General features: G+C 35.0%; 3 protein-coding genes across 7 annotated transcripts; 2 read left to right on the top strand and 1 right to left on the bottom strand.

Moving 5' to 3' along the window:
* The first annotated feature begins 45,117 nt into the window (after positions 1-45,117).
* On the top strand, positions 45,118-51,803 carry LOC108134673. 5 transcript variants are annotated; one of them, XM_017255070.2, is made up of 8 exons: positions 45,118-45,486; positions 45,563-45,667; positions 45,730-45,873; positions 49,176-49,287; positions 49,343-49,476; positions 49,537-49,677; positions 49,730-49,906; positions 50,833-51,801. In XM_017255070.2, the coding sequence occupies exons 1-8, from the start codon at positions 45,283-45,285 to the stop codon at positions 51,559-51,561; spliced, it is 1,746 nt and encodes a 581-aa protein (XP_017110559.1). In that variant the 5' UTR covers positions 45,118-45,282; the 3' UTR covers positions 51,562-51,801. The 5 variants fall into 5 exon arrangements, with proteins under 5 accessions (XP_017110559.1, XP_041564208.1, XP_041564271.1 ...); XM_041708274.1 differs by lacking the exons at positions 45,118-45,486; positions 45,563-45,667; positions 45,730-45,873 and adding exons at positions 48,048-48,510; positions 48,587-48,749 and having other exon boundaries at positions 50,833-51,802; XM_041708337.1 differs by lacking the exons at positions 45,118-45,486; positions 45,563-45,667; positions 45,730-45,873 and adding exons at positions 48,048-48,510; positions 48,584-48,749 and having other exon boundaries at positions 50,833-51,802.
* A 1,513-nt stretch (positions 51,804-53,316) lies between these two features.
* LOC121467139 lies at positions 53,317-55,508 on the bottom strand. Its single transcript, XM_041708526.1, has 2 exons — positions 55,268-55,508; positions 53,317-54,059 (listed from the first exon to the last, which is right to left on the bottom strand). Exons 1-2 carry the CDS (start codon positions 55,506-55,508, stop codon positions 53,317-53,319), a joined length of 984 nt encoding a protein of 327 aa, XP_041564460.1.
* A 3,089-nt stretch (positions 55,509-58,597) lies between these two features.
* LOC121467135 (probable GPI-anchored adhesin-like protein PGA55) lies at positions 58,598-101,139 on the top strand (the record flags this gene model as incomplete). Its single annotated transcript, XM_041708496.1, is given in 34 exon segments — positions 58,598-58,655; positions 58,711-59,066; positions 59,119-59,259; positions 60,800-61,047; positions 61,486-62,011; positions 62,969-63,153; positions 64,552-64,717; positions 65,804-65,857; positions 68,544-68,764; positions 69,200-69,326; positions 69,726-69,809; positions 70,449-70,948; positions 71,482-71,724; positions 72,160-72,292; positions 74,537-74,584; positions 75,377-75,552; positions 75,988-76,114; positions 76,514-76,612; positions 79,931-79,978; positions 80,642-80,723; positions 80,982-81,070; positions 82,058-82,156; positions 83,675-83,807; positions 87,636-87,940; positions 92,128-92,188; positions 94,082-94,209; positions 94,480-94,572; positions 96,007-96,051; positions 96,679-96,765; positions 97,764-97,844; positions 98,640-98,738; positions 99,551-99,617; positions 101,050-101,054; positions 101,056-101,139. Coding segments are annotated over 34 exon segments (4,998 nt in total), but the record flags the coding sequence as incomplete, so codon positions are not given.
* Positions 101,140-144,179: the final 43,040 nt, after the last annotated feature.

The raw sequence follows: 144,179 nt of genomic DNA, 5'->3' as shown, positions 1-144,179 counted from the left end.
GAGGAGTTGATATATCAAATTTGCTCAACGTAATATATGTTTGTACTGGCAATTTTTCGCGAATCACTTCAGCTAATGTATCATTCAAAGTTCTTGAAACTAAAACCTTGTTTGATGAATTGTTATCTAAGCTGAGTTTACAACAAATTCTACTTGTTTGTTCTTCTAATTCTTCGACAAATCTACGTAAATTATTTTTATATTTAGTCTCACGTAATTCCATAATCATCCGATGTGGAGGTGTTGCGCTGTTGTATTCGCTGATAAGTAAAGTCCTTAATTCCTTTTAGTCCTGTGGTATATTTCTCATCAACAATGTTCGGACTCGTCCTATTAGAAGGTTTCGGATGGCTGCTTGTATAATTTGATGTTGGGCTTCTGATGTTGTCGGATAATGGTAAACTAGTTCGTCAACTTCCTTTATGAAGAGAGCCAAGTAGAGTGGGTCTCCATTAAATTTGTTTATCTGCTTAAGTTGCAGAAGAAAATGGTTCACGGCCACGTCTGTAAGAATTTGTGTTGCTTTTGCGGCTGTGGCTGCAGCTGATGTTGATGGCATTTCCATTTTTACAGTTTAATAAATTTTTTTTTATGGGTGGGTTTTATGGTGGGTTGTCAGGCTGCATCTTTCGTTTATTAAATTTGGATTGGTCAAAGCTTTTATGCTAATGAATGGGTTCTCTTGCTGGACCCTTTGTTTAAAAGTTTACCTCTTGTTTATGTCTGCTGTCGTAGGTAAAGGCGTGTGAAACGTTTATAATAAGGGGACTGTTGGTAACAGGCGTGGGAAATGTTTATGTCTAACGGGAAATGTTTATGTCTGATATATTTGAATAACTCCTATAGTAGGCTCTGAAATGTTATGTTTGACAAATTAATTAATGGGTATCTCGGGATATACAGTTTGGGTGTTATGTTTGACAAATGAAGTAATGGGTATCTCGGGATATACAGGCTGGGTGTTAGGCTTGATGTCTGGAGTATTTGGTAATACGTCACTTATAAACTTCGTGATTGAGTTCACCATTGCAAATATGTATTTATATTGCTTTCCAGTCGCATCCATGGGACCCAAATGATCAACGTGCAGCGTATGAAGCGGCTGATCACCTTTGTCAGTACAGTTTAAAAGTCCTTCTCTTTTGCCGAGTTTCTTATTAAAAATTATACATCTTACGCAGTTGCTTACAACCTGCTGAACCTTTTGCTCCAGATGAGGAATCCAATAGGATTGTTGAACAGCATGTACAGTTTTTTGAAGAGCAAAGTGACCTGAATTGTGGGCGTCTACAATAACATCTTTTTCCATCACTTTTGGGACTACAAGTAAATCATTGCCGTTTATCTCCTTATAGACAAGTCCACCTTTCATCTTGTATCCCTCATAAGGACGGCTGGCGAGAATTTCCATTATTGCCTTTAGCATTTCTAAAGACACCAGCATAACACGATTGGGATAACGACTAAGACAGTCAACGTGCTTAAGTCGTTCGCCTGGACGGTGTTCAACTGCAAACTCAAAGTCCTGCAGATAAATTATCGACTGCGTCAGTGCTCTTGGCACATCCGCCTTCTGTAGGGTTTGCTTGAATGCGGCGCAATCTGATATCAACCTAAACGGCGATCTCAGCAAATAGTGTCTGAATTTCTTTACCGCTAAATATACGGCTCTTGCTTCTAGGATGTAACTGTGCTGGCGAGACTCAGCTTCGGTTGTCTTTTTGCTCCAATACTGGATTGGGTGGAGTCTGCCATCCGACCACTGCATTAACACTGCTGCAAATCCGTCTGTGTAACTCAGTTTTTGCTCCTCTGATATACAATTTCAAAACCGGCTCCTTTGTCAGCGCATCCTTCGAACTCTGAAATGCATTCATCTGAGGCTCAGCCATTTGAAAACGAACATCTTTTCGCAGCAGGTCAGTTAATGGTAGAGCAATCTGGAAATAGTTCAAGACGAATTTCCTGAAAAATCCAGTCAACCCCAGGAAAGCTTGGACTGCTCTGACATTCTTCGGCACCGAAAATTTTCTGACTGCTGCCGTCTTCTCTTGCCCAGACCATAGGTTTCCGTTTTCAATGTTGTGGCCCAAGAAGTAAATCCTTTCCTGCAAGATGTGACATTTTCGCCACTTGATCTTTAAGCCAAACGCTCCAGCTGTTTTAAAAACGAGTGCCATCTTTTCCAAACAATGTTCTGCAGTTTCGGCGTGAATTATTATATCATCCATATATAAATCAAGAGCATCCTTGTTCATCAGCTCTTGAAATACGTGGTTTACATAGCGAATAAAAACAGCCGGCGAGTTCCTAAATCCAAAAGGGGTTCTATTGAATTCGTAGAGTCCTGATTGGGTGATAAATGCTGTGTATTTCTTGCTGTCCTCTTCTGTAGCAACGTGAAAGAAGCCATTCTCCAAGTTCATCACTGTAAAATATCTCGCTTTTTGCAGCTTTTCCAACACGTTGTCGATTACCGAAACGGGAAAACAGTCCCTCAGCACCATCGAATTCAGTTTTCGAAAATCAACGCATATACGGCGCGTGATATCCTTTTTGGTTACCAGCACCAGGCGACTAGAAAAGTTTGATGTAGATGGGCATATAATTCCATCAGCTAACCATTCATCGATCTGCTTCTCGACATCCTTTTTTCGGCAATGGCGAATCGACTCGGGGACTGACGAAATGGGATGATCTCGCCGTCTTGAACGATTCACAGCTTAACTGGAACCTCTGATACCAAATCCATTGCTTTCTAGTTTTTTATCAGCATATACACTTCCTTTGCGTACTGGGAAGGAACATAGATTTCGTCATTTGTATTAATTATATTGTAAATACTCATCTGATTTGGTTCCCTTGCAGGGAAGAAAATTTGTATCCTTCCGCAGACAATGACAGGGTGAACTTAGGGACGAAATCATATCCGAGAAGCGCATCATATTCAATCTCTTCATCGTCTATGACAACGAAGCTTTGTGAAGTCGTCCCTTCGTCTACCGCGACATCAGCAAAAAAACGTCCAACTGGGCATGTGATCTTCTTTCCAAGACCACGCAGCTTCGATTCACTTTTCTCCAAGATAACATTAGGAATTTTGTTGAAGATAAACTTTCTCAACACGGATACGTCGGCTCCGGTATCTACCAGGCATTACACTTCGACGCCGTTAAGGGTGACCTTCTTCATGCGATTCGCACTGCTCACAACTTGGACACCAGTAGCTAATTCAGGACAATTTTTAGACATATGACCCTCTTTGTTGCATCTAAAACATTTCGTGGCGGCCTTGCAATCCTTGCGAAAATGATCGGCAGACCCACAGTTAAAGCAATGACTCTTTTTGTCGTTAAATTCGTGCTGCTTCTTCTGGTTTGGGGTCCAACTACTGTCGTTCGACGGGAACGGCTTATTTCCCTTTTCGGCTACGCGCTCAAAAACCTCATACTGCTCCTGCAGCTCTCTAAAAGATTTGCAATTATAGAGAGTGTATTTGAAGTCGCTCCTCAGATTTAGGCCATCCACAATGTAGCGTATTACAGAACGAGCATCTATGCTGCCAAGTGCTGCAATCTCCCTCATCTGCAAAAGATACTCGTGAAAAGATTCCTGCTTGCGTTTTTTTCCAGTACGGAGCTGCTCATGAAGATCCGCGCTGCACACGTATTGACGACTAAACTCCGTCTCCAGCAAAATACGCATCTTGGTGTATTGGTGTACGTGAGTAGAATCCAAAAACAATTTTGCTATATTCGTCATCTTGGCACGAGCCTGTACATACATTTGCTTTATGTTCAGACCGTAAGCTTCAGCATTCTGCTTAAAATTGTCAAACCAATGCTTGACCGGTATGGATTCACCGTCAAACTCAGGAATGATTTTTGCAAAGCTTTCCGCAGTAATCGAGCTACTGGTATTGTTCTGCTCATCGATTCCCATTTTTAAGGCGAGGAGCTGGACAAGATCCTTCAGGGTCCTTGGATTCTCGGCGATCGAACAGCTTTCAGTAGCCATAGCTCCGAAATTCTGACCACCACTTGCTTCTTCAAGTTTCTGTTTCTCGTTGTTTGGAGCAGTCATTCTAAGATGTCTCCCTTTTACAACTGGTATCTTAGAAGGCTCCTGCTTTTTTGCCCTCTCACTCATCGGCGTTCGTAGCTCGCTTTTTATTTTATCTGAGACACCTCGGGACGGCGTAGTAACTTGCACTTTCTAGACTAGGACGAGCCCCCAAATGTGAGTTGATAAGGTTAATCCCAACTTGTTTTTTATTATTATTGTAGGGTATTACAAATTAGTCATTATTTATTTATTCCGGGTAAAGTTTACAAGAGTTTATTTAATTAAAACTGAACAAATTAAGTTTCACGACTTTCGCACTCTATGGAGACCATGACCTTACTTCGACAAATCTTCGCAACCGACTGACTTATTGCGCAATTTCTTGATATGGGCCTTAAGGAAGAGAGTGATGGCGATAGATCAACCTGATAAAAAGGGATGGAATGCGGCTTGCGAATCTGGCTGATGACATCAGTTGTATTTATTGTGAAATTCAAAACAGTGTGTCCCCATACCAACTACGAATAGAGGGCAACTAATTCTACTAAGTATCCCAATCCCACAATCGACCATCCTGCATCTTCATGAATGAACCCTTTTTATACCCTTGCAGAGGGTATTATAATTTCAGTCAGAAGTTTGCAACGCAGTGAAGGAGACGTTTCCGACCCTATAAAGTATATATATTCTTGATCAGCATCACTAGTAGAGTCGATCTAGCCATGTCCGTCTGTCCGTCCGTCTGTCCGTCCGTTTATATGCAAACTAGTCTCTCAGTTTTAAAGCTATCTGCATGAAACTTTCCCAAAAGTTGTCTTTCTATTGCAGGTAGTATATAAGTCGAAACGAGCCGGATCGGACGACTATAGCATATAGCTCCTATAGGAACAATCAGAAAAATAATTGAAAAAAAATTATAACTTTGCTGTTTTTTAATTTTTTGTTTAGTTCTTCGACATATAGCAATGGTTAAAGATTTCAGAATTATGGTTTAAATTTCATCAAAATCGGACGACTATAGCATATAGCTCCCATAGGAACAATCGGAAAAATAATTGAAAAAAAATTATAAATTTGCTGTTTTTTAAATTTTTGTTTTGTTCTTCGACATAAAGCAATGGTTAAATATTTCAGAATTATGGTTAAAATTTCATCAAAATCGGACGACTATAGCATATAGCTCCCATAGGAACAATCGGAAAAATAATTGAAAAAAATTATAACTTTGCTGTTTTTTAATTTTTTGTTTAGTTCTTCGACATATAGCAATGGTTAAATATTTCAGAATTATGATTAAAATTTCATCAAAATCGGACGACTATAGCATATAGCTCCCATAGGAACAATCGGAAAAATAATTGAAAAAAATTATAACTTTGCTGTTTTTTAATTTTTTTTTAGTTCTTCGCCATATAGCAATGGTTAAATATTTCAGAATTATGGTTTAAATTTCATCAAAATCGGACGACTATATCATATAGCTCCCATACAAATAATAAAAATATATAAAAGAACAATCAAATAATTAAGCTGCAAATCGTCATAGCTTCAATGTTTTTAAACATATACGCAAGTAAATCATAATTTTAATGTTTTCAAAAATATTTAATTCTTGCGATAGCTGCAAGGGTATATGAACTTCGGCTTGCCGAAGTTTGCTTTCTTTCTTGTTTTTCATATATTCTGCGGCTGTTGTAGTATGTTTTGGCCCCTCCTGGTTGCCTTCTTTCTGTACCTCATAACGTCCGTAATTTAGTTTTTGGGTAATTTTGTACGGGCCAAAAAATGTAGGGCGAAGTTTCATACCAGTGCCGTACTGTGTCCTCTTAATTGCTACCTAATCCCCTATAGCATAATCAGTTTCAACCTTTCTTTTCTCATTAAAGCTCTTTCTGTTCTCTTGCTGCACTTTTTCTATGTTTTCCTGAGCTTTTTCACGTATCTCTTCTCGCTCGTCATTTAATTCTTCTATATTTAAGTCTTCAAATAGTTTTCTCAAATCATCGTCTTTTTTCCGTATATCGAGTCCAGTCAAAATTTTAAAAGGACTATACATGGTAGTTCGAGGTGGACTGCTGTTTATTATTTGTTGAACTCAGTCTACGTGGCGATACCAATTGGCAGGATTTTCTTGGCACATCTTGCTCAACATGGGTATGACAATTTTGTGGATTCTTTCCACTTGACCGTTACCTCTAGGCATGCTGGTGGTGATGTGAAGAAGTTCAATTCCTTCGCGGCTGCAGTACTCTTTAAACAGTCCAGAAGTGAATGCATTTCCCTTGTCAGTAACAATTCGGCGGGGGTTGCCGAAAACTGAAGCTTGCTTGTCAAGCTTTTCCAAAACTTCTTCTGATCCCGTCGATTTTGTTGGTAAAGCCAAACAAATTTGGAAAATCCATCAACGACCGCCAAAATATGATTATATTTCTTCTTTGTATCAGTTAAAGGTCCAACGTGGTCGATATAATACGTTCCAAGAGGTTCTTGAGCCTTGTCAATGGGATTGAGCAATCCCTCATTTTTTCCTCGCTTGGATTCAATGATCAGACATTCGACGCATCCTTTGACTACTCTTTCGACTTTTGGCTGGATTCCAGGTATATAATAACTCTTTTCTAAAATATCACGAGTCTTTTTGATGCCGAAGTGTCCCTCCTTATGTGCAATGCTTATGATTTCCTCTTCCATTGAGTCAGGAACAACCAGTAATTCGTTTACTGTGTCTTTGTAAAGAATATTATTCTTTAAAAAGAAGTCTTCATATACGTCATTGCTGCTCAATACAGATTTAACAGCTCTAATCCAGTTGTCGTTGTTTTGTGCCTTTAACAATCGTGACTTTGTGGAGTCTGTGATTAAAAAACATGACAATCGGCTTAATGCATCCACGTGCCTCATTTTGGTTCCAGCTCTGTGCTCCACTTTGAACTCGAATTCTTGCAAAGACATGGCCCATCTTGCAACTCGCGGTGGCAGGTCGTCTTTTTTAATCGTCATTGCAAAAGCGTTGCAATCGGTGATCACTGTAAATCGTTTTCCGAGCAGGTAGACTCTCCACTTTTTCAGCGCGCTTACAATCGCTAAAACCTCAAGCTCGTAGGAACTGTACTTTTCCTCAGAAGCATTCGTCTTTCGACTCATGAATTCTATTGGGTGAAACTGTTGATCCTCTGAGTCCTTTTGCATTAAAACGCCGCCAAAGCCATACATGCTTGCATCTGTGTTCACTTCGGTTTCTGCTAGCGGATCGAACAGTTTTAGTACTGGTGCTGATACTAGAAGTTGCTTCAGAGAGTTGAAGAAAACTAAGCCTTCCTCAGTCAACGTTAAATTCCTTTCGTTTTTTCTACTATTTTTCTCTCGCAGCAAGTCGCTTAATGGTTTTGCTGCTAAGGCATAATCCTTTATAAATCGGCGCATGTAAGACGTCAGACCCCAGTAACGCTGCAAAGCTTGTCTGCTTTGAGGAAATGGAAAATTGACGACCGCTTTTATTTTCTCGTTAGTTGGTGCTATGGTTCCGTTCTCAATAGTGTAACCTAGACAATTGATCTTGCTCTTCAAAATTTGCGCTTTTTCCCATTTGATGCGTAATCCAGCTTTTGAAGCTACTTTCAAAACTTTTTCCAACGCCAGCAGACCCTCGTTTTCGTCCTTAATTGGCACGATTATGTCGTCCATGTTTACTATATACAATGCTATAGATTGACTTTGTATGAGGTCCCTCAATGTAGCTGTTAGGTATCGGCAGAATACAGCAGGAGAGTTTGATATACCAAACGGTACATTCGTCAATTTGTACTGCCCCTTATGCGTCACGAACGCTGTAAACTTCCTGGATTGTTCGTCAATCAGTACATAAAAGAATCCGTTCATCATGTCGAGAGTAGTAAATATTTTTGATCCTTGCAACCTGTCGAGAACGTCGTCAATTAAACTCATCGGAAAATTGTCTTTCTTGATTTTTTGGTTTAGTCGTCGGTAATCACAGCAAAATCTTCTGGATCCGTTCTTTTTTGCAACTAGTACAACTGGTGATGCGTACTCTGAGGAGCTGGGCACAATAATTCCTTCTGCCAGCCATTCCTGCACTTGCTTCTCAATAAAGCACTTGTTCTCATACGATGTGCGTCTTGGGCGCTGATAAACTGGATTGTCGTCTTCCAAAACAATTTTCATGATCACAGGTGAATCAATTGATTTTACCGGCTTATATCCTGTAACAAGCTGCTCTACCTTTAGTTTTTGACTCTTATTCAGGTGAGACAAGTCAACTTTGTCTAAAACAGAAGTTTCCGAAAAGCATACATCGTCTGATTCGAGGTCGACGTCAAAAGATCCTATTGTTACCAACTCGCCCTTGCCAATACATCTCAGGTGTTTAATTACAGGTTTAAGCTTCAACCGTCCAAACTTCTAAAAATGTCCTCTCTCATCAAGCACAAATCGCATCCTGAGTCAATCATGGCAACAAATGTCATGTCCCTTACTTTCAGCATTTTGTAAATTAAGCCCTTCGCAGCTTTAACTTCTAGCACATTAGCCGGCTCATGCTTAACGCTAGCTTTTGATTTATTCTCTTGACATTGTTTCGAGATGTTTCCTTTCTTGTTGCAGTTGTAACAAACTACTTCACCTTTGCAGTCTTTTGAAATGTGGCCCTCGCTGTTGCATTTAAAACATTTTCTTTGAAAATTACCCTGAGTCTGCTTATTTGCCGCCTTGTTAATATTTTCTTTTATATTTCCCTTACCCTTCATCTTCTCGTAAATATATATTTCGTCCTTCAGTTCCCTAATGGATTTTGCGCGATACAGCCCTGACTTGTTTACTTTGCTATCTGGTATACCATCTACGAAGTATGAAACCAAACTTTCCTCATCGAGCTTAATCGGCTTGCTTATCTCCATAAGACTGTAAAGATATTCAATGCATGTTTCTTTTTGATTCTTCTGCCTCTGCCGCAATATCTTATGAATCTCCGCCGAACATAATTTTTTTCCAAATTCTTCCTTCAATGCTTCTTTTAGCTCGTTCCAACCCCTAACACCGCTTATGCTTCTGATGTAAAGCTTGGCTGCTCCAATCAGAAGCTGTTTGGCATAAATAAACTTCTGCAAACTATCCCAGCCTACCGTAATAGCCACATCATCGAATTCGGACAGCCAGTGATTGACGTCCTCTTGTTCGGAGCCCGAAAACGAAGACACACTGTCCTGAATATCGCTACTTGGTGGAATCTGTTCTTGGTAATTGGATGAACCACTGATGCTTACAGCATCCTCATCTGCATCGCCGCCCACATCCACCCCAAAATGATCAAGCAAGCGATCCTGCAAAGCACTCTTTCTCCCATTTGTTTCCAGTACCAACTCGGATCACTTTGCTCTAAGCAGGGGAACAGTCATTTCAAGGATCGTTTTAGCATCCATGGTGATGCGTCTAAGCAGTTTACAAATGGTTCTCCAAAATTCAATTTAACACAGAAAATATTTAATTTACGTTAAACAAATTCAATCAAAAGATTTTCAAATAAGAATTTTATATTGAATCTTCCTGTCGCTCACCGCACCCAATTGGATTTGACTATCCAATACGTTCTCTTCTTGTCCTCTTGCCAACTCCTCCAGTCCAGTTCGCTCTCTTCTACTGCAACTCGTTCTCTTCAACGATGTCGTCACAGCTCTGCTCTTTTGTCTTCGTTACGCACCCAATTGAATTTGACTATTCAATACGTTCTCTTCTTGTCCTCTTTCCAACTCCTCCAGTCCACTTCGTTCTCTTCTACTGCAACTCGTTCTCTTCAAATGCGAATCCTTCGCCGTCGTTGCTAGGATTACTTTGCTTAAACCTTCGTACAGGTAATCGCTTATTTCGTCGTCTCCTGCGATCGCCTCATCAAAAAAAATGTTACAAGGTCAGCAAATTGTCTTCGCAGTTTTGCATCGATTTCATCATTTTTTGGTTGCTGCGTATTTTAACTGTTACTTCCGCACACGCATACATTCAAGTTTTTGCATTTGCTTTTGCACTCTGTGAATCCGTGTATTCACACTGTTCGCACACACTCAAGCTTTTAATTGCGTTTTATGAAAAGAATTTGCCACATTGAATTTTATATCTTCAAAATTTCTGCAACAACTTAGATTTTCTTCGGGTTTTCGCTTTTTATTTACTTTCACATCACTCTGCCGTGTCTTGATCTTTATGTGTTAACGCACAGTAGTTTTAATTGTTCTTGAGTTTTATATCCCGGACGAGCCCCCAATAATTTGTAGGGTATTACAAATTAGTCATTATTTATTTATTCCGGGTAAAGTTTACAAGAGTTTATTTAATTAAAACTGAACAAAATAAGTTTCACGACTTTCGCACTCTATGGAGACCATGACCTTACTTCGACAAATCTTCGCAACCGACTGACTTATTGCGCAATTTCTTGATATGGGCCTTAGGGAAGAGAGTGATGGCGATAGATCAACCTGATAAAAAGGGATGGAATGCGGCTTGCGAATCTGGCTGATGACATCAATTGCGTTTATTGTGAAATTCAAAACAGTGTGTCCCCATACCAACTACGAATAGAGGGCAACTAAATCTACTAAGTATCCCTATCCCACATTATTATATAAAGTTAGTATGAAAAGATACAAAGTATTTGACTGTCGGCTTTTTTCCTACGGCGTCACTTTTCTCTTTCTGCTTCTGCCTCTGCTGAAATCCTCTTCTCGAACTGCCCATTCTTCGATCATCAAAATAATCCATAATGCGTTCTATACATTTCTGCTGCTGCTTTACTGCTCTACTGCTTTCTGCTTTTCGGCTGATGTACTGCTTATCCTGCTGCTTCTCTGCTTATGTTAACTTCACAATCTTACATATAAAATATATAATATATAATATATAATATATAATATATAATATATAATATATAATATATAATATATAATATATAATATATAATATATAATATATAATATATAATATATAATATATAATATATAATATATAATATATAATATATAATATATAATATATAATGTATAATGTATAATATATAATATATAATATAAGTTAAAAGATTGGTTATGATTTTTATATAAAAAAATCAAACTTTCCTTTATTGAGTTGGATTAATTGTTTTTATAGCTACGCGTCGCTCCATCGCTGCCGCCGTCTCTGCCGCTGTTGATGTTTCTGCTGACGTTCTTTCATATTATTGGTTGCTGCTCTTGGTCGCCGTCGCCGTTGGCCAAACTTAATTGTAATTGGCCAGTGCATTTTAATTATAGTTTTTGTTGTATGCACTAAGTTGAGTTCGATCAACTTTGGAAATTGGCTATTCTGCATTCCCACGATCGCTGACCAAAAGGTGCAAGCTAAGTTCGTTAGAACTTTATTGAGAGCATTGCTTTGCTGTAAGTTGTGCAATTAATGCTCTCTTCTTCGGTTTGGGAAATTCTATTATTGAGGGCATTGCTTTGCTGTTTGTTGTGCAATCAATGCTTACTCATTTCCTCTGTCTGAGAAATTGTATTATTTTGGGTGTTAACTCTTCCCTCCTTAAACGCGACTGTCCTCGGTCGCAACGTAGTAGAGTACAGGTCCGGAGTGCGTGGGCTTTTCTTGCGTTTCTGGCACGGAAACTGGTGTCCTTTCCGTTGACCTACGTCTTCGTAGGAGTTCCGTGATTGATGCTATTATAAGTAGTAGTAGGATGATGGCGGATCCGTAGCTAACGGAAGATTCTATGGTTGCCTTGCTTCATAATTTTTCCAGCGCTTTTGTGTTGTTAATGTTGAGTTCCTTGACCATTTGTAGTGAGAGAACTTCCTCTAACTTAGTCTTTTCGCCCAATAGTTGGAATAACGGAGGTTCTGGTTCGACTACGTTGATTTCCTTTGACTTGAAGATGGTTTCACCAATTGTTACCGTCGAATTACGATATTGTATTATGAAAGAGCCTTGCAGTTGTAGAAGTTTTTCATCTAGTGAGACTGGTCCATTGAAGTTGTTTAGCAGGATGGTGCCTGGTAGTATTTCTTCGAAATCCGGTATATGTTGATTGTTGATCATCTTACATTCTGGTTCTCGAAGGTTTAATAGAGCGTTTACGCAAGTATCATTGCTTAAATCTAACAAATTTTCTGAATTACAAATTGTCTTATCATTATAGGATTCACAAGGTTTAATTATTGCCAATAATTGTCTCTTACATTCTAAAAAATTTTCATATTTTATATCATTGATTATTTGGGCTTTTTTTATTGCTTTAATTTTTAAAGTTCTACAACTATCTGATTCAATGGTTGGTAAGCTAATAATGTAAATAAGGTCGTTGCCATTTGTGGCTAACTTGATTCGAGCAAATTCCAATAATTCTTCTATGTTAAAAAATAAGTTATTTTCTTTTTTAAAAATTTCTTCCACTATTTTGGTTTCTGTGTTTGTAAGTACAAATGAATTTATTGTATTAGATTTGGCCCATGTAATTGCGTATATTATGTTAATTATTTCTTCTTTTATTAATTGAATTTTATACTTTAAAATATTTGCTTTCTGATTTATGATTTCTTCCGAGCTCTGGGTAATTTTCAACATTGCATTAGTAGCGTTAGTAAGTTGGTTTATTTTTTGATTAATTAATCTGTTAATTACTACTTGTCTATTGTTGTTTTCTAGCTGCTCATTTATCTTGTCTTCTAAGATCTGATAGTCGTGAATTGTTCTGTGAATTGGAATAGTCGAGGACTGTAGTTATTCCCAAGCATGCTGGTAAAAATAATCTGAAAAATTATGTTCTTATATTATTTTTATGTATGATTTTTCCGGTTTGTGTTTTAATGGTGGTCGTTCTATTTTCCGCTACTTTCTCGGTTTTGTATCTAGGTGTAAGTTTAGTTCCTAATCTTTTATCTATTTTTACATGTACAGTTTCGCCTGACTTAAAAAGTTTTGGTAATATTTTTCCTTGATTGTGGTATTCGAGGTCGGCTGTTTGTTTATTTTTAATTTTCTTTTTTTATTTCTTCTCGTTTCTTTTCTATGTCTTCTGTTGAACTAGAAATTGTGCTTCTGAAAAATATGTCTATGGGTCTTTCTTTTGTTACAGAATGTATCGATTTATTATATTCTTGAACTGCTTTAAAGATTAAATCTTCAAATGATATGCTCCCGTTGTCTTTTTTGAGACACCGCATGATTTCAGATAGGGTTGAATGAAACCTTTCTATTTGTCCGTTACTTGTCGATGCGTACGGTGCGGTGGTGTGTAATGATATTTTGAGTTCATCTTCTAACATAAACTTTATTGCTGCTGAGCCAAATGATCGTTCGTTGTCCATTATTATCCATTTCGGCATACCGAAAGCAATTAACATTTCCCTCAACGGATTTTTAATATCTTCAGATGCTCTTGACTCTAAAATTTTTACTTGAACATATTTTGAAAACTTGTCAATTCCCGTTAAGACTCTATGTTTTTCGGTAATATAAATATCTATGTGAACTATTTCTCCTGGGTAATTAGGAATAGGGGTCGGTTGGATTTCTCCTTTTGGGGGTGTCTATCGTATTTTGATTCTTTACAAGTTTGACAGGCTTGAACTATTGCTTGGATTTTCTTGGTAAGTTGTAAAAGAAATAATTCTTCAAAATTTTTTAATTTGTTCTCTTTTGCATCTCTATGGGCTCGTTTATGTTCGAGGATAATTATTTCGTTTTGTTGGGACTCCGAAGTTACGTCGTCTATTTCGTTTTGAGTAAACCTTACCTTGTATGATTTAAAATAGGTAGATTAAATGTTTTGAATTTTTCCCATTACCTCTTCGGATGTAATGATTCCGTTTATAAGCTTCGGATCAAGTTTACTAGTTTAAATTGCAATAAGTTTTTCTTCCGTGTAAGATTTTTGTTTAATTATGTGACTGTGGTATGTTGGGAATGGCATTTCGAAGCTATAGGATTCTGTATCGGCAGTCAGTAATAATAATTGGTTTTTAAATACGTTAATTGGAGCTTCTACTGAAAATATGAGGTTGTGTGACGAGCTTTCGTCGCTATTGGCTGATGCTGAGGAGCTGAGCGGGGGCCCGGGACAACGCGTCCGCTACCACATTAGCTACTCCGGGCTTGTACCTGATCTCGTGGTTATACTCGCCAATGAGGTCTCTCCAGCGTTTAAGCTTAGCGTTATGGTTATTTACGCTATTCGAAAAACTCAAGGGTTGGTGATCCGTGTATATTACCACTTTTGAATACCCGTAAAGATAATGTCTTAAACTTTGGAGCGCCCAAACGATCGCGAGCATCTCTCTTTCGTTAGTTGCGTAGTTCTCTTCAGTCTTTGACAGGGTGCGTGAAATGAACGTTATTGGCCTATGATTTTGTTCCAATACTGCGCCTATTGCGTAACTTGAAGCGTCAGTAGTCAATTGAAATTCTTTTCCGAAATCTGGATAGGCAAGGGTAACCTCCCTGGAGACGAGAGTATTTTTAAGTTTCTCGAATGCTGTAATCGCATCTTTGCTCAAGTTGATAGCAGTTCTGCTTGACTTGGTCTTAGATATCCGGCCTTCTTCGCCTCTTAGAAGAATGGTTAGGGGTTTTGCTATTTTGGCGTAATCTTTTATGAACCGCCTATAATAACCTGTCATGCCCAAAAAGGAACGGAGATCTTTTAATGTTTTTGGGACTGGAAATTTTGTAATCGCTTTTATTTTATCTATGTTGGTTTTTACTCCATTTTCTGATATTGTGTACCCCAAGAAGTCTACTTCGTTTTTAAAAATGGTATTTTTCTATTTGAACCCTCATATTTGCGTTTTGTAGCGTTGAAAATACTCTTTCCAAGTTTTTGCCGTGCTCCACTTCGTTTTTGCTAAAGACTATAATATCATCAACGTATACATAGCAAATTTTCCCTATGTATTCTCTCAATATGTCGTCTAACGCTCTTTGAAAAATGGAAGGGGAATTTTTCAAACCGAATGGGAGTCTCGTAAATTCATATTTTCCGCCATTTACCGCGAATGCTGTTTTTTCTATGTCTGTATCTTTCAGTGGTATTTGATGAAAACCGCTCTTGAGATCTAATACCGAAAAATATTTGTTGTCCCCGAGCTGCGCAATAATTTCTCCAATTTCGGGTATGGGATACCGATCTGAGATAGTAACTTCATTAAGTTTCCTATAATCAATTACTAATCTGTACTTTTTTCTTCGGACTGGCCGGACTTTTTCGGAACTACCCAGACTGGTGCATTATATGGTGATCTTGAAGGTCTTATAATACCATCTCTTAGCATCTCAGTTATTTGTTTTTCTACCTCTTGTTTGAGTGATATTGGGTATGGGTAATGTTTTCCGTAAACTGGAGAATCTGATGAAGTTCTGATCTCACCTACTACTTTAGTTGTGTATGCTAACTTTGAATCGGGATCTGCGAAGAGGATTTTGTGGCTTTGTACGAGGAGTTTTATTATTGATTTTTGTGACTCGGTCATATGGCTGACTTGCGGTCCAATTGTATTTACTGCTTGTGTCGCTAGTTGATGAATTTTAATTTTGCGTTTATTTCCGAGAATTAATATATCATTTTTTACATCTATTATTGCTCCTAGTCTTTTCATTGTGTCATTGCCCAAGATACCATGAAAGGTTTTCAGGGTGTCTAGTAAAAAGAATTTCATGGGTGTATCCGAAATATTAGCGAGCTTAAGTATTGCGTGTTGTGTTATTTTATTGTTACCACCGACTGAACTAACTGAAAAAGTGTTCTCATTTGGCTTTGGATTTGGTACTAATTGATTTTGAATATAATTTTGATTAGAGCCCGTGTCGATTAAGAATTTTAGAATTTTTCCGTTCCCCGTGGTTACTTTAAAGTAAGGTAGTGAGGAACGATTTATTCTAAAAAATAAAGTTCTGACATATCTATGTATTCTTGTTGTTCGTTATCGCTTTGCCATACATATTCCTCCTGAAGTTCGTTAACGTTATTTTCTTCTGCCAACTGATAATACTCTTGTTCTGAACTTGATAAAGCTTCATCTGAATTTTGCTGCGCGTTACTTCCTGTCTCTGGTTGAATATGGAACTGTCTTGGCATCTTATTATTATTTGGGGCATTAGCGGTGCTGAGAGGTCTTTTCCCTGCATAATCATTATTTGCTGGTTTGTTCACATAATTTATATGACATGATCGAACTGACTGATCTACGTCCATAGGTACCGGTTTCGGTTGTGGTCGTGGCGGAGGTTTTGGTATGTTATAGGACGCTACTACACCGGATTGGTTTGTATAAGGTTGACTATAAGATTTGAATTGGTTAGTTTGAGTAATTAGGGGTTTTCCGGATTGGTTTGGGTTATGGTAGAGATGCGGATGGAAATTTTGTTTGACGGCTACCATCCGATATGGTTGTTGGGGTTTAGGTGGTAGCATGGGTGCCCTCCCTAAATACGGAGTTTTTGGTGTCTGGTTATTCCTAGCATTTTGATTCTCTAGCAGACTGCATAAATGTAGAGCGTGTCCTAAGTCATGTGGTTCTTTAATGGCCAGCAATTGTGCCAGGTTTCCATTAAGTCCTCTGACAAAAGTGTCTAAGGCTTTTTTCCTATACATGGCTGTCAGAGATTGTATAGTTTCTTGTGAGGCATCTAAGCTGCCAATTTGGTTCAGAATTAGTGATAATTGTTGATAAACTGCCTGATAATATTCATCTATAGTATTGTTACCTTGGTTAAGAGCATATAGTTGATATTCTAAGGTCTTTAAGTCGCGCTTATCGGCGAAATGCGCTGTTAGGCATTTTGAAATAGCTGTCCAATCTAAGGGGGTATTATATGATTCTAATACTGCGTCCGCTTGACCAGTAATTTTGTTACGGATTGCTAAAAGAATTCCATAATATTTTGGTGAACCTATTCTGTTTTCATAGATTTTTAACACCCTCTCGACACTTTTCCTCCATGATGAATATTCACTTTTGTTTCCTGAAAAGTCTCTAAGTGTCCGAACAATGTCTGGTAATTTATCTAACTCACTAAGATTGTGCGTTAATTCTCTTTTAATTGTTTGGTCTGTATATTTGGAAAAATCTTTATTTGGATTATTTGAAGTATTTCCTTTACTAGTCTACTGAGATTTGTCTCTAAGATTGTTTTTATTTTTTCCTCAATGTCCCTCTCGGTCATGATTCGTGTGTTTATTTGTGTGGAACTGGCTGATGAGGGTCCGGTAAGATTCGCGAGTCTGTCTGCCAAATCTTGTTCGGTCATTTTGGGTATGGATATATGAGCAGCGAAAAGTTTAATTTAATTTTTTAATTTTAGTTATTCAGAATTCGGAAGTTGTCTTCTAAGAATTAGGGTGTGCGATTTTTTATTACCTTTGTAATTATTGTGTGGGAATTTTTATTTTCCCTATATTTTGGATTTTTTTCTTTTTAACTTACTAAAATATGTCTTCTACACTTTATATTTGGGTAAAATTTTTTCTTCTTTGAATATTTTTCGATTAAATATTTTTTATGTTTTTGTTAATAAATTGCTTAAAACTATTCTTACAGTAGTAACATATCTCGGCGTGCTCTCGTGATGACAGGCTCGGCAGATTCCGTTTTATCTCACTCTGCAACGATCTCTCCTGAGTGTGAGTTTACTAAGGGGCCTTCTCTGTACCTTAATTCACGTTCCCTTCGAACGGATACTAAAGGGCTCACGGCGATAAAATTTGGCCTGATTATTCCACCGGGTACAAGTCCTGTTTTTTTTCAGCAGTGACAATTTGCGGCGTTTTTTAAACGGCACTTTTGCACTTCCGAATCTCGGTATTTTTGGTTTTTTACTTCTCACTGATTAGGCGGAGGTTTGAAACGAAACGTCAGAATTTTTTACTTTCTGAACTTCGCGAGACGCGGAACTTGTTATCCTTTCGCGGTTTTAATCAGGTCCCTGTTCGGGCGCCAGTTAAAAGATTGGTTATGATTTTTATAAAAAAATCAAACTTTCCTTTATTGAGTTGGATTAAGAACTAACTTACTTAGATTAAACAATTGTTTTTATAGCTACGCGTCGCTCCATCGCTGCCGCCGTCTCTGCCGCTGTTGATGTTTCTGCTGACGTTCTTTCATATTATTGGTTGCTGCTCTTGGTCGCCGTCGCCGTTGGCCAAACTTAATTGTAATTGGCCAGTGCATTTTAATTATAGTTTTTGTTGTATGCACTAAGTTGAGTTCGATCAACTTTGGAAATTGGCTATTCTGCATTCCCACGATCGCTGACCAAAAGGTGCAAGCTAAGTTCGTTAGAACTTTATTGAGAGCATTGCTTTGCTGTTAGTTGTGCAATTAATGCTCTCTTCTTCGGTTTGGGAAATTCTATTATTGAGGGCATTGCTTTGCTGTTTGTTGTGCAATCAATGCTTACTCATTTCCTCTGTCTGAGAAGTTGTATTATTTTGGGTGTTAACTTATATAATATATAATATATAATATATAATATATAATATATAATATATAATATATAATATATAATATATAATATATAATATATAATATATAATATATAATATATAATATATAATATATAATATATAATATATAATATATAATATATAATATATAATATATAATATATAATATATAATATATAATATATAATATATAATATATAATATATAATATATGATATATAATATACAAGGTGTGTGTCAAAAGTTTCCGAACTTTTCTGGCAGGGCATTTTCTGGTGCCGCCATCTTTGTGTGAGTATATGCGTTTGAAAGATACATTATTCACCGATTTTCCCTCCAAATTTCAAGACATTTGGAACAGTGGAATTGTAATTATTGCGTTTTAAGTGACAGTACCTTGTGTTAGTTGGTCGACGAAAAATCATGGAGCAAAGAGCGGGTATTAAGTTTTGTTTTAAACTCGGTAAAACTTTCACCGAGACTCATAAATTGATGAAACAAGTTTATGGTGATGATTGTCTATCCCGTACCTCAACTTACGAGTGGGCCGTCCGAAAAGTGCTGTTATTGATGAAAACATTCAAATTGTTCGTGATTTTGTCAAAAAAGAACCAAAATCTTCGTTGAGATACATGGAAATGGAGTTGGAGATATCCTATAAGTCTATTCATTGCATTTTGATTGAGCATTTGGGTATGCGGAAGGTTTGTGCACGGTTTGTTCCACACACACTCAAGCTAAAACACACACGAGCTAAAACACTCATTCGAATCACTTTTAAATCGTGCAAATCGTTGTATTGAGTCGGAGGGAGGCTATTTTGAATAAATGCAAAGTTTCATTCCAAACTATTTTGTAGTTTTTTTCTTTTTGAAAAGTTCGGAAACTTTTGACACACACCTTGTATACTATATGTGGGATGGGGATGGGGATACTTTGTAGATTTAGTTGCCCTCTATTCATAGTTGATATGGGGATACACTGTTTTGAATTTCGCAATAAATGCAATTGATGTCATCAGCCAGATTCGCAAGCCGCATTCCGTCCCTTTTTATCAGGTTGATTTATCGCCATCACTCTCTTCCCTGAAAGGCCCATACCAAGAAATTGCGCCATAAGTCAGTCGGTTGCGAATATTTGTCGAAGGAAGGTCATGGTGCGAAAGTGCGAAAGTCGTGAAACTTAATTTGTTCAGTTTTAATTAAATAAACTCTTGTAAACTTTACCCGAAATAAATAAATAATAACTAATTGGTAATACCCTACAATATATTGAGGGCTCGTCCGGGAAATAAAACTCAAGAACAATCAAAACTACTGTGCGTTAACTCATAAAGATCAAGACACGGCAGAGTGATATGAAAGTAAATTAAAAAAGCGAAAATCCGAAAGAAATCAAGTTGTTGAAGAAATTTTGGCGATATAAAATTCAAGGTGGCAAATTATTTTCATAAAACGCAATTAAAAGCTTGAGTGTGTGCGAACAGTGTGAATACACGGATTCACGGAGTGCAAAAGCAAATGCAAAAACTTGAATGTATGCGTGTGCGGAATAAACAGTTAAAATACGCAGCAATCAAAAGATGATGAAATCGATGCAAAACTTCTAACACGATTTGCTGAGCTTGTAAAATCTTTTTGATGAGGCGATCGCAGGTGACGACGAAGCAAGCGATTACCTGTAGGAGGGTGAAGCAAAGTAATCCTAGCAACGACGGCGCATTACAAAGAGGAGCAAGAGAAGGACGACGTGCAGGAGCAGGATCTGACAAATTTTGGCAGTCAGAGGCAACAATAGTTTCTGTGGCGAAATATAAAAGCAGTAAGAGGTTGCAAAAGAGATGAAGAGTTTTGCAAAAACAACAAATCAGTAACGAAGACAAAAGAGCAGAGCTGTGACGACATCGTTAAAGAGAACGAGTTGCAGTAGAAGAGAGCGAACTGGACTGGAGGAGCTGGCAAGAAGAGAACCTATTGGATTGTCAAATCCAATTGGGTGCGGTGAGCGACAGGAAGATTCAATATAGAATTCTTATTTGAAAATCTTTTGATTGAATTTGTTTAACGTAAATTAAATATTTTCTGTGTCAAATTAAATTTTGGAAAACCATTAGTAAACGGCTTAGACGCACTAACATGGATGCTAAAAGGATCCTAGACATGACTGTGTTCCTGCTTAGAGCCAAGTGTTCCGAGTTGGTACTGGAAACAAATGGGAGAAAGAGTGCTTTGCAGGATCGCTTGCTTGATCATTTTGGGGTGGACGTAGGCGGCGATGCAGATGAGGATGCTGCAAGCGTCAGTGGTTCATCCAATTAACAAGAAGCGATTCAAGCAAGTAGCTCAAAATTTACTTTACGCGATATTCAAGCCAGTGTATCTTCGTTTTCGGGCTCTGAACAAGGGGACGTCAATCACTGGCTGTCCGAATTCGATAATGTGGCTATTACGGTAGGCTGGGATAGTTTGCAGAAGTTTATTTACGCCAAACAGCTTCTGTTTGGAGCAGCCAAGTTTTACATCAAAAGCATAAGCGGAGTTAGGGGTCGGAACGAGCTAAAAGAAGCATTGAAGGAAGAATTTGGAAAAAAATTATGTTCGGCGGAGATTCATAAGATATTGCGGCAGAGGCAGAAGAATCAAAAAGAAACATGCATTGAATATCTTTACAGTCTTATGGAGATAAGCAAGCCGATTAAGCTCGATGAGGAAAGTTTGGTTTCATACTTCGTAGATGGTATACCAGATAGCAAAGTAAACAACTCAGGGCTGTATCGCGCAAAATCCATTAGGGAACTGAAGGACGAAATATATATTTACGAGAAGATGAAGGGTAAGGGAAATATAAAAGAAAATATTAACAAGGAAGCGGCAAATAAGCAGACTCAGGGTAATTTTCAAAGAAAATGTTTTAAATGCAACAGCGAGGGCCACATTTCAAAAGACTGCAAGGGTGAAGTAGTTTGTTACAACTGCAACAAAAAAGGAAACATCTCGAAACAATGTCAAGGGAATAAATCAAAAGCTTGCGTTAAGCATGAGCCGGCTAATGTGCTAGAAGTTAAAGCTGCGAAGGGCTTAATTTACAAAATGCTGAAAGTAAGGGACATGACATTTGTTGCCATGATTGACTCAGGATGCGAGTTGTGCCTGATGAGAGAGGACATTTTTAGAAGTTTGGACGGTCTGAAGCTTAAACCTGTAATTAAACACCTGAGAGGTATTGGCAAGGGCGAGTTGGTAACAATAGGATCTTTTGACGTCGACCTCGAATCAGACGATGTATGCTTTTCGGTGACTTCTCATGTGGCCAAACAGTATGAACTGGAGTATGCTGCGTTTGTAGGAAACGATGTTCTGCAATCCGTCGACCTTATGTTCACCTCAAATGGAGTCAAATATATATAGAAAGAGAGAGATTTCACATCTACATTTAAAGGTATGTGTGTTACTGAGATCGTCTGTTTAGACAAAGTTGACTTGTCTCACCTGGATAAGAGTCAAAAAAGCTTCAAAAGCTGGATTACGCATCAAATGGAAAAAAAGCGCAAATTTTGAAGAGCAAGATCAATTTTCTAGGTTACACTATTGAGAACGGAACCAACTAACCAGAAAATAAAAGCGGTCTTCAATTTTCGAATTCCTCAAAGCAAACAAGCTTTGCAGCGTTACTTGGGTCTGACGTCTTACATGCGCCGATTTATATAGGACTATGCCTTGGCAGCAGACTTGCTCCGAGAGAAAAAATGGTAGAAACAAGAAAGGAAGCAAACTTCGGCAAGCCGAAGTTCATATACCCTTCCATTTATGCAAAAACTATTAGGTGTACAAGTAGAAAACCGCCGTTTTTTCATAGTTTTAGCCTTTATTGCGTAAAAATAGCTACATACTGATTATTCAAAATAGAGAGCTCCTGTGATAGATTCTTGTTGTGTCTGACAAGAATCTTCATCCAACAGCGTCTCCAAAGCTGCATCTTCAAACTTTTTCACGGGACCCGGCCGATCCTTGTCTTCCACGTCATAATCACCATTTTTCGACACGCTTCAGCAACAGATTTTTTCGAATGAAACGCGAAAAGCAAAATCTCCCTCAAATGACGCTTATTCGGTTCAAATTTCGAAATCTTCGCACACCAACAAAAAAATGGACAATAAGAATAGACGAGCGAGATGATGTGGAGTTGTTGACCGATACCTAAGCTTGCTATGTGATGCTTCTGATCGGAATTCCCTCACCGATTTACAAAGGTGGCCCCACCCAGTGTAAAACGGCGGTATTATACTTGTACACCCAATAAATATTCTTGAAAACAATAAAATTATGAGTTACTTGCGTATATGTTTAAAAACTTTGAAGTTAGGATGATTTGCAACTAAATTAATCGATAATTCCTATGGCAGCTATATAATATCGTTTTCCTATTTTAATAAAATTAAAAGCGTTATTCTAAACTAACAAATTATTACAAAGTCTAAAAGAATTAAAAAAACTACATAATAGAAAAGTTTCCTTTTTAAACAAAATATTTTTAAATATTATTGTTTCTATGGGAGCTATATGATATAGTTTTTGATTGAATTTAAACCGTAGTTCTAAAATATTTAATCATTGCTATATGCTGAAGAACTAAAAAAATAATTATAAAACAGCAAAGTTATAACTTTTTGTATTTATTTTTCCGATTGTTCCTATGGGAGCTATATGATATAGTCGTCCGATTTTAATGAAATTTAAACCGTAATTCTGAATTGTTTAACCATTACTGTTTGTCGAAGAGCTAAAAAAAAAATAAGAAACTGCAAAGTTATAATTTTTTTTCCTTTATTTTCCGATTGTTCCTATGGGAGCTATGTGCTATAGTTGTCCGATCTGGCTCTTTCCGACTTATATACTATCTGCAATCGACAGACAACTTTTGGGAAGGTTTCATGCAGATAGCTTTAAAACTGGGAGACTAGTTTGCGTAGAAACGGACGGACAGACGGGCAGACTGATAAACTGACAGACTGACAGACGGACAGACAGACAGACAGACAGACAGACAGACGGACATGGCTAGATCGACTCTCCTAGAGATACTGATCAAGAATATATATACTTTATAGGGTCAGAAATGTCTCCTTCACTGCGTTGCAAACTTCTGACTGAAATTATAATACCCTCTGCAAGGGTATAAAAATATATAAAATAACTATCTAATAATTGAACTGCAAATCATCATTGCTTCAATGCTTTTAGACATAAACGCAAGTAAATCATAATTTTAATGTTTTAAAAAATATTTAATTTTTGCAATAGCTGCAAGGGTATATGAACTTCGGCTTGCCGAAGTTTGCTTCCTTTCTTGTTTTGTATGATTTTTCCGATTTGTGTTTTAATCGTGGTCGTTTTATTTTCCGCTACTCTCTCGGCTTTGTATCTAGGTGTAAGATTTGTTTCTAACCTCTTAGCTATTTTTACGTGTACTGTTTCGCCTGGCTTAAAAAGTTTTGGTAGCATTTTTCCTTGATTGTGGCCGTTTGTTTATTTTTAATTATCTTTTTTATTTCTTTTCGTTTCTTTTTTTCTATGTCTCCTGTTGAAATAGAGATTGTGCTTCTGAAAAATATGTCTATGGGTCTTTCTTTTGTTACAAAATGTATCGATTTATTATATTCCTGAACTGATTTAAAGATTAAATCCTCAAATGATATGATCCCTTTGTCGTTTTTGAGACACCGCATGATTTCAGATAGGGTTGAATGAAACCTTTTTATTTGTCGATGCGTACGGATCAGTGGTGTGTAGATGCTCTTCAGATGCTCTTGACTCTAAAATTTTTACTTGAAATATTTTGAAAACTTGTCAATTCCCGTTAAGGCTCTATGTTTTTCGGTAATATAGGGGTCGGTTGGATTTGTCCTTTTGGGGGGTGTCTATCGTATTTTGATTTTTCACAAGTTTGACGACTTGAACTATTGCTTGGATTTTCTTGGTAAGTTGTGGAAAAAAAAAAAATTCTTCAATATTTGTAATTTGTTCTCTTTTGCATCTCTATGGGCTCGTTTATGTTCGAGGGTAATTATTTCGTTTTGTTGGGATTCCGAAGTTTGAAATCTTCCCATTACGTCTTCGGAAGTAATGATTCCGTTTATAAGCTTAGTCTACTAGTTAAAATTGCAATAAGTTTTTCTTCTGTGTAAGATTTTCGTTTAATTATGTGTCTGTGGTATGTTGGGAATGGTATTTCGAAACTATAGGAATCTGTATCGGTATTGGTATCAGTAGTAATAATTGGTTTTTGAATACGTTAATTGGAGCTTCTACCGAAAATATGAGGTTGTGTGACGAGCTTTCGTCGCTATGGACTGATGCTGAGGAGCTGATTGAATTAACCCGGGACAACGCGTCCGCTACTACATAAGCTACTCCGTGCTTGTGGTTATACTCGCCAATGAGGTCTCTCCAGCGTTTAAGCTTAGCGTTATGGTTATTTATGCTTATCGAAAAACTCAAGGGTTGGTGATCCGTGTATATTAACTCTGAATACCCGTAAAGAAAATGTTTTAAACTTTGGAGCGCCCAAGCGATCGCGAGCATCTCTCTTTCGTTAGTTGCGTAGCGTTTTGGTTAATTCTGAATACTCGTAAAGGTAATGTTTTAAACTTTGGAGCGCCCAAGCGATTGCGAGCATCTCTCTTTCGATAGTTGCGTAGTTCTCTTCAGTTTTTGACAGGGTGCGCGAAATGAACGATATAGGCCTATGATTTTCTTCCAATACTACGAAACTTGAAGCGTCAGTAGTCAGAGAGTATTTTTAAGTTTCTCGAATGCTGTAATCGCGTCATTGCTCAAGTTGATATACGGCCTTCTTCGCCTCTTAGAAGAATTATTAGAGGTTTTGCTATTTTCGCGTAATCTTTTATGAACCGCCTATAATAACTTGTCTTGCCCAAAAAGGAACGGAGATGTTTTAATGTTTTTGGAACTGGAAATTTTGTAATCGCTTTTAATTTATCTATGTTTCTTTTTACTTCATTTTCTGATATTGTGTACCCCAAGAAGCCTACTTCGTTTTTAAAAGTGGTATTTTTCTATTTGAACCCTCATATTTGCGTTTTGTAGCGTTGAAAATACTCTTTTCAAATTTTTGCCGTGCTCCACTTCGTTTTTGCTAAAGACTATAATATCATCAACGTACACATTGCAAATTTTCCCTATGTATTCTCTCAATATGTCATCTAATGCTCCTTGAAAAATGGATGAGGAATTTTTCAAACCGAATAGGAGTCTCGTACATTCATATTCATTTACCGCGAATGCTTTTTTTTCTATGTCCGTATCTTTCAATGGTATTTGGTGAAAGCCACTCTTAAGATTTAATACCGAAAAATAGTTGTTGTCCCAAAGCTGTGCAATAATTTTTCCAATTTCCGGGAATGGGATACCGATCTGAGACAGTCACTTCTATAAGTTTCCTATAATCAATTACTAATCTGTACTTTTTTTCTTCGGACTGACCGGACTTTTTCGGAACTACCCAGACTGGTTCAATATATGGTGATCTTGAAGGTCTTATAATACCATCTCTTAACATCTCTGTTAGTTGTTTTTCTATTTCCTGTTTGCGTGATATTGGATATGGATATTGTCTTCCGTAAACTAGGGAATCTGATGAAGTTCTGATCTCATCTTTACTTTAGTTGTGTATGCAAAATTTGAATGGGGATCTGCGAAGAGGATTTTGTGACTTTGTACGAGGAATTAATATATCATTTTTTACATCTATTATTGCTCCTAGGCCTTTCATTGTGTCATTGCCCAAAATACCATGGAAGGTTTTCAGTGTGTCTAGTAAAAATAATTTCATGGCTGTTGTGTTGTGTTATTTTAGTGTTACCACCGACTGAACTTACTGAAAAAGTGTTCTCATTTGGCTTTGGATTTGGTACTAATTGATTTTGAATATAATTTTGATTAGAGCCCGTGTCGATTAAGAATTATAGAATTTTTTCGTTCCTCGTGGTTACTTTAAAGTAAGGTAGTGGGGAGCGATTTACTTTAAAAAATAAAGGTTTGACATATCTATATATTCTTGTTCTTCGATATAGCTTTGCCATTCTATTTTCTTCTACCAACTGATAATACTCTTGTTCTGAACTTGATGAAGCTTCATCTAAATTTTGCTGCGCGGTACTTTCTGTCTCTGGTTGAATATGGAACTGTCTTGGCATCTTGTTATTATTTGGGACATTACCAGTGCTGAGAGGTCTTTTCCCTGCATAGTCATTATTTGCTGGTTTGTTCATATAATTTATATGACGCGATCGAACTGACTGATCGACGTCCATAGGTACCGGTTTCGGTTGTGGTCGTGGCGGAGCTTTTAGTGTGCAATAGGGTGCTACTGCACCGGATTGGTTTGTATGAGGTTGTCTATAAGATTTGAATTGGTTAGTTTGAGTAATTGTTTTCCAAATTGGTTTGGGTTATGGTAGAGATGCGGATGGAAATTTTGTTTGGCGGCTTCCATCCGATATGGTTGTTGGGATTTGGGTGGTAGCATGCCCTCCCCAAATTCGGAGTTTTTGGTATCGGTTAATCCTAGCATTTTGGTACTCTAGCAGACTGTATAAATGTAGAGCGTGTCCTAAGTCATGTGGTTCTTTAAGGCCTCTGACAAAAGTGTCCAAGGCTTTTTTTCCTGTACATGGCTGTCAGAGATTGTATAGTTTCTTGTGAGGCATCTAAGCAGAAATTTTGTGCAGAATTAATGAAAGTTGTTGATAAACTGCCTGATAATATTCATCTATAGTATTGTTACCTTGGTAAGAGCATAGCGTTGATATCCTATAGTCTTTAAGTCGCGCTTGTCGGCGAAATGTGCTGTTAAGTATTTTGAAATAGCTGTCCAATCTAAGGGGGTATTATATGATTCCAGTACTGCGTCCGTTTGACAAGTAATTTTGTTACGGATTGCTAAAAGAATTCCATAATATTTTGGTGAACCAATTCTGTTTTCGTAGATTTTTAGCACCCTCTCGACACTTTTCCTCCATGACAAATATTCGCTTTTGCTTCCTGAAAAGTCTTTAAGTGTCCGAACAATGTCTGGTAACTTATCTAGTTCTATAAGGTTGTGTGTTAATTCTCTTTTAATTGTTTGATCTATATATTTGAAAAAATATTTATTTGGATTAAGTATTTCCTTTACTAGGCTAATGAGATTTCTCTCTAAAACTGTTTTTATATCTTGTTCGGTCATTTTGAGTAGGGATATATTAGCAGCGAAAAGTTGAATTTAATTTTAATTTTATTTGTCAGAATTTTTTACTTTCCGCGGAACTTGTTATCCTTTCGCGGTTTTAATAAGGGCCCTGGTTGGGCGCCAGTTAAAAGATTGACAAACAAATCAAACTTCTCTTTTTTGAGTTGGATTAAGAACTAATTTACTCAAGTTAAACAATTATTGATTATTACTCCAGCGCTGCCACCGTCTCTGCTGCCACCGTCTTGCTGTTTCTACTGACGTTCTTTGATATCATTGGTTGCTGCTCTTGGTCGCCGTCGCCGTTGGCCAAACTTAATTGTAATTGGCCAGTGCATTTAAATTATTGTTTTTATTGTAAGTACTTAGTTGAGTTCGATCAACTTTGAAAATTGGCTGTTCTGATTTCCCACGATCGCTGACCATTTTTATTTGAGGGCATTGCTTTGCTGATTGTTGTGCAATCAATGCTTACTCTTTTCTTCTGTCTGGGAAATTGTATTATTTTGGGTGTTAACTTATATAAAACTACAGGGGAACGATCATTTTATTCCTAGAAATTCAATGTCATTCATTACATTAAAAGATAGTAATTGAGACGTGAGGTTTGAGTCAGTCTCCTCCTCGTCTGAAAGGACGATACTGCTATTGAGGAATTTGCCAACTTGGACGACAAAGAAGGGGAGCTGATGATCTTACTTAACGGGATTGCAAAGGAGATCACCACAGTTTCTTAAAAATTTTATATTCGAAAGAAATCGAAAATTTTGTCATCCTTGCATATAAAAACCAGCTGTTGAAGTGGTGACTCTTACGAAATATCGTTAAAAATCAGTATTTTCCGGTATTTTTTCTAAACATGTTCGGGGCAAATGATTTATAATTGCAATTATTTATCGCATTAATTTTAAATGCGTCATTTAGACTTTTGGGATTCTCTGTGTAAATAAATGCGCATTAGGCATCATGTGATTTAGTGCGCCAAGGGAATCGTTAAACATGGGTATTTTCCGGTATTTTTTCTAAAACCGTTCGAGGCGAATGATTTTTAATCGTATTTATTTATCTCTTTTTTTAAATGCGGCATTTAGCCTTATGGGATTCCCGTTTTAATGCGCCAATAGAATCAGGATATTACTATTTTAATTAATTTCTTTTGGATTTGCCAAAATTCAAAAGTAAACAAACCCAAATCAGTAGCATTAGCTAAATGCTAATGCGCCAATGGAATCAGGCACATTTAAAAAGTCCTCTAATGCGGCAATGGAATCAGGCTATTACATTAACATGATCGGCTTATTTCTGTCTTATATAAAGGCAGCATATCAGAACATAACATGCTTTAAAAAGTTGAAGAAGCTGTTGATGACCCAAGTCGGTTAAACAGAACTGGAGATATAAAAATAAAATAGGCATGAAATCTGAATCAGGAAGTCCAACTGTACCGGAAAATCAAGGTTTTATTTCTGCAGGATTTTGTCAATACTAATAAGTAAGCCAGTGTAAATATTCTAAGAGTTTTTTTTAGTTTTTCTGTGACTTTTTCAGAATTTGTAAGCTATCATTAACAAATCTACACAACGACCGACTGATTTTTATTGCCAAAATTATATACACTCAGAAAAAAAATACATGGAACACCACAGAGCACCATATACCATCTGTTTGACAGTTGGTTCGTAAGGTTTCGCTGTAAATGGTTTCTGGTGAACAAACGTTCTTAATAGCCTCTTTCCACAAAGATCCATATACCTCCCGATAACAGCTGATCTGAACAGCTTTGGCTCGTCAAAACATAAACAAATTCAACAGGTCAACCATCTTTGCTTGTATCTGGATGAGCTACAGCTTTTCAGGTAAGCTGTTATCGGAAGGTTGATGGTGAATGTGCTTGTGGAAATCGGAGTTTCACACTTTTCAAAAATCCCAACGTGTTTTCAGGGATGGACAGCGTGGGAAGAGGGTTACACCGAAAAAACATCGGCCAACTATTGCATAAATTAGTCCGTCAAAGCCCGTAAATTTTAAGGGTGGACAAACTGTGAAATTTTTGGAACGGCAAAACGTTATGAACCATCCGTTCAAGAGATGGTGGAAGGTGGATGTATATCTGTAAAAAGAGCTATAAGGCTATAACCTATTAACCACTAGTCCATAGCTTTCAAATAAAATATTAACTTTAAAAAACTACTTCTGAAACGGTCTAAAATCGTTAAAGACCCACTCCAAATAATTCTTCTTACGCCACTGGGTCTATTGACGGATGGTGGATGATAACTATTGGTGGCTCTGTAAGAACACCTATCCACCATAGTCAATAGGTCAACCATCTTTGTTTATGCTTTGACGAGCTACAGCTGTTAAGATCAGCGGAAGGTGGAAGGTTGATGCGCTCTGTGGAAACTGGAGTTTCACTTTTGTTGAAAATTCCTACGGTTTTTTAGGGATGGACTGCGTGGAAAGAGGGCTGGACCGCAGGAACATCGGCTAACTTTCGCTTTGTCCGTCAAATTTTAACGGCGGACTAACTGGGAAGTTTTTGTCACGGCAAAAAGGATGGTGGAAAGGTGGATGGCTCTCTGTAGAAATACCCTATAAGAATCGGAGTTCCTACAAATTCGTTGGGTCAGCGGCTTATGGTCCATGTTTTTTCTGTGCAACTCTAATGTCTTGGCGCGAAAGAATTTAAATTGACATGGCGACCATCTTACCATGGAAGGTTTTCAGTGTGTCTAGTAAAAATAATTTCATGGCTGTTGTGTTGTGTTATTTTAGTGTTACCACCGACTGAACTTACTGAAAAAGTGTTCTCATTTGGCTTTGGATTTGGTACTAATTGATTTTGAATATAATTTTGATTAGAGCCCGTGTCGATTAAGAATTATAGAATTTTTTCGTTCCTCGTGGTTACTTTAAAGTAAGGTAGTGGGGAGCGATTTACTTTAAAAAATAAAGGTTTGACATATCTATATATTCTTGTTCTTCGATATAGCTTTGCCATTCTATTTTCTTCTACCAACTGATAATACTCTTGTTCTGAACTTGATGAAGCTTCATCTAAATTTTGCTGCGCGGTACTTTCTGTCTCTGGTTGAATATGGAACTGTCTTGGCATCTTGTTATTATTTGGGACATTACCAGTGCTGAGAGGTCTTTTCCCTGCATAGTCAGGGACTTCTTCCGACTTCTTCCTACCACCTCGATATTTCGAGCGGTTGGAAGATGAGATACGGACCCACGTGCAGCGGAGAGGAGAGCCTTTCAAGACCTACTTGAACGAGCTCAGAACCAAGATGCAGCAAGCCGGTTATCGAGAAGAGGAAGAATTGTACCGAGCATATGAAAACATGGCTCCGGAATACCGACTGTATATTAAACGCAGTGAATTCGCGACTTTGACACAATTGACTCATATGGCCACAGAATATGAGAGTGTCAAACAACTCGAGACGACTCGACGCGAGCCAAAAGTAACCACGGACCGGAACCAAGAAGAACCTCAACTTCGCCGATCGCCGAACCCATTCCGGAATCCGGTGAATTCAACGCAGACAGGACACGTGACCCATCAGATGATCGGTCAAGGAACCTCTCGAGTAGACATAAGGCGGGCTTGTAATCGCTGTGGAGAGAACGGACACCTCCAAAGGAACTGCCCCAACCCACGTCGGGATTTCTGTTGGGACTGTGGGCGACCAGGAGTTTTAACGATAGAATGTTGCCGTCGAAATGTGTCGGGAAACGGAGAACGCCTCCGCCGGAACCCGGGTGCGGCGGAGACGAATGGAGCAGCAACCCGACCCCAGTAAAACCCCCGTTGAGATTACACGGCGGGCTCATCACAGCAGCGATAGAAGTCGGAGGACAACGTGTGGACGCCACCATTGATACAGGGGCATCGAGGAGTTTCGTCAGTGAAAGTTTTACTCGACTGGCCGCGCGTGCAGACGAGTTACAAGATGTTGTCACTAGAATAGCGTTGGCCGATCGGTCATGTCTGGATGTGACAAAGCTCTGGCGAACCTGCGGTTACGTTAGCCGGCACCACGGTGCTCTTACCCATGTTAGTAATGCCCACCATGTTAGATCGTGTAATACTTGGAATGGACTTCCTCAAAGTAGCGGGAACTCAGGTGCGATGTGGTCGAGCTACACTCGACTTGCAAAACGAAGCCCAAGCGGCTGGAGACCCTTTCTTACAGCCAGTACTTATAAAGGCGCGGGGCAACCAGGAGAAAACGGTACACCCTGTTGCGGTTGGTGCCCATTTGGGAACTGCCAGGCCAGAAGAAGCAGAGATACCCAGTCCTATTCCCACGCGAACTATAACCCCGAACATCAATGCCGGTGCGCCCACTAGGACGGAGACGGTAGAAGACGAAGAACAGCGACAGAGCACATTATTGAGTCCGGCGCAACAAAGCTTCATCGATCGGGAACTGGCCCTATTCGAGAAACTGCACGGGGTGTCTCACGTCGCCGAGCACACCATCGTCATGCGCGACGACAAGCCCGTAAAACAAAGATATTATCCCCGGAACCCCGCGATGCAACATGTCATCGATGCCCAAGTAGACGAACTGCTCCGTGACGGGGCCATCGAACCCTCCAGAAGCCCACACAGCGCTCCCATCGTATTGGTCAAGAAGAAAACTGGCGATTGGCGCATGTGTATAGATTACCGTCAGCTAAACGCACACTCAGTGCCCGACGCCTACCCAGTCCCGAGAATCAATCACATTCTGGAGAAATTACGCCACGCCCGATATATCTCCACGTTGGACTTGAAGCATGGCTATTGGCAAATTCCCATGGCTAGGGATAGTCGCCAATATACAGCGTTCACGGTCCCTGGGAGAGGATTGTATCAATGGAAGGTCATGCCCTTCGGGTTGCATTCTGCCAGCGCCACGTTTCAACGCGCTCTGGATAGTGTAATCGGCGTGGAAATGGAACCGGTCGCCTTCGCTTACCTAGATGATATTATTATCATAAGCGCGACAGAAGACCAGCACTTTACTCATCTCTCGGAAGTTTTCCGCAGATTGCGGGTCGCGAACTTAAGGATAAATCCAAAGAAGTGTTGCTTCTTCAAGCAGAAACTCGTCTACCTCGGCCACGTCATCAGCAGTGACGGAATTCAGACTGATCCCGAGAAGGTGTCTGCGATCAACGGGTTGAAGGCCCCCTCTAACTTAAAGGAACTCCGCCAATGGATCGGGATGGCCTCGTGGTATCGGCGATTTGTCCCTAGCTTCGCGACTATCGTGCAACCGATGACCGCGCTACTAAAGAAAGGACGGAAATGGACTTGGGGACCAGAACAGCAAGCCGCCTTGGAAGAAATTAAAAGATGCCTGACTACTGTTCCCGTATTAGGCTGTCCGGATTTCGACCAGAAGTTCATTTTGCAAACAGACGCGAGTGACGTCGGCTTGGGCGTAGTTTTATCACAGGGCTCCGAAAGTCAAGAGAAAGTCATCGCATACGCTAGCCGCCGATTAACCCCCGCGGAACAAAATTACACTACCACGGAGAAAGAGTGTCTGGCCATAATCTGGGCAATCAGGAAGATGCGGTGCTACCTGGAAGGGTACCGATTCGAGGTCGTTACTGACCATCTAGCTCTCAAGTGGCTAAATTCTATTGAGAGCCCTTCTGGCCGAATAGCGCGTTGGGCGCTAGAATTGCAGCAATTCCAATTCGACGTACGCTATCGACGAGGTAAATTGAACGTCGTGGCCGACGCACTTTCTCGACAGCCTTGTGAGATACTGCAGGGTGCTGTCGAACTCGAGGACCACTGCGACTGGATCAAAAAGATGAAGGAGCAAATACAGGAGGAACCCGAGAAATTCGCTGACTACATGATCGAAAACGACCAGCTCTACAGGAACATGGGTTACCGAGCTGACGATGAGGACTACTTCCCGTGGAAGCTTTGCGTGCCAACCTCCCGTAGAAACCGCGTCTTACGTGAATGTCACGATTCCCCGACCGCAGGACACTTGGGAGTCCGAAAAACAATTACGCGTCTGACCCAGAGGTATTTCTGGCCCGGTATGTATCGCGACGCGAAACGCCATGTTCGCCATTGTGAATCTTGTCAAAAGTTTAAGACGGAACAAACTAAAGCGGCAGGTAAGATGCTAACCCGGGTCGTCAGCGAACCTTTCGACATTCTCTGCGCGGATTTTGTAGGCCCGCTACCCCGGTCAAAACAAGGAAATACCATGCTTCTGGTGTTCCACGATGTATTTTCGAAATGGGTAGAACTGATACCACTCCGGAAAGCCACCGCAGCTCAAGTGCAGAAAGCGTTTCGGGAACGTATACTTGCACGAGTGGGCATTCCCCGGAAGTTCGTGTGCGACAATGGAACCCAGTTCACAAGCCGGGTCCTGAAAGACTACCTCACCAAGCTCGGCGTAGAAGTCCAGTACACGGCTCCGTATTGTCCACAAGAGAATCCCACAGAAAGGACCAACCGCACTGTGAAGACGCTGATATCCCAGCTGTCGGAAGGCGACCAGAGTTCGTGGGATAATATGCTGCCAGAGATATCCCTCGCGATCAATAGCAGTGTATCGGATTCGACGGGGTATAGTCCCGCGTTCCTAACTCAAGGACGGGAACCACGCTTGCCTGCGATGCTGTATGATGAACTGACCCCCGGATCGGCGGTCGTGCATACAGGTCCTGAAGACAAGGCGTCTCACCTCAAAGGCATCTTCGACATCGTACGAGCGAATCTTCAGCGAGCGTCTCAAGACCAGGCGAGACACTATAACCTACGAAGGCGAGAATGGAGACCCACACTCGGCGGTCAAGTTTGGCTGCGTCAGCATCCCTTATCGAAAGCAGCCGAGGGATTCGCCGCCAAACTTGCTCCCAAGTATGACGGCCCTTATACCGTTACAAAATTCACATCTCCGAACTTGGTACGCCTGCAACGTCCCGGAGATCGACGGCGACGCATCGCCAACATATCCCAGCTCAAACCGTACTACGCAGAAGCCCCTCCGGATAGGATCGACGATAGTATTGTCGGATCGAACGACCCTATGCAGTAAGCGGCATACAGCCGCAGAATAGTATAACAACTAGTCTAGTAAACATTGTATAACCACTGTATAACCACTGTATAACCACCGAATAACCATTGTGTAACCAGTCGAGTAACTATTGTATAACCATTATAACAGATTAAGGCCGAGTCCTTTGTTAGCTACACCGTCAGATGGATGAAGTAATTGTGTTGTCGGACGACTCCAACGACACGGAGGTCTTCCACATGGAGACGAGTCATCATGACGGAGGCGACGAAGCGATGGAAAGGGAGTTCCTCACGTCGGACGGCGAAACAGACGGTAGCTCGGTGGAGACAGACGACTGTTCCCAGGCTCCGGAAGGATCCCGGGTCGCTGGACTCCGCGGAGGCTGGTGGAGCCCCCGACCCGACGGGTCGCGACAATATCATCATCCGACGTCGCCCCAGTCCGCTCCCTACCGCCTGGAAGACGACGCCAGTGACCAGCATTCGGAGATGTTCAGCAGGCCCCCACGTTCCAGGGAAAGCTCACCGGGTGGGTCCAGCGGTTACCCCAACGGACGACGACCAGAGGAGCCGTACTATACGGAGTCCCGACGGCCCACCTCGGAGGAGGAGTACCCGTGGACCCGACGCGATCCTCGGTCAGGCCATCCGGGTTACCCAAGGCCCAGTCCTCCGCGATTCCCGGACGTGGAACATTCGTACCATCATACGTCCGAAGACCAGGTCTGCCGGTATGCGGGACACGTCTCGTTCATGCGCATCGACGTCCGCTCGGTGGTAGTCAAAGTCCCGGGGTTACCAGCAGAGGGACCCTACATCGACGAACCGCCATCCCCGCCTCTGTCCCCGGCGTTGGAAAACAGCAGAGCGATGGATCCCGACGTTGACGTCGAGAAGGCAGTCGGCGAGAGGATAGGACAACCGAGGACCCCGCCCCGACGTACTGTAGTGCCCCCCGTGTCGGTTTCTCTAGGGGTTCAGACATCCCCAGTCGTGGAGCGGGTCAAGGAGACGAAAATGTCTAGCCAGAGTACCCAGACCTCTCCAGCTAACCAAGTTCGGGTACAGGAGGTAGAACCCGTACAGGAAGCGGGACTCCCCGAACCTAGGGTCATAACATCAGACTCCCCGGATCCCGTATACCTGGCGGGATTCGAACTGATCTCTGACAGCGAGGACGACGAAGGGGAAAGGCCATTATTCCGCCGGTGTTTCCAGACGTCGCCGCAGCAGGATCTGCGGGGCGTGGACACCTCGGCCAGATCTCGGCCAGATTATCCCTATCGAGGCGACGCTGGACAGCGGTGGAACGGGGCCGTAGATCCCCAGCACTTTCCCAGCTGTGCTCATCCAATCGACCAGCTGACCGAGTGGGAAGATCGCTTGTTGGACCAGGTCCTAATGGATATTTCGGAGATCGATTCGACCGAATCCGCCGCTAGGGATACCCCACCGAATGCCACGACGACGGACGGCGTAGAAGCCGTGTCGAATTCCGCACTGGAGTTGACGGAACCCGCAGGAAGGGAGGTCGACCTCTGCCCATTGCCGGAGGGCTGGATTGGTGGTAGCGGTTTACGTTACCTACCCAGACGTATCGTCCAGGAGATCCAGAGGAAGGTAGCGACCCGGGCCGGCCGCGGACGCCGAGTCCGCATAGCCATAGGAGGCGACGGACTCCGCTTCATCGTCACCATCAAGAGCGACGGGCGCCTCTTTATCGCGCCGCGGGAAGAAAGGGGGGTGTAACGTACACACTTAGGCGTACGATACAATTTTTGAATAATAATATGTTAAGTTATAGGCATAAGCGTCGGACCGTGAATATTAAATATTAAGTTAGTAGTATGTAAGTTATAGGTGTAAGTGACACATAATGAATAATAGATATTAAGTTGAAACTGAATATTAAGCCGTAGTTAAGCTAAGTTCCGAACCCGAGTGGCAACGCCAGCAGGTATTTAGTGAGTACAGAAAATACTAGAAACTAAGAAATATACTAGAAATCCCGAAAGCGGGAAAAAGGGAGCGTGGGGAAGGTGGTCACACACCGATCGAGCAGGAGGTCTCTTGTGTCGGAATGGTAAGACGGGGCGGACGTGTCTCCCGCAGTAATTTTCCGTGTAATTCGAGTAACGCCTCGACCACGCGACGACAAACGAATAAAGGGCTCTCGTGCCGGAAAAGTAGAACGGAGCGGACGCGCCTCCCTTAATTCGCTTGCCGGATAATTCGAATTACGCCTCGACCGCGCGAAGGCACGCGGTTCGTGAAGAAGTGGACGAGTGATTGTTTTGAGGTTAGTGTATGCAAAATTCCTATCCGTCAAACAAAGACGGTGTAGCGGACTCGTAGGAAGACAGTAGATAAATAAAAAGATAATAATAATAATAATAAAATAGAATAATAAAACAAAGTAAATTCCATGATCGTGATTCTTTTTATTTATAGTAGCCTAGCTCCCTTCCTCGTAGTGCATGTGACCTATACGTGGACATCCGTCCCGTCCGGTCTGGTATCCTAACCTCACTCCCCGTAGTATTTGGGACCTGTACGTGGACACCCGGCCCGTCTGGTCCAGTATCTTGGTTCCCCATATCGTAGCATTTGAGACCCGACGTGGACACCCATCCCGTTCGGTCTAGTACCTTAGATTCCCCTCCTCGTAGTGCATGTGACCTGTACGTGGACACCCGGCCCGTCTGGTCTAGTACCCTAGTTTTCCTCCTCGTAGCGCATGCGACCGGCACGTGGACACCCGGCCCGTCTGGTCTAGTACAATAGCTTTTCTCTTCGTAGTGCATGTGACCTGCGCGCGGACATCATTCCCGACTGGTCAATCGTACCGCCATCCTTTCTCCTCAATCCCCCCTCGTGTCTGACAAATCCTATCCGGCTTGGCCTCGCCCGAAGGTCCAGCCCGGTGGATTTTTGGCATCCGATACATCGAGAACGACTTGCGCGCGACGCAACTCCCCGGTCCTACTCTCGCGAAATAGTATCCTGGCTTGGCCTCGTCCGAAGGTCCAGCCCGGTGAATTTTTGGCCTACGACACGCGGAAAGCGACTTACGTGTCCCAATCGCGGAAGTGATCAGCGGGACTACCCGACGTCCCCATACTCGCGAAACCGTTCGTCTGGCTTGGCCTCGCCCCAAGGTCCAGCCCGTGGAATTTTTCACCCAGGAGCAAGACACGGCGTGACCAGCTCCGACACCAATTCTCTCTCCCCCGGCGTCTATGAGAACCTTCGGCGTGACTCCCCAAACGACTCATTCACTCGTTGAATGATACTCTCTAGTCCGGTGTTTCGGTGATTTACAAATTTCTTGTAAAGGACTCCTGGATCTGACTGAGATCTGTACCCCGGCCAGAGAGCATACTTACAGTTTTTATTGTAAGTACTTAGTTGAGTTCGATCAACTTTGAAAATTGGCTGTTCTGATTTCCCACGATCGCTGACCATTTTTATTTGAGGGCATTGCTTTGCTGATTGTTGTGCAATCAATGCTTACTCTTTTCTTCTGTCTGGGAAATTGTATTATTTTGGGTGTTAACTTATATAAAACTACAGGGGAACGATCATTTTATTCCTAGAAATTCAATGTCATTCATTACATTAAAAGATAGTAATTGAGACGTGAGGTTTGAGTCAGTCTCCTCCTCGTCTGAAAGGACGATACTGCTATTGAGGAATTTGCCAACTTGGACGACAAAGAAGGGGAGCTGATGATCTTACTTAACGGGATTGCAAAGGAGATCACCACAGTTTCTTAAAAATTTTATATTCGAAAGAAATCGAAAATTTTGTCATCCTTGCATATAAAAACCAGCTGTTGAAGTGGTGACTCTTACGAAATATCGTTAAAAATCAGTATTTTCCGGTATTTTTTCTAAACATGTTCGGGGCAAATGATTTATAATTGCAATTATTTATCGCATTAATTTTAAATGCGTCATTTAGACTTTTGGGATTCTCTGTGTAAATAAATGCGCATTAGGCATCATGTGATTTAGTGCGCCAAGGGAATCGTTAAACATGGGTATTTTCCGGTATTTTTTCTAAAACCGTTCGAGGCGAATGATTTTTAATCGTATTTATTTATCTCTTTTTTTAAATGCGGCATTTAGCCTTATGGGATTCCCGTTTTAATGCGCCAATAGAATCAGGATATTACTATTTTAATTAATTTCTTTTGGATTTGCCAAAATTCAAAAGTAAACAAACCCAAATCAGTAGCATTAGCTAAATGCTAATGCGCCAATGGAATCAGGCACATTTAAAAAGTCCTCTAATGCGGCAATGGAATCAGGCTATTACATTAACATGATCGGCTTATTTCTGTCTTATATAAAGGCAGCATATCAGAACATAACATGCTTTAAAAAGTTGAAGAAGCTGTTGATGACCCAAGTCGGTTAAACAGAACTGGAGATATAAAAATAAAATAGGCATGAAATCTGAATCAGGAAGTCCAACTGTACCGGAAAATCAAGGTTTTATTTCTGCAGGATTTTGTCAATACTAATAAGTAAGCCAGTGTAAATATTCTAAGAGTTTTTTTTAGTTTTTCTGTGACTTTTTCAGAATTTGTAAGCTATCATTAACAAATCTACACAACGACCGACTGATTTTTGTTGCCAAAATTATATACACTCAGAAAAAAAATACATGGAACACCACAGAGCACCATATACCATCTGTTTGACAGTTGGTTCGTAAGGTTTCGCTGTAAATGGTTTCTGGTGAACAAACGTTCTTAATAGCCTCTTTCCACAAAGATCCATATACCTCCCGATAACAGCTGATCTGAACAGCTTTGGCTCGTCAAAACATAAACAAATTCAACAGGTCAACCATCTTTGCTTGTATCTGGATGAGCTACAGCTTTTCAGGTAAGCTGTTATCGGAAGGTTGATGGTGAATGTGCTTGTGGAAATCGGAGTTTCACACTTTTCAAAAATCCCAACGTGTTTTTAGGGATGGACAGCGTGGGAAGAGGGTTACACCGAAAAAACATCGGCCAACTATTGCATAAATTAGTCCGTCAAAGCCCGTAAATTTTAAGGGTGGACAAACTGTGAAATTTTTGGAACGGCAAAACGTTATGAACCATCCGTTCAAGAGATGGTGGAAGGTGGATGTATATCTGTAAAAAGAGCTATAAGGCTATAACCTATTAACCACTAGTCCATAGCTTTCAAATAAAATATTAACTTTAAAAAACTACTTCTGAAACGGTCTAAAATCGTTAAAGACCCACTCCAAATAATTCTTCTTACGCCACTGGGTCTATTGACGGATGGTGGATGATAACTATTGGTGGCTCTGTAAGAACACCTATCCACCATAGTCAATAGGTCAACCATCTTTGTTTATGCTTTGACGAGCTACAGCTGTTAAGATCAGCGGAAGGTGGAAGGTTGATGCGCTCTGTGGAAACTGGAGTTTCACTTTTGTTGAAAATTCCTACGGTTTTTTAGGGATGGACTGCGTGGAAAGAGGGCTGGACCGCAGGAACATCGGCTAACTTTCGCTTTGTCCGTCAAATTTTAACGGCGGACTAACTGGGAAGTTTTTGTCACGGCAAAAAGGATGGTGGAAAGGTGGATGGCTCTCTGTAGAAATACCCTATAAGAATCGGAGTTCCTACAAATTCGTTGGGTCAGCGGCTTATGGTCCATGTTTTTTCTGTGCAACTCTAATGTCTTGGCGCGAAAGAATTTAAATTGACATGGCGACCATCTTACCATGGAAGGTTTTCAGTGTGTCTAGTAAAAATAATTTCATGGCTGTTGTGTTGTGTTATTTTAGTGTTACCACCGACTGAACTTACTGAAAAAGTGTTCTCATTTGGCTTTGGATTTGGTACTAATTGATTTTGAATATAATTTTGATTAGAGCCCGTGTCGATTAAGAATTATATATATATTTTTTCGTTCCTCGTGGTTACTTTAAAGTAAGGTAGTGGGGAGCGATTTACTTTAAAAAATAAAGGTTTGACATATCTATATATTCTTGTTCTTCGATATAGCTTTGCCATTCTATTTTCTTCTACCAACTGATAATACTCTTGTTCTGAACTTGATGAAGCTTCATCTAAATTTTGCTGCGCGGTACTTTCTGTCTCTGGTTGAATATGGAACTGTCTTGGCATCTTGTTATTATTTGGGACATTACCAGTGCTGAGAGGTCTTTTCCCTGCATAGTCATTATTTGCTGGTTTGTTCATATAATTTATATGACGCGATCGAACTGACTGATCGACGTCCATAGGTACCGGTTTCGGTTGTGGTCGTGGTGGAGCTTTTAGTGTGCAATAGGGTGCTACTGCACCGGATTGGTTTGTATGAGGTTGTCTATAAGATTTGAATTGGTTAGTTTGAGTAATTGTTTTCCAAATTGGTTTGGGTTATGGTAGAGATGCGGATGGAAATTTTGTTTGGCGGCTTCCATCCGATATGGTTGTTGGGATTTGGGTGGTAGCATGCCCTCCCCAAATTCGGAGTTTTTGGTATCGGTTAATCCTAGCATTTTGGTACTCTAGCAGACTGTATAAATGTAGAGCGTGTCCTAAGTCATGTGGTTCTTTAAGGCCTCTGACAAAAGTGTCCAAGGCTTTTTTCCTGTACATGGCTGTCAGAGATTGTATAGTTTCTTGTGAGGCATCTAAGCAGAAATTTTGTGCAGAATTAATGAAAGTTGTTGATAAACTGCCTGATAATATTCATCTATAGTATTGTTACCTTGGTAAGAGCATAGCGTTGATATCCTATAGTCTTTAAGTCGCGCTTGTCGGCGAAATGTGCTGTTAAGTATTTTGAAATGGCTGTCCAATCTAAGGGGGTATTATATGATTCCAGTACTGCGTCCGTTTGACAAGTAATTTTGTTACGGATTGCTAAAAGAATTCCATAATATTTTGGTGAACCAATTCTGTTTTCGTAGATTTTTAGCACCCTCTCGACACTTTTCCTCCATGACAAATATTCGCTTTTGCTTCCTGAAAAGTCTTTAAGTGTCCGAACAATGTCTGGTAACTTATCTAGTTCTATAAGGTTGTGTGTTAATTCTCTTTTAATAGTTTGATCTATATATTTGGAAAAATATTTATTTGGATTAAGTATTTCCTTTACTAGGCTAATGAGATTTCTCTCTAAAACTGTTTTTATATCTTGTTCGGTCATTTTGAGTAGGGATATATTAGCAGCGAAAAGTTGAATTTAATTTTAATTTTATTTGTCAGAATTTTTTACTTTCCGCGGAACTTGTTATCCTTTCGCGGTTTTAATAAGGGCCCTGGTTGGGCGCCAGTTAAAAGATTGACAAACAAATCAAACTTCTCTTTTTTGAGTTGGATTAAGAACTAATTTACTCAAGTTAAACAATTATTGATTATTACTCCAGCGCTGCCACCGTCTCTGCTGCCACCGTCTTGCTGTTTCTACTGACGTTCTTTGATATCATTGGTTGCTGCTCTTGATCGCCGTCGCCGTTGGCCAAACTTAATTGTAATTGGCCAGTGCATTTTAATTATTGTTTTTATTGTAAGTACTTAGTTGAGTTCGATCCACTTTGAAAATTGGCTGTTCTGATTTCCCACGATCGCTGACCATTTTTATTTGAGGGCATTGCTTTGCTGATTGTTGTGCAATCAATGCTTACTCTTTTCTTCTGTCTGGGAAATTGTATTATTTTGGGTGTTAACTTATATAAAACTACAGGGGAACGATCATTTATTCCTAGAAATTCAATGTCATTCATTACATTAAAAGATAGTAATTGAGACGTGAGGTTTGAGTCAGTCTCCTCCTCGTCTGAAAGGACAATACTGCTATTGAGGAATTTGCCAACTTGGACGACAAAGAAGGGGAGCTGATGATCTTACTTAACGGGATTGCAAAGGAGATCACCACAGTTTCTTAAAAATTTTATATTCGAAAGAAATCGAAAATTTTGTCATCCTTGCATATAAAAACCAGCTGTTGAAGTGGTGACTCTTACGAAATATCGTTAAAAATCAGTATTTTCCGGTATTTTTTCTAAACATGTTCGGGGCAAATGATTTATAATTGCAATTATTTATCGCATTAATTTTAAATGCGTCATTTAGACTTTTGGGATTCTCTGTGTAAATAAATGCGCATTAGGCATCATGTGATTTAGTGCGCCAAGGGAATCGTTAAACATGGGTATTTTCCGGTATTTATTCTAAAACCGTTCGAGGCGAATGATTTTTAATCGTATTTATTTATCTCTTTTTTTAAATGCGGCATTTAGCCTTATGGGATTCCCGTTTTAATGCGCAAATAGAATCAGGATATTACTATTTTAATTAATTTCTTTTGGATTTGCCAAAATTCAAAAGTAAACAAACCCAGATCAGCTGTTCGGGCCACTCATATGTCGGAGTAGCATTAGCTAAATGCTAATGCGCCAATGGAATCAGGCACATTTAAAAAGTCCTCTAATGCGGCAATGGAATCAGGCTATTACATTAACATGATCGGCTTATTTCTGTCTTATATAAAGGCAGCATATCAGAACATAACATGCTTTAAAAAGTTGAAGAAGCTGTTGATGACCCAAGTCGGTTAAACAGAACTGGAGATATAAAAATAAAATAGGCATGAAATCTGAATCAGGAAGTCCAACTGTACCGGAAAATCAAGGTTTTATTTCTGCAGGATTTTGTCAATACTAATAAGTAAGCCAGTGTAAATATTCTAAGAGTTTTTTTTAGTTTTTCTGTGACTTTTTCGGAATTTGTAAGCTATCATTAACAAATCTACACAAAGACCGACTGATTTTTATTGCCAAAATTATATACACTCAGAAAAAAAATACATGGAACACCACAGAGCACCATATACCATCTGTTTGACAGTTGGTTCGTAAGGTTTCGCTGTAAATGGTTTCTGGTGAACAAACGTTCTTAATAGCCTCTTTCCACAAAGATCCATATACCTCCCGATAACAGCTGATCTGAACAGCTTTGGCTCGTCAAAACATAAACAAATTCAACAGGTCAACCATATTTGCTTGTATCTGGATGAGCTACAGCTTTTCAGGTAAGCTGTTATCGGAAGGTTGATGGTGAATGTGCTTGTGGAAATCGGAGTTTCACACTTTTCAAAAATCCCAACGTGTTTTCAGGGATGGACAGCGTGGGAAGAGGGTTACACCGAAAAAACATCGGCCAACTATTGCATAAATTAGTCCGTCAAAGCCCGTAAATTTTAAGGGTGGACAAACTGTGAAATTTTTGGAACGGCAAAACGTTATGAACCATCCGTTCAAGAGATGGTGGAAGGTGGATGTATATCTGTAAAAAGAGCTATAAGGCTATAACCTATTAACCACTAGTCCATAGCTTTAAAATAAAATATTAACTTTAAAAAACTACTTCTGAAACGGTCTAAAATCGTTAAAGACCCACTCCAAATAATTCTTCTTACGCCACTGGGTCTATTGACGGATGGTGGATGATAACTATTGGTGGCTCTGTAAGAACACCTATCCACCATAGTCAATAGGTCAACCATCTTTGTTTATGCTTTGACGAGCTACAGCTGTTAAGATCAGCGGAAGGTGGAAGGTTGATGCGCTCTGTGGAAACTGGAGTTTCACTTTTGTTGAAAATTCCTACGGTTTTTTAGGGATGGACTGCGTGGAAAGAGGGCTGAACCGCAGGAACATCGGCTAACTTTCGCTTTGTCCGTCAAATTTTAACGGCGGACTAACTGGGAAGTTTTTGTCACGGCAAAAAGGATGGTGGAAAGGTGGATGGCTCTCTGTAGAAATACCCTATAAGAATCGGAGTTCCTACAAATTCGTAGGGTCAGCGGCTTATGGTCCATGTTTTTTCTGTGCAACTCTAATGTCTTGGCGCGAAAGAATTTAAATTGACATGGCGACCATCTTAGTAGTCGAAACGGAAGGGGGTTTGGGAATTTAACGGTCCCAGACAGCGATTGGAATACAGAGTAGCCATTATTTGAAAGTTCAGATAACCATTTACCCTCTAATCCATATTATAAAAGCAGGAAAAGGACTTCTAAAAATATTTGATAAAGTGAAATACCCCCTCAAAAAATTCTGCCTCTGTGACTTTTGATGGACGGTGGATGGTAACTCTGTGGGAACACCAGTCCACCATCCTTCAAAAATTCCAACCGTTTCACTTGGGTGGGCTCTGTGGGACTGAGCTATTAATGACTTGTGCATTACAGTTTTGGAGCTGGGGCCGCCAGCAGGCGTCTAACAGCTGTCATCAGGGACATGTCATATGAACACAATCAATTGACCCTACCAGAACGACATTGGAGACTTTTATTGGGACTTCCAACGAGATATACCACCTTCAACATAAGCAAGCCGATTGTTACTTTATAGACGAACATACCAATCAAAGCAAAGGAGCATTCCAACCATGTCCAAGCGACAGCGCGATGGACTCGATGCCCCGGCGAAGAGGGCTGCCAAAAACCGGTTCAAGAAGCTCGTTCGATCCGTGATTCTGAACATGCAGTGGCTGAACGAGGCCACAGAGGATACGGGCATTTCGCTGAATGTAAAAAAGAACGTGGCCATGGTGGTGCGACAGAAGCGCAAGGTCGGCATGATGACCATGGCCGTAAGTGCTGAGCAATACGCTGAACTCTACATGAGCTCTGAGTAATCCAAAACCCATCATCGTTTCCAAACTACAGGAGAAATCGCTACTGCGCACTTCGCAATCCGCGCGAACCGTCGATGACAGAAAGAAGTTGTGCAATATTGTGGCAAACCTAGCATGCTTCTCGAAGTATCCGCCGGTGTGTATTCAACTAATTGCACATTCACCTTTACCATTCTTCATTGGGCCTATCTCTTGTAGAAAGTCCGCGCCCGCCTTGTACCGCATGTCAAGTTCATGGCGGTCACTCCCGGGCGCGTCATTATGAAGGAGGGAGATTTTCCCGTAACCATTTATTTCATAATCGCAGGAGAAGTGGACATGTTGAGGAATGAATTAAATAAGGTAAATTGTTTAAATCGTATTGTTCTTATCGTATGCGACAAAAAATGCAGTCAACACAGTAAACTTTGATGGGTAACTTTCAATTTTGAAAAAACATAAGTTCTGGGCAGGGATCGATAAAATCAGTAACATTTATTTTTAAGGTCCTTTTATTAAAAATTGTAAAAACTTTTATTAGTCTCACTGGCATCCTTAACAAGAAAGGAGGCAAACATCGGCAAGCCGAAGTTTATATACTCTTGAAGCTATTCAAATATCACTATGGACGGCAGTGCATGTAGAGACGATGCCCCCAATACACCAATCGAAAGGTTTCGCTAATAGAACACCACGACTTAAGGAAAATTAATTGGCTCAGGAGAAAGGGCGGTGAAATTTAAATACAAAACAATTTTTAGGTAGAGTTCTTGAGCCTGGGTTGGTAAAATATTTTTTAGCACAGTTAAAATATTGTTGAAAGTACGCGTCGAATGATCCGATGATTCGTTCAAAAGTTTTTAAAAGATTTTTTTTTTTTTGGTTTTTTAGTTTAAAAAAAAATTTAAAGATTCCGGAATAAATTTTCACGTGATAGGCAGGTCGTTACAAAAAAAGTTTGTTCTAGGATGTTTTAAAAAAACTAGCTTATTCAGCGGAAAATCGATAAAAATAGCTGAACTTTGCACGGCTACAACTTCTTAATTAATAAAACAACATACAAATAATATATATAGAGAAGAAATGTTATGTGCATACATGGATTGAATTGTTGCAGTCGCCAACTGTGGGAAAAAGCTGGCGTGACTTATCACTCGCTGATAGCGTGTGTGGTCAAATTACGTTTGCACTTGAAGAGTGCGCTGATCCTTCAGATTTGGCTAACATTGTTTCCGATGGTACAGTGTTTAATCTGTATGCATGCACACTACAATTTTTATACCCTTGCAGAGGGTATAATAATTTCAGTCAGAAGTTTGCAACGCAGTGGAGGAGACATTTCCGACCCTATAAAATATATATATTCTTGATCAGCATCACTAGGCGAGTCGATCTAGCCATGTCCGTCTGTCCGTCCGTTTCTACGCAAACTAGTCTCTCAGTTTTAAAGCTATTTGCATGAAACTTTCCCAAAAGTTGTCTTTTTATTGCAGGTATTATATAAGTCGAAACGAGCCGGATCAGAATACTATAGCATACAGCTCCCATAGAAACAATCGGAAAAAAAAATAAAAATATATAACTTTTGTGTTTTTAAATTTTTTGTTTAGTTTAAATTTCATCAAAATCGGACGACTATAACATAAAGCTCCCATAGGAACAATAAAAATATTAAAACAAAAATTTTACAAAAATTTTAATTTTTTGTTTTGACAATTTTTTTTAGAAATTCTATTTGATTAATTAATAATTTGACAGTTCAGAATTACGCTTTTAATTTTATTAAAATCGGAAAACGATATCATATAGCTGACATAGGAACTATCAAATAATTGAGCTGCAAATCATCAATGTAAACATACCCGCAAGTCAATCATAATTTTAATGTTATCAAGAATATTTAATTTTTGAAATAGCTGCATGGGTATATGAATTTCGGCTTGCCGAAGTATGCTTCCTTTCTTGTTTGTTAAAAAAAACATATTTTTAAGAAGTGGGCAAACGAGTTTTTTGTAGATTCTGAAATAAGAACAGGTGGGCAAACATGGGCAGTTTTTATTTTTTCGAAAAAACTGTTTTTATGCCTTCGGCAAATGAATTTTTATTGGGTAAAAAATTATGAAATCTTAAAAGTTTTAAACTCTCTAAAGTTTTTACTTTTTCAAAATTCTGAAAGGTGGGCAAACAATTTTCTTGCGAAAAAAAAATTTAAAAATCAACTGTTAGGTTTTCGAACATTTTTTTGAAAATTTTTGATGATATATGTATGATATACATAAATTATGTTATGGCAATGACGGACCCGACAAAAACAAAAATCAAAGTTGTTTTTTGTATGAAATAAATCTTAGGTCCTACTCTTACCCCCTTATATTTTGCGCTTAAGTGTATTTAAGGCATGCAAAAAAGAAAAATTAGAGGGTTGCAAATATAAGCTTTAGATACTTATTGTATGCATATTACTGTTCAAAATAGTGCATTTGATTTGTATATTTTGCTATTGGGCAGCTTAAATGCCTCGTTGTACAAGTTTGACAGACTATGAAGAAGGAATCATAAAAGGAATGCATTATAGCGGTGCGAATATCACTGATATCGCAAAAAAAAGTAAACAGGCACCGCAACTGAATCAAATTCGAGTAAATGTAGTTCGATCCAACGAAGTGGGCAAAAAACGACTTGCTGTGGTTAACTTAATGAGTAGCGGACAATTTAAAGCTCCAAATAACCAAGAGTCGTATAGGTACATGGTACCTTAACCCAAGCTTTTGCAGCGGCACAAGAAGGCTCGCATTGAATTTGCAAATAATTACCGTTAAGTACAAAGAAGTTAAATCTAGATGGCCCTGATAATTGCAAAAATTATTTGAAAGATATGCGCCGAGATCGGCGATACTGTTTTAAACGAGCGCTTTGCGGTGGCAGTGTGATGGTATGGGCTGCGTTCTGCTATAGGGGAAAGTCACTCATGTTATACATCTCTACACGAATAAATCAAAAGTAAGTGGGTCTTCTGGATAGTGAGTAAATAGAGTTTAATGACTATATATATGGAGACAACTGAACGTTTCAGCAGGACAATGCATCAATACACGCAGCTCACGTCACCAAATTCTTCTTTACAAGCCGAAAAATACCTTTATTGGACTGGCCCGCATTTAGACCGGATCTGAGTCTGAATAAACCTCTGGGGTATCCTCTCTGCCAAAGTGTTCAAGAACGAAAGAATGAGTGAGACGGTAAGAAATCTTAAAAACGCAATAGACCAAGAATGGGCCTATATTGATCCAACCCACCTTAAATCTTTCGTGGATTTCAGCCATTCCGACTTAGTTCCGTAAATCTGAATAACGGTAACAATATGGATTATTAATATCCTGTTTACATAATTATTTACAATATTATATTAAAAAAAAATCAAATATGTACATTTAACTATTTAGTACAAAGCCGATTTTTGATTTAAGTTCCTTATTACATATATTCGAAATTTTTAATCACTTTATGTTTTTATTTCGTAAACTTTATCTGCAAATGTAACTACATACCCAGTACTAGCTTTTGTACTTCTTTAATAAGGAAAAAACATTATGCACACAAACTTCTTTGTAAGAGGTATGCAGGCTAGTAAAAATAATAATAAATAATAATTTGTTTTTATTTAGGCCACAAAAGGCTTTGAGCTGCAATCAGAGGCTATCTTTGGACCTGGCGATTGCATTGGCGACATCGACGTCATGGAAGACTCTCCCAGGACGAACACTTACATCGCCACAAGTAAACTTGATATTTTAGTGTAAAGCTCAATGGATTAACCGAATCTAGTTTTCAGCTTATTGCGAGCTACTAGCAGTTTTCAATAAAAATTACAAGTTCGTCCTTCAACCCTATATGCAAAAGTTGTGGCAAGAAAAGAAGGCTGCGCTTCGGGCCATAGACTATTTTAATTTTCTTAACGAAGAGCAGGTATGTGCTGGAATGAAAATCCAACCGACCTTTGATTAAGGCCCAATTCCACTGGCTTAGATTGTAAACGCCAGCAAGTATGGGACCATTCAGCAGTTCAATCCTTTGGAGACTATCTACACCGAGGACTTGGGTTCTATGAGTTTTGTCTACTTTGTTCTTAGCGGGGAGTGTGTCGTGCTCCAGTGCCTTCATATGAAGGTTTGTTAAATGGCAATTTCGGTCTGGCCGGACTACATATTTTCCTTTTCAGGTAAGCATGGTCAACAGGCAAAAGGTCTTTGAGCTGGCATTGGTGCCTAAAAGGGAGTCTGGAACCCTGGCAATGGATGACGGTTCTAAGATCAACAGCGCGCCGTTCTTCGACGTAAACGAATACATGCAGTCCAGTTCATCGGTGGATGAGAATAATCAGAGCAGGAAGAGAGGGGTGAGTGCTCAAAGCGCCCGAAAGCTGGTGGTATCACATCAGGCGGTCTGTAGCTTATGTACATGTAAATAAGGGTGACACAAACTTGTATAAAATATTTAAAATCTTCCACTTATCCGCGTATAGTGTGCGCTTTGATGAATTTAAGGAATACCAGAGGTTTGTGAAAAAAAACTGTTTTCATCATTTCTACGCATTGTTGATTTTGATAAAAAATATATTTTTATGCAGGTGGCGTAGACTTGGAGCTCCATACTTGGTCTCCTTTTAAAGAGAGATCAGTAAGTTTACAAAGTTAGAAATGGATAAGAGATTTATTTCCCAAAAATTCTAGATGGCTTACGTGTAATAATAATAATCTAAATAATTCTTTATATATAAATGTTATATATTACTACGTTTTATTCACATTTGAAAAGTAGGTAACAGGTAGAAGATAACGTTCTTGACCACATAAAGTGTTATATTCTTAATCTTAGTCCAATCGATACGTCTTCCTAGATGCTTTGCAAAACAAATGACGCTACATGTTTAATATTAAAGATATCAGACGACTAGAATCTTTAAAAATCCGTTTTTTTTATTAACTTATAAAAAGTTTTTTTGTCAATTAAAAATAAGAAAGGAAGCAAACTTCGGAAAGCCGAATTTCATATACCCTTGCAGCTATTGCAAAAATGAAATAATACTTTATAGGGTCGGAAACGCCTCCTCCACTGCTATGCAAACTTCTGACTGAAATTATAATACACTCTGCAAGGGTATAAAAAAATATATAAAACCCTATTAATTCTTTTTATGATTGACAGATAAGCATAAATAAAAGAATACGAGTATTGACCCATACATTTGTTTGTTTGTAATTACTTCGACTTACACAAGCTGACTTACCAAAGTTTGTTTCCTTACTTGTGTTCTCTTTCCAGCTGCGCAAAATGGGTCTTAAAGAGATACAGCGCGCCTGCGCTGCGAAAAAATCGCCGCCTAGGAGATCTAGTAAGGAACAAGGACGACAGCGGCAACGACAGCAACACCGGCAGCGGGAGAAAGGACGCCAGGTGGAGCGGGGGGAATACGAGTTGTACATAACGGACGAGGGCGAAGAAACCTATGATAACTACAAGGACCTGGCAGATGATCGCTACAGCGAGAATTCCGGACGGCAGTCGCCTGTCACAGAAATACTCGATATTGGCATAGAGAGCGAGACAGAGGGATCGGAAATATTCACCGCCTCGACTACCTCGCTTAAAGCAACTGTCGAGGAGGGAGACGGACTAGAGCACTATGAAACGCATTTTGTTGACGTTGGCTCACTAACCTATGGTGGGATCTTCGGGTTGGGCGAGAAAATGGACCACCGCGTCATTATGGCGCGGACAAAGGTGCAGTGCATCCTAATACCCCGCTTCTGGCTTTTTGAGGCCGCCCAGAATCCCGGTAACTTTTGGCAACGGCAGCGTTTTTATATCGAATGCAATATTCCAACTAGGGAGAACTTGTACAAGGACTTTCTTAAGACACGAAAGTGGGAAAAATTCAGACATGACTATATCCAAAACATTCTAAATTCTGATTCGTTGGCTAACTTTACAAAGGTCGAAGATATACCAATAATAAGTCGCATTGTAGAGACAAAAGCTGACGAGTCTTGATTTCAATTTATTTTCTCCTTTTTTTGTATATTACAAGTTTCCATTATTATTAAATCATTAGTAGTATACCTGTTTTTAAAATTTTTTTGGAGATGTGCATAAAGCATTTTTTGATACTTTTTCCTTCATATCGCTTGTTTAAAAAAGCATAAACTTGTAAAGGGTAGATACTATCTGAAATGAGTATTTGAGCAATTATATATAGTGCATTAATTTTATTTTGGCCCCACTAAGTTTTTTTTTTTAATTTTATCGCTGCTAAAATGCGGTTATGTCTGTTGGTTTAAAAATTACATGGTTAAACGAGTCAGTTTTTTGAAAATGGAATAGACTATACAAATTGTATGTAGCCTGTAGTCGCAAATCTAGCTATTTTTAAGTCCAAGCTAAAAAAAAACAAAAGCTATATATTCAATCAACAAGAGAAATCATATAAATTTGCTTAAACTAAGAATACTTTTATATTTAATTTTTAAATAATAATTAATATTTTACAAATACTTAGTGAGAATGTTTCTTTTTTAACTTGAAACCATTTTTTTTTTGCATTTTCTTCACCAAATTGGTGGTACATACTTTTAAGAAGAAATTTTTGCCCCGGCAGCGTTAACTGCTCTGAAATAAGAAATCCCGCTTTTGTTGCTGAAAAACACGTGTTATAAACCAAAAGTTGAAAAATCTCAAGAGCTATATTCGCAAAAAGTGAAACAAAAATCGTTTGGTCCGTTGTATATATAATTAAAACGTTTAATTCCCGAGTTTGAGTGGACTGTATTATTTTTATTTTAACCAGACGGTTTCTGCGTGTCCGACATGTTTGGCTGTAGTTTTATCCCTAAAAAATCTCAAGAGTGTGGCCAGTACAAATGGTATATGACACTTAAAAATACCAAAACTTAAGTTGAATACAAATATATGAATTCAAAATAACGGCTGCAAAGCGTTCATAAACATCCCGGGCCGCCCTGAAACACGGTTTCAGAATTAGGCAATACTGCTAGCTTTGTGATAGGTCTAGTCATCTCTCCGGTAGATGTCTTAATTTTCACGGCGCGTACAAATCCATCTGGTCCAGGATGAGCTTCTAACACACGGGCTAGTTGCCAAGCTGCTGGTGGAAGATTTGAGTCCTTTACAAGCATGGCGTTGTCCACTGAAATGTTGCGTTGCTTGCTGTTCCACTTGTGACGTTGCTGTTGCGATGTTAAGTATTCCTGGTGCCAGCGTTTCCAAAATCCTTGATACATGGATTGCAAATGTTGCCAATAGTCCATGCGATTGATTGGCAAATGAGTTAGATCACCCTCTGGAACAGTTGTAAATGGGCGTCCAATAAGAAAATGGGCTGGCGACAAGTATGTGAGGTCAATGTCAGGTATATAGCACAACGGTTTTGGGTTCACAAACGCGCTTATTTGGGCGATTAGAGTTTGCATTTGCTCAAAGGTCAAGATCGTCTTTCCCACGACGCGTCGAAGGTGCAATTTCACAGAACGTACCGCTGACTCCCATTTTCCGCCCCAGTGTGGCGAGTGTGGAGGTATGAAATTCCATTTTATGCCATCGGTGGCCAATGTTTGCGCTACTGTATTCCGATGCTCCTGTGAAGATAAAAGTTGCTGCATTTCATCTAAAGCCCGCTTAACACCAAAAGATTTGAAGAACATTTCCCACGCAGGGACATGAAACGACGAAGACATGCTATGAAAGTGTCTGTGCTGAGATCGGTGGCCAGTTCCAAGTGAATGGCTGATGTTACGAGGCAGACAAACAGTGGATTTTCCGTGCATTTCGCCCACTTCTTTCCTTGAGAATAAATGGTCCAGCGTAATTGCAGCCTGAATGCTGGAACGGAAGTGCTTCTGTAATGCGAATCCCCGGTAGATCGGCCATGAATTCTTGTGCTCTTTGATTTCGTTGGCGAAAAAATTTGATGCAATTGTGCACCAGATTCCTTATGAGGTTGCGTGCGCCAAAGACCCAATATTTTTGGCGGATAATGACAAAAAATGCTGAAACTCCAGGGTGCAGATTTGACGCATGTTCGTGTTCCAAAATCATCCTTGTAATGCTGTGCGATTTGGGAAGAAAAATTGGGTGTTTGACATCAGCTGGTAATTGTGAATTGTCCAGTCGTCCACCGACTTGAAGAAGGCCATCCTTGCTAATGATCCGTGAAAGCTTAATGAGCTGGGAGCGGCTCTGAAGTGGCTTGTTCTCCATCAGAAGATTGTAGTCGTTCTTGAAGCATTTCTGAGCGTCTTGAAGGCAAAGAATGCGAGCAGCCTGCATCTCCTCAAAGGTGAGCCCCTTGCAATTTGTCAGCGTGCCTGACGTAATAGCCTTGATCCTTTGGATGAAGCGTAGAGAGTAAGCTGCAATGCGAACCATTTTTGTCCAGGATGAGACCCGCTGAGCCAGTGCTTCGATCGGTGACAATAAGATTACCTCCTGAGTAGTCAGTGCGGTGGTCTTCACCTCTTCTTTACCATGGTTTTCTGAAATAGAAGAACAGAACCTTTGGCAGCTCAACTTTATCTCGAGTTTTTCTTGATCTTGTAGCCATGTAGGACCCATCCACCACAGGTCGAAATGAATGAGTTCTGCAGCCAGCATGCCTCGCGTTGCGCAGTCAGCATGATTTTCTTAAATATTTACATGATGCCAGGCATTGCGAGGTATAGTATCGAGTATTTCTGTCGTTCGGTTTGCCACAAATGTTTTGAGCTTCGATGGTGGGTGTGAAAGCCATGCCAAAACGATGGTTGAGTCGCACCACGCATGTATGACGATGTCCTTGTGTTGTAGAGCGCGGTAGTGATTGATAAGCGGAGCAACTCTGGTTTTTCCTGCTATAAGTGACACAGAAGCAGTAGCATTCGCGCCTACTTATCTGCTGTAGACAACTGCCGAATTCGCCTTGATAGAAGCAAAACCGTGCAGTTCGATGTGATTTTCCTTGTTGTCAATAAATCTTGGCATACGTAGCTCTTGTAGTGCATTCAAGTCGTTACGGCATTTGTTCCACCATTCAGCGATTTTTGGAGGAAGTTCCGTATCCCAGCCGAGATCAAGAAGCCACAATTCTTGAAACAAAATTTTGAATTGTACCACCACTGGCGATAGGACACCCAGCGGGTCAAAGATGGTGCCACGTCAGACAGCACTTGTGATGAAAGGCAAACTTTGAATGAGATCGTATCTTGCTTTGGATCCCAATGGATGCCAAGAACCTTCGCTGTTGAATGGAATTCTTTTCCTTCAGAAATGAACGTTGCTTCAGAAATGCGTGGCGAGTTTGAGACCCATTTTCCAAGCTTCATGCCTTCACATTTCATAAGTTTGATTAACTCATTTTGATTGCGAACGAGCTCTTCCTCTGTGTATGCTCCAGTGAGTACGTCGTCCACATAAAACTCTTCCTGTACGACTTTCGCAGCAGTCTGAAATTCGTGTTGATGGTCGTGAGCTAACTGATCCAAAACTCTTACAGCCAAAAATGGTGCACTAGACGTGCCGTATGTTACCGCGGACAGTTCATAGTATTTGATAGGCGAACATGCATTATCTCTTCATACAATTCGCTGGTAGCTACAATGCTTGGCAGCCACCAAGATTTGTCTGTACTTTTTGACGATATCTGCGGAGAAGACGAACTTAAACATTCTAAATCGGATACAAATTGAAAATAAGTTTCGCAGGATACTGGGACCAATGCGTAGCGCATCATTCAAGGAATTTCCGTTAGTTAGAGTATCCGAAAACTGCTTATTGGGGTCTTTAAACGGAAGTTCGACGATGTAACGCCCCTTGGGGTCCCATGTGTGTATCTTCAAAAAGTGCTGTTCAACTTCATCGTTCTCTGGTTTCCGATGAAGTTCTTGGTTGACATACTCCAGCTCCCAAAAGCGTCGAAGTGATGCATCAATGTCAATAGCCGTGTGCATAGTTGTTGTATATGAAGAGCCTGTAGTCACGATCGAAGTAATGACCTATCCATCGAAATGGCGATGATCTTCCCCTGGCTGTCGAACAGCTTTTTACCAGTGAACACGGTCCAAACGCAATCGCTGCCCAAGAGAATATCTACTGGCGCCAACGATTGGTAGTCAGAATCTGCAAGCTCCAAGCCATCGAACGCCTTAAGTGCTGGGGCGTTGATATTGTGTCTGGCCAAAGTGGAGATAATTTTGCTGAGTACATGGGCACGTACCTTCATTGTGTGTTCTGATATTCTTAACTGAATATCCAGTGCGCTGCAGCCTCTAGTTGTCTCAGCCTTGATCAAAGAAATTCCTGACACCAAAATTCGTGATGGCAAGCGCTCCAGGCCGAGCGCCTGCACGCATCGCTCGGAGATGTATGACAGTTCCGAACCACTGTCCAAAAGCACCCGACAGGAAGTGTGTGATCCTTTGGCGTTGCGAACGAGTACTAGAGCTGTGGGCAATGCGCTTTTCCGAGGTCGCGCTGCTCCTCATCCCTTGAATGGGTCCTGGTTACAGCGGCGTATGCAGTAGAATCTTCTATGTGTAGTAGAGAGTGGTGACGATTGTGACAAGTTCTGCATGTGAATTTGGATTCACACCTGCGTGACACATGCCCGAACTTCAAGCAATTAAAGCACAAGGATTTAGCCTTAACAAAAGTGCGTCTCTGCTCGACTGATAAGTCCTTAAACTTTGGGCAGGTAAAGATCTTGAGCTCCTTGGTGTTACATTTAGCACAAGCACCTTCCTCCTTTGATACCAAGGCGTGTGACGATCGCCTGGCCTTGTTTTGCTGTGAACCAACTTGGAAGACTTTGTCAGGCTCACTTTTGCTGAGCTCAAATTCCTCGCAGCGGCGGTCTTAAAACTTGAGTAGATCGTCCACAGTCGGCGATTACAGTTTACAACTGCCCTCAATCCGCTTGCGTCGAGTTTCAGCGTCAATCTTGGCCAGAATGAAATGAATTACCCAGCAGTCCCTGTTTGTTTGCCCTGCTGCATCCAAGCCGCGTACAATCTCTGTAGCTCCGTCTGTTACTTTGCGCAGTATTGATACATCTGCTCTGGATGTCGAAGGTAAGTTTACAAAGGTATCCAGCAGAGTGTTCACAATGTGACGTGGTCTGTTATAGGGCTCAATCAAGCAATTCCAAGCAGACTCGTAAGCTGCATCCGTAATTGGCATATGACGTATTAAGTCAGCTGCTTCTCCCGTAATGTATGTCTTTAAGTAGTGAAACTTTTGTATCGCTGTCAAATGCTGCTTGCTGTGAATCGTACTCTCGAAGATGTTCTTGAATGCTGGCCACTCCTTGTAGTCACCAGTAAAAGACTTTATGCGTATTTTTGGCAACTCGTTCTGCATTACGTTTGCTGTCGAGTTTGCCCGCAAAAACGTAGTTTGTTGCTCAGCTATTCATTAAGTTCCTGTTATTGTTGTAGAAAGGTTGCCAGACTGTCTTCCGTTGTTGCTTTCATCCTCGCTCTCCCTTGCTTGTTCGCAAGCCCGTTTTAGCGAGTGAAATAAGATGTTTGCTTGCAAGTACTTGTCTTCGTACCGCTCGTTGTCGATGGCTGGATCGACATACCCCTCCTCCTCGTCGAAAAGGGCCGTTTTGTCGCTGAGTGTCTCAAATCCAATGAGCCTATCCAATGAGCCTATCCAATGACACTGTTATTTCGTCCAGTTCCCAGGGTGATCCCGCACGTGGATATTGTGACGCCGTTAGCATACGCGTGATGCTTGCCTTCGCACGGCTCCTTGCTGCCTTCAGTAATTTTAATTGATCCATGTTAATCAATTACTTTATTTGGCGAAAAGGATCAAAGATATGGTGATGAATTAAAACGTTTAATTCCCGAGCTTAAGTGGACTGTATTATTTTTATTTTAACCAGACGGTTTCTGCGTGTCCGAAATGTTTGGTTGCAGTCTTATCACCAAAAAATTTCAAGAGTGTGGCGCAGCACAAATGGTATATGACACTTAAAAATACCAAAACTTAAGTTGAATACAAATATATGAATTCAAAATAACGGCTGCAAAGCGTTCATCAACATGTACAAAATTTTAAAAATAAATTTAAAAAATAAATAGTTTTAAAACTGTTTTACCAATTATGTTAAGGCAGCGGTAACATTTGACAATAACTTTTTAACGACATATAGCACTTTTCTATAGTTTAACTAGCTTAGAAGTTATGGGCGTGCGAAGTTTAGCCATGGTAAACGATTTTCCGCTTAATAAATAAGCCGTAACGACCTGGCCAAAACATGCAGAATTATTTCAGGATTCTAAAAAAAGTCCGCAAAATACTCGATGCGTATTTTTAACAAGTACTACCAAAATGTTTTTTCTTAAGTCTCGAAATCCCATTTCTGTTACCGATACTTTTTGATTGGTGTATTACTCATTACGACCGGAATATCACAGCACATTTTAAAATCTGCGGCTGTATATAGTTGTCTCCTATGCACACGTACTTGGTGCGCATCATCACTACTGCCGTCCATAGGGATAAGTACTACCATTAAAAAACATATAGTTTTTTTTTTATTTCGGTTTTCCTAATTTTAGCCTTATCGTTAAGGCTCTCAATATAAAATGAATTTGAAAAAAATTGTGGAAATATTTTGGGAGTGTAGATATAAAGGAAATACAAACTAAAGCTCCTCAAGCGTGCAGAAATTTAAATATCTTAAATTTAGCACCTTAATATTAAGTGGCATACAATACCGCCGGCGCATGACGTTTGTGACGTTTGTGTAATATATAAAAAATGTGATATTGTTAATAATAATTTTTACTGCCGTAAACAAATTAGATTTAATTGTTGTAGAAAAATATGTTGTGTTCTGTTTGCTTTGAAAATGAACCCTATATTTCATTGTAAGTAGATGAGGCTGTAACGAATTACATTTAAGCGCCTATTATCAAATCATAAGACATGAAAATTCAATTTAAAGTATTTTTTTCAATTAACCCTTGCAAATTTACTCCTCGCAAAAGTAAAACCCTCACTAGCCGATATAATAAGTAATTCAAAAATGCAGTTATTAATACGCTTTTGGGTAATTCTTGCCTTTGTTATTTATATTTTCGCAGGTAAGTAATCTGAAAAATTGTATTTCTGATTGGAAAACCAAGTTATTATTTACAGGACCCATTAGCAACCCAAAAATAATACTTTGGATAAATGATCAAAATTCAAATCGGAACTTAGCTTTTTACATTTATTTATCTAAACCATTGGCTTTTTATAATAGACGTTTTACCTATTTCAACTTCACTAGGTCAGCTAATCGGTTTCGAAAAATGCCAAAAATATCGTTATATAATAAACTTATTCCAAAAAAAACTTTGAGTTACAGACATTTTTACAAGCTAATAAAATCAAATATTAGACCAAATAGCAAATCGAAAATTATTTTTTGGAAGCTATTTTTGAATACGCTTTTGAACTGGCGTATTTCTCGCTTCCCCATAATTCCAGTTCGGAACTATCGTTTTTTTAAGGTAAGTTTTGATAATTAAAAAAACAGACTTTTCTTTATTTCTACATTTACAGCATAAAATAAAATATTGGAAAAATCGTTTCTTAAGTCAATGCCATTTCAAAAGTAACCAGCTTTACAGACATAGATTAAAATCTTTACCTGAAGATTGTCAAATCAAAAGGAATGAACATTGGAAGATATATTTAAAGCGGGTGAGTTTTTCAAAATTAAAATTTTTATTTTTGTATAATTGATAACTTAAAAATGTATTCTAAGGCGCGAAATTTCTCAAATTCCTTCACGATTATATTAAAACATACTAATATATTGAACGGTAAAAATAGGTTAGGTATTGCTAGAGAATCGTTAAAATCAAACACGCACAAGATAGTTACACAAAAGCTTCGAAGTTTCTTGAAAAACGTAAATAAATATGCTAAAACCAAGCCAGTTCTACGGTTGTTATTATTAATTCGAAGACGAAACAAATTTTTAACAAATATGGTTAAGGATGGATCTCCACGTAACATATTAGAACAAACGGACTTATTTGAATATTTGTCAGCAAAAAAAACAAAAGTAATCGCTACTTATTTAAAAATGAAACCTTTATATTTGAAAAAAAGCTTCCCGACTTCAATAAAAAAAAAACAAGGGAAAACTAATATGGTCATCAAGAAAAAATATAGTGAAACACAATTAAAAGTAATTAACAAGACGGTTAGCTTGATTGTTCAAGAGACATATATGTCACCATATACACAAACAAAATGGCCTTTAAGTAAAAGTACAAAAGAGAAACAAAATATACTAAAAGAATCAGTCACAAAACTAAATATAAAAGGGCAAAACTTAACATTAAAGGCACGAGACCAAATATTCTTACAAGTTCAGCAAGCGAAAATTAATAATGCAAGCTTAACATTTTCAACAACGGACCCAAAGTCAATTCGTAAATTATGTTCTAAAATGGAATTTCAACCAACCAATCTCTTGAATGATGTGGGCACCTCCGAAGAATGCGTTGCAGTAAGCTCAATGATGTTAAATGAAGCTAATCATGGGAAGTTAAAGAGTTTATCGTCAAATGAAAGTGTCTGTCATCGTTATTTTAAGTCCAGCACTTTAGAAATAACTACAAGTAGAACAGCAAGTTCATCTAACGGCTTACAACTTAAGCAAAAAATTTCAAACCTTAGTTTGAACTTAACTTATAATATTTGCGAATGCACCTGTAAAATAAAACTGGAAAAAGAAACTTGCACCTGCAACTGCAAAACAAACCCAATTTCTGTAGCTAAATACTTAAAAACTTCGGGAACAGAAAAATATCAAACCACTAACAAGGTAACAAGAAAAAAAAAGAAATCTCCACCGCAATCTATTAAAATTTCAATCAGTTCCGACAACAAGAAACGATTGAAATCCCTGCTTAAATCAACTACAATTTCCAAATTTCAGCTTGCAGAATCCAGCTTTCTTGAGTGTGACTGTACCTGTCAATTAGAAATGCGTAAAGACTCATGTATCTGCAAATGCAATTTAAATACCAGCACTTCAGAACTAACTACATGTAGAAAAGCAAGCTCATCTAAAGGGTTACTACTTAAGCAAATATTTTCAAACCTAAGTTTGAACTTAACTTATAACATTTGCGAATGCACCTGTAAAATAGAACTGAAAATAGACTCTTGCACCTGCAACTGCAAAACAAACCCAATCTCTGTGAACAAATACTTAAATACTTCGAAGGCTACAAGAAAACCAACGAAATCTCCACCTCAATATATTAAAATATCAATCAGTTCAAACAAGAAACAGTCGAAATCTCTGCTTCAATCAACTACCATTTCCAAATCTCAAGCTGAAGAATCCAGTTTTATTGAGTGTGATTGTACCTGTCAGTTAGAAATAAGTAAAGACTTCTGTATCTGCCAACGCAATTTAACTTCCAGCACTTCAGAATTAACTGCAAGTAGAACAGCCAGTTCATCTAACGGGTTACTAGTTACGCAAATAATTTCAAACCTTAGTTTAAACTTAACTTATTCTATTTGCGAATGCACCTGTAAAATAGAACTGAATGAAGACTCCTGCTCCTGCAACTGCAAATCAAACCCAATTTCTGTAACTAAATACTTAAATACTTCCAAGGCTACAAATGAAACAACGAAATCTCCACCTCAATATATTAAAATATCAATCAGTTCAGAAAACAAGAAGCGGTCGAAATCTCTGTTTCAATCAACTGCCATTTCCAAATTTCAAGTTGAAGAATCCAGCTTTCTTGGGTGTGATTGTCCCTGTCAGTTAGAAATAAATAAAGACTCATGTATCTGCCAATGCAATTTAACTTCCAGCACTTCAGAAGTAACTGCATGTAGAACAGCCAGTTCATCTAACGGGTTACTAGTTACGCAAAAAATTTCAAACCTAAGCATGAACTTAATTTATTCTATTTGCGAATGCACCTGTAAAATAGAACTGAAGGAAGACTCCTGCTCCTGCAACTGCAAATCAAACCCAATTTCTGTAACTAAATACTTAAAAACTTCGGGAGCAGAAAATTATCAAACAACTATTGAGGCTACAAGAAGTATAACGAAATCTCCACCTCAATATTTTAAAGTGTCAATCAGCTCAGAAAAAATTAAACGGTCGAAATCTCTGCTTCAATCAAATACCATTTCAAAGTTTCAGCTTGAAGAATCCACCTTTCTTGGGAGTGATTGTACCTGTGAATTAGAAATGGGTAAAGACTCTTGTATCTGCCAATGCAATTTAACTCCCAGCACTTCAGAAGTACCTAGAAGTAGAACAGACAGTTCATCTAACGGGTTACCTGAAACGCTAAAAATATCAAACCTTAGTTTGAACTTAACTTATAATATTTGTGATTGCACCTGTAAAATTGAACTGAAAGAAGACTCTTGCACATGCAACTGCAAAACAAACCCAATTTCTGTAACTAAATACATAAATACTTCAAGAAAAGAAAAATATCAAACCACTAATAAGGCTACAAGAAAAATAACTAAATCTCCACCTCAGTATATTAAAATATCAATCAGTTCAGAAAACAAGAAACTGTCGAAATCTCTGCTTCAAGCAACTACCATTTCCAAATTTCAGCTTGAAGAATCAAGTATTCTTGAGTGTGATTGTTCCTGTCAATTAGAAATGGATAAAGACTCATGTATCTGCAAATGCAATTTTGGTCCCAGCTCTTCAGAAGTAACTGCAAGTAGAACAGCAAGTGCATCTAACGGGTTACTTGAAACGCAAATAAATTCAAATCTTAGTTTGAACTTAACTTATAATATTTGCGAATGCACCTGTAAAATAGAACTGAAAACAGACTCTTCCACCTGCAACTGCAAAACAATCCCAATCTCTGTAAATAAATACTTAAATACTTCCAAGGCTACAAATAAAACAACGAAATCTCCATCTCAATATATTAAAATATCAATCAGTTCAGAAAACAAGAAGCGGTCGAAATCTCTGTTTCAATCAACTGCCATTTCCAAATTTCAAGTTGAAGAATCCAGCTTTCTTGAGTGTGATTGTGCCTGTCAGTTAGAAATAAGTAAAGACTCATGTTTCTGCCAATGCAATTTAGCTTCCAGCACTTCAGAAGTAACTGCAAGTAGAACAGCATGTTCATCTAACGGGTTACTTGAAACGCAAATAATATCAAACCTTAGTTTGAACTTAACTTATAATATTTGTGATTGCACCTGTAAAATAAAACTGGAAGAAGACTCTTGCACCTGCAACTGCAAAAAAAACCCAATTTCTGTAACTAAATACTTAAAAACTTCGAGAACAGAAAATTTTCAAACAACTAATGAGGCAACAAGAAAAATAACGAAATCTTCACCGCAGTCTATTAAACTTTTAATCAGTTCCGAAAACAAGAAACGGTTGAAATCTCAGCTTCAATCAACTACAATTTCCAAATTTCAGCTTAAAGAATCCAGCTTTCTTGAGTGTGATTGTACCTGTCAATTAGAAATGGGTAAAGACTCCTGTATCTGCAAATGCAATTTAAATCCCAGCACTTCAGAAGTAACTAGAAGTAGAACAGCCAGTTCATCGAACGGGTTACTAGTTACGCAAATAATTTCAAACCTTAGTTTAAACTTAACTTATTCTATTTGCGAATGCACCTGTAAAATAGAACTGAATGAAGACTCCTGCTCCTGCAACTGCAAATCAAACCCAATTTCTGTAACTAAATACTTAAATACTTCCAAGGCTACAAATAAAACAACGAAATCTCCATCTCAATATATTAAAATATCAATCAGTTCAGAAAACAAGAAGCGGTCGAAATCTCTGTTTCAATCAACTGCCATTTCCAAATTTCAAGTTGAAGAATCCAGCTTTCTTGGGTGTGATTGTACCTGTCAGTTAGAAATAAATAAAGACTCATGTATCTGCCAATGCAATTTAACTTCCAGTACTTCAGAAGTAACTGCATGTAGAACAGCCAGTTCATCTAACGGGTTACTAGTTACGCAAATAATTTCAAACCTAAGCATGAACTTAATTTATTCTATTTGCGAATGCACCTGTAAAATAGAACTGAAGGAAGACTCCTGCTCCTGCAACTGCAAATCAAACCCAATTTCTGTAACTAAATACTTAAAAACTTTGAGAACAGAAAAGTATCAAACAACTAAAGAGACAACAAGAAAAATAACGAAATCTCCAGCTCAATCAATTACTATATCAATCAGTTCAGAAAACAAGAAACGGTCGAAATCTCTGTCGCAATCAACTACCGTTTCAAAATTTCAGCTTGAAGAATACAGCTTTCTTGAGTGTGGTTGTACCTGTCAATTAGAAATGGGTATAGACTCATGTATCTGCCATTGCAATTTAACTCCCAGCACTTCAGAAGTAACTAGAAGTAGAATAGCAACTTTATCCAACAAGTTACTACTTACGCAAATAAATTCAAACCTAAGTTTGAACTTTATGTATACTATTTGCGAATGCACCTGTAAAATAAAACTAATACAAGAATCTTGTACTTGCAACTGTAACAACATACCCATCTCTAAAACTGAACACATTTATATTTCAAGAACTGAAAAATATCAAACAACTAAACAGACAACAAGAAAAATAACGAAATCTCCACCTCAATCAATTAAAATATCAATCAGTCCAGAAAACAAGAAACGGTCGAAATCTCTGACGCAATCAACTACCGTTTCAAAATTTCAGCTTGAAGAATATAGCTTTCTTGAGTGTGGTTGTACCTGTCAATTAGAAATTGGTAAAGACTCATGTAACTGCCATTGCAATTTTACTCACAGCACTTCAGAAGTAACTAGAAGTAGAATAGCAACTTCATCCAACCAGTTACTACTTACGCAAATAAATTCAAACCAAAGATTGAGCTTTAAGTATACTATTTGCGAATGCACCTGTAAATTAAAACTAATACAAGAATCTTGTACCTGCAACTGTAACTACATTCCCATCTCTAGAACTGAATACGTTTGTATTTCAAGTACTGAGAAATTTCAAACAAGTAAAGAGACGACAAGGAAAATAACGAAATCTCCACCTCAATCTATTAAAATATCAAACAGTGCAGGAAATATGAAGCGGTCGAAATTTCTGCTTCAATCAACTTCCATTTCCAAATTTCAAGTTGAAGATTCCAGTTTTCTTGAGTGTGACTGTACCTGTCAGTTAGAAATAAGTAAAGACTTATGTATCTGCCAATGCAATTTAACTTCCAGCACTTCAGAAGTACCTGCAAGTAGAACAGCCAGTTCATCTAACAGGTTACTAGTTACGCAAATAGTTTCAAACCTAAGCATGAACTTAATTTATTCTATTTGCGAATGCACCTGTAAAATAGAAGTGAAGGAAGACTCCTGCTCCTGCAACTGCAAATCAAACCCAATTTCTGTAACTAAATACTTAAAAACTTTGAAAGCAAACAAATATCAAAGAACTATACAGACAACAAAAAAAATAACGAAATCTCCAGCTCAATCAATTAAAATATCTATCGGTCCAGAAAACAAGAAACGGCCGAAATCTCTGTCTCAATCAACTACCGTTTCAAAATTTCAGCTTGAAGAATACAGCTTTCTTGAGTGTGGTTGTACCGGTCAATTAGAAATGGGTAAAGACTCATGTATCTGCCATTGCAATTTAACTCCCAGCACTTCAGAAGTAACTAGAAGTAGAGTAGCAACTTTATCCAACAAGTTACTACTTACGCAAATAATTTCAAACCTAAGTTTGAACTTTACTTATACTATTTGCCAATGCACTTGTAAAATAGAAATGAAAGAAGACTCCTGCACATGCAACTGCAAAGCAAACCCAATTGCTCAAACTAAGTATTTAAAAGCTTCGAGAACAGAAAAATATCAAGCAAGTAAAAAGACAACAAGCAAAATAATGAAATCTCCGCCTCAATCTATTAAAACATCAATCAGTTCATATCAAACAACTGAAAATACAGAAAGAAAAATAACGAAATATCCACCTCAATCTATTAAAACATTGAAACCTTCACCCCAGTCAAATACAACAAAAAGAAGTTCAATTGCAATTTCAAGTACAGAAAATTATAAAATATCTCAGGATCATGCAAGAAAACTATTGAAATCTCCACCTCAATCAAGTGAAATACCAACCCGTTTATTAAAAATTCCTATTACTGAAAATTATCAGATACCTAAAGAAGAAAAAATTAAGCTATTAAAACTTCAACCGCAGTCGAGTTCAATAAGAAGTAATTCATTTAAAATTACTAGTTCAGAAACAAATAAAATCACACTTAAGGAAACAACTGAACTATCAGAGGCCCCACCTCAATCAATTACTGTACCAAGAAGTTCATTTGCAATTTCGAGTACAGAATCTCAAATAACGGGAGCGGAAACCAGAAAACTGTTAAAATCTTCACCTCACGCAAGTACAATGTCAACTAGCTTATTGAAAATGATTATGGAAATATATCAGTTCATTCAAGATGAAAAGAAAAAACTATCAAAACCTTTTCTTCAGTCTGTTACAATGAAAATTAGTTCATTTGTTATTTCACGTACAGAAAAGTATCAAACAACTCAAGAAGAAACAAGAAAACTATCGAAATATCCACCTCAATCAAGTAAAATGCCATCCAGTTTATTAAAAATTCCGAGTTATAAAAAATATCAATTCCCTGTTGAGGAGAAGAGGGAACTATCAAAACCTTCACCCCAGTCAAGTACAATGAAAAGCAGTTCAATTACAATTTTAAGTACAGAAAAGAATCAAACAACTCAAGGAGAATCAACAAAACAACCGAAATCTTCACCTCAATCAAGTAAAATGACAACAAGTTTATTAAAAGTTCCGAGTACTGAAAAATATCAAATACCTCAAGAGCAAAAAAATGAACCATCAAAACCTTCACCCCATCCAAATACAATACAAATTAGTTCAATTGCAATTTCAAGTACAGAAAATTATGAATTAACTCATGAAGATACAAGAAAACTATTGAAATCTCCACCTCAATCAAGTGAAATGCCAACCCATTCATTCAAAATTCCTGTTACTGAAACTTATCAGATTTCTAAAGAAGAAAAAAGTAAGCTAACAAATCTTCAACCTCAGTCTAGTTCAGCAAGAAGTATTTCATTTAAAATTACTAGTTCAGAAACAAATAAAATAACACTTAAGGAAAGAACTGAACTATTAGAGGCCCCACCAAAATTATTTACAGTAGCAAGAAGTTCATTTGCAATCTCGAGTACAGGATCTCAAATAACGGGAGCGGAAACCAGAAAACTGTTAAAATTTTCACCCCATGCAAGTTCAATATCAACTAGCTTTTCGAAAATGCAGAGTTCGGAAATATATCAGTTCACTCAAGAGGAAAAGAACAAACTATCAAAACTTTTTCTTCAGTCTGTTACAATGAAAATTAGTTCATTCATTATTTCACGTACAGAAAAGTATCGAACAACTCAAGAACAAACAAGAAAACTATCGAAATCTCCACCTCAATTAAGTACACTGTCAACTGGTTTATTAAAAATTCCGAGAACTGAAAAATATCAAATACTTCAAGGGGAAGAGATGGAACTATCAAAACCTTCACCACAGTCAAGGACAGTGCAAAGTAGTTCAATTGCAATTTTAAGTACAGAGAAGTATCAAACAACTCAAGAAGAAACAAGAAAACTATCGAAATATCCACCTCAATCAAGTGAAATTCCATCCAGTTTATTACAAATTTCGAGTTATAAAAAATATCAATACCCTATTGAGGAGAAGAGGGAACTATCAAAACCTTCACCCAAGTCAAGTACAATGAAAAGTAGTTCAATTACAATTTTAAGTACAGAAAAGTATCAAACAACTCAAGAAGAATCACCTCAATCAAGTAAAATGACAACTAGTTTATTAAAAGTTCCGAGTACTGAAAAATATCAAATACCTCAAGAGCAAAAAAATGAACCATCAAAACCTTCACCCCATCCAAATACAATACAAATTAGTTCAATTTCAAGTACAGAAAATTATGAATTAACTCATGAAGATACAAGAAAACTATTGAAATCTCCACCTCAATCAAGTGAAATGCCAACCCGTTTATTCAAAATTCCTGTTACTGAAAATTATCAGATACCTAAAGAAAAAAAAAGCAAGCTAACAAAACTTCAACCTCAGTCTAGTTCAATAAGAAGTAATTCATTTAAAATTACTAGTTCAGAAACAAATAAAATAACACTTAAGGAAACAACTGAACTATCAGAGGCCCCACCTCAATCAATTACTGTACCAAGAAGTTCATTTGCAATTTCGAGTACAGAATACCAAATAACGGGAGAAGAAACTAGAAAACTGGCGAAATCTTCAAGTGCAATGTCAACTAGTTTACTGAAAATTCAAAGTTCCGGAATATATCAGTTCACTCAAGAGGAAAAGAACAAACTATCAAAACCTTTTCTTCAGTCTGTTACAATGAAAATTAGTTCATTTGTTATTTCACGTACAGAAAAATATGAAATGACTCAAGAAGAAACAAGAAAACTATTAAAATTTCCACCTCAATCAAGTACAATACCAAGCAGTTCAATCAAAATTCCTATTACTGAAAAATATCAGATACCTAAGGAAGAAAAAAAGGGAACTAACAAAACCTCAACCTCAGTCTAGTTCAATAAGAAGTAGTTTATTTGAAATTTCGAGAACAGATAGTCTGCCTGGTTTAATAAAATCGATTATAATTCCAAGAAGTTCAGTAGCAATATCCAGTACGGAAAAATATCAAAAATCTCAACAGGAAAAAAAACGATCGAAATCTCCCCTCCAATCTAGTACAATATCAAGTAGTTCATGTATAGAATGTGGAGAAAATAATGAAATAGCTCATAAAGTTACAAGAAAACTATTGAAATCTCCACCTCAATCAAGTGAAATACCAACCCGTTTATTCAAAAGTCCTGTTACTGAAAATTATCAGATACCTAAAGAAGAAAAAAGTAAGCTAACAAACCTTCAACCGCAGTCGAGTTCAATAAGAAGTAATTCATTTAAAATTACTAGTTCAGAAACAAATAAAATGACACTTAAGGAAACAACTAAACTATCAGAGGCCCCACCTCAATCAATTACAAAAACAAGAAGTTCATTTGCAATTTCGAGTACAGAATCTCAAATAACGGGAGCGGAATCCAGAAAACTGTTAAAATCTTCACCTCACGCAAGAACAATGTCAACTAGCTTATTGCAAATGCAGAGTTCGGAAATATATCTGTTCACTCAAGAGGAAAAGAACAAACTATCAAAACCTATTTCTCAGTCTGTTACAATGAAAATTAGTTCATTTGTTATTTCATGTACAGAAAAGAATCAAACAACTCAAGAAGAATCAACAAAACAACCGAAATCTTCACCTCAATCAAGTATAATGACAACTAGTTTATTAAAAGTTCCGAGTACTGAAAAATATCAAAAACCTCAAGAGCAAAAAAATGAACCATCAAAACCTTCACCCCAGCCAAATACAATAAAAGTTAGTTCAATTGCAATTTCAAGTACAGAAAATTATGAATTAACTCATGAAGATACAAGAAAACTATTGAAATCTCCACCTCAATCAAGTGAAATGCCAACCAGTTTAATGAAAATTCCCATTACTGAAAAATTTCAGATACCCAAAGAAGAAAAAAGTGAACTAACAAAACCTCAACCTCAGGCTAGTTCAGTAAGAAGTAATTCATTTAAAATTACTAGCTCAGAAACAAATAAAATAACACTTAAGGAAACAACTGAACTATCAGAGGTCCCACCTCAATTAATTACAGTAGCAAGAAGTTCATTTGCAATTTCGAGTACAGAATATAAAATAACGGTAGCGGAAACCAGAAAACTGCTAAAATCTTCACCTCACGCAAGTACAATGTCAACTAGCTTATTGAAAATGCAGAGTTCGGAAATATATCAGTTCATTCAAGAGGAAAAGAAAAAACTATCAAAACCTTTTCTTCAGTCTGTTACAATGAAAATTAGTTCATTTTATATTTCACGTACAGAAAAGTACCAAACAACTCAAGAAGAAACAAGAAAACTATCGAAATATCCACCTCAATCAAGTAAAATGCCAACCAGTTTAATTAAAATTCCCATTACTGAAAAATATCAGATACCTAAAGAAGAAAAAAGTAAGCTAACAAAACTTCAACCTCAGTCTAGTTCAATAAGAAGTAATACATTTAAAATTACTAGCTCAGAAACAAATAAAATAACACTTAAGGAAACAACTGAACTATCAGAGGCCCCACCTCAATCAATTACTGCACCAAGAAGTTCATTTGCAATTTCAAGTACAGAATACCAAACAACGGGAGAGGAAACAAGAAAACTGGCGAAATTTTCACCTCACACAAGTATAATGTCAACTAGTTTACTAAAAATTCAAAGTTCTGAAATATATCAGTTCACTCAAGAAATTTCTCATACAGAAAAATATGAAATGACTCAAGAAGGAACAAGAAAACTATTAAAATCTCCAACTCAATCAAGTACAATACCAAGCAGTTCAATCAAAATTCCTATTACTGAAAAATATCAGATACCTAAGGAAGAAGAAAGGGAACTAACAAAACCTCAAGCTCAGTCTAGTTCAACAAGAAGTAGTTTATTTGAAATTTCGAGAACAGATAGTCTGCCTGGTTTAATAAAATCGATTATAATTCCAAGAAGTTCAGTATCAATTTCCAGTATGGAAAAATATCAAAAATCTCAACAGGAAAAAAAACGATCGAAATCCCCCCTCCAATCTAGTACAATATCAAGTGGTTCATGTATAGAATGTGCAGAAAAATATCAATTTAGTGAAATTCCAACTAGTTTATTGAAACTTAAGAGTACTGAAAAATATCAAATTCATCAAGAGGAAAAGAGTGAACTTTTAAAACCTTTACCACAGTCAAGGACAATGCAAAATAGTTCAATTAAAATTTTAAGTACAGACAATTATGAAATGACTCAAGATCATACAAGAAAACTATTGAAATCTCCACCTCAATCAAGTGAAATACCAACCCGTTTATTCAAAAGTCCTGTTACTGAAAATTATCAGATACCTAAAGAAAAAAAAAGCAAGCTAACAAAACTTCAACCTCAGTCTAGTTCAATAAGAAGTAATTCATTTAAAATTACTAGTTCAGAAACAAATAAAATAACACTTAAGGAAACAACTGAACTATCAGAGGCCCCACCTCAATCAATTACTGTACCAAGAAGTTCATTTGCAATTTCGAGTACAGAATACCAAATAACGGGAGAAGAAACTAGAAAACTGGCGAAATCTTCAAGTGCAATGTCAACTAGTTTACTGAAAATTCAAAGTTCCGGAATATATCAGTTCACTCAAGAGGAAAAGAACAAACTATCAAAACCTTTTCTTCAGTCTGTTACAATGAAAATTAGTTCATTTGTTATTTCACGTACAGAAAAATATGAAATGACTCAAGAAGAAACAAGAAAACTATTAAAATTTCCACCTCAATCAAGTACAATACCAAGCAGTTCAATCAAAATTCCTATTACTGAAAAATATCAGATACCTAAGGAAGAAAAAAGGGAACTAACAAAACCTCAACCTCAGTCTAGTTCAATAAGAAGTAGTTTATTTGAAATTTCGAGAACAGATAGTCTGCCTGGTTTAATAAAATCGATTATAATTCCAAGAAGTTCAGTAGCAATATCCAGTACGGAAAAATATCAAAAATCTCAACAGGAAAAAAACGATCGAAATCTCCCCTCCAATCTAGTACAATATCAAGTAGTTCATGTATAGAATGTGGAGAAAATAATGAAATAGCTCATAAAGTTACAAGAAAACTATTGAAATCTCCACCTCAATCAAGTGAAATACCAACCCGTTTATTCAAAAGTCCTGTTACTGAAAATTATCAGATACCTAAAGAAGAAAAAAGTAAGCTAACAAACCTTCAACCGCAGTCGAGTTCAATAAGAAGTAATTCATTTAAAATTACTAGTTCAGAAACAAATAAAATGACACTTAAGGAAACAACTAAACTATCAGAGGCCCCACCTCAATCAATTACAAAAACAAGAAGTTCATTTGCAATTTCGAGTACAGAATCTCAAATAACGGGAGCGGAATCCAGAAAACTGTTAAAATCTTCACCTCACGCAAGAACAATGTCAACTAGCTTATTGCAAATGCAGAGTTCGGAAATATATCTGTTCACTCAAGAGGAAAAGAACAAACTATCAAAACCTATTCTTCAGTCTGTTACAATGAAAATTAGTTCATTTGTTATTTCATGTACAAAAAAGAATCAAACAACTCAAGAAGAATCAACAAAACAACCGAAATCTTCACCTCAATCAAGTATAATGACAACTAGTTTATTAAAAGTTCCGAGTACTGAAAAATATCAAAAACCTCAAGAGCAAAAAAATGAACCATCAAAACCTTCACCCCAGCCAAATACAATAAAAGTTAGTTCAATTGCAATTTCAAGTACAGAAAATTATGAATTAACTCATGAAGATACAAGAAAACTATTGAAATCTCCACCTCAATCAAGTGAAATGCCAACCAGTTTAATGAAAATTCCCATTACTGAAAAATTTCAGATACCCAAAGAAGAAAAAAGTGAACTAACAAAACCTCAACCTCAGGCTAGTTCAGTAAGAAGTAATTCATTTAAAATTACTAGCTCAGAAACAAATAAAATAACACTTAAGGAAACAACTGAACTATCAGAGGTCCCACCTCAATTAATTACAGTAGCAAGAAGTTCATTTGCAATTTCGAGTACAGAATATAAAATAACGGTAGCGGAAACCAGAAAACTGCTAAAATCTTCACCTCACGCAAGTACAATGTCAACTAGCTTATTGAAAATGCAGAGTTCGGAAATATATCAGTTCATTCAAGAGGAAAAGAAAAAACTATCAAAACCTTTTCTTCAGTCTGTTACAATGAAAATTAGTTCATTTTATATTTCACGTACAGAAAAGTACCAAACAACTCAAGAAGAAACAAGAAAACTATCGAAATATCCACCTCAATCAAGTAAAATGCCAACCAGTTTAATTAAAATTCCCATTACTGAAAAATATCAGATACCTAAAGAAGAAAAAAGTAAGCTAACAAAACTTCAACCTCAGTCTAGTTCAATAAGAAGTAATACATTTAAAATTACTAGCTCAGAAACAAATAAAATAACACTTAAGGAAACAACTGAACTATCAGAGGCCCCACCTCAATCAATTACTGCACCAAGAAGTTCATTTGCAATTTCAAGTACAGAATACCAAACAACGGGAGAGGAAACAAGAAAACTGGCGAAATTTTCACCTCACACAAGTATAATGTCAACTAGTTTACTAAAAATTCAAAGTTCTGAAATATATCAGTTCACTCAAGAAATTTCTCATACAGAAAAATATGAAATGACTCAAGAAGGAACAAGAAAACTATTAAAATCTCCAACTCAATCAAGTACAATACCAAGCAGTTCAATCAAAATTCCTATTACTGAAAAATATCAGATACCTAAGGAAGAAGAAAGGGAACTAACAAAACCTCAAGCTCAGTCTAGTTCAACAAGAAGTAGTTTATTTGAAATTTCGAGAACAGATAGTCTGCCTGGTTTAATAAAATCGATTATAATTCCAAGAAGTTCAGTATCAATTTCCAGTATGGAAAAATATCAAAAATCTCAACAGGAAAAAAAACGATCGAAATCCCCCCTCCAATCTAGTACAATATCAAGTGGTTCATGTATAGAATGTGCAGAAAAATATCAATTTAGTGAAATTCCAACTAGTTTATTGAAACTTAAGAGTACTGAAAAATATCAAATTCATCAAGAGGAAAAGAGTGAACTTTTAAAACCTTTACCACAGTCAAGGACAATGCAAAATAGTTCAATTAAAATTTTAAGTACAGACAATTATGAAATGACTCAAGATCATACAAAAAAACTATTGAAATCTCCACCTCAATCAAGTGAAATGCCAACCCATTCATTCAAAATTCCTGTTACTGAAACTTATCAGATTTCTAAAGAAGAAAAAAGTAAGCTAACAAAACTTCAACCTCAGTCTAGTTCACCAAGAAGTATTTCATTTAAAATTACTAGTTCAGAAACAAATAAAATAACACTTAAGGAAAGAACTGAACTATTAGAGGCCCCACCAAAATTAATTACAGTAGCAAGAAGTTCATTTGCAATCTCGAGTACAGGATCTCAAATAACGGGAGCGGAAACCAGAAAACTGTTAAAATTTTCACCCCATGCAAGTTCAATATCAACTAGCTTTTTGAAAATGCAGAGTTCGGAAATATATCAGTTCACTCAAGAGGAAAAGAACAAACTATCAAAACTTTTTCTTCAGTCTGTTACAATGAAAATTAGTTCATTCGTTATTTCACGTACAGAAAAGTATCGAACAACTCAAGAACAAACAAGAAAACTATCGAAATCTCCACCTCAATTAAGTACACTGTCAACTGGTTTATTAAAAATTCCGAGAACTGAAAAATATCAAATACTTCAAGGGGAAGAGATGGAACTATCAAAACCTTCACCCAAGTCAAGTACAATGAAAAGTAGTTCAATTACAATTTTAAGTACAGAAAAGTATCAAACAACTCAAGAAGAATCACCTCAATCAAGTAAAATGACAACTAGTTTATTAAAAGTTCCGAGTACTGAAAAATATCAAATACCTCAAGAGCAAAAAAATGAACCATCAAAACCTTCACCCCATCCAAATACAATACAAATTAGTTCAATTGCAATTTCAAGTACAGAAAATTATGAATTAACTCATGAAGATACAAGAAAACTATTGAAATCTCCACCTCAATCAAGTGAAATGCCAACCCGTTTATTCAAAATTCCTGTTACTGAAAATTATCAGATACCTAAAGAAAAAAAAAGCAAGCTAACAAAACTTCAACCTCAGTCTAGTTCAATAAGAAGTAATTCATTTAAAATTACTAGTTCAGAAACAAATAAAATAACACTTAAGGAAACAACTGAACTATCAGAGGCCCCACCTCAATCAATTACTGTACCAAGAAGTTCATTTGCAATTTCGAGTACAGAATACCAAAGAACGGGAGAAGAAACTAGAAAACTGGCGAAATCTTCAAGTGCAATGTCAACTAGTTTACTGAAAATTCAAAGTTCCGGAATATATCAGTTCACTCAAGAGGAAAAGAACAAACTATCGAAACCTTTTCTTCAGTCTGTTACAATGAAAATTAGTTCATTTGTTATTTCACGTACAGAAAAATATGAAATGACTCAAGAAGAAACAAGAAAACTATTAAAATTTCCACCTCAATCAAGTACAATACCAAGCAGTTCAATCAAAATTCCTATTACTGAAAAATATCAGATACCTAAGGAAGAAAAAAGGGAACTAACAAAACCTCAACCTCAGTCTAGTTCAATAAGAAGTAGTTTATTTGAAATTTCGAGAACAGATAGTCTGCCTGGTTTAATAAAATCGATTATAATTCCAAGAAGTTCAGTAGCAATATCCAGTACGGAAAAATATCAAAAATCTCAACAGGAAAAAAAACGATCGAAATCTCCCCTCCAATCTAGTACAATATCAAGTAGTTCATGTATAGAATGTGGAGAAAATAATGAAATAGCTCATAAAGATACAAGAAAACTATTGAAATCTCCACCTCAATCAAGTGAAATACCAACCCGTTTATTCAAAAGTCCTGTTACTGAAAATTATCAGATACCTAAAGAAGAAATAAGTAAGCTAACAAACCTTCAACCGCAGTCGAGTTCAATAAGAAGTAATTCATTTAAAATTACTAGTTCAGAAACAAATAAAATGACACTTAAGGAAACAACTAAACTATCAGAGGCCCCACCTCAATCAATTACAAAAACAAGAAGTTCATTTGCAATTTCGAGTACAGAATCTCAAATAACGGGAGCGGAATCCAGAAAACTGTTAAAATCTTCACCTCACGCAAGAACAATGTCAACTAGCTTATTGCAAATGCAGAGTTCGGAAATATATCTGTTCACTCAAGAGGAAAAGAACAAACTATCAAAACCTATTCTTCAGTCTGTTACAATGAAAATTAGTTCATTTGTTATTTCATGTACAGAAAAGAATCAAACAACTCAAGAAGAATCAACAAAACAACCGAAATCTTCACCTCAATCAAGTATAATGACAACTAGTTTATTAAAAGTTCCGAGTACTGAAAAATATCAAAAACCTCAAGAGCAAAAAAATGAACCATCAAAACCTTCACCCCAGCCAAATACAATAAAAGTTAGTTCAATTGCAATTTCAAGTACAGAAAATTATGAATTAACTCATGAAGATACAAGAAAACTATTGAAATCTCCACCTCAATCAAGTGAAATGCCAACCAGTTTAATGAAAATTCCCATTACTGAAAAATTTCAGATACCCAAAGAAGAAAAAAGTGAACTAACAAAACCTCAACCTCAGGCTAGTTCAGTAAGAAGTAATTCATTTAAAATTACTAGCTCAGAAACAAATAAAATAACACTTAAGGAAACAACTGAACTATCAGAGGTCCCACCTCAATTAATTACAGTAGCAAGAAGTTCATTTGCAATTTCGAGTACAGAATATAAAATAACGGTAGCGGAAACCAGAAAACTGCTAAAATCTTCACCTCACGCAAGTACAATGTCAACTAGCTTATTGAAAATGCAGAGTTCGGAAATATATCAGTTCATTCAAGAGGAAAAGAAAAAACTATCAAAACCTTTTCTTCAGTCTGTTACAATGAAAATTAGTTCATTTTATATTTCACGTACAGAAAAGTACCAAACAACTCAAGAAGAAACAAGAAAACTATCGAAATATCCACCTCAATCAAGTAAAATGCCAACCAGTTTAATTAATATTCCCATTACTGAAAAATATCAGATACCTAAAGAAGAAAAAAGTAAGCTAACAAAACTTCAACCTCAGTCTAGTTCAATAAGAAGTAATACATTTAAAATTACTAGCTCAGAAACAAATAAAATAACACTTAAGGAAACAACTGAACTATCAGAGGCCCCACCTCAATCAATTACTGCACCAAGAAGTTCATTTGCAATTTCAAGTACAGAATACCAAACAACGGGAGAGGAAACAAGAAAACTGGCGAAATTTTCACCTCACACAAGTATAATGTCAACTAGTTTACTAAAAATTCAAAGTTCTGAAATATATCAGTTCACTCAAGAAATTTCTCATACAGAAAAATATGAAATGACTCAAGAAGGAACAAGAAAACTATTAAAATCTCCAACTCAATCAAGTACAATACCAAGCAGTTCAATCAAAATTCCTATTACTGAAAAATATCAGATACCTAAGGAAGAAGAAAGGGAACTAACAAAACCTCAACCTCAGTCTAGTTCAACAAGAAGTAGTTTATTTGAAATTTCGAGAACAGATAGTCTGCCTGGTTTAATAAAATCGATTATAATTCCAAGAAGTTCAGTATCAATTTCCAGTATGGAAAAATATCAAAAATCTCAACAGGAAAAAAAACTATCGAAATCCCCCCTCCAATCTAGTACAATATCAAGTAGTTCATGTATAGAATGTGCAGAAAAATATCAATCAAGTGAAATTCCAACCAGTTTATTGAAACTTAAGAGTACTGAAAAATATCAAATTCATCAAGAGGAAAAGAGAGAACTTTCAAAACCTTTACCACAGTCAAGGACAATGCAAAATAGTTCAATTAAAATTTTAAGTTCAAAATATTATGAAATGACTCAAGATCATACAAGAAAACTATTGATATCTCCACCTCAATCAAGTGAAATGCCAACCCATTCATTCAAAATTCCTGTTACTGAAACTTATCAGATTTCTAAAGAAGAAAAAAGTAAGCTAACAAATCTTCAACCTCAGTCTAGTTCAGCAAGAAGTATTTCATTTAAAATTACTAGTTCAGAAACAAATAAAATAACACTTAAGGAAAGAACTGAACTATCAGAGGCCCCACCTCAATTAATTACACTAGCAAGAAGTTCATTTGCAATCTCGAGTACAGGATCTCAAATAACGGGAACGGAAACCAGAAAACTGTTAAAATCTTCACCCCATGCAAGTTCAATGTCAACTAGCTTTTTGAAAATGCAGAGTTCGGAAATATATCAGTTCACTCAAGAGGAAAAGAACAAACTATCAAAACCTTTTCTTCAGTCTGTTACAATGAAAATTAGTTCATTTTATATTTCACGTACAGAAAAGTACCAAACAACTCAAGAAGAAACAAGAAAACTATCGAAATATCCACCTCAATCAAGTAAAATGCCAACCAGTTTAATTAATATTCCCATTACTGAAAAATATCAGATACCTAAAGAAGAAAAAAGTAAGCTAACAAAACTTCAACCTCAGTCTAGTTCAATAAGAAGTAATACATTTAAAATTACTAGCTCAGAAACAAATAAAATAACACTTAAGGAAACAACTGAACTATCAGAGGCCCCACCTCAATCAATTACTGCACCAAGAAGTTCATTTGCAATTTCAAGTACAGAATACCAAACAACGGGAGAGGAAACAAGAAAACTGGCGAAATTTTCACCTCACACAAGTATAATGTCAACTAGTTTACTAAAAATTCAAAGTTCTGAAATATATCAGTTCACTCAAGAAATTTCTCATACAGAAAAATATGAAATGACTCAAGAAGAAACAAGAAAACTATTAAAATCTCCACCTCAATCATGTACAATACCAAGCAGTTCAATCAAAATTCCTATTACTGAAAAATATCAGATACATAAGGAAGAAAAAAGGGAACTAATAAAACCTCAACCTCAGTCTAGTTCAATAGGAAGTAGTTTATTTGAAATTTCTAGAACAGATAGTCTGCCTGGTTTAATAAAATCGATTATATTTCCAAGAAGTTCAGTGGCAATTTCCAGTACAGAAATATATCAAAAATCTCAGCAGGAAAAAAAACTATCGAAATCCCCCCTCCAATGTAGTACAATATCAAGTAGTTCATGTATAGAATGTGCAGAAAAATATCAATCAAGTGAAATTCCAAACAGTTTATTGAAACTTAAGAGTACTGAAAAATATCAAATTCATCAAGAGGAAAAGAGAGAACTTTCAAAACCTTTACCACAGTCAAGGACAATGCAAAATAGTTCAATTAAAAATTTAAGTACAGAAAATTATGAAATGACTCAAGATCATACAAGAAAACTATTGAAATCTCCACCTCAATCAAGTGAAATGCCAACCCATTCATTCAAAATTCCTGTTACTGAAACTTATCAGATTTCTAAAGAAGAAAAAAGTAAGCTAACAAATCTTCAACCTCAGTCTAGTTCAGCAAGAAGTATTTCATTTAAAATTACTAGTTCAGAAACAAATAAAATAACACTTAAGGAAAGAACTGAACTATCAGAGGCCCCACCTCAATTAATTACAGTAGCAAGAAGTTCATTTGCAATCTCGAGTACAGGATCTCAAATAACGGGAACGGAAACCAGAAAACTGTTAAAATCTTCACCCCATGCAAGTTCAATGTCAACTAGCTTTTTGAAAATGCAGAGTTCGGAAATATATCAGTTCACTCAAGAGGAAAAGAACAAACTATCAAAACCTTTTCTTCAGTCTGTTACAATGAAAAGTAATTCATTTGTAATTTCTCTTACAGAAAAATATGAAATGACTCAAGAAGAAACAAGAAAACTATTTAAATCTCCACCTCAATCATGTAAAATACCAAGCAGTTCAATAAAAATTCCTATTACTGAACAATATCAGATACATAAGGAAGAAATAAGGGAACTAACAAAACCTCAACCTCAGTCTAGTTCAACAAGAAGTAGTTTATTTGAAATTTCGAGAACAGATAGTCTGCCTGGTTTAATAAAATCGATTATAATTCCAAGAAGTTCAGTGGCAATATTCAGTACAGAAATATATCAAAAATCTCAGCAGGAAAAAAAACTATCGAAATCCCCCCTCCAATCTAGTACAATATCAAGTAGTTCATGTATAGAATGTGCAGAAAAATATCAATCAAGTGAAACTCCAACCAGTTTATTGAAACTTAAGAGTACTGAAAAATATCAAATTCATCAAGAGGAAAAGAGAGAACTTTCAAAACCTTTACCACAGTCAAGGACAATGCAAAATAGTTCAATTAAAATTTTAAGTTCAAAAAATTATGAAATGACTCAAGATCATACAAGAAAACTATTGATATCTCCACCTCAATCAAGTGAAATGCCAACCCATTCATTCAAAATTCCTGTTACTGAAACTTATCAGATTTCTAAAGAAGAAAAAAGTAAGCTAACAAATCTTCAACCTCAGTCTAGTTCAGCAAGAAGTATTTCATTTAAAATTACTAGTTCAGAAACAAATAAAATAACACTTAAGGAAAGAACTGAACTATCAGAGGCCCCACCTCAATTAATTACAGTAGCAAGAAGTTCACTTGCAATCTCGAGTACAGGATCTCAAATAACGGGAACGGAAACCAGAAAACTGTTAAAATTTTCACCCCATGCAAGTTCAATGTCAACTAGCTTTTTGAAAATGCAGAGTTCGGAAATATATCAGTTCACTCAAGAGGAAAAGAGCAAACTATCAAAACCTTTTCTTCAGTCTGTTACAATGAAAATTAGTTCATTTTATATTTCACGTACAGAAAAGTATCGAACAACTCAAGAAGAAACAAGAAAACTATCGAAATCTCCACCTCAGTTAAGTACTCTGTCAACTGGTTTATTAAAAATTCCGAGAACTAAAAAATATCAAATACTTCAAGGGGAAGAGACGGAACTATCAAAACCTTCACCACAGTCAAGGACAGTGCAAAGTGGTTCAATTGCAATTTTAAGTACAGAGAAGTATCAAACAACTCAAGAAGAAACAAGAAAAGTATCGAAATATCCACCTCAATCAAGTGAAATTCCATCCAGTTTATTACAAATTTCGAGTTATAAAAAATATCAATACCCTATTGAGGAGAAGAGGGAACTATCAAAACCTTCACCCAAGTCAAGTACAATGAAAAGTAGTTCAATTACAATTTTAAGTACAGAAAAGTATCAAACAACTCAAGAAGAATCAACAAAACAACCGAAATCTTCACCTCAATCAAGTAAAATGACAACTAGTTTATTAAAAGTTCCGAGTACTGAAAAATATCAAATACCTCAAGAGCAAAAAAATGAACCATCAAAACCTTCACCCCAGCCAAATACAATAAAAATTAGTTCAATTGCAATTTCAAGTACAGAAAATTATGAATTAACTCATGAAGATACAAGAAAACTATTGAAATCTCCACCTCAATCAAGTGAAATGCCAACCCGTTTATTCAAAATTCCTGTTACTGAAAATTATCAGATACCTAAAGAAAAAAAAAGCAAGCTAACAAAACTTCAACCTCAGTCTAGTTCAGCAAGAAGTATTTCATTTAAAATTACTAGTTCAGAAACAAATAAAATAACACTTAAGGAAAGAACTGAACTATCAGAGGCCCCACCTCAATTAATTACAGTAGCAAGAAGTTCATTTGCAATCTCGAGTACAGGATCTCAAATAACGGGAACGGAAACCAGAAAACTGTTAAAATCTTCACCCCATGCAAGTTCAATGTCAACTAGCTTTTTGAAAATGCAGAGTTCGGAAATATATCAGTTCACTCAAGAGGAAAAGAACAAACTATCAAAACCTTTTCTTCAGTCTGTTACAATGAAAATTAGTTCATTTTATATTTCACGTACAGAAAAGTATCGAACAACTAAAGAAGAAACAAGAAAACTATCGAAATCTCCACCTCAGTTAAGTACTCTGTCAACTGGTTTATTAAAAATTCCGAGAACTAAAAAATATCAAATACTTCAAGGGGAAGAGACGGAACAATCAAAACCTTCACCACAGTCAAGGACAGTGCAAAGTAGTTCAATTGCAATTTTAAGTACAGAGAAGTATCAAACAACTCAAGAAGAAACAAGAAAACTATCGAAATATCCACCTCAATCAAGTGAAATTCCATCCAGTTTATTACAAATTTCGAGTTATAAAAAATATCAATACCCTATTGAGAAGAAGAGGGAACTATCAAAACCTTCACCCAAGTCAAGTACAATGAAAAGTAGTTCAATTACAATTTTAAGTACAGAAAAGTATCAAACAACTCAAGAAGAATCAACAAAACAACCGAAATCTTCACCTCAATCAAGTAAAATGACAACTAGTTTATTAAAAGTTCCGAGTACTGAAAAATATCAAATACCCCAAGAGCAAAAAAATGAGCCATCAAAACCTTCACCCCAGCCAAATACAATACAAATTAGTTCAATTGCAATTTCAAGTACAGAAAATTATGAATTAACTCATGAAGATACAAGAAAACTATTGAAATCTCCACCTCAATCAAGTGAAATGCCAACCAGTTTAATGAAAATTCCCATTACTGAAAAATATCAGATACCTAAAGAAGAAAAAAGTAAGCTAACAAAACTTCAACCTCAGTCTAGTTCAACAAGAAGTAATACATTTAAAATTACTAGCTCAGAAACAAATAAAATAACACTTAAGGAAACAACTGAACTATCAGAGGCCCCACCTCAATCAATTACTGTACCAAGAAGCTCATTTGCAATTTCGAGTACAGAATACCAAATAACGGGAGAAGTAACTAGAAAACTGGCGAAATCTTCAAGTACAATGTCAACTAGTTTACTGAAAATTCAAAGTTCTGAAATATATCAGTTCACTCAAGAAATTTCTCATACAGAAAAATATGAAATGACTCAAGAAGAAACAAGAAAACTATTTAAATCTCCACCTCAATCAAGTACAATACCAAGCAGTTCAATCAAAATTCCTATTACTGAAAAATATCAGATACCTAAGGAAGAAAAAAGGGAACTAACAAAACCTCAACCTCAGTCTAGTTCAATAAGAAGTAGTTTATTTGAAATTTCGAGAACAGATAGTATGCCTGGTTTAATAAAATCGATTATAATTCCAAGAAGTTCAGTGGCAATTTCCAGTACAGAAAAATATCAAAAATCTCAGCAGGAAAAAAAAAGATCGAAATCCCCCCTCCAATCTAGTACAATATCAAGTAGTTCATGTATAGAATGTGCAGAAAGATATCAATCAAGTGAAATTCCAACCAGTTTATTGAAACTTAAGAGTACTGAAAAATATCAAATTCATCAAGAGGATAAGAGTGACCTATCAAAACCTTTACCACAGTCAAGGACAATGCAAAGTAGTTCAATTGAAATTTTAATTACAGAAAATTATGAAATAACTCATAAAGATACAAGAAAACTACTGAAATCTCCACCTCAATCAAGTGAAATGCCAACCCGTTCAGTCAAAATTTCTGTAACTGAACATCATCAGATTCCTAAAGAAGAAAAAAGTAAGCTAACAAAACTTCAACCTCAGTCTAGTTCAGTAAGAAGTAATTCATTTAAAATTACTAGTTCAGAAACAAAAAAAATAACACTTGAGGAAACAACTGAACTATCAGAGGCCCCACCTCAATTAATTACAGTAGCAAGAAGTTCACTTGCAATCTCGAGTACAGGATCTCAAATAACGGGAACGGAAACCAGAAAACTGTTAAAATTTTCACCCCATGCAAGTTCAATGTCAACTAGCTTTTTGAAAATGCAGAGTTCGGAAATATATCAGTTCACTCAAGAGGAAAAGAACAAACTATCAAAACCTTTTCTTCAGTCTGTTACAATGAAAATTAGTTCATTTGTTATTTCACGCACAGAAAAGTATCGAACAACTCAAGAAGAAACACCACCTCAGTTAAGTACTCTGTCAACTGGTTTATTAAAATTTCCGAGAACTGAAAAATATCAAATACTTCAAGGGGAAGAGACGGAACTATCAAAACCTTCACCACAGTCAAGGACATTGCAAAGTAGTTCAATTGCAATTTTAAGTACAGAGAAGTATCAAACAACTCAAGAAGAAACAAGAAAACTATCGAAATATCCACCTCAATCAAGTGAAATTCCATCCAGTTTATTACAAATTTCGAGTTGTAAAAAATATCAATACCCTATTGAGGAGAAGAGGGAACTATCAAAACCTTCACCCAAGTCAAGTGCAATGAAAAGTAGTTCAATTACAATTTTAAGTACAGAAAAGTATCAAACAACTCAAGAAGAATCAACAAAACAACCGAAATCTTCACCTCAATCAAGTAAAATGACAGCTAGTTTATTAAAAGTTCCGAGTACTGAAAAATATCAAATACCTCAAGAGCAAAAAAATGAACCATCAAAACCTTCACCCCAGCCAAATACAATACAAATTAGTTTAATTGCAATTTCAAGTACAGAAAATTATGAATTAACTCATGAAGATACAAGAAAACTATTGAAATCTCCACCTCAATCAAGTGAAATGCCAACCAGTTTAATGAAAATTCCCATTACTGAAAAATATCAGATACCTAAAGAAGAAAAAAGTAAGCTAACAAAACTTCAACCTCAGTCTAGTTCAATAAGAAGTAATTCATTTAAAATTACTAGCTCAGAAACAAATAAAATAACACTTAAGGAAACAACTGAACTATCAGAGGCCCCACCTCAATCAATTACTGTACCAAGAAGTTCATTTGCAATTTCGAGTACAGAATACCAAATAACGGGAGAAGAAACTAGAAAACTGGCGAAATCTTCAAGTGCAATGTCAACTAGTTTACTGAAAATTCAAAGTTCTGAAATATATCAGTTCACTCAAGAGGAAAAGAACAAACTATCAAAACCTTTTCTTCAGTCTGTTACAATGAAAAGTAATTCATTTGTAATTTCTAGTACAGAAAAATATGAAATGACTCAAGAAGAAACAAGAAAACTATTTAAATCTCCACCTCAATCAAGTACAATACCAAGCAGTTCAATCAAAATTCCTATTACTGAAAAATATCAGATACCTAAGGAAGAAAAAAGGGAACTAACAAAACCTCAACCTCAGTCTAGTTCAACAAGAAGTAGTTTATTTGAATCGATTATAATTCCAAGAAGTTCAGTAGCAATTTCCAGAATGGAAAAATATCAAAAATCTCAACAGGAAAATAAACGATCGAAATCTCCCCTCCAATCTAGTACAATATCAAGTAGTTCATGTATAGAATGTGCAGAAAAATATCAATCAAGTGAAATTCCAAACAGTTTATTAAAACTTAAGAGTACTGAAAAATATCAAATTCTTCAAAAGGAAAAGAGTGAACTATCAATACCTTCTCCACAGTCAAGGACAATGCAAAGTAGTTCAATTGCAATTTTAAGTACAGAAAACTATGAAATAACTCATAAAGATACAAGAAAACTATTGAAATCTCCACCTCAATCAAGTGAAATGCCAACCAGTTTAATGAAAATTCCCATTACTGAAAAATATCAGATATTTAAAGAAGAAAAAAGTAAGCTAACAAAACTTCAACCTCAGTCTAGTTCAATAAGAAGTAATTCATTTAAAATTACTAGTTCAGAAACAAATAAAATAACACTTAAGGAAACAACTGAACTATCAGAGGCCCCACCTCAATCAATTACAAAAACAAGAAGTTCATTTGCAATTTCGAGCACAGAATCTCAAATAACGGGAGCGGAAACCAGAAAACTGTTAAAATCTTCACCTCACGCAAGTACAATGTCAACTAGCTTATTGAAAATGCAGAGTTCGGAAATATATCAGTTTACTCAAGAGGAAAAGAACAAACTATCAAAACCTATTCTTCAGTCTGTTACAATGAAAATTAGTTCAATTGTTATTTCACGTACAGAAAAATATCAAACAACTCAAGAAGAAACAAGAAAACTATCGAAATATCCATTTCAATCAAGTAAAATGCCACCCAGTTTATTAAAAATTTCGAGTTATAAAAAATATCAATTCCCTATTGAGGAGAAGAGAGAAATATCAAAACATTCACCCCAGTCAAGTATAATGAAAAGTAGTTCAATTACAATTTTAAGTACAGAAAAGTATAAAAGACCTCAAGAAGAAACCAGAAAACTATTGAAATCTCCACCTCAATCAAGTGAAATGCCAACCAGTTTAATTAAAATTCCCATTACTGAAAAATATCAGATACCTGGTATTACCAAACCTCAACCTCAGTCTAGTTCAGTAAGAAGTAATTCATTTAAAATTACTAGTTCAGAAACAAATAAAATAACACTTAAGGAAACAATTGAACTATCAGAGGCCCCATCTCAATTAATTACAGTAGCAAGAAGTTCATTTGCAATTTCGAGCACAGAATCTCAAATAACGGGAGCGGAAACCAGAAAACTGTTAAAATCTTCACCTCACGCAAGTACAATGTCAACTAGCTTATTGAAAATGCAGAGTTCGGAAATATATCAGTTCACTCAAGAGGAAAAGAACAAACTATCAAAACCTATTCTTCAGTCTGTTACAATGAAAATTAGTTCAATTGTTATTTCACGTACAGAAAAATATCAAACAACTCAAGAAGAAACAAGAAAACTATCGAAATATCCATTTCAATCAAGTAAAATGCCACCCAGTTTATTAAAAATTTCGAGTTATAAAAAATATCAATTCCCTATTGAGGAGAAGAGAGAACTATCAAAACATTCACCCCAGTCAAGTATAATGAAAAGTAGTTCAATTACAATTTTAAGTACAGAAAAGAATCAAACAACTCAGGAAGAAACAAGAAAACAACCGAAATCTTCACCTCAATCAAGTAAAATGACAACTAGTTTATTAAAAGTTCCGAGTACTGAAAAAAATCAAATACCTCAAGAGCAAAAAAATGAAACATCAAAACCTTCACCCCAGCCAAATACAGTAAAAATTAGTTCAATTGCAATTTCAAGTACAGAAAATTATAAAATATCTCAGGATCATACAAGAAAACTATTGAAATCTCCACCTCAATCAAGTGAAATGCCAACCAGTTTAATGAAAATTCCCATTATTGAAAAATATCAGATACCCAAAGAAGAAAAAAGTGAACTAACAAAACCTCAACTTCAGGCTAGTTCAGTAAGAAGTAATTCATTTAAAATTACTAGTTCAGAAACAAATAAAATAACACTTAAGGAAACAACTGAACTATCAGAGGCCAGACCTGAATTTATTACAGTAGCAAGAAGTTCATTTGCAATCTCGAGTACAGAATACCAAATAACGGGAGAAGAAACTAGAAAACTGACGAAATCTTCAAGTGCAATGTCAACTAGTTTACTGAAAATTCAAAGTTCCGGAATATATCAGTTCACTCAAGAGGAAAAGAACAAACTATCAAAACCTATTCTTCAGTCTGCTACAATAAAAAGTAATTCATTTGTAATTTCTCGTATAGAAAAATATGAAATGACTCAAAAAGAAAAAAGAAAATTATTAAAATCTCCGCCTCAATCAAGTACAATGCCAAGCAGTTCAATCAAAATTCCTATTACTGAAAAATATCAGATACCTAAGGAAGAAGAAAGAGAACTTACAAAACCTCAACCTCAGTCTAGTTCTACAAGAAGTAGTTTATTTGAAATTTCGAGAACAGATAGTCTGCCTGGTTTAATAAAATCGATTATAATTCCAAGAAGTTCAGTAGCAATTTCCAGTATGGAAAAATATCAAAAATCTCAACAGGAAAATAAACGATCGAAATCTCTCCTCCAATCTAGTACAATATCAAGTAGTTCACGTATAGAATGTGGAGAAAAATGTCAATCGAGTAAAATGCCAACCAGTTTATTGAAACTTAAGAGTACTGAAAAATATCAAATTCTTCAAGAGGAAAACAGTAAATTATCAAAACCTTCTCCACAATCAAGGACAATGCAAAGTAGTTCAATTGCAATTTCAAGTACAGAAAATTATAACGTATCTCAAGATCAAGATCAAAATATCACAAGAAAACTATTGAAATCTCCACATCAATTAATTGAAATGCCAACCCATTCATTCAAAATTCCTGTTACTGAAAATTATCAGATTCCTAAAGAAGAAAAAAGTAAGCTAACAAAACTTCAACCTCAGTCTAATTCAGTAAGAAGTAATTTATTTAAAATTACTAGTTCAGAAACAAATAAAATAACACTTAAGGAAAGAACTGAACTATCAGAGGCCCCACCTCAATTAATTACAGTATCAAGAAGTTCATTTGCAATTTCGAGCACAGAATCTCAAATAACGGGAGCGGAAACCAGAAAACTGTTAAAATCTTCACCTCACGCAAGTACAATGTCAACTAGCTTATTGAAAATGCAGAGTTCGGAAATATATCAGTTTACTCAAGAGGAAAAAAACAAACTATCAAAACCTATTCTTCAGTCTGTTACAATGAAAATTAGTTCATTTGTTATTTCACGTACAGAAAAATATCAAACAACTCAAGAAGCAACAAGAAAACAACCGAAATCTTCACCTCAATCAAGTAAAATGACAACTAGTTTATTAAAAGTTCCGAGTACTGAAAAATATCAAATACCTCAAGAGCAAAAAAATGAACCATCAAAACCTTCACCCCAGCCAAATACAATAAAAATTAGTTCAATTGCAATTTCAAGTACAGAAAATTATGAATTAACTCATGAAGATACAAGAAAACTATTGAAATCTCCACATCAATTAACTGAAATGCCAACCCGTTCATTCAAAATTCCTGTTACTGAAAATTATAAGATTCCTAAAGAAGAAAAAAGTAAGCTAACAAAACTTCAACCTCAGTCTAGTTCAGCAAGAAGTAATTCATTTAAAATTACTAGTTCAGAAACAAATAAAATAACACTTAAGGAAACAACTGAACTATCAGAGGCCCCACCTCAATTAATTACAGTAGCAAAAAGTTCATTTGCAATTTCCAGTACAGAAAATAAAACAACGGTAGCGGAAACCAGAAAACTGTTAAAATTTTCACACCATGCAAGTTCAATGTCAACTAGCTTTTTGAAAATGCAGAGTTCCGAAATTCATCAGTTCACTCAAGAGGAAAAGAGCAAACTATCGAAACCTTTTCTTCAGTCTGTTACAATGAAAATTAGTTCATTTGTTATTTCACGTACAGAAAATTATCAAACAATTCAAGAAGAAACAAGAGAACTATCGAAATATCCACCTCAATCAAGTAAAATGCCATCCAGTTTATTAAAAATTCCGAGTTATAAAAAATATCAATACCCCATTGAGGAGAAGAGGGAACTATCAAAACCTTCACTCAAGTCAAGTACAATGAAAAGTAGTTCAATTACAATTTTAAGTACAGAAAAGTATCAAACAACTCAAGAAGAATCAACAAAACAACCGAAATTTTCACCTCAATCAAGTAAAATGACAACTAGTTTATTGAAAGTTCCGAGTACTGAAAAATATCAAATACCTCAAGAGCAAGAAAATGAACTATCAAAACCTTCACCCCAGCCAAATACAATAAAAATTAGTTCACTTGCAATTTCAAGTACAGAAAATTCTGAATTAATTTATGAAGATACAAGAAAACTATTGAAATCTCCACTTCAATCAAGTGTAATGCCAACCCGTTTATTCAAAATTCCTGTTATTGAAACTTATCAAATTTCTAAAGAAGAAAAAAGTAAGCTAACAAATCTTCAACCTCAGTCTAGTTCAGCAAGAAGTAATTCATTTAAAATTACTAGCTCAGAACCAAATAAAATAACACTTAAGGAAAGAACTGATAGGGCCCCACCTCAATTAATTACAGTAGCAAGAAGTTCATTTGCAATTTCGAGTACAGGATCTCAAATAACGGGAGCGGAAACCAGAAAACTGTTAAAATCTTCACGTCATGCAAGTTCAATGTCAACTAGCTTTTTGAAAATGCAGAGTTCGGAAATATATCAGTTCACTCAAGAGGAAAAGAACAAACTATCGAAACCTTTTCTTCAGTCTGTTACAATGAAAATTAGTTCATTTGTTTTTTCACGTACAGAAAAGTATAAAATAACTCAAGAAGAAACAAGAAAACTATCGAAATATCCACCTCTATCAAGTAAAATGCCAACCAGCCTATTAAAAATTCCGAGTTCTAAAAAATATCACTTCCCTAAAGAGGAGAAGGGGGAACTATCAAAACCTTCACCCCAGTCAAGTACAATGAAAAGTAGTTCAATTACAATTTTAAGTACAGAAAAGTATAAAATAACTCAAGAAGAAACAAGAAAACTATCGAAATCTTCACCTCAATTAAGTACACTGTCAAATAGTTTATTAAAAATTCCGGTAACTGAAAAATATCAAATACTTCAATGGGAAAAGACGGAACTATCAAAACCTTCACCCCAGTCAAGGACAATGCAAAGTAGTTCAATTGCAATTTTAAGTACAGAAAAGTATCAAACAACGCAAGAAGAAACAAGAAAACTACCAAAATCTCCACCTCAATCAAGTAAAATGAAAACTAGTTTCTTAAAAGTTCCGAGTACTGAAAAATATCAAATACCCCAAGAGCAAAAAAATGAACCATCAAAACCTTCACCCCAGCTAAATACAATAAAAATTAGTTCAATTGCAATTTCAAGTACAGAAAATTATAAAATAACTCAAGATCATACAAGAAAACTATTGAAATCTCCACCTCAATCAAGTGAAATGCCAACCAGTTTAATGAAAATTCCCATTATTGAAAAATATCAGATACCCAAAGAAGAAAAAAGTGAACTAACAAAACCTCAACTTCAGGCTAGTTCAGTAAGAAGTAATTCATTTAAAATTACTAGTTCAGAAACAAATAAAATAACACTTAAGGAAACAACTGAACTATCAGAGGCCAGACCTGAATTTATTACAGTAGCAAGAAGTTCATTTGCAATCTCGAGTACAGAATACCAAATAACGGGAGAAGAAACTAGAAAACTGGCGAAATCTTCAAGTGCAATGTCAACTAGTTTACTGAAAATTCAAAGTTCTGAAATATATCAGTTCACTCAAGAGGAAAAGAACAAACTATCAAAACCTTTTCTTCAGTCTGTTACAATGAAAAGTAATTCATTTGTAATTTCTAGTACAGAAAAATATGAAATGACTCAAGAAGAAACAAGAAAACTATTTAAATCTCCACCTCAATCAAGTACAATACCAAGCAGTTCAATCAAAATTCCTATTACTGAAAAATATCAGATACCTAAGGAAGAAAAAGGGAACTAACAAAACCTCAACCTCAGTCTAGTTCAACAAGAAGTAGTTTATTTGAATCGATTATAATTCCAAGAAGTTCAGTAGCAATTTCCAGAATGGAAAAATATCAAAAATCTCAACAGGAAAATAAACGATCGAAATCTCCCCTCCAATCTAGTACAATATCAAGTAGTTCATGTATAGAATGTGCAGAAAAATATCAATCAAGTGAAATTCCAAACAGTTTATTAAAACTTAAGAGTACTGAAAAATATCAAATTCTTCAAAAGGAAAAGAGTGAACTATCAATACCTTCTCCACAGTCAAGGACAATGCAAAGTAGTTCAATTGCAATTTTAAGTACAGAAAACTATGAAATAACTCATAAAGATACAAGAAAACTATTGAAATCTCCACCTCAATCAAGTGAAATGCCAACCAGTTTAATGAAAATTCCCATTACTGAAAAATATCAGATATTTAAAGAAGAAAAAAGTAAGCTAACAAAACTTCAACCTCAGGCTAGTTCAGTAAGAAGTAATTCATTTGAAATTACTACTTCAGAAACAAATAAAATAACACTTAAAGAAAAAAATGAACTATCAGAGGTCACACCTCAATTAATTACAGTAGCAAGAAGTTCATTTGCAACTTCGAGTACAGAAAATAAAACAACGGTAGCGGAAACCAGAAAACTGTTAGAATCTTCACCTCACGCAAGTACAATTTCAACTAGCTTACTGAAAATTCAGAGTTCGGAATCATATAAGTTGACTCAAGAGAAAAAGAACAAACTATCAAAACCTTTTCTTCAGTCTGTTACAATGAAAATTAGTTCATTTGTTATTTCACGTACAGAAAAGTATCAAACAACCCAAGAAAAAACAAGAAAACTATCGAAATATCCACCTCTATCAAGTAAAATGCCAACCAGCCTATTAAAAATTCCGAGTTATAAAAAATATCAAAACCCTATTGAGGAGAAGAGGGAACTATCAAAACCTTCACTCAAGTCAAGTACAATGAAAAGTAGTTCAATTACAATTTTAAGCACAGAAAAGTATCAAACAACGCAAGAAGAAACGAGAAAACTACCGAAATCTCCACCTCAGTCAAGTAAAATGAAAACTAGTTTCTTAAAAGTTCCGAGTACTGAAAAATATCAAATACCCCAAGAGCAAAAAAATGAACCATCAAAACCTTCACCCCAGCCAAATACAATAAAAATTAGATCACTTGCAATTTCAAGTACAGAAAATTATGAATTAACTCATGAAGATACAAGAAAACTATTGAAATCTCCACCTCAATCAAGTGAAATGCCAACCAGTTTAATGAAAATTCCCATTACTGAAAAATATCAGATACCTAAAGCAGAAAAAAGTAAGCTAACAAAACTTCAACCTCAGTCTAGTTCAATAAGAAGTAATTCGTTTAAAATTGCTAGCTCAGAAACAAATAAAATAACACTTAAGGAAACAACTGAACTATCAGAGGCCCCACCTCAATCAATTACTGTACCAAGAAGTTCATTTGCAATTTCGAGTACAGAATACCAAATAACGGGAGAAGAAACTAGAAAACTGGCGAAATCTTCAAGTGCAATGTCAACTAGTTTACTAAAAATTCAAAGTTCTGAAATATATCAGTTCACTCAAGCGGAAAAGAACAAACTATCAAAACCTTTTCTTCAGTCTGTTACAATAAAAAGTAATTCATTTGTAATTTCTCGTACAGAAAAATATGAAAAACCTCAAGAAGAAACAAGAAAACTATTAAAATCTCCACCTCAATCAAGTACAATACCAAGCAGTTCATTCAAAATTCCTATTACTGAAAAATATCAGATACCTAAAGAAGAAAAATGTGACCTAACAAAACCTCTATCTCAGTATAGTTCAATAAAAAGTAATTTATTTGTAGTTTCTAGTTCAGAAAGAAATAAAATAATACTTAAGGAAACAACTGAACTATCAGAAGCCCCACCTCAATTAATTACAGTACCAAGAAGTTCATTTGCAATTACGAGTACAGAATATAAAATAACGGTAGAGAAAACAATAAAATTGGCAAAATCTTCACCTCACAGAAGTACAATGTCAAATAGCTTACTGGAAATTCAGAGTTCTGAAATATTATCTCAAGAGGAAAAGAACAAACTATCAAAACCTTTTCTTCAGTCTGTTAAAATGAAAATTAGTTCATTTGTTTTTTCACGTACAGAAAAGTATCAAACAACCCAAGAAGAAACAAGAAAACTATCGAAATTTCCACCTCAATCAAGTAAAATGCCAACCGGTTTATTAAAAATTCCGAGTTCTAAAAAATATCAATTCCCTAAAGAGGAGAAGTGGGAACTATCAAAACCTTCACCTCAGTCAAGGACAATGCAAAGTAGTTCAGTTGCAACTTTAAGTACAGAGAAATATCAAACAACTCAAGAAGAAACAAGAAAACTACCGAAATCTCCACCTCATTCAAGTAAAATGAAAACTATTTTATTAAAAGTTCCGAGTACTGAAAAATATCAAATTCATCAAGAGGAAAAGAGTGAACTATCAAAACCTTTACCACAGTCAAGGACAATGCAAAATAGTTCAATTGAAATTTTAAGTACAGAGAAATATCAAACAACTCAAGAAGAAACAAGAAAACTACCGAAATCTCCACCTCATTCAAGTAATTTGAAAACTAGTTTATTAAAAGTTCCGAGTAGTGAAAAATATCAAATTCATCAAGAGGAAAAGAGTGAACTATCAAAACCTTTACCACAGTCAAGGACAATGCAAAATAGTTCAATTGAAATTTTAAGTACAGAAAATTATGAAATAACTCAAGATCATACAAGAAAACTATTGAAATCTCCACCTCAATCAAGTGAAATGCCAACCCGTTCATTCAAAATTCCTGTTACTGAAAATTATCAGATTCCTAAAGAAAAAAAAAGTAAGCTTACAAAACTTCAACCTCAGTTTAGTTCAGCAAGAAGTAATTCATTTAAAATTACTAGTTCAGAAACAAGAAGTTCATATGCAATTTCGAGTACAGAATACCAAATAACGGGAGAGGAAACAAGAAAACTGGCGAAATTTTCACCTCACACAAGTACAATGTCAACTAGATTAGTAAAAATTCACAGTCCTGATACATTTCAGTTCACTCAAGAGGAAAAGAACAAACTATCAAAACCTTTTCTTCAGTCTGTTAAAATGAAAATTAGTTCATTTGTTTTTTCACGTACAGAAAAGTATCAAACAACCCAAGAAGAAACAAGAAAACTATCGAAATTTCCACCTCAATCAAGTAAAATGCCAACCAGTTTATTAAAAATTCCGAGTTCTAAAAAATATCAATTCCCTAAAGAGGAGAAGAGGGAACTATCAAAACCTTCACCTCAGTCAAAGACAATGCAAAGTTGTTCAATTGCAACTTTAAGTACAGAGAAATATCAATCACCTCAAGAAGAAACAAGAAAACTTCCGAAATCTCCACCTCAATCAAGTAAAATGAAAACTAGTTTATTAAAAGTTCCGAGTACTGAAAAATATCAAATTCATCAAGAGGAAAAAAGTGAACTATCAAAATCTTTATCACAGTCAAGGACAATGCAAAATAGTTCAATTGAAATTTTAATTACAGAAAATTATGAAATAACTCATAAAGATACAAGAAAACTATTGAAATCTCCACCTCAATCAAGTGAAATGCCAACCCGTTCATTCAAAATTCCTGTCACTGAAAAATATCAGATACCTAAAGAAGAAAAAAGTGACCTAACAAAACCTCAACCTCAGGCTAGTTCAGTAAGAAGTAATTCATTTGAAATAACTACTTCAGAAACAAATAAAATAACTCTTAAAGAAAAAACTGAACTATCAGAGATCACACCTCAATTAATTACAGTAGCAAGAAGTTCATTTGCAATTTCGAGAACAGAATATAAAATAACGGTAGCGGAAACCAGAAAACTGTTAGAATCTTCAACTCACGCAAGTACAATTTCAACTAGCTTACTGAAAATTCAGAGTTCGGAATCATATAAGTTGACTCAAGAGAAAAAGAACAAACTATCAAAACCTTTTCTTCAGTCTGTTACAATGAAAATTAGTTCATTTGCTATTTCACGTACAGAAAAGTATCAAACAACCCAAGAAGAAACAAGAAAACTATCGAAATATCCACCTCTATCAAGTAAAATGCCAACCAGCCTATTAAAAATTCCGAGTTCTAAAAAATATCAATTCCCTAAAGAGGAGAAGAGGGAACTATCAAAACCTTCACCCCAGTCAAGAACAATGAAAAGTAGTTCAATTACAATTTTAAGTACAGAAAAGTATAAAATAACTCAAGAAGAAACAAGAAAACTATCAAAATCTTCACCTCAATTAAGTACACTGTCAAATAGTTTATTAAAAATTCCGGTAACTGAAAAATATCAAATACTTCAAGGGGAAAAGACGGAACTATCAAAACCTTCACCACAGTCAAGGACAATGCAAAGTAGTTCAATTGCAATTTTAAGTACAGAAAAGTGTCAAACAACGCAAGAAGAAACAAGAAAACTACCGAAATCTCCACCTCAATCAAGTAAAATGAAAACTAGTTTCTTAAAAGTTCCGAGTACTGAAAAATATCCAATACCTCAAGAGCAAAAAAATGAACCATCAAAACCTTTACCCAAGCTAAATACAATAAAAATTAGTTCAATTGCAATTTCAAGTACAGAAAATTATAAAATTACTCAAGATCATACAAGAAAACTATTGAAATCTCCACCTCAATCAAGTGAAATGCCAACCCGTTCATTCAAAATTCCTGTTACTGAAAAATATCAGATACCTAAAGAAGAAAAAAGTGACCTAACAAAACCTCAACCTCAGGCTAGTTCAGTAAGAAGTAATTCATTTGAAATAACTACTTCAGAAACAAATAAAACAACACTTAAAGAAAAAACTGAACTATCAGAGGTCACACCTCAATTAATTACAATAGCTAGAAGTTCATTTGCAATTTCGAATACAGAATATAAAATAACGGTAGCGGAAACCAGAAAACTGTTAGAATCTTCACCTCACGCAAGTACAATTTCAACTAGCTTACTGAAAATTCAGAGTTCGGAATCATATAAGTTGACTCAAGAGAAAAAGAACAAACTATCAAAACCTTTTCTTCAGTCTGTTACAATGAAAATTCGTTCATTTGTTATTTCACGTACAGAAAAGTATCAAACTACAATTACAATGAAAATTAGTTCATTTGTTATTTCACATACAGAAAAGTATCAAACAACCCAAGAAGAAACAAGAAAACTATCGAAATATCCACCTCTATCAAGTAAAATGCCAACCAGCCTATTAAAAATTCCGAGTTCTAAAAAATATCAATTCCCTAAAGAGGAGAATAGGGAACTATCAAAACCTTCACCCCAGTCAAGTACAATGAAAAGTAGTTCAATTAAAATTTTAAGTTCAGAAAAGTATAAAATAACTCAAAAAGAAACAAGAAAACTATCGAAATCTTCACCTCAATTAAGTACACTGTCAAATAGTTTATTAAAAATTCCGGTAACTGAAAAATATCAAATACTTCAATGGGAAAAGACGGAACTATCAAAACCTTCACCCCAGTCAAGTACAATGAAAAGTAGTTCAATTGCAATTTTAAGTACAGAAAAGTGTAAAACAACGCAAGAAGAAACAAGAAAACTACCGAAATCTCCACCTCAATCAAGTAAAATGAAAACTAGTTTCTTAAAAGTTCCGAGTACTGAAAAATATCCAATACCTCAAGAACAAAAAAATGAAACATCAAAACCTTCACCCCAGCCAAATACAATAAAAATTAGTTCAATTGCAATTTCAAGTACAGAAAATTATAAAATTACTCAAGATCATACAAGAAAACTATTGAAATCTCCACCTCAATCAAGTGAAACTGAAAAATATCAGATACCTAAAGAAGAAAAAAGTGAACTAACAAAACCTCAACCTCAGGCTAGTTCAGTAAGAAGTAATTCATTTGAAATTACTACTTCAGAAACAAATAAAATAACACTTAAAGAAAAACTGAACTATCAGAGGTCACAACTCAATTAATTACCGTAGCAAGAAGTTCATTTGCAATTTCGAGTACAGAATATAAAATAACGGTAGCGGAAACCAGAAAACTGTTAGAATCTTCACCTCACGCAAGTACAATTTCAACTAGCTTACTGAAAATTCAGAGTTCGGAATCATATAAGTTGACTCAAGAGAAAAAGAACAAACTATCAAAACCTTTTCTTCAGTCTGTTACAATGAAAATTAGTTCATTTGTTATTTCACGTACAGAAAAGTATCAAACAACCCAAGAAAAAACAAGAAAACTATCGAAATATCCACCTCTATCAAGTAAAACGCCAACCAGCCTATTAAAAATTCCGAGTTCTAAAAAGTATCAATTCCATAAAAAGGAGAAGAGGGAACTATCAAAACCTTCACCCCAGTCAAGTACACTGAAAAGTAGTTCAATTACAATTCTAGGTACAGAAAAGTATAAAATAACTCAAGAAGAAACAAGAAAACTATCAAAATCTTCACCTCAATTAAGTACACTGTCAAATAGTTTATTAAAAATTCCGGTAACTGAAAAATATCAAATACTTCAAGGGGAAAAGACGGAACTATCAAAACCTTCACCACAGTCAAGGACAATGCAAAGTAGTTCAATTGCAATTTTAAGTACAGAAAAGTATCAAACAACGCAAGAAGAAACAAGAAAACTACCGAAATCTCCACCTCAATCAAGTAAAATGAAAACTAGTTTCTTAAAAGTTCCGAGTACTGAAAAATATCCAATACCTCAAGAGCAAAAAAATGAACCATCAAAACCTTTACCCAAGCTAAATACAATAAAAATTAGTTCAATTGCAATTTCAAGTACAGAAAATTATAAAATTACTCAAGATCATACAAGAAAACTATTGAAATCTCCACCTCAATCAAGTGAAATGGCAACCCGTTCATTCAAAATTCCTGTTACTGAAAAATATCAGATACCTAAAGAAGAAAAAAGTGACCTAACAAAACCTCAACCTCAGGCTAGTTCAGTAAGAAGTAATTCATTTGAAATAACTAGTTCAGAAACAAATAAAACAACACTTAAAGAAAAAACTGAACTATCAGAGGTCACAACTCAATTAATTACCGTAGCAAGAAGTTCATTTGCAATTTCGAGTACAGAATATAAAATAACGGTAGCGGAAACCAGAAAACTGTTAGAATCTTCACCTCACGCAAGTACAATTTCAACTAGCTTACTGAAAATTCAGAGTTCGGAATCATATAAGTTGACTCAAGAGAAAAAGAACAAACTATCAAAACCTTTTCTTCAGTCTGTTACAATGAAAATTAGTTCATTTGTTATTTCACGTACAGAAAAGTATCAAACAACCCAAGAAAAAACAAGAAAACTATCGAAATATCCACCTCTATCAAGTAAAATGCCAACCAGCCTATTAAAAATTCCGAGTTATAAAAAATATCAAAACCCTATTGAGGAGAAGAGGGAATTATCAAAACCTTCACTCAAGTCAAGTACAATGAAAAGGAGTTCAATTACAATTTTAAGCACAGAAAAGTATCAAACAACGCAAGAAGAAACAAGAAAACTACCGAAATCTCCACCTCAGTCAAGTAAAATGAAAACTAGTTTCTTAAAAGTTCCGAGTACTGAAAAATATCAAATACCCCAAGAGCAAAAAAATGAACCATCAAAACCTTCACCCCAGCCAAATACAATAAAAATTAGATCACTTGCAATTTCAAGTACAGAAAATTATGAATTAACTCATGAAGATACAAGAAAACTATTGAAATCTCCACCTCAATCAAGTGAAATGCCAACCAGTTTAATGAAAATTCCCATTACTGAAAAATATCAGATACCTAAAGAAGAAAAAAGTAAGCTAACAAAACTTCAACCTCAGTCTAGTTCAATAAGAAGTAATTCGTTTAAAATTGCTAGCTCAGAAACAAATAAAATAACACTTAAGGAAACAACTGAACTATCAGAGGCCCCACCTCAATCAATTACTGTACCAAGAAGTTCATTTGCAATTTCGAGTACAGAATACGAAATAACGGGAGAAGAAACTAGAAAACTGGCGAAATCTTCAAGTGCAATGTCAACTAGTTTACTAAAAATTCAAAGTTCTGAAATATATCAGTTCACTCAAGAGGAAAAGAACAAACTATCAAAACCTTTTCTTCAGTCTGTTACAATGAAAAGTAATTCATTTGTAATTTCTCGTACAGAAAAATATGAAAAACCTCAAGAAGAAACAAGAAAACTATTAAAATCTCCACCTCAATCAAGTACAATACCAAGCAGTTCATTCAAAATTCCTATTACTGAAAAATATCAGATACCTAAAGAAGAAAAATGTGACCTAACAAAACCTCTATCTCAGTATAGTTCAATAAGAAGTAATTTATTTGTAGTTTCGAGTTCAAAAAGAAATAAAATAATACTTAAGGAAACAACTGAACTATCAAAGCCCCACCTCAATTAGCGGAAACCAGAAAACTGTTAGAATCTTCACCTCACGCAAGTACAATTTCAACTAGCTTACTGAAAATTCAGAGTTCGGAATCATATAAGTTGACTCAAGAGAAAAAGAACAAACTATCAAAACCTTTTCTTCAGTCTGTTACAATGAAAATTAGTTCATTTGTTATTTCACGTACAGAAAAGTATCAAACAACCCAAGAAAAAACAAGAAAACTATCGAAATATCCACCTCTATCAAGTAAAACGCCAACCAGCCTATTAAAAATTCCGAGTTCTAAAAAGTATCAATTCCATAAAAAGGAGAAGAGGGAACTATCAAAACCTTCACCCCAGTCAAGTACACTGAAAAGTAGTTCAATTACAATTCTAGGTACAGAAAAGTATAAAATAACTCAAGAAGAAACAAGAAAACTATCAAAATCTTCACCTCAATTAAGTACACTGTCAAATAGTTTATTAAAAATTCCGGTAACTGAAAAATATCAAATACTTCAAGGGGAAAAGACGGAACTATCAAAACCTTCACCACAGTCAAGGACAATGCAAAGTAGTTCAATTGCAATTTTAAGTACAGAAAAGTATCAAACAACGCAAGAAGAAACAAGAAAACTACCGAAATCTCCACCTCAATCAAGTAAAATGAAAACTAGTTTCTTAAAAGTTCCGAGTACTGAAAAATATCCAATACCTCAAGAGCAAAAAAAATGAACCATCAAAACCTTTACCCAAGCTAAATACAATAAAAATTAGTTCAATTGCAATTTCAAGTACAAAAAATTATAAAATTACTCAAGATCATACAAGAAAACTATTGAAATCTCCACCTCAATCAAGTGAAATGGCAACCCGTTCATTCAAAATTCCTGTTACTGAAAAATATCAGATACCTAAAGAAGAAAAAAAGTGACCTAACAAAACCTCAACCTCAGGCTAGTTCAGTAAGAAGTAATTCATTTGAAATAACTAGTTCAGAAACAAATAAAACAACACTTAAAGAAAAACTGAACTATCAGAGGTCACAACTCAATTAATTACCGTAGCAAGAAGTTCATTTGCAATTTCGAGTACAGAATATAAAATAACGGTAGCGGAAACCAGAAAACTGTTAGAATCTTCACCTCACGCAAGTACAATTTCAACTAGCTTACTGAAAATTCAGAGTTCGGAATCATATAAGTTGACTCAAGAGAAAAAGAACAAACTATCAAAACCTTTTCTTCAGTCTGTTACAATGAAAATTAGTTCATTTGTTATTTCACGTACAGAAAAGTATCAAACAACCCAAGAAAAAACAAGAAAACTATCGAAATATCCACCTCTATCAAGTAAAATGCCAACCAGCCTATTAAAAATTCCGAGTTATAAAAATATCAAAAACCCTATTGAGGAGAAGAGGGAATTATCAAAACCTTCACTCAAGTCAAGTACAATGAAAAGGAGTTCAATTACAATTTTAAGCACAGAAAAGTATCAAACAACGCAAGAAGAAACAAGAAAACTACCGAAATCTCCACCTCAGTCAAGTAAAATGAAAACTAGTTTCTTAAAAGTTCCGAGTACTGAAAAATATCAAATACCCCAAGAGCAAAAAAATGAACCATCAAAACCTTCACCCCAGCCAAATACAATAAAAATTAGATCACTTGCAATTTCAAGTACAGAAAATTATGAATTAACTCATGAAGATACAAGAAAACTATTGAAATCTCCACCTCAATCAAGTGAAATGCCAACCAGTTTAATGAAAATTCCCATTACTGAAAAATATCAGATACCTAAAGAAGAAAAAAAGTAAGCTAACAAAACTTCAACCTCAGTCTAGTTCAATAAGAAGTAATTCGTTTAAAATTGCTAGCTCAGAAACAAATAAAATAACACTTAAGGAAACAACTGAACTATCAGAGGCCCCACCTCAATCAATTACTGTACCAAGAAGTTCATTTGCAATTTCGAGTACAGAATACGAAATAACGGGAGAAGAAACTAGAAAACTGGCGAAATCTTCAAGTGCAATGTCAACTAGTTTACTAAAAATTCAAAGTTCTGAAATATATCAGTTCACTCAAGAGGAAAAGAACAAACTATCAAAACCTTTTCTTCAGTCTGTTACAATGAAAAGTAATTCATTTGTAATTTCTCGTACAGAAAAATATGAAAAACCTCAAGAAGAAACAAGAAAACTATTAAAATCTCCACCTCAATCAAGTACAATACCAAGCAGTTCATTCAAAATTCCTATTACTGAAAAATATCAGATACCTAAAGAAGAAAAATGTGACCTAACAAAACCTCTATCTCAGTATAGTTCAATAAGAAGTAATTTATTTGTAGTTTCGAGTTCAAAAAGAAATAAAATAATACTTAAGGAAACAACTGAACTATCAGAAGCCCCACCTCAATTAATTACAGTACCAAGAAGTTCATTTGCAATTACGAGTACAGAATATAAAATAACGGGAGAGAAAACAATAAAATTGGCAAAATCTTCACCTCACAGAAGTACAATGTCAAATAGCTTACTGGAAATTCAGAGTTCTGAAATATTATCTCAAGAGGAAAGAACAAACTATCAAAACCTTTTCTTCAGTCTGTTAAAATGAAAATTAGTTCATTTGTTTTTCACGTACAGAAAAGTATCAAACAACCCAAGAAGAAACAAGAAAACTATCGAAATTTCCACCTCAATCAAGTAAAATGCCAACCGGTTTATTAAAAATTCCGAGTTCTAAAAAATATCAATTCCCTAAAGAGGAGAAGTGGGAACTATCAAAACCTTCACCTCAGTCAAGGACAATGCAAAGTAGTTCAATTGCAACTTTAAGTACAGAGAAATATCAAACAACTCAAGAAGAAACAAGCAAACTACCGAAATCTCCACCTCATTCAAGTAAAATGAAAACTATTTTATTAAAAGTTCCGAGTACTGAAAAATATCAAATTCATCAAGAGGAAAAGAGTGAACTATCAAAACCTTTACCACAGTCAAGGACAATGCAAAATAGTTCAATTGAAATTTTAAGTACAGAAAATTATGAAATAACTCAAGATCATACAAGAAAACTATTGAAATCTCCACCTCAATCAAGTGAAATGCCAACCCGTTCATTCAAAATTCCTGTCACTGAAAAATATCAGATACCTAAAGAAGAAAAAAGTGAAGTAACAAAACCTCAACCTCAGGCTAGTTCAGTAAGAAATAATTCATTTGAAATTCCTACTTCAGAAACAAATAAAATAACACTTAAAGAAAAAATGAACTATCAGAGGTCACACCTCAATTAATTACAGTAGCAAGAAGTTCATTTGCAATTTCGAGTACAGAAAATAAAACAACGGTAGCGGAAACCAGAAAACTGTTAGAATCTTCAACTCACGCAAGTACAATTTCAACTAGCTTACTGAAAATTCAGAGTTCGGAATCATATAAGTTGACTCAAGAGAAAAAGAACAAACTATCAAAACCTTTTCTTCAGTCTGTTACAATGAAAATTAGTTCATTTGCTATTTCACGTACAGAAAAGTATCAAACAACCCAAGAAGAAACAAGAAAACTATCGAAATATCCACCTCTATCAAGTAAAATGCCAACCAGCCTATTAAAAATTCCGAGTTCTAAAAAATATCAATTCCCTAAAGAGGAGAAGAGGGAACTATCAAAACCTTCACCCCAGTCAAGTACAATGAAAAGTAGTTCAATTACAATTTTAAGTACAGAAAAGTATAAAATAACTCAAGAAGAAACAAGAAAACTATCAAAATCTTCACCTCAATTAAGTACACTGTCAAATAGTTTATTAAAAATTCCGGTAACTGAAAAATATCAAATACTTCAAGGGCAAAAGACGGAACTATCAAAACCTTCACCCCAGTCAAGGACAATGCAAAGTAGTTCAATTGCAATTTTAAGTACAGAAAAGTATCAAACAACGCAAGAAGAAACAAGAAAACTACCGAAATCTCCACCTCAATCAAGTAAAATGAAAACTAGTTTCTTAAAAGTTCCGAGTACTGAAAAATATCCAATACCTCAAGAGCAAAAAAATGAACCATCAAAACCTTTACCCAAGCTAAATACAATAAAAATTAGTTCAATTGCAATTTCAAGTACAGAAAATTATAAAATTACTCAAGATCATACAAGAAAACTATTGAAATCTCCACCTCAATCAAGTGAAATGCCAACCCGTTCATTCAAAATTCCTATTACTGAAAAATATCAGATACCTAAAGAAGAAAAAAGTGACCTAACAAAACCTCAACCTCAGGCTAGTTCAGTAAGAAGTAATTCATTTGAAATAACTAGTTCAGAAACAAATAAAACAACACTTAAGGAAAAAACTGAACTATCAGAGGCCACACCTCAATTAATTACAATAGCTAGAAGTTCATTTGCAATTTCGAGTACAGAATATAAAATAACGGTAGAGGAAACAAGAAAACTGGCAAAATCTTCACCTCACGCAAGTACAATTTCAACTAGCTTACTGAAAATTCAGAGTTCGGAATCATATAAGTTGACTCAAGAGAAAAAGAACAAACTATCAAAACCTTTTCTTCAGTCTGTTACAATGAAAATTCGTTCATTTGTTATTTCACGTACAGAAAAGTATCAAACACAATTACAATGAAAATTAGTTCATTTGTTATTTCACATACAGAAAAGTATCAAACAACCCAAGAAGAAACAAGAAAACTATCGAAATATCCACCTCTATCAAGTAAAATGCCAACCAGCCTATTAAAAATTCCGAGTTCTAAAAAATATCAATTCCCTAAAGAGGAGAATAGGGAACTATCAAAACCTTCACCCCAGTCAAGTACAATGAAAAGTAGTTCAATTAAAATTTTAAGTTCAGAAAAGTATAAAATAACTCAAGAAGAAACAAGAAAACTATCGAAATCTTCACCTCAATTAAGTACACTGTCAAATAGTTTATTAAAAATTCCGAGTAACTGAAAAATATCAAATACTTCAAGGGGAAAAGACGGAACTATCAAAACCTTCACCCCAGTCAAGTACAATGAAAAGTAGTTCAATTGCAATTTTAAGTACAGAAAAGTGTAAAACAACGCAAGAAGAAACAAGAAAACTACCGAAATCTCCACCTCAATCAAGTAAAATGAAAACTAGTTTCTTAAAAGTTCCGAGTACTGAAAAATATCCAACACCTCAAGAACAAAAAAATGAAACATCAAAACCTTCACCCCAGCCAAATACAATAAAAATTAGTTCAATTGCAATTTCTAGTACAGAAAATTATAAAATTACTCAAGATCATACAAGAAAACTATTGAAATCTCCACCTCAATCAAGTGAAACCTTTCTTTAATTCTCTGAAAAATATCAGATACCTAAAGAAGAAAAAAAGTGAACTAACAAAACCTCAACCTCAGGCTAGTTCAGTAAGAAGTAATTCATTTGAAATTACTACTTCAGAAACAAATAAAATAACACTTAAAGAAAAAACTGAACTATCAGAGGTCACAACTCAATTAATTACCGTAGCAAGAAGTTCATTTGCAATTTCGAGTACAGAATATAAAATAACGGTAGCGGAAACCAGAAAACTGTTAGAATCTTCACCTCACGCAAGTACAATGTCAACTAGCTTACTAAAAATTCAGAGTTCGGAATCATATAAGTTGACTCAAGAGAAAAAGAACAAACTATCAAAACCTTTTCTTCAGTCTGTTAAAATGAAAATTGTCATTTGTTTTTCACGTACAGAAAAGTATCAAACAACAATTACAATGAAAAAAGTTCATTTGTTATTTCACGTACAGAAAAGTATCAAACAACCCAAGAAAAAACAAGAAAACTATCGAAATATCCACCTCTATCAAGTAAAATGCCAACCAGCCTATTAAAAATTCCGAGTTCTAAAAAGTATCAATTCCATAAAGAGGAGAAGAGGGAACTATCAAAACCTTCACCCCAGTCAAGTACACTGAAAATAGTTCAATTACAATTTAGGTACAGAAAAGTATAAAATAACTCAAGAAGAAACAGAAAACTATCGAAATCTTCACCTAACTAAGTACGCTGTCAAATAGTTTATTAAAAATTCCTAACTAAAAATATCAAATACTTCAAAGGAAAAACGGAACTATAAACCTCACCGCAGTCAAGGACAATGCAAAGTAGTTCAATTGCATTTTTAAGTACAGAAAAGTATCAAACAACGCAAGAAGAAACAAGAAAACTACCGAAATCTCCACCTCAATCAAGTAAAATGAAAACTAGTTTATTAAAAGTTCCGAGTACTGAAAATATCAAATACCTCAAGAGCAAAAAAATAAACCATCAAAACCTTCACCCCAGCCAAATACAATAAAAATTAGTTCAATTGCAATTTCAAGTACAGAAAATTATAAAATAACTCAAGATCATACAAGAAAACTATTGAAATCTCCACCTCAATCAAGTGAAATGCCAACCCGTTCATTCAAAATTCCTGTTACTGAAACTTATCAGATACCTAAAGAAGAAAAAAAGTAACCTAACAAAACTTCAACCTCAGTCTAGTTCAGTAAGAAGTAATTCATTTAAAATAACTAGTTCAGAAACAAATAAAATAACACTTAAAGAAAAAACTGAACTATCAGAGGCCCCACCTCAATTAATTACAGTAGCAAGAAGTTCATTTGCAATTTCGAGAACAGAATTCCAAATAACGGTAGAGGAAACCAGAAAACTGTTAAAATTTTCAACTCACACAAGTACAATGTCAACTAGTTTACTAAAAATTCAGAGTTCGGAATTATATCAGTTGACTCAAGAGGAAAAGAACAAACTATCAAAACCTTTTCTTCAGTCTGTTACAATGAAAATTAGTTCATTTGCTATTTCACGTACAGAAAAGTATCAAACAACCCAAGAAGAAACAAGAAAACTATCGAAATATCCACCTCTATCAAGTAAAATGCCAACCAGCCTATTAAAAATTCCGAGTTCTAAAAATATCAATTCCCTAAAGAGGAAAAAAAAAAAATCACCCCAAAAAAAAAAAAATTAAAATAATTTAAAAAAAAAAATTAAAATAACAAAAAAAAAAAAACTATAAATCTTCACCTTAAATTATAAACTAAAAAATTATTAAAAAAAATTCCGGTAAAAAAAATTTAAAATCTTAAGGGAAAAGACGGAACTATCAAAACCTTCACCACAGTCAAGGACAATGCAAAGTAGTTTAATTGCAATTTTAAGTACAGAAAAGTATCAAACAACGCAAGAAGAAACGAAGAAAACTACCGAAATCACCACCTCCAATCAAGTAAAATGAAAACTAGTTTCTTAAAAGTTCCGAGTACTGAAAAATATCCAATACCTCAAGAGCAAAAAAATGAACCATCAAAACCTTCACCCAAGCTAAATACAATAAAAATTAGTTCAATTGCAATTTCAAGTACAGAAAATTATAAAATTACTCAAGATCATACAAGAAAACTATTGAAATCTCCACCTCAATCAAGTGAAATGCCAACCCGTTCATTCAAAATTCCTGTTACTGAAAAATATCAGATACCTAAAGAAGAAAAAAAGTGACCTAACAAAACCTCAACCTCAGGCTAGTTCAGTAAGAAGTAATTCATTTGAAATAACTACTTCAGAAACAAATAAAACAACACTTAAAGAAAAACTGAACTATCAGAGGTCACACCTCAATTAATTACAATAGCTAGAAGTTCATTTGCAATTTCGAATACAGAATATAAAATAACGGTAACGGAAACCAGAAAACTGTTAAAATCTTCACCTCACGCAAGTACAATTTCAACTAGCTTACTGAAAATTCAGAGTTCGGAATCATATAAGTTGACTCAAGAGAAAAGAACAAACTATCAAAACCTTTTCTTCAGTCTGTTACAATGAAAATGCGTTCATTTGTTATTTCACGTACAGAAAAGTATCAAACTACAATTACAATGAAAATTAGTTCATTTGTTATTTCACATACAGAAAAGTATCAAACAACCCAAGAAGAAACAAGAAAATTTTTGAAATATCCACCTCTATCAAGTAAAATGCCAACCAGCCTATTAAAAATTCCGAGTTCTAAAAATATCAATTCCCTAAAGAGGAGAATAGGGAACTATCAAAACCTTCACCCCAGTCAAGTACATTAAAAGTAGTTCAATTAAAATTTTAAGTTCAGAAAAGTATAAAATAACTCAAGAAGAAACAAGAAAACTATCGAAATCTTCACTTCAATTAAGTACACTGTCAAATAGTTTATTAAAAATTCCGGTAACTGAAAAATATCAAATACTTCAAGGGGAAAAGACGGAACTATCAAAACCTTCACCCCAGTCAAGGACAATGAAAAGTAGTTCAATTGCAATTTTAAGTACAGAAAAGTGTAAAACAACGCAAGAAGAAACAAGAAAACTACCGAAATCTCCACCTCAATCAAGTAAAATGAAAACTAGTTTCTTAAAAGCTCCGAGTACTGAAAAATATCCAATACCTCAAGAACAAAAAAAATGAACCATCAAAACCTTCACCCCAGCCAAATACAATAAAAATTAGTTCAATTGCAATTTCAAGTACAGAAAATTATAAAATTACTCAAGATCATACAAGAAAACTATTGAAATCTCCACCTCAATCAAGTGAAAAACACTGAAAAATATCAGATACCTAAAGAAGAAAAAAGTGAACTAACAAAACCTCAACCTCAGGCTAGTTCAGTAAGAAGTAATTCATTTGAAATTACTACTTCAGAAACAAATAAAATAACACTTAAAGAAAAACTGAACTATCAGAGGTCACAACTCAATTAATTACTGTACCAAGAAGTTCATTTGCAATTTCGAGTACAGAATATAAAATAACGGTAGCGGAAACCAGAAAACTGTTAGAATTTTCACCTCACGCAAGTACAATTTCAACTAGCTTACTGAAAATTCAGAGTTCGGAATCATATAAGTTGACTCAAGAGAAAAAGAACAAACTATCAAAACCTTTTCTTCAGTCTGTTACAATGAAAATTAGTTCATTTGTTATTTCACGTACAGAAAAGTATCAAACAACCCAAGAAAAAACAAGAAAACTATCGAAATATCCACCTCTATCAAGTAAAACGCCAACCAGCTTATTAAAAATTCCGAGTTCTAAAAGTATCAATTCCATAAAAAGGAGAAGAGGGAACTATCAAAACCTTCACCCCAGTCAAGTACACTGAAAAGTAGTTCAATTACAATTCTAGGTACAGAAAAGTATAAAATAACTCAAGAAGAAACAAGAAAACTATCAAAATCTTCACCTCAATTAAGTACACTGTCAAATAGTTTATTAAAAATTCCGGTAACTGAAAAATATCAAATACTTCAAGGGGAAAAGACGGAACTATCAAAACCTTCACCACAGTCAAGGACAATGCAAAGTAGTTCAATTGCAATTTTAAGTACAGAAAAGTATCAAACAACGCAAGAAGAAACAAGAAAACTACCGAAATCTCCACCTCAATCAAGTAAAATGAAAACTAGTTTCTTAAAAGTTCCGAGTACTGAAAAATATCCAATACCTCAAGAGCAAAAAAATGAACCATCAAAACCTTTACCCAAGCTAAATACAATAAAAATTAGTTCAATTGCAATTTCAAGTACAGAAAATTATAAAATTACTCAAGATCATACAAGAAAACTATTGAAATCTCCACCTCAATCAAGTGAAATGGCAACCCGTTCATTCAAAATTCCTGTTACTGAAAAATATCAGATACCTAAAGAAGAAAAAAGTGACCTAACAAAACCTCAACCTCAGGCTAGTTCAGTAAGAAGTAATTCATTTGAAATAACTAGTTCAGAAACAAATAAAACAACACTTAAAGAAAAAACTGAACTATCAGAGGTCACAACTCAATTAATTACCGTAGCAAGAAGTTCATTTGCAATTTCGAGTACAGAATATAAAATAACGGTAGCGGAAACCAGAAAACTGTTAGAATCTTCACCTCACGCAAGTACAATTTCAACTAGCTTACTGAAAATTCAGAGTTCGGAATCATATAAGTTGACTCAAGAGAAAAAGAACAAACTATCAAAACCTTTTCTTCAGTCTGTTACAATGAAAATTAGTTCATTTGTTATTTCACGTACAGAAAAGTATCAAACAACCCAAGAAAAAACAAGAAAACTATCGAAATATCCACCTCTATCAAGTAAAATGCCAACCAGCCTATTAAAAATTCCGAGTTATAAAAAATATCAAAACCCTATTGAGGAGAAGAGGGAATTATCAAAACCTTCACTCAAGTCAAGTACAATGAAAAGGAGTTCAATTACAATTTTAAGCACAGAAAAGTATCAAACAACGCAAGAAGAAACAAGAAAACTACCGAAATCTCCACCTCAGTCAAGTAAAATGAAAACTAGTTTCTTAAAAGTTCCGAGTACTGAAAAATATCAAATACCCCAAGAGCAAAAAAATGAACCATCAAAACCTTCACCCCAGCCAAATACAATAAAAATTAGATCACTTGCAATTTCAAGTACAGAAAATTATGAATTAACTCATGAAGATACAAGAAAACTATTGAAATCTCCACCTCAATCAAGTGAAATGCCAACCAGTTTAATGAAAATTCCCATTACTGAAAAATATCAGATACCTAAAGAAGAAAAAAGTAAGCTAACAAAACTTCAACCTCAGTCTAGTTCAATAAGAAGTAATTCGTTTAAAATTGCTAGCTCAGAAACAAATAAAATAACACTTAAGGAAACAACTGAACTATCAGAGGCCCCACCTCAATCAATTACTGTACCAAGAAGTTCATTTGCAATTTCGAGTACAGAATACGAAATAACGGGAGAAGAAACTAGAAAACTGGCGAAATCTTCAAGTGCAATGTCAACTAGTTTACTAAAAATTCAAAGTTCTGAAATATATCAGTTCACTCAAGAGGAAAAGAACAAACTATCAAAACCTTTTCTTCAGTCTGTTACAATGAAAAGTAATTCATTTGTAATTTCTCGTACAGAAAAATATGAAAAACCTCAAGAAGAAACAAGAAAACTATTAAAATCTCCACCTCAATCAAGTACAATACCAAGCAGTTCATTCAAAATTCCTATTACTGAAAAATATCAGATACCTAAAGAAGAAAAATGTGACCTAACAAAACCTCTATCTCAGTATAGTTCAATAAGAAGTAATTTATTTGTAGTTTCGAGTTCAAAAAGAAATAAAATAATACTTAAGGAAACAACTGAACTATCAGAAGCCCCACCTCAATTAGCGGAAACCAGAAAACTGTTAGAATCTTCACCTCACGCAAGTACAATTTCAACTAGCTTACTGAAAATTCAGAGTTCGGAATCATATAAGTTGACTCAAGAGAAAAAGAACAAACTATCAAAACCTTTTCTTCAGTCTGTTACAATGAAAATTAGTTCATTTGTTATTTCACGTACAGAAAAGTATCAAACAACCCAAGAAAAAACAAGAAAACTATCGAAATATCCACCTCTATCAAGTAAAACGCCAACCAGCCTATTAAAAATTCCGAGTTCTAAAAAGTATCAATTCCATAAAAAGGAGAAGAGGGAACTATCAAAACCTTCACCCCAGTCAAGTACACTGAAAAGTAGTTCAATTACAATTCTAGGTACAGAAAAGTATAAAATAACTCAAGAAGAAACAAGAAAACTATCAAAATCTTCACCTCAATTAAGTACACTGTCAAATAGTTTATTAAAAATTCCGGTAACTGAAAAATATCAAATACTTCAAGGGGAAAAGACGGAACTATCAAAACCTTCACCACAGTCAAGGACAATGCAAAGTAGTTCAATTGCAATTTTAAGTACAGAAAAGTATCAAACAACGCAAGAAGAAACAAGAAAACTACCGAAATCTCCACCTCAATCAAGTAAAATGAAAACTAGTTTCTTAAAAGTTCCGAGTACTGAAAAATATCCAATACCTCAAGAGCAAAAAAATGAACCATCAAAACCTTTACCCAAGCTAAATACAATAAAAATTAGTTCAATTGCAATTTCAAGTACAAAAAATTATAAAATTACTCAAGATCATACAAGAAAACTATTGAAATCTCCACCTCAATCAAGTGAAATGGCAACCCGTTCATTCAAAATTCCTGTTACTGAAAAATATCAGATACCTAAAGAAGAAAAAAGTGACCTAACAAAACCTCAACCTCAGGCTAGTTCAGTAAGAAGTAATTCATTTGAAATAACTAGTTCAGAAACAAATAAAACAACACTTAAAGAAAAACTGAACTATCAGAGGTCACAACTCAATTAATTACCGTAGCAAGAAGTTCATTTGCAATTTCGAGTACAGAATATAAAATAACGGTAGCGGAAACCAGAAAACTGTTAGAATCTTCACCTCACGCAAGTACAATTTCAACTAGCTTACTGAAAATTCAGAGTTCGGAATCATATAAGTTGACTCAAGAGAAAAGAACAAACTATCAAAACCTTTTCTTCAGTCTGTTACAATGAAAATTAGTTCATTTGTTATTTCACGTACAGAAAAGTATCAAACAACCCAAGAAAAAACAAGAAAACTATCGAAATATCCACCTCTATCAAGTAAAATGCCAACCAGCCTATTAAAAATTCCGAGTTATAAAAAATATCAAAACCCTATTGAGGAGAAGAGGGAATTATCAAAACCTTCACTCAAGTCAAGTACAATGAAAAGGAGTTCAATTACAATTTTAAGCACAGAAAAGTATCAAACAACGCAAGAAGAAACAAGAAAACTACCGAAATCTCCACCTCAGTCAAGTAAAATGAAAACTAGTTTCTTAAAAGTTCCGAGTACTGAAAAATATCAAATACCCCAAGAGCAAAAAAATGAACCATCAAAACCTTCACCCCAGCCAAATACAATAAAAATTAGATCACTTGCAATTTCAAGTACAGAAAATTATGAATTAACTCATGAAGATACAAGAAAACTATTGAAATCTCCACCTCAATCAAGTGAAATGCCAACCAGTTTAATGAAAATTCCCATTACTGAAAAATATCAGATACCTAAAGAAGAAAAAAGTAAGCTAACAAAACTTCAACCTCAGTCTAGTTCAATAAGAAGTAATTCGTTTAAAATTGCTAGCTCAGAAACAAATAAAATAACACTTAAGGAAACAACTGAACTATCAGAGGCCCCACCTCAATCAATTACTGTACCAAGAAGTTCATTTGCAATTTCGAGTACAGAATACGAAATAACGGGAGAAGAAACTAGAAAACTGGCGAAATCTTCAAGTGCAATGTCAACTAGTTTACTAAAAATTCAAAGTTCTGAAATATATCAGTTCACTCAAGAGGAAAAGAACAAACTATCAAAACCTTTTCTTCAGTCTGTTACAATGAAAAGTAATTCATTTGTAATTTCTCGTACAGAAAAATATGAAAAACCTCAAGAAGAAACAAGAAAACTATTAAAATCTCCACCTCAATCAAGTACAATACCAAGCAGTTCATTCAAAATTCCTATTACTGAAAAATATCAGATACCTAAAGAAGAAAAATGTGACCTAACAAAACCTCTATCTCAGTATAGTTCAATAAGAAGTAATTTATTTGTAGTTTCGAGTTCAAAAAGAAATAAAATAATACTTAAGGAAACAACTGAACTATCAGAAGCCCCACCTCAATTAATTACAGTACCAAGAAGTTCATTTGCAATTACGAGTACAGAATATAAAATAACGGGAGAGAAAACAATAAAATTGGCAAAATCTTCACCTCACAGAAGTACAATGTCAAATAGCTTACTGGAAATTCAGAGTTCTGAAATATTATCTCAAGAGGAAAAGAACAAACTATCAAAACCTTTTCTTCAGTCTGTTAAAATGAAAATTAGTTCATTTGTTTTTTCACGTACAGAAAAGTATCAAACAACCCAAGAAGAAACAAGAAAACTATCGAAATTTCCACCTCAATCAAGTAAAATGCCAACCGGTTTATTAAAAATTCCGAGTTCTAAAAAATATCAATTCCCTAAAGAGGAGAAGTGGGAACTATCAAAACCTTCACCTCAGTCAAGGACAATGCAAAGTAGTTCAATTGCAACTTTAAGTACAGAGAAATATCAAACAACTCAAGAAGAAACAAGCAAACTACCGAAATCTCCACCTCATTCAAGTAAAATGAAAACTATTTTATTAAAAGTTCCGAGTACTGAAAAATATCAAATTCATCAAGAGGAAAAGAGTGAACTATCAAAACCTTTACCACAGTCAAGGACAATGCAAAATAGTTCAATTGAAATTTTAAGTACAGAAAATTATGAAATAACTCAAGATCATACAAGAAAACTATTGAAATCTCCACCTCAATCAAGTGAAATGCCAACCCGTTCATTCAAAATTCCTGTCACTGAAAAATATCAGATACCTAAAGAAGAAAAAAGTGAAGTAACAAAACCTCAACCTCAGGCTAGTTCAGTAAGAAATAATTCATTTGAAATTCCTACTTCAGAAACAAATAAAATAACACTTAAAGAAAAAACTGAACTATCAGAGGTCACACCTCAATTAATTACAGTAGCAAGAAGTTCATTTGCAATTTCGAGTACAGAAAATAAAACAACGGTAGCGGAAACCAGAAAACTGTTAGAATCTTCAACTCACGCAAGTACAATTTCAACTAGCTTACTGAAAATTCAGAGTTCGGAATCATATAAGTTGACTCAAGAGAAAAAGAACAAACTATCAAAACCTTTTCTTCAGTCTGTTACAATGAAAATTAGTTCATTTGCTATTTCACGTACAGAAAAGTATCAAACAACCCAAGAAGAAACAAGAAAACTATCGAAATATCCACCTCTATCAAGTAAAATGCCAACCAGCCTATTAAAAATTCCGAGTTCTAAAAAATATCAATTCCCTAAAGAGGAGAAGAGGGAACTATCAAAACCTTCACCCCAGTCAAGTACAATGAAAAGTAGTTCAATTACAATTTTAAGTACAGAAAAGTATAAAATAACTCAAGAAGAAACAAGAAAACTATCAAAATCTTCACCTCAATTAAGTACACTGTCAAATAGTTTATTAAAAATTCCGGTAACTGAAAAATATCAAATACTTCAAGGGGAAAAGACGGAACTATCAAAACCTTCACCACAGTCAAGGACAATGCAAAGTAGTTCAATTGCAATTTTAAGTACAGAAAAGTATCAAACAACGCAAGAAGAAACAAGAAAACTACCGAAATCTCCACCTCAATCAAGTAAAATGAAAACTAGTTTCTTAAAAGTTCCGAGTACTGAAAAATATCCAATACCTCAAGAGCAAAAAAATGAACCATCAAAACCTTTACCCAAGCTAAATACAATAAAAATTAGTTCAATTGCAATTTCAAGTACAGAAAATTATAAAATTACTCAAGATCATACAAGAAAACTATTGAAATCTCCACCTCAATCAAGTGAAATGCCAACCCGTTCATTCAAAATTCCTGTTACTGAAAAATATCAGATACCTAAAGAAGAAAAAAGTGACCTAACAAAACCTCAACCTCAGGCTAGTTCAGTAAGAAGTAATTCATTTGAAATAACTACTTCAGAAACAAATAAAACAACACTTAAAGAAAAAACTGAACTATCAGAGGTCACACCTCAATTAATTACAATAGCTAGAAGTTCATTTGCAATTTCGAATACAGAATATAAAATAACGGTAGCGGAAACCAGAAAACTGTTAGAATCTTCACCTCACGCAAGTACAATTTCAACTAGCTTACTGAAAATTCAGAGTTCGGAATCATATAAGTTGACTCAAGAGAAAAAGAACAAACTATCAAAACCTTTTCTTCAGTCTGTTACAATGAAAATTCGTTCATTTGTTATTTCACGTACAGAAAAGTATCAAACTACAATTACAATGAAAATTAGTTCATTTGTTATTTCACATACAGAAAAGTATCAAACAACCCAAGAAGAAACAAGAAAACTATCGAAATATCCACCTCTATCAAGTAAAATGCCAACCAGCCTATTAAAAATTCCGAGTTCTAAAAAATATCAATTCCCTAAAGAGGAGAATAGGGAACTATCAAAACCTTCACCCCAGTCAAGTACAATGAAAAGTAGTTCAATTAAAATTTTAAGTTCAGAAAAGTATAAAATAACTCAAGAAGAAACAAGAAAACTATCGAAATCTTCACCTCAATTAAGTACACTGTCAAATAGTTTATTAAAAATTCCGGTAACTGAAAAATATCAAATACTTCAATGGGAAAAGACGGAACTATCAAAACCTTCACCCCAGTCAAGTACAATGAAAAGTAGTTCAATTGCAATTTTAAGTACAGAAAAGTGTAAAACAACGCAAGAAGAAACAAGAAAACTACCGAAATCTCCACCTCAATCAAGTAAAATGAAAACTAGTTTCTTAAAACTTCCGAGTACTGAAAAATATCCAACACCTCAAGAACAAAAAAATGAAACATCAAAACCTTCACCCCAGCCAAATACAATAAAAATTAGTTCAATTGCAATTTCTAGTACAGAAAATTATAAAATTACTCAAGATCATACAAGAAAACTATTGAAATCTCCACCTCAATCAAGTGAAACTGAAAAATATCAGATACCTAAAGAAGAAAAAAGTGAACTAACAAAACCTCAACCTCAGGCTAGTTCAGTAAGAAGTAATTCATTTGAAATTACTACTTCAGAAACAAATAAAATAACACTTAAAGATAAAACTGAACTATCAGAGGTCACAACTCAATTAATTACCGTAGCAAGAAGTTCATTTGCAATTTCGAGTACAGAATATAAAATAACGGTAGCGGAAACCAGAAAACTGTTAGAATCTTCACCTCACGCAAGTACAATTTCAACTAGCTTACTGAAAATTCAGAGTTCGGAATCATATAAGTTGACTCAAGAGAAAAAGAACAAACTATCAAAACCTTTTCTTCAGTCTGTTACAATGAAAATTCGTTCATTTGTTATTTCACGTACAGAAAAGTATCAAACAACAATTACAATGAAAATAAGTTCATTTGTTATTTCACGTACAGAAAAGTATCAAACAACCCAAGAAAAAACAAGAAAACTATCGAAATATCCACCTCTATCAAGTAAAACGCCAACCAGCCTATTAAAAATTCCGAGTTCTAAAAAGTATCAATTCCATAAAAAGGAGAAGAGGGAACTATCAAAACCTTCACCCCAGTCAAGTACACTGAAAAGTAGTTCAATTACAATTCTAGGTACAGAAAAGTATAAAATAACTCAAGAAGAAACGAGAAAACTATCGAAATCTTCACCTCAACTAAGTACGCTGTCAAATAGTTTATTAAAAATTCCGGTAACTAAAAAATATCAAATACTTCAAAGGGAAAAAACGGAACTATCAAAACCTTCACCGCAGTCAAGGACAATGCAAAGTAGTTCAATTGCATTTTTAAGTACAGAAAAGTATCAAACAACGCAAGAAGAAACAAGAAAACTACCGAAATCTCCACCTCATTCAAGTAAAATGAAAACTAGTTTATTAAAAGTTCCGAGTACTGAAAAATATCAAATACCTCAAGAGCAAAAAAATAAACCGTCAAAACCTTCACCCCAGCCAAATACAATAAAAATTAGTTCAATTGCAATTTCAAGTACAGAAAATTATAAAATAACTCAAGATCATACAAGAAAACTATTGAAGTCTCCACCTCAATCAAGTGAAATGCCAACCCGTTCATTCAAAATTCCTGTTACTGAAACTTATCAGATTCCTAAAGAAGAAAAAAGTAAGCTAACAAAACTTCAACCTCAGTCTAGTTCAGTAAGAAGTAATTCATTTAAAATTACTAGTTCAGAAACAAATAAAATAACACTTAAAGAAACAACTGAACTTTCAGAGGCCCCACCTCAATTAATTACAGTAGCAAGAAGTTCATTTGCAATTTCGAGTTCAGAATTCCAAATAACGGGAGAGGAAACAAGAAAACTGGCGAAATTTTCACCTCACACAAGTACAATGTCAACTAGTTTAGTAAAAATTCAAAGTTCTGAAATATATCAGTTCACTCAAGAGGAAAAGAACAAACTATCAAAACCTTTTCTTCAGTCTGTTACAATGAAAATTAGTTCATTTGTTATTTCACGTACAGAAAAGTATCAAACAACCCAAGAAGAAACAAGAAAACTATCGAAATATCCACCTCTATCAAGTAAAATGCCAACCAGCCTATTAAAAATTCCGAGTTCTAAAAAATATCAATTCCCTAAAGGGGAAAAGACGGAACTATCAAAACCTTCACCACAGTCAAGGACAATGCAAAGTAGTTTAATTGCATTTTTAAGTACAGAAAAGTATCAAACAACGCAAGAAGAAACGAGAAAACTACCGAAATCACCACCTCAATCAAGTAAAATGAAAACTAGTTTCTTAAAAGTTCCGAGTACTGAAAAATATCAAATACCTCAAGAGCAAAAAAATGACCCATCAAAACCTTCACCCCAGCCAAATACAATAAAAATTAGTTCAATTGCAATTTCAAGTACAGAAAATTATAAAATAACTCAATATCATACAAGAAAACTATTGAAATCTCCACCTCAATCAAGTGAAATGCCAACCCGTTCATTCAAAATTCCTGTTACTGAAAAATATCAGATACCTAAAGAAGAAAAAAGTGAACTAACAAAACCTCAACCTCAGTCTAGTTCAGTAAGAAGTAATTCATTTGAAATTACTACTTCAGAAACAAATAAAATAACACTTAAAGAAAAAACTGAACTATCAGAGGTCACACCTCAATTAATTACAGTGGCAAGAAGTTCATTTGCAATTTCGAGTACAGAATATAAAATAACGGTAACGGAAACCAGAAAACTGTTAAAATCTTCACCTCACGCAAGTACAATTTCAACTAGCTTACTGAAAATTCAGAGTTCGGAATCATATAAGTTGACTCAAGAGAAAAAGAACAAACTATCAAAACCTTTTCTTCAGTCTGTTACAATGAAAATGCGTTCATTTCTTATCTCACGTACAGAAAAGTATCAAACAACAATTACAATGAAAATAAGTTCATTTGTTATTTCACATACAGAAAGGTATCAAACAACCCAAGAAGAAACAAGAAAATTTTTGAAATATCCACCTCTATCAAGTAAAATGCCAACCAGCCTATTAAAAATTCCGAGTTCTAAAAAATATCAATTCCCTAAAGAGGAGAAGAGGGAACTTTCAAAACCTTCACCCCAGTCAAGTACATTAAAAAGTAGTTCAATTACAATTTTAAGTACAGAAAAGTATAAAATATCTCAAGAAGAAACAAGAAAACTATCGAAGTCTTCACTTCAATTAGGTACACTGTCAAATAGTTTATTAAAAATTCCGGTAACTGAAAAATATCAAATACTTCAAGGGGAAAAGACGGAACTATCAAAACCTTCACCACAGTCAAGGACAATGAAAAGTAGTTCAATTGCAATTTTAAGTACAGAGAAGTATCAAACAACGCAAGAAGAAACAAGAAAACTACCGAAATCTCCACCTCAATCAAGTAAAATGAAAACTAGTTTTTTAAAAGCTCCGAGTACTGAAAAATATCAAATACCTCAAGAGCAAAAAAATGAACCATCAAAACCTTCACCCCAGTCAAATACAATAAAAATTAATTCAATTGCAATTTCAAGTACAGAAAATTATAAAATATCTCAAAATCATACCAGAAAACTATTGAAATCTCCACCTCAATCAAGTGAAATGCCAACCAGTTTAATCAAAATTCCCATTACTGAAAAATATCAGATACCTAAAGAAGAAAAAAGTGATCTTACAAAACCTCAACCTCAGGCTAGTTCAGTAAGAAGTAATTCATTTGAAATTACTAGTTCAGAAACAAATAAAATAACACTTAAGGAAACAACTGAACTACCAGAGGCCCCACCTCAATCAATTACTGTACCAAGAAGTTCATTTGCAATTTCAAGTACAGAATACCAAATAACGGGAGAGGAAACAAGAAAACTAGCGAAATTTTCACCTCACACAAGTATAATGTCAACTAGTTTACTAAAAATTCAGAGTTCGGAATCATATAAGTTGACTCAAGAGGAAAAGAACAAACTATCAAAACCTTTTCTTCAGTCTGTTACAATGAAAATTGGTTCATTTGGTTTTTCACGTACAGAAAAGTATCAAACAACCCAAGAAGAAACAAGAAAACTATCGAAATATCTACTTCAATCAAGTAAAATGCCAACCAGTTTATTAAAAATTCCGAGTTCTAAAAAATATCAATTCCCTAAAGAGGAGAAGAGGGAACTATCAAAACCTACACCCCAGTCAAGTACAATGAAAAGTAGTTCAATTACAATTTTAAGTACAGAAAAGTATAAAAGACCTCAAGAAGAAACAAGAAAACTATCGAAATATCCACCTCTATCAAGTAAAATGCCAACCAGCCTATTAAAAATTCCGAGTTCTAAAAAATATCAATTCCCTAAAGGGGAAAAGACGGAACTATCAAAACCTTCACCACAGTCAAGGACAATGCAAAGTAGTTTAATTGCATTTTTAAGTACAGAAAAGTATCAAACAACGCAAGAAGAAACGAGAAAACTACCGAAATCACCACCTCAATCAAGTAAAATGAAAACTAGTTTCTTAAAAGTTCCGAGTACTGAAAAATATCAAATACCTCAAGAGCAAAAAAATGACCCATCAAAACCTTCACCCCAGCCAAATACAATAAAAATTAGTTCAATTGCAATTTCAAGTACAGAAAATTATAAAATAACTCAATATCATACAAGAAAACTATTGAAATCTCCACCTCAATCAAGTGAAATGCCAACCCGTTCATTCAAAATTCCTGTTACTGAAAAATATCAGATACCTAAAGAAGAAAAAAGTGAACTAACAAAACCTCAACCTCAGTCTAGTTCAGTAAGAAGTAATTCATTTGAAATTACTACTTCAGAAACAAATAAAATAACACTTAAAGAAAAAACTGAACTATCAGAGGTCACACCTCAATTAATTACAGTGGCAAGAAGTTCATTTGCAATTTCGAGTACAGAATATAAAATAACGGTAACGGAAACCAGAAAACTGTTAAAATCTTCACCTCACGCAAGTACAATTTCAACTAGCTTACTGAAAATTCAGAGTTCGGAATCATATAAGTTGACTCAAGAGAAAAAGAACAAACTATCAAAACCTTTTCTTCAGTCTGTTACAATGAAAATGCGTTCATTTCTTATCTCACGTACAGAAAAGTATCAAACAACAATTACAATGAAAATAAGTTCATTTGTTATTTCACATACAGAAAGGTATCAAACAACCCAAGAAGAAACAAGAAAATTTTTGAAATATCCACCTCTATCAAGTAAAATGCCAACCAGCCTATTAAAAATTCCGAGTTCTAAAAAATATCAATTCCCTAAAGAGGAGAAGAGGGAACTTTCAAAACCTTCACCCCAGTCAAGTACATTGAAAAGTAGTTCAATTACAATTTTAAGTACAGAAAAGTATAAAATATCTCAAGAAGAAACAAGAAAACTATCGAAATCTTCACCTCAATTAGGTACACTGTCAAATAGTTTATTAAAAATTCCGGTAACTGAAAAATATCAAATACTTCAAGGGGAAAAGACGGAACTATCAAAACCTTCACCACAGTCAAGGACAATGAAAAGTAGTTCAATTGCAATTTTAAGTACAGAGAAGTATCAAACAACGCAAGAAGAAACAAGAAAACTACCGAAATCTCCACCTCAATCAAGTAAAATGAAAACTAGTTTTTTAAAAGCTCCGAGTACTGAAAAATATCAAATACCTCAAGAGCAAAAAAATGAACCATCAAAACCTTCACCCCAGTCAAATACAATAAAAATTAATTCAATTGCAATTTCAAGTACAGAAAATTATAAAATATCTCAAAATCATACCAGAAAACTATTGAAATCTCCACCTCAATCAAGTGAAATGCCAACCAGTTTAATCAAAATTCCCATTACTGAAAAATATCAGATACCTAAAGAAGAAAAAAGTGATCTTACAAAACCTCAACCTCAGGCTAGTTCAGTAAGAAGTAATTCATTTGAAATTACTAGTTCAGAAACAAATAAAATAACACTTAAGGAAACAACTGAACTACCAGAGGCCCCACCTCAATCAATTACTGTACCAAGAAGTTCATTTGCAATTTCAAGTACAGAATACCAAATAACGGGAGAGGAAACAAGAAAACTAGCGAAATTTTCACCTCACACAAGTATAATGTCAACTAGTTTACTAAAAATTCAGAGTTCGGAATCATATAAGTTGACTCAAGAGGAAAAGAACAAACTATCAAAACCTTTTCTTCAGTCTGTTACAATGAAAATTGGTTCATTTGGTTTTTCACGTACAGAAAAGTATCAAACAACCCAAGAAGAAACAAGAAAACTATCGAAATATCTACTTCAATCAAGTAAAATGCCAACCAGTTTATTAAAAATTCCGAGTTCTAAAAAATATCAATTCCCTAAAGAGGAGAAGAGGGAACTATCAAAACCTACACCCCAGTCAAGTACAATGAAAAGTAGTTCAATTACAATTTTAAGTACAGAAAAGTATAAAAGACCTCAAGAAGAAACCAGAAAACTATTGAAATCTCCACCTCAATCAAGTGAAATGCCAACCAGTTTAATTAAAATTCCCATTACTGAAAAATATCAGATACCTGATATTACCAAACCTCAACCTCAGTCTAGTTCAGTAAGAAGTAATTCATTTAAAATTACTAGTTCAGAAACAAATAAAATAACACTTAAGGAAACAATTGAACTATCAGAGGCCCCATCTCAATTAATTACAGTAGCAAGAAGTTCATTTGCAATTTTGAGTACAGAATTTAAAACAACGGTAGCGGAAACCAGAAAACTGTTAGAATCATCACCTCACGCAAGTACAATTTCAACTAGCTTACTGAAAATTCAGAATTCGGAATCATATAAGTTGACTCAAGAGAAAAAGAACAAACTATCAAAACCTTTTCTTCAGTCTGTTACAATGAAAATTAGTTCATTTGTTATTTCCCGTTTAGAAAAGTATCAAACAACCCAAGAAGAAACAAGAAAACTATCGAAATATCCACCTCAATCAAGTAAAATGCCAACCAGCCTATTAAAAATTCCGAGTTCTAAAAAATATCAATTCCCTAAAGAGGAGAATAGGAAACTATCAAAACCTTCACCCCAGTCAAGTACAATGAAAAGTAGTTCAATTACAATTTTAAGTACAGAAAAGTATAAAATAACTCAAGAAGAAACAAGAAAACTATCGAAATCTTCACCTCAATTAAATACACTGTCAAATAGTTTATTAAAAATTCCGGTAACTGAAAAATATCAAATACTTCAAGGGGAAAAGACGGAACTATCAAAACCCTCACCACAGTCAAGGACAAAGCAAAGTAGTTCAATTGCAATTTTAAGTACAGAAAATTATAAAATAACTCATAAAGATACAAGAAAACTATTGAAATCTCCACCTCAATCAAGTAAAATGCCAACCCGTTCAGTCAAAATTCCTGTTACTGAAAATTATCAGATTCCTAAAGAAGACAAAAGTAAGCTAACAAAACTTCAACCTCAGTCTAGTTCAGTAAGAAGTAATTCATTTAAAATTACTAGTTCAGAAACAAAAAAAATAACACTTGAGGAAACAACTGAACTATCAGAGGCGCCATCTCAATTAATTACAGTAGCAAGAAGTTCATTTGCAATTTCGAGTACAGAATATAAAACAACGGTAGCGGAAACCAGAAAACTGTTAGAATCTTCACCTCACGCAAGTACAATTTCAACTAGCTTACTGAAAATTCAGAGTTCGGAATCATATAAGTTGACTCAAGAGAAAAAGAACAAACTATCAAAACCTTTTCTTCAGTCTGTTACAATGAAAATTAGTTCATTTGTTATTTCACGTACAGGAAAGTATCAAACAACCCAAGAAGAAACAAGAAAACTATCGAAATATCCACCTCAATCAAGTAAAATGCCAACCAGCCTATTAAAAATTCCGAGTTCTAAAAAATATCAATTCCCTAAAGAGGAGAATAGGGAACTATCACAACCTTCACCCCAGTCAAGTACAATGAAATGTAGTTCAATTTCAATTTTAAGTACAGAAAAGTATAAAATAACTCAAAAAGAAACAAGAAAACTATCGAAATCTTCACCACAATTAAGTACACTGTCAAATAGTTTATTAAAAATTCCGGTAACTGAAAAATATCAAATACTTCAAGGGGAAAAGACGGAACTATCAAAACCTTCACCACAGTCAAGGACAAAGCAAAGTAGTTCAATTGCAATTTTAAGTACAGAAAATTATGAAATAACTCATAAAGATACAAGAAAACTATTGAAATCTCCACCTCAATCAAGTGAAATGCCAACCCGTTCAGTCAAAATTCCTGTTACTGAAAATTATCAGATTCCTAAAGAAGAAAGCAGTAAGCTAACAAAACTTCAACCTCAGTCTAGTTCAGTCAGAAGTAATTCATTTAAAATTACTAGTTCAGAAACAAATAAAATAACACTTGAGGAAACAACTGAACTATCAGAGGCGCCATCTCAATTAATTACAGTAGCAAGAAGTTCATTTGCAATTTCGAGTACAGAATATAAAACAACGGTAGCGGAAACCAGAAAACTGTTAGAATCTTCACCTCACGCAAGTACAATTTCAACTAGCTTACTGAAAATTCAGAGTTCGGAATCATATAAGTTGACTCAAGAGAAAAAGAACAAACTATCAAAACCTTTTCTTCAGTCTTTTACAATGAAAATTAGTTCATTTGTTATTTCACGTACAGAAAAGTATCAAACAACCCAAGAAGAAACAAGAAAACTATCGAAATATCCACCTCAATCAAGTAAAATGCCAACCAGCCTATTAAAAATTCCGAGTTCTAAAAAATATCAATTCCCTAAAGAGGAGAATAGGGAACTATCACAACCTTCACCCCAGTCAAGTACAATGAAAAGTAGTTCAATTACAATTTTAAGTACAGAAAAGAATAAAATAACTCAAGAAGAAACAAGAAAACTGCCGAAATCTCCACCTCAATCAAATAAAATGAAAACTAGTTTTTTAAAAATTCCGAGTACTGAAAAATATCAAATACTTCAAGAGCAAAAAAATGAACCATCAAAACCTTCACCCCAGTCAAATACAATAAAAATTAGTTCAATTGCAATTTCAAGTACAGAAAATTATAAAATATCTCAAGATCATACCAGAAAACTATTGAAATCTCCACCTCAATCAAGTGAAATGCCAACCAGTTTAATCAAAATTCCCATTACTGAAAAATATCAGATACCTAAAGAAGAAAAAAGTGATCTTACAAAACCTCAACCTCAGGCTAGTTCAGTAAGAAGTAATTCATTTGAAATTACTAGTTCAGAAACAAATAATATGACACTTAAGGAAACAACTGAACTATCAGAAGCCCCACCTCAATCAATTACTGTACCAAGAAGTTCATTTGCAATTTCAAGTACAGAATACCAAATAACGGGAGAGGAAACAAGAAAACTGGCGAAATTTTTACCTCACACAAGTACAATGTCAACTAGTTTACTAAAAATTCAAAGTTCTGAAATATATCAGTTCACTCAAGAGGAAAAGAACAAACTGTCAAAACCTTATCTTCAGTCTGTTACAATGAAAAGTAATTCATTTAAAATTTCTCATACAGAAAAATATGAAATGACTCAAGAAGAAACAAAAAAACTATTAAAATCTTCACCTCAATCAAGTACAATACCAAGCAGTTCAATCAAAATTCCTATTACTGAAAAATATCAGATACCTAAGGAAGAAAAAAGGGAACTAACAAAACCTCAACCTCAGTCTAGTTCAATAGGAAGTAGTTTATTTGAAATTTCGAGAACAGATAGTCTGCCTGGTTTAATAAAATCGATTATAATTCCAAGAAGTTCAGTGGCAATTTCCAGTACAGAAAAATATCAAAAATCTCAGCAGGAAAAAAAACGATCGAAATCCCCCCTCCAATCTAATACAATATCAAGTAGTTCATGTATAGAATATGCAGAAAGATATCAATCAAGTGAAATTCCAACCAGTTTATTGAAACTTAAGAGTACTGAAAAATATCAAATTCATCAAGAGGATAAGAGTGACCTATCAAATCCTTTACCACAGTCAAGGACAATGCAAAGTAGTTCAATTGAAATTTTAATTACAGAAAATTATGAAATAACTCATAAAGATACAAGAAAACTATTGAAATCTCCACCTCAATCAAGTGAAATGCCAACCCGTTCAGTCAAAATTCCTGTTACTGAACATCATCAGATTCTTAAAGAAGAAAGAAGTAAGCTAACAAAACTTCAACCTCAGTCTAGTTCAGTAAGAAGTAATTCATTTAAAATTACTAGTTCAGAAACAAATAAAATAACACTTGCGGAAACAACTGAACTATCAGAGGCCCCATCTCAATTAATTACAGTAGCAAGAAATTCATTTGCAATTTCGAGTACAGAATATAAAACAACGCTAGCGGAAACCAGAAAACTGTTAGAATCTTCACCTCACGCAAGTACAATTTCAACTAGCTTACTGAAAATTCAGAGTTCGGAATCATATAAGTTGACTCAAGAGAAAAAGAACAAACTATCAAAACTTTTTCTTCAGTCTGTTACAATGAAAATTAGTTCATTTGTTATTTCACGTACAGAAAAGTATCAAACAACCCAAGAAGAAACAAGAAAACTATCGAAATATCCACCTCAATCAAGTAAAATGCCAACCAGCCTATTAAAAATTCCGAGTTCTAAAAAATATCAATTCCCTAAAGAGGAGAATAAGGAACTATCACAGCCTTCACCCCAGTCAAGTACAATGAAAAGTAGTTCAATTACAATTTTAAGTACAGAAAAGTATAAAATAACTCAAGAAGAAACAAGAAAACTATCGAAATCTTCACTTCAATTAAGTACACTGTCAAATAGTTTATTAAAAATTCCGGTAACTGAAAAATATCAAATACTTCAAGGGGAAAAGACGGAACTATCAAAACCTTCACCACAGTCAAGGACAATGCAAAGTAGTTCAATTGCAATTTTAAGTACAGAAAAGAATCAAACAACGCAAGAAGAAAGAAGAAAACTACCGAAATCTCCACCTCAATTAAGTAAAATGAAAACTAGTTTATTAAAAGTTCCGAGTACTGAAAAATATCAAACACCTCAAGAGCAAAAAAATGAACCATCAAAACCTTCACCCCAGTCAAATACAATAAAAATTAGTTCAATTGCAATTTCAAGTACAGAAAATTATAAAATATCTCAAGATCATACCAGAAAACTATTAAAATCTCCACCTCAATCAAGTACAATACCAAGCAGTTCAATCAAAATTCCTATTACTGAAAAATATCAGATACCTAAGGAAGAAAAAAGGGAACTAACAAAACCTCAACCTCAGTCTAGTTCAATAGGAAGCAGTTTATTTGAAATTTCGAGAACAGATAGTCTGCCTGGTTTAATAAAACCGATTATACTTCCAAGAAGTTCAGTGGCAATTTCCAGTACAGAAAAATATCAAAAATCTCAGCAGGAAAAAAAACGATCGAAATCCCCCCTCCAATCTAGTACAATATCAAGTAGTTCATGTAAAGAATGTGCAGAAAGATATCAATCAAGTGAAATTCCAACCAGTTTATTGAAACTTAAGAGTACTGAAAAATATCAAATTCATCAAGAGGATAAGAGTGACCTATCAAAACCTTTACCACAGTCAAGGACAATGCAAAGTAGTTCAATTGAAATTTTAATTACAGAAAATTATGAAATAACTCATAAAGATACAAGAAAACTATTAAAATCTCCACCTGTTACTGAAAATCATCAGATTCCTAAAGAAGAAAAAAGTAAGCTAACAAAACTTCAACCCCAGTCTAGTTCAGTAAGAAGTAATTCATTTAAAATTACTAGTTCAGAAACAAATAAAATAACACTTGAGGAAACAACTGAACTATCAGAGGCCCCATCTCAATTAATTACAGTAGCAAGAAGTTCATTTGCAATTTCGAGTACAGAATATAAAACAACGGTAGCGGAAACAGGAAAACTGTTAGAATCTTCACCTCACGCAAGTACAATTTCAACTAGCTTACTGAAAATTCAGAGTTCGGAATCATATAAGTTGACTCAAGAGAAAAAGAACAAACTATCAAAACCTTTTCTTCAGTCTGTTACAATGAAAATTAGTTCATTTGTTATTTCACGTACAGAAAAGTATCAAACAACCCAAGAAGAAACAAGAAAACTATCGAAATATCCACCTCAATCAAGTAAAATGCCAACCAGCCTATTAAAAATTCCAAATTCTAAAAAATATCAATTCCCTAAAGAGGAGAATAAGGAACTATCAAAACCTTCACCCCAGTCAAGTACAATGAAAAGTAGTTCAATTGCAATTTTAAGTACAGAAAAGTATCAAACAACGCAAGAAGAAACAAGAAAACTACCGAAATCTCCACCTCAATCAAGTAAAATGAAAACTAGTTTTCTAAAAGTTCCGAGAACTGAAAAATATCAAATACCTCAAGAGCAAAAAAATGAACCATCAAAACCTTCACCCCAGTCAAATACAATAAAAATTAGTTCAATTGCAATTTCAAGTACAGAAAATTATAAAATATCTCAAGATCATACCAGAAAACTATTGAAATCTCCACCTCAATCAAGTGAAATGCCAACCAGTTTAATCAAAATTCCCATTACTGAAAAATATCAGATACCTAAAGAAGAAAAAAGTGATCTTACAAAACCTCAACCTCAGGCTAGTTCAGTAAGAAGTAATTCATTTGAAATTACTAGTTCAGAAACAAATAAAATGACACTTAAGGAAACAACTGAACTATCAGAAGCCCCACCTCAATCAATTACTGTACCAAGAAGTTCATTTGCAATTTCAAGTACAGAATACCAAATAACGGGAGAGGAAACAAGAAAACTGGCGAAATTTTTACCTCACACAAGTACAATGTCAACTAGTTTACTAAAAATTCAAAGTTCTGAAATATATCAGTTCACTCAAGAGGAAAAGAACAAACTATCAAAACCTTATCTTCAGTCTGTTACAATGAAAAGTAATTCATTTGTAATTTCTCGTACAGAAAAATATGAAATGACTCAAGAAGAAACAAGAAAACTATTAAAATCTCCACCTCAATCAAGTACAATACCAAGCAGTTCAATCAAAATTCCTATTACTGAAAAATATCAGATACCTAAGGAAGAAAAAAGGGAACTAACAAAACCTCAACCTCAGTCTAGTTCAATAGGAAGTAGTTTATTTGAAATTTCGAGAACAGATAGTCTGCCTGCTTTAATAAAATCGATTATACTTCCAAGAAGTTCAGTGGCAATTTCCAGTACAGAAAAATATCAAAAATCTCAGCAGGAAAAAAAACGATCGAAATCCCCCCTCCAATCTAGTACAATATCAAGTAGTTCATGTAAAGAATGTGCAGAAAGATATCAATCAAGTGAAATTCCAACCAGTTTATTGAAACTTAAGAGTACTGAAAAATATCAAATTCGTCAAGAGGATAAGAGTGACCTATCAAAACCTTTACCACAGTCAAGGACAATGCAAAGTAGTTCAATTGAAATTTTAATTACAGAAAATTATGAAATAACTCATAAAGATACAAGAAAACTATTGAAATCTCCACCTCAATCAAGTAAAATGCCAACCCGTTCAGTCAAAATTTCTGTTACTGAAAATTATCAGATTCCTAAAGAAGAAAAAAGTAAGCTAACAAAACTTCAACCCCAGTCTAGTTCAGTAAGAAGTAATTCATTTAAAATTACTAGTTCAGAAACAAATAAAATAACACTTGAGGAAACAACTGAACTATCAGAGGCCCCATCTCAATTAATTACAGTAGGAAGAAGTTCATTTGCAATTTCGAGTACAGAATATAAAACAACGGTAGCGGAAACAGAAAAACTGTTAGAATCTTCACCTCACGCAAGTACAATTTCAACTAGCTTACTGAAAATTCAGAGTTCGGAATCATATAAGTTGACTCAAGAGAAAAAGAACAAACTATCAAAACCTTTTCTTCAGTCTGTTACAATGAAAATTAGTTCATTTGTTATTTCACGTACAGAAAAGTATCAAACAACCCAAGAAGAAACAAGAAAACTATCGAAATATCCACCTCAATCAAGTAAAATGCCAACCAGCCTATTAAAAATTCCGAGTTCTAAAAAATATCAATTCCCTAAAGAGGAGAATGGGGAACTATCAAAACCTTCACCCCAGTCAAGTACAATGAAAAGTAGTTCAATTACAATTTTAAGTACAGAAAAGTATAAAATAACTCAAGAAGAAACAAGAAAACTATCGAAATCTTCACCTCAATTAAGTACACTGTTTATTAGTTTATTAAAAATTCCGGTAACTGAAAAATATCAAATACTTCAAGGGGAAAAGACGGAACTATCAAAACCTTCACCACAGTCAAGGACAATGCAAAGTAGTTCAATTGCAATTTTAAGTACAGAAAAGTATCAAACAACGCAAGAAGAAACAAGAAAACTACCGAAATCTCCACCTCAATCAAGTAAAATGAAAACTAGTTTTTTAAAAGTTCCGAGTACTGAAAAATATCAAATACCTCAAGAGCAAAAAAATGAACCATCAAAACCTTCACCCCAGTCAAATACAATAAAAATTAGTTCAATTGCAATTTCAAGTACAGAAAATTATAAAATATCTCAAGATCATACCAGAAAACTGTTGAAATCTCCACCTCAATCAAGTGAAATGCCAACCAGTTTAATCAAAATTCCCATTACTGAAAAATATCAGATACCTAAAGAAGAAAAAAATAATCTTACAAAACCTCAACCTCAGGCTAGTTCAGTAAGAAGTAATTCATTTGAAATTACTAGTTCAGAAACAAATAAAATAACACTTAAGGAAACAACTGAACTATCAGAGGCCCCACCTCAATCAATTACTGTACCAAGAAGTTCATTTGCAATTTCAAGTACAGAATACCAAATAACGGGAGAGGAAACAAGAAAACTGGCGAAATTTTTACCTCACACAAGTACAATGTCAACTAGTTTACTAAAAATTCTAAGTTCTGAAATATATCAGTTCACTCAAGAGGAAAAGAACAAACTATCAAAACCTTTTCTTCAGTCTGTTACAATGATAAGTAATTCATTTAAAATTTCTCATACAGAAAAATATGAAATGACTCAAGAAGAAACAAGAAAACTATTAAAATCTCCACCTCAATCAAGTACAATACCAAGCAGTTCAATCAAAAAATATCAGATACCTAAGGAAGAAAAAAAAGAACTAACACAACCTCAACCTCAGTCTAGTTCAATAGGAAGTAGTTTATTTGAAATTTCGAGAACAGATAGTCTGCCTGGTTTAATAAAATCGATTATATTTCCAAGAAGTTCAGTGGCAATTTCCAGTACAGAAAAATATCAAAAATCTCAACAGGAAAAAAAACGATCGAAATCTCCCCTCCAATCTTGTACAATATCAAGTAGTTCATGTATAGAATGTGCAGAAAAATATCAATCATGTAAAATGCCAACCCGTTTATTGAAACTTAAGGGTACTGAAAAATATCAAATTCATCAAGAGGATAAGAGTGACCTATCAAAACCTTTACCACAGTCAAGGACAATGCAAAGTAGTTCAATTGAAATTTTAATTACAGAAAATTATGAAATAACTCATAAAGATACAAGAAAACTATTGAAATCTCCACCTCAATCAAGTGAAATGCCAACCCGTTCAGTCGAAATTCCTGTTACTGAAAATTATCAGATTCCTAAAGAAGAAAAAAGTAAACTAACAAAACTTCAACCTCAGTCTAGTTCAGTAAGAAGTAGTTCATTTAAAATTACTAGTTCAGAAACAAATAAAATAACACTTGCGGAAACAACTGAACTATCAGAGGCCCCATCTCAATTAATTACAGTAGCAAGAAGTTCATTTGCAATTTCGAGTACAGAATATAAAACAACGGTAGCGGAAACCAGAAAACTGTTAGAATATTCACCTCACGCAAGTACAATTTCAACTAGCTTACTGAAAATTCAGAGTTCGGAATCATATAAGTTGACTCAAGAGAAAAAGAACAAACTATCAAAACCTTTTCTTCAGTCTGTTACAATGAAAATTAGTTCATTTGTTATTTCACGTACAGAAAAGTATCAAACAATCCAAGAAGAAACAAGAAAACTATCGAAATATCCACCTCAATCAAGTAAAATGCCAACCAGCCTATTAAAAATTCCGAGTTCTAAAAAATATCAATTCCCTAAAGAGGAGAATAGGGAACTATCACAACCTTCACCCCAGTCAAGTACAATGAAAAGTAGTTCAATTACAATTTTAAGTACAGAAAAGTATAAAATAACTCAAGAAGAAACAAGAAAACTATCGAAATCATCACCTCAATTAAGTACACTGTCAAATAGTTTATTAAAAATTCCAGTAACTGAAAAATATCAAATACTTCAAGGGGAAAAGACGGAACTATCAAAACCTTCACCACAGTCAAGGACAATGCAAAGTAGTTCAATTGCAATTTTAAGTACAGAAAAGTATCAAACAACGCAAGAAGAAACAAAAGAAATACCGAAATCTCCACCTCAATCAAGTAAAATGACAACTAGTTTATTAAAAGTTCCGAGTACTGAAAAATATCAAATACCTCAAGAGCAAAAAAATGAGCCATCAAAATCTTCACCCCAGTCAAATACAATAAAAATTAGTTCAATTGCAATTTCAAGTACAGAAAATTATAAAATATATCAAGATCATACCAGAAAACTATTGAAATCTCCACCTAAACCAAGTGAAATGCCAACCAGTTTAATCAAAATTCCCATTACTGAAAAATATCAGATACCTAAAGAAGAAAAAATGATCTTACAAAACCTCAACCTCAGGCTAGTTCAGTAAGAAGTAATTCATTTGAAATTACTAGTTCAGAAACAAATAAAATAACACTTAAGGAAACAACTGAACTATCAGAGGCCCCACCTCAATCAATTACTGTACCAAGAAGTTCATTTGCAATTTCAAGTACAGAATACCAAATAACGGGAGAGGAAACAAGAAAACTAGCGAAATTTTTACCTCACACAAGTACAATGTCAACTAGTTTACTAAAAATTCTAAGTTCTGAAATATATCAGTTCACTCAAGAGGAAAAGAACAAACTATCAAAACCTTTTCTTCAGTCTGTTACAATGATAAGTAATTCATTTAAAATTTCTCATACAGAAAAATATGAAATGACTCAAGAAGAAACAAGAAAACTATTAAAATCTCCACCTCAATCAAGTACAATACCAAGCAGTTCAATCAAAAAATATCAGATACCTAAGGAAGAAAAAAAAGAACTAACACAACCTCAACCTCAGTCTAGTTCAATAGGAAGTAGTTTATTTGAAATTTCGAGAACAGATAGTCTGCCTGGTTTAATAAAATCGATTATATTTCCAAGAAGTTCAGTGGCAATTTCCAGTACAGAAAAATATCAAAAATCTCAACAGGAAAAAAACGATCGAAATCTCCCCTCCAATCTTGTACAATATCAAGTAGTTCATGTATAGAATGTGCAGAAAAATATCAATCATGTAAAATGCCAACCCGTTTATTGAAACTTAAGGGTGCTGAAAAATATCAAATTCATCAAGAGGATAAGAGTGACCTATCAAAACCTTTACCACAGTCAAGGACAATGCAAAGTAGTTCAATTGAAATTTTAATTACAGAAAATTATGAAATAACTCATAAAGATACAAGAAAACTATTGAAATCTCCACCTCAATCAAGTGAAATGCCAACCCGTTCAGTCGAAATTCCTGTTACTGAAAATTATCAGATTCCTAAAGAAGAAAAAAGTAAACTAACAAAACTTCAACCTCAGTCTAGTTCAGTAAGAAGTAGTTCATTTAAAATTACTAGTTCAGAAACAAATAAAATAACACTTGCGGAAACAACTGAACTATCAGAGGCCCCATCTCAATTAATTACAGTAGCAAGAAGTTCATTTGCAATTTCGAGTACAGAATATAAAACAACGGTAGCGGAAACCAGAAAACTGTTAGAATATTCACCTCACGCAAGTACAATTTCAACTAGCTTACTGAAAATTCAGAGTTCGGAATCATATAAGTTGACTCAAGAGAAAAAGAACAAACTATCAAAACCTTTTCTTCAGTCTGTTACAATGAAAATTAGTTCATTTGTTATTTCACGTACAGAAAAGTATCAAACAATCCAAGAAGAAACAAGAAAACTATCGAAATATCCACCTCAATCAAGTAAAATGCCAACCAGCCTATTAAAAATTCCGAGTTCTAAAAAATATCAATTCCCTAAAGAGGAGAATAGGGAACTATCACAACCTTCACCCCAGTCAAGTACAATGAAAAGTAGTTCAATTACAATTTTAAGTACAGAAAAGTATAAAATAACTCAAGAAGAAACAAGAAAACTATCGAAATCATCACCTCAATTAAGTACACTGTCAAATAGTTTATTAAAAATTCCAGTAACTGAAAAATATCAAATACTTCAAGGGGAAAAGACGGAACTATCAAAACCTTCACCACAGTCAAGGACAATGCAAAGTAGTTCAATTGCAATTTTAAGTACAGAAAAGTATCAAACAACGCAAGAAGAAACAAAAGAAATACCGAAATCTCCACCTCAATCAAGTAAAATGACAACTAGTTTATTAAAAGTTCCGAGTACTGAAAAATATCAAATACCTCAAGAGCAAAAAAATGAGCCATCAAAATCTTCACCCCAGTCAAATACAATAAAAATTAGTTCAATTGCAATTTCAAGTACAGAAAATTATAAAATATATCAAGATCATACCAGAAAACTATTGAAATCTCCACCTAAACCAAGTGAAATGCCAACCAGTTTAATCAAAATTCCCATTACTGAAAAATATCAGATACCTAAAGAAGAAAAAAATGATCTTACAAAACCTCAACCTCAGGCTAGTTCAGTAAGAAGTAATTCATTTGAAATTACTAGTTCAGAAACAAATAAAATAACACTTAAGGAAACAACTGAACTATCAGAGGCCCCACCTCAATCAATTACTGTACCAAGAAGTTCATTTGCAATTTCAAGTACAGAATACCAAATAACGGGAGAGGAAACAAGAAAACTGGCGAAATTTTTACCTCACACAAGTACAATGTCAACTAGTTTACTAAAAATTCTAAGTTCTGAAATATATCAGTTCACTCAAGAGGAAAAGAACAAACTATCAAAACCTTTTCTTCAGTCTGTTACAATGATAAGTAATTCATTTAAAATTTCTCATACAGAAAAATATGAAATGACTCAAGAAGAAACAAGAAAACTATTAAAATCTCCACCTCAATCAAGTACAATACCAAGCAGTTCAATCAAAAAATATCAGATACCTAAGGAAGAAAAAAAGAACTAACACAACCTCAACCTCAGTCTAGTTCAATAGGAAGTAGTTTATTTGAAATTTCGAGAACATATAGTCTGCCTGGTTTAATAAAATCGATTATAATTCCAAGAAGTTCAGTGGCAATTTCCAGTACAGAAAAAGATCAAAAATCTCAGCAGGAAAAAAAACGATCGAAATCCCCCCTCCAATCTAGTAATATATCAAGTAGTTCATGTATAGAATGTGCAGAAAGATATCAATCAAGTGAAATTACAACCAGTTTATTGAAACTTAAGAGTATTGAAAAATATCAAATTCATCAAGAGGATAAGAGTGACCTATCAAAACCTTTACCACAGTCAAGGATAATGCAAAGTAGTTCAATTGAAATTTTAATTACAGAAAATTATGAAATAACTCATAAAGATACAAGAAAACTATTGAAATCTCCACCTCAATCAAGTGAAATGCCAACTCGTTCATTTAAAATTCCTGTTACTGAAAATTATCAGATTCCTAAAGAAGAAAAAAGTAAGCTAACAATACTTCAACCCCAGTCTAGTTCAGTAAGAAGTAATTCATTTAAAATTACTAGTTCAGAAACAAATAAAATAACACTTGAGGAAACAACTGAACTATCAGAGGCCCCATCTCAATTAATTACAGTAGGAAGAAGTTCATTTGCAATTTCGAGTACAGAATATAAAACAACGGTAGCGGAAACAGAAAAACTGTTAGAATCTTCACCTCACGCAAGTACAATTTCAACTAGCTTACTGAAAATTCAGAGTTCGGAATCATATAAGTTGACTCAAGAGAAAAAGAACAAACTATCAAAACCTTTTCTTCAGTCTGTTACAATGAAAATTAGTTCATTTGTTATTTCACGTACAGAAAAGTATCAAACAACCCAAGAAGAAACAAGAAAACTATCGAAATATCCACCTCAATCAAGTAAAATGCCAACCAGCCTATTAAAAATTCCGAGTTCTAAAAATATCAATTCCCTAAAGAGGAGAATGGGGAACTATCAAAACCTTCACCCCAGTCAAGTACAATGAAAAGTAGTTCAATTACAATTTTAAGTACAGAAAAGTATAAAATAACTCAAGAAGAAACAAGAAAACTATCGAAATCTTCACCTCAATTAAGTACACTGTTTATTAGTTTATTAAAAATTCCGGTAACTGAAAAATATCAAATACTTCAAGGGGAAAAGACGGAACTATCAAAACCTTCACCACAGTCAAGGACAATGCAAAGTAGTTCAATTGCAATTTTAAGTACAGAAAAGTATCAAACAACGCAAGAAGAAACAAGAAAACTACCGAAATCTCCACCTCAATCAAGTAAAATGAAAACTAGTTTTTTAAAAGTTCCGAGTACTGAAAAATATCAAATACCTCAAGAGCAAAAAAATGAACCATCAAAACCTTCACCCCAGTCAAATACAATAAAAATTAGTTCAATTGCAATTTCAAGTACAGAAAATTATAAAATATCTCAAGATCATACCAGAAAACTGTTGAAATCTCCACCTCAATCAAGTGAAATACCAACCAGTTTAATCAAAATTCCCATTACTGAAAAATATCAGATACCTAAAGAAGAAAAAATGATCTTACAAAACCTCAACCTCAGGCTAGTTCAGTAAGAAGTAATTCATTTGAAATTACTAGTTCAGAAACAAATAAAATAACACTTAAGGAAACAACTGAACTATCAGAGGCCCCACCTCAATCAATTACTGTACCAAGAAGTTCATTTGCAATTTCAAGAACAGAATACCAAATAACGGGAGAGGAAACAAGAAAACTGGCGAAATTTTTACCTCACACAAGTACAATGTCAACTAGTTTACTAAAAATTCTAAGTTCTGAAATATATCAGTTCACTCAAGAGGAAAAGAACAAACTATCAAAACCTTTTCTTCAGTCTGTTACAATGATAAGTAATTCATTTAAAATTTCTCATACAGAAAAATATGAAATGACTCAAGAAGAAACAAGAAAACTATTAAAATCTCCACCTCAATCAAGTACAATACCAAGCAGTTCAATCAAAAAATATCAGATACCTAAGGAAGAAAAAAAAGAACTAACACAACCTCAACCTCAGTCTAGTTCAATAGGAAGTAGTTTATTTGAAATTTCGAGAACAGATAGTCTGCCTGGTTTAATAAAATCGATTATATTTCCAAGAAGTTCAGTGGCAATTTCCAGTACAGAAAAATATCAAAAATCTCAACAGGAAAAAAAACGATCGAAATCTCCCCTCCAATCTTGTACAATATCAAGTAGTTCATGTATAGAATGTGCAGAAAAATATCAATCATGTAAAATGCCAACCCGTTTATTGAAACTTAAGGGTACTGAAAAATATCAAATTCATCAAGAGGATAAGAGTGACCTATCAAAACCTTTACCACAGTCAAGGACAATGCAAAGTAGTTCAATTGAAATTTTAATTACAGAAAATTATGAAATAACTCATAAAGATACAAGAAAACTATTGAAATCTCCACCTCAATCAAGTGAAATGCCAACCCGTTCAGTCGAAATTCCTGTTACTGAAAATTATCAGATTCCTAAAGAAGAAAAAAGTAAACTAACAAAACTTCAACCTCAGTCTAGTTCAGTAAGAAGTAGTTCATTTAAAATTACTAGTTCAGAAACAAATAAAATAACACTTGCGGAAACAACTGAACTATCAGAGGCCCCATCTCAATTAATTACAGTAGCAAGAAGTTCATTTGCAATTTCGAGTACAGAATATAAAACAACGGTAGCGGAAACAGAAAAACTGTTAGAATCTTCACCTCACGCAAGTACAATTTCAACTAGCTTACTGAAAATTCAGAGTTCGGAATCATATAAGTTGACTCAAGAGAAAAAGAACAAACTATCAAAACCTTTTCTTCAGTCTGTTACAATGAAAATTAGTTCATTTGTTATTTCACGTACAGAAAAGTATCAAACAACCCAAGAAGAAACAAGAAAACTATCGAAATATCCACCTCAATCAAGTAAAATGCCAACCAGCCTATTAAAAATTCCGAGTTCTAAAAAATATCAATTCCCTAAAGAGGAGAATGGGGAACTATCAAAACCTTCACCCCAGTCAAGTACAATGAAAAGTAGTTCAATTACAATTTTAAGTACAGAAAAGTATAAAATAACTCAAGAAGAAACAAGAAAACTATCGAAATCATCACCTCAATTAAGTACACTGTCAAATAGTTTATTAAAAATTCCAGTAACTGAAAAATATCAAATACTTCAAGGGGAAAAGACGGAACTATCAAAACCTTCACCACAGTCAAGGACAATGCAAAGTAGTTCAATTGCAATTTTAAGTACAGAAAAGTATCAAACAACGCAAGAAGAAACAAAAGAAATACCGAAATCTCCACCTCAATCAAGTAAAATGACAACTAGTTTATTAAAAGTTCCGAGTACTGAAAAATATCAAATACCTCAAGAGCAAAAAAATGAGCCATCAAAATCTTCACCCCAGTCAAATACAATAAAAATTAGTTCAATTGCAATTTCAAGTACAGAAAATTATAAAATATATCAAGATCATACCAGAAAACTATTGAAATCTCCACCTAAACCAAGTGAAATGCCAACCAGTTTAATCAAAATTCCCATTACTGAAAAATATCAGATACCTAAAGAAGAAAAAAATGATCTTACAAAACCTCAACCTCAGGCTAGTTCAGTAAGAAGTAATTCATTTGAAATTACTAGTTCAGAAACAAATAAAATAACACTTAAGGAAACAACTGAACTATCAGAGGCCCCACCTCAATCAATTACTGTACCAAGAAGTTCATTTGCAATTTCAAGTACAGAATACCAAATAACGGGAGAGGAAACAAGAAAACTGGCGAAATTTTTACCTCACACAAGTACAATGTCAACTAGTTTACTAAAAATTCTAAGTTCTGAAATATATCAGTTCACTCAAGAGGAAAAGAACAAACTATCAAAACCTTTTCTTCAGTCTGTTACAATGATAAGTAATTCATTTAAAATTTCTCATACAGAAAAATATGAAATGACTCAAGAAGAAACAAGAAAACTATTAAAATCTCCACCTCAATCAAGTACAATACCAAGCAGTTCAATCAAAAAATATCAGATACCTAAGGAAGAAAAAAAAGAACTAACACAACCTCAACCTCAGTCTAGTTCAATAGGAAGTAGTTTATTTGAAATTTCGAGAACATATAGTCTGCCTGGTTTAATAAAATCGATTATAATTCCAAGAAGTTCAGTGGCAATTTCCTGTACAGAAAAAGATCAAAAATCTCAGCAGGAAAAAAAACGATCGAAATCCCCCCTCCAATCTAGTAATATATCAAGTAGTTCATGTATAGAATGTGCAGAAAGATATCAATCAAGTGAAATTACAACCAGTTTATTGAAACTTAAGAGTATTGAAAAATATCAAATTCATCAAGAGGATAAGAGTGACCTATCAAAACCTTTACCACAGTCAAGGATAATGCAAAGTAGTTCAATTGAAATTTTAATTACAGAAAATTATGAAATAACTCATAAAGATACAAGAAAACTATTGAAATCTCCACCTCAATCAAGTGAAATGCCAACCCGTTCATTCAAAATTCCTGTTACTGAAAATTATCAGATTCCTAAAGAAGAAAAAAGTAAGCTAACAAAACTTCAACCTCAGTCAAGTTCAGTAAGAAGTAATTCATTTAAAACTACTAGTTCAGAAACAAATAAAATAACACTTAAGGAAACAACTGAACTATCAGAGGCCCCACCTCAATCAATTACTGTACCAAGAAGTTCATTTGCAATTTCGAGTACTGAATACCAAATAACGGGAGAGGAAACAAGAAAACTGGCGAAATTTTCACCTCACACAAGTATAATGTCAACTAGTTTACTAAAAATTCAAAGTTCTGAAATATATCAGTTCACTCAAGAAATTTCTCATACAGAAAAATATGAAATGACTCAAGAAGAAACAAGAAAACTATTAAAATCTCCAACTCAATCAAGTACAATACCAAGCAGTTCAATCAAAATTCCTATTACTGAAAAATATCAGATACCTAAGGAAGAAAAAAGGGAACTAACAAAACCTCAACCTCAGTCTAGTTCAATAAGAAGTAGTTTATTTGAAATTTCGAGAACAGATAGTCTGCCTGGTTTAATAAAATCGATTATAATTCCAAGAAGTTCAGTGGCAATTTCCAGTACAGAAAAAGATCAAAAATCTCAGCAGGAAAAAAAACGATCGAAATCCCCCCTCCAATCTAGTAATATATCAAGTAGTTCATGTATAGAATGTGCAGAAAGATATCAATCAAGTGAAATTCCAACCAGTATATTGAAACTTAAGAGTACTGAAAAATATCAAATTCATCAAGAGGATAAGAGTGACCTATCAAAACCTTTACCACAGTCAAGGACAATGCAAAGTAGTTCAATTGAAATTTTAATTACAGAAAATTATGAAATAACTCATAAAGATACAAGAAAACTATTGAAATCTCCACCTCAATCAAGTGAAATGCCAACCCGTTCAGTCAAAATTCCTGTTACTGAAAATTATCAGATTCCTAAAGAAGAAAAAAGTAAGCTAACAAAACTTCAACCTCAGTCTAGTTCAGTAAGAAGTAATTCATTTAAAATTACTAGTTCAGAAACAAATAAAATAACACTTGAGGAAACAACTGAACTATCAGAGGCCCCATCTCAATTAATTACAGGAGCAAGAAGTTCATTTGCAATTTCGAGTACAGAATCTCAAATAACGGGAGCGGAAACCAGAAAACTGTTAAAAACTTCACCTCACGCAAGTACAATGTCAACTAGCTTATTGAAAATTCAGAGTTCGGAATCATATAAGTTGACTCAAGAGAAAAAGAACAAACTATCAATACCTTTTCTTCAGTCTGTTACAATGAAAATTAGTTCATTTGTTATTTCACGTACAGAAAAGTATCAAACAACCCAAGAAGAAACAAGAAAACTATCGAAATATCCACCTCAATCAAGTAAAATGCCAACCAGCCTATTAAAAATTCCGAGTTCTAAAAAATATCAATTCCCTAAAGAGGAGAAGAGGGAACTATCAAAAACTTCACTCCAGTCAAGTACATTGAAAAGTAGTTCAATTACAATTTTAAGTACAGAGAAGTATCAAATAACTCAAGAAGAAACAAGAAAACTATCGAAATCTCCATCTCAATTAAGTACACTGTCAACTTGTTTACTAAAAATTCCGAGAACTGAAAAATATCAATTACTTCAAGGTGAAAAGACGGAACTATCAAAACCTTCACCACAGTCAAAGACAATGCAAAGTAGCTCAATTGCAATTTTAAGTTCGGAAAAGTATAAAACAACTCAAGAAGAAGCAAAAGAAATACCGAAATCTCCACCTCAATCAAGTGAAATGCCAACTCGTTTATTCAAAATTCCTGTTACTGAAAATTATCAGATACCTAAGGAAGAAAAAAGTAAACTAACAAAACTTCTACCTCAGTCTAGTTCAGTAAGAAGTAGTTCATTTAAAATTACTAGTTCAGAAACAAATAATATAACATTTAGGGAAACAACTGAACTATCAGAGGCCCCACCTCAATTAATTACAGTAGCAAGAAGTTCATTTGCAATTTCGAGTACAGAATCTCAAATAACGGGAGCGGAAACCAGAAAACTGTTAAAATCTTCACCTCACGCGAGTACAATGTCAACTACCTTACTGAAAATTCAGAGTTCGGAAATATATCAGTTGACTCGAGATAAAAAGAACAAACTATCAAAAACTTTTCTTCAGTCTGTTACAATGAAAATTAGTTCATTTGTAAATTCGCGTACAGAAAGATATCAAATAACTCAAGGGGAAACAAGAAAACTATCAAAATATGCAACTCAAGCAAGTAAAATGTCAAACAGTTTATTTAAAATTCCGAGTTCTAAAAAATATCAATTCCCTAAAGAGGAGAATAGGGAACTATCACAACCTTCACCCCAGTCAAGTACAATGAAATGTAGTTCAATTACAATTTTAAGTACAGAAAAGTATAAAATAACTCAAAAAGAAACAAGAAAACTATCGAAATCTCCACCTCAATCAAGTGAAATGCCAACCCGTTTATTCAAAATTCCCATTACTGAAAAGTATAAGCTTACAAAAGTTCAACCTCAGTCTAGTTCAATAAGAAGTAATTCATTTAAAATTACTAGTTCAGAAACAAAAAATATAACACTTAAGGATACAACTGAACTATCAGAGGCCTCACCTCAATCAATTACTGTACCAAGAAGTTTATTTGCAATTTCGAGTACAGAACATAAAATAACGCAAGAGGAAACAAAAAAACTTGCAAAATCTTCACCTCACACAAATACATTGTCATCTGGCTTACTGAAAATTCAGAGTTCTGAAATATATCAGTCCACTCAAGAGAAAAAGAGCAAACTATCAAAACTTTTTCATCAGTCTGTTACAGTGAAAAGTAGTTCATTTGCTATTTCAAGTACGGAAAAATCTCAAATAAGTCAAGGAGAAAGGCGAAAAATATCGAAATCTCCACCTCAATCACGTACAATGTCAACTAGTTTATCAAAAAATCGGCGTACTGAAAAATATCAAATACTTCACGTGAAGAAGAGTGAACTACAAATTATTTCAACTGAAATTTTAAGTTCAGAAATATATCAAAAAACTCAAGAAGAAAATAGAAAACTATCAAAACCTCAATCAAGTACAATGACTACTAGTTTATCAAATATTTCGAGTACTGGAAAATATCAAACACCTCAAGTGGAAAAAAGTGAACTACGGAAGCCTTTACCCCAATATAGTACAATAATATGTACTTCACCTGATATTTCAAATTCAGAAAAATTTCAAAAAACTCAACTCACAACAGGAAAACTATCGAAACCTCCACCTCAATCTATTAAAATATCAATCAGTTCAGAAAACATGAAGCGCTCGAAATCACTGCTTCAATCTACTACTATTTCCGAATTTCGGCTGGAAGAATCCCGCTTTCCTGGGTGTGATTGTATTTGTCAATTAGAAATGGGAAAGGAGTCATGTATCTGCAAATGCATTTTAAATCCCAGCACTTCAAAAGTAACAGCAACTAGAACAGCAAGTTCATCCAACGGATTACTACTTAAGCAAATAAATTCAAACCTTAGTTTGAACTTAGCTTATAATATTTGCGAATGCACCTGTAAAATAGAACTGAAAGAAGACTCCTGCACCTGCAACTGCAAAGCAAACCCATCTTCTGAAACTAACTACTTAAAAACTTCGAAAACAGAAAAAAATCAAACAACTAAAGATACAACAAGAAAGATAACGAAATCTCCACCTCAATCTATTAAAATATCACTCAGTTCAGAAAACAAGAAACGGTTGAAATCTCTGTCTCAATCAACTACCGTTTCAAAAGTTCAGCTTGAAGAATACAGCTTCCTAGAGTGTGGTTGTACCTGTCAATTAGAAATGGGTAAAGACTCATGTATCTGCCATTGCAATTTCGCTTCCAGCACTTCAGAAGTAACTAGAAGTAGAATAGCAACTTCATCCAACAAGTTACTTCTTACGCAAATAAATTCAAACCTAAGTTTGAACTTTAAGTATACTATTTGCGAATGCTCCTGTAAAATAAAACGAATACAAGAATCTTGTACTTGCAACTGTAACAACATTCCCATCTCTAAAACTGAACACATTTATATTTCAAGTACTGAAAAATATCAAACAACTAAACAGACAACAAGAAAAATAACGAAATTTCCACCACAATCAATTAAAATATCAATCAGTCCAGAAAACAAGAAACGGTCGAAATCTCTGTCGCAATCAACTACCGTTTCAAAATTTCAGCTTGAAGAATACAGCTTTCTTGAGTGTGGTTGTACCTGTCAATTAGAAATGGGTAAAGACTCATGTATCTGTCATTGCAATTTTACTCCCAGCACTTCAACAGTAACTAGAAGTAGAATAGCAACTTCATCCAACAAGTTACTACTTACGCAAATAAATTCAAACCTAAGTTTGAACTTTATGTATACTATTTGCGAATGCACCTGTAAAATAAAACTAATACAAGAATCTTGTACCTGCAACTGTAACAACATTCCCATCTCTGAAACTGAATACGTTTATATTTCAAGTACTGGAAAATTTCAAACAACTAAAGAGACAACAAGGAAAATAACGAAATCTCCACATCAATCTATTAAAATATCAAACAGTGCAGAAAACATGAAACTGTCGAAATCTCTGCTACATTCAACCGTTCCAAAATTTCAGCTTTTTGAGCGTGATTGTGCCTGTCAGTTAGAAATGGGTAAAGACTCGTGTATCTGCAAATGCAATTTAAGTCCCAGCACTTTAGAAGTAACTTCAAGAGGAAGAGCAAGTTCATCCAATGGGT

This window comes from Drosophila elegans, unplaced genomic scaffold (assembly GCF_018152505.1).
Source record: "Drosophila elegans isolate 14027-0461.03 unplaced genomic scaffold, ASM1815250v1 contig_119, whole genome shotgun sequence".
Taxonomy (NCBI): Eukaryota; Metazoa; Arthropoda; class Insecta; order Diptera; family Drosophilidae; genus Drosophila; species Drosophila elegans.
The sequence above is the reverse complement of the archived record's forward strand: the minus strand, read 5'-3'. Positions and strand labels throughout refer to the sequence as shown.

What these genes read in the sequence shown, in the direction of transcription:
- LOC108134673 (XM_017255070.2), top strand. Translation starts at nt 45,283, where the DNA reads ATGTCCAAGCGACAGCGCGATGGACTCGATGCCCCGGCGAAGAGGGCT. An exon ending in TGAGGAATGAATTAAATAAG is followed by an intron (nt 45,874 to 49,175) that starts GTAAATTGTTTA and finishes GTTTTTATTTAG; the next exon opens with GCCACAAAAGGCTTTGAGCT. An exon ending in ATCAGAGCAGGAAGAGAGGG is followed by an intron (nt 49,907 to 50,832) that starts GTGAGTGCTCAA and finishes TTCTCTTTCCAG; the next exon opens with CTGCGCAAAATGGGTCTTAA.
- LOC121467139 (XM_041708526.1), bottom strand. Translation starts at nt 55,508, where the DNA reads ATGCACACGGCTATTGACATTGATGCATCACTTCGACGCTTTTGGGAG. An exon ending in TGCGCTACGCATTGGTCCCA is followed by an intron (nt 54,060 to 55,267) that starts GTATCCTGCGAA and finishes CTTCTATTTCAG; the next exon opens with AAAACCATGGTAAAGAAGAG.